Below are 144179 nucleotides of genomic sequence, written 5' to 3' on the forward strand. Positions count from 1 at the left end.
CGTTTAGTCGTCTCATTTAGACACTTGTTGGCAACCTCTGTTAACAGAGTTCAGAGTGAGATTTTGGTAGCGTTTGGTACTCCAACTTCTGGCTCCCCTCAAAGTTCCCATGAAGCCCTCTGTACCGCGAATGTCAACGGGGGGGCAAATTGCGGCGCAACTTGGTGGGCGGTACCCTGGAAAGAAATCTCTGCGTGAGAAATACAAGGTGTGGCGTGTGAGCGTGTGAAAGGAGTGAAATGCGTGAGACTTGAGAGCTCTGTGTATTTTATGGGGTAGAACAAAATCTTGAAATCTCTTCAGCTTGTGTTAATCACAGACCTCATTTCAGGATAACCACCAAAAACACATTCAGAAAATCTTTGACTTCTGGACCAGGGGCCCGAAAGGGATCAACTGCTGATGCTAGTGACTCATTTCAGGGTTTAGGACTTATTCATGCACCTCTCTTTTCAATATCAATGTTCCCTTTTGCAATTCATAGCCAACATTCCTGTATAGATGCATCTGATTGTGTTCCACAGCCCTGATGTGATATGGATCTGAGCCTGCAGGGAATTTGGAAAAATCCTGCAGTCAGACTTGTGTGTGTGTGTGTGTGTGTGTGTGTGTGTGTGTGTGTGTGTGTGTGTGTGTGTGTGTGTGTGTGTGTGTGTGTGTGTGTGTGTGTGTGTGTGTGTGTGTGTGTGTGTGTGTGTGTGTGTGTGTGTGTGTGTGTGTGTGTGTGTGTGTGTGTGTGTGTGTGTGTGTGTGTGTGTGTGTGATGAAGGTCAGACAGACTGCAGAGTCTCTGGCAGGACACCATCAGCATCACAGTTTACTCTGATGTACTTCCTGTGTTTGCACTCATTAAAGTCACACTTCTGCACAGAGCAGGGTCACGCTAACTCTTCAAACAGCCAGAGGACGGTCCAGCTCATAGAGTTTTAACAACAAGTATGTTTCCGAACATGTCTGATCTCCAGTGGTGGAGTGTAATAAAGTACATGTTCACAAGTAGGCCTAGGGTCTTAGGTGCTTGTACCACATTTCAGAAGCAAGTATTTTTACTTTTTACTGTTTGTTTAATAACTTATCAATGTTTTCACTTGTGGTGGTGGTAAGTAACTAAGTAGATGTACTAAAGTGAAATGTAGTGGTACTTGTACTTCACTTGAGTATTTCCATGTTATGTTACTTTGTAATTCTACTCCACTACAATTCAGAGGTAAATGGTGTACTTGTACTCCACTACATGTATTTCATCCCTTTAGTTACTTCTCAGATGTGGATGAATGATGTGAAATCTAATCAAGTGTTAAATCAGACTTTAGTTCCACCTGGAGTAAATCCACCAGCTACCCTGCAGTATACAAAGTCATTCAAACTAGCTGCACCTTTAGCAGCTTTGAGAACACTTTCATGATCAATCATTATAAAACATATCATATCTATTATTCTGAAATGGACCAATCTGCACAATGACTACTTTTACTGTCACTACTTTCACTATATTTTGATGAGAATACTTTTCTACTTTCACTTGAGGAACATTTTGAATGCAGGACTTTTACTGTAACAGAGTATTCCTACACTCTGGTACTTCTACTTTTACTCAAGTACAAGATCTGAGTACTTCTACTTTTACTCAAGTACAAGATCTGAGTACTTCTACTTTTACTGAAGTACAAGTTCTGAGTACTTCTCCTTTTACTCAAGTACAAGATCTGAGTACTTCTACTTTTACTGAAGTACAAGTTCTGAGTACTTCTCCTTTTACTCAAGTCCAAGATCTGAGTACTTCTACTTTTACTCAAGTACAAGATCTGAGTACTTCTACTTTTACTCAAGTACAAGGTCTGAGTACTTCTACTTTTACTCAAGTACAAGATCTGAGTACTTCTACTTTTACTCAAGTACAAGGTCTGAGTACTTCTACTTTTACTCAAGTACAAGATCTGAGTACATCTACTTTTACTCAAGAACAAGATCTGAGTACTTCTACTTTTACTCAAGTACAAGATCTGAGTACTTCTACTTTTACTCAATTACACGATCTGACTACTTCTACTTGTACTCTTTGATGTGAACCCTGTATTCCTGCTGCTTTGGTCCTGTTCTGTTTTTCAGAAGAGCGTGAAAGTCTGCAGATCAGATGTTTAACATGAAGAGAGCGCTCTCTACTGGAGCTTTTGTAAAGTGCAGGTGTGAAACAGGTGATTCTAATAACACTAAAGATGGCTGCTTTATACTCACGTGACAGTGAGTGACAGGGCAGCGTGAAGTGGGGAAACTGTGAGCAAAACAAACACTTATCTACGTGAAGTAAAGACAGTTGGTCTTGACAAAGATCCGTTCAACTCATTAAACAATTAGTAGGTCTTGAATGATAATATTTAGCTAGGAATTGTGCTTTTCTGACATCTATGTGTAGCTGATTTCGAGATAAACACAAATGAAAAAGCCTTCAAGGAAAGATTCAATGGACAATGACAAAAGAAAATTCAGTGTGACGTAGAGGGGTTTGAAAATGTACTTTTAATACACCGTTATATTTGAAAAACTGTAGCTTTGTTCGACATTTACATTACAGTTTCAAATAAAACTAAATATACAATTCTGCATATTTAATTCATTAATAATCAATACTGTTTATAGAGATTTGATTTGATTGTTTTATGTAATTTGCCGTTTTACGTCTGTTGTTTATGTCATTTATGTGATATGTATTTTCTATTTGTATTGTTTTGTAGAAGAGTTTCTGAACATCAATGTGAAACACCTGATTAGATAAAGCTTCAGAGAGGCTCTATTTATTACTGCTTTTGGAGGTGTTCTTCCCCTGCTATAGGTTTTAGTGCATGTGAATGGTCTGCAATGAACCTGAACACCAGCAGGAGAGGACTCTTTAAAGTAGAGACACTACATACTGATACACACCTGAAAACCAGCAGGAGAAGACTCTTTAAAGTAGAGACACTACACACTGATATACACCTGAACATCAGCAGGAGAGGACTCTTTAAAGTAGAGACACTACATACTGATATACACCTGAACATCAGCAGGAGAGGACTCTTTAAAGTAGAGACACTACACACTGATATACACCTGAACATCAGCAGGAGAGGACTCTTTAAAGTAGAGACACTACATACTGATATACACCTGAACATCAGCAGGAGAGGACTCTTTAAAGTAGAGACACTACATACTGATATACACCTGAACATCAGCAGGATAGGACTCTTTAAAGTAGAGACACTACATACTGATATACACCTGAACATCAGCAGGAGAGGACTCTTTAAAGTAGAGACACTACATACTGATATACACCTGAACATCAGCAGGAGAGGACTCTTTAAAGTAGAGACACTACATACTGATATACACCTGAACATCAGCAGGAGAGGACTCTTTAAAGTAGAGACACTACATACTGATATACACCTGAACATCAGCAGGAGAGGACTCTTTAAAGTAGAGACATTACATACTGATATACACCTGAACATCAGCAGGAGAGGACTCTTTAAAGTAGAGACACTATACAATATGTTTCTGCTGCACTATTTCTTAATGCTCTTAATGTCTTTCATTTTTGTAAAGCACTTTCAATTGCATTGTGTTGAAAAGTGCTCTATAAACAGGGGTGCACATAACTGGTACGCAGGTACGCATGCGCGGCAACAATCTGAAATGCGTACCGTCACATGTGTCACAAAGCGCATTTGCGTACCGATGTATATGTGAAGCTTTTCCAGAAGGCGGTTAGATCACCGGACGACGGAGTTGGTCTCCGTGTGCACAGACAGGGCTGCTGTTAACGTCGGCCTGTACAGCAGCACTGCGCTAAAACAGCTGATCACAACGTTCACACGCTCTGTGGTCACGAAGCTCTGCACTCTACTACTACCCCCCTCCCCCCCCCCGTTGACATTCGCCATACAGAGGGCTTCATCATACTCGACTAGCACCCCCACCCGCTGACATTCGCGATACAGAGGGCTTCATGGGAACTTTGAGGGGAGCCGGAAGTTGGAGTACCAAACACTGACTCCAGGTACTCATCTGAGTACCTCACTGAGAAAGTTGTGTGCACCCCTGTCTATAAATAAACTAGCCTTACACGATGTAATGAGGAAACACACATGACTCATGCTTTTTGAATGAAACTCGACCTGATAAACTGTCATGATGAAGCTCCACCTATCACCAGACTCGCATGGGACTAACCAGGAAACAGGTTGTTATTCTGCCTCGCTGAGATGACACACACACACACACACACACGGACGGACGATAAGATTAAACTTCATACCAGACACAACTCTTCCACTGAGAGGACGTCCACAGGAGGGAATACTGGAACACCTTCCACTTCAAGCAGCTGCTGAATCCACACACTGAGAGTTTCACCAGAACAAAGACTCAAAGTGAAAGTAAGTCTCAGGGAACAGGGAGCGGCTGCTGCTGAGTTTACTGCTTCACTCACAGACAACATGGCTTCCAGATTAGAGGAAGATCTCTGCTGTACTGTCTGCCATGACACATTTAAAGATCCTTTGGTCCTGTCCTGCAGCCACAGCTTCTGTAGAGCCTGTCTGCAGAACTGGTGGGCGGAGAAAGTCATCAAAGAGTGTCCACTTTGTAAGAGACCTTCAGTTTATGAACCTCCCTGTAACCTGGTGTTAAAGAACCTGTGTGAGAGTTTCCTACAGGAGAGAGATCAGAGACCTCCAGAGGCTCTCTGCAGTCTGCACTCTGAGAAACTCAAACTCTTCTGTCTGGACCATCAGCAGCCAGTGTGTGTCGTCTGCAGAGATTCAGAGAAACACAGCGACCACAGATTCAGACCCATCGATGAAGCTGCACGACAACACAAGAAGAAGCTTCAGGAAGCTCTGCAGCCCTTAAAGGAGAAGTTAGAGACTTTTGAAGAAGTTAAAGTGAAGTTTGATCAAACAGCAGAACACCTGAAGGTCCAGGCCCGACGCACAGAGACACAGATTAAGGAGCAGTTTAAGAAGCTTCACCAGTTTCTAGAAGAGGAAGAGGAGGCCAGGATGGCTGCACTGAGGGAGGAAGAGGAGCAGAAGAGGAGGATGATGGAGGAGAAGATGGAGGCTGTGAGCAGAGAGATAGCAGCTCTTTCTCACAGAGTCAGAGCCACAGAGGAGGAGCTGAGAGCTGAAGACGTCTCCTTCCTGCACAACTACAAGGCTGCAGTGGAGAGGCTGCAGCGCCCCCTGCTGGAGGCTCCACAGCTGCCCTCAGGAGCTCTGATAGACCAGGCCAAACACCTGGGCAACCTCAGCTTCAACATCTGGAGCAAGATGAAGGACATGGTGTCCTATTACCCTGTGATCCTGGACCCAAACACTGCTCATCCAAACCTCATCCTGTCTGAAGATCTGACCAGTGTGAGACGAGGAGAGGAACAGGAACGTCCTGATAATCCAGAGAGGTTTCATAGTTACTACTGGTCTGTCCTGGGCTCTGAGGGCTTTAACTCAGGGACTCACAGCTGGGATGTCCAGGTTGGAGACAATAGTAGCTGGGAACTGGGTGTGTTAGCAGAGTCTGTCCAGAGGAAGGGGATCATACTGTCTGGATTATGGAGAATAGATTATGATGGAGGTGAATACTCAGCACGGTCACCATCAGGTCCAGACACTCCTCTCCTCCTGAAGAAGAAGCTCCAGAGGGTCAGAGTGAGTCTGGACTGGAACAGAGGAAAGCTGTCGTTCTCTGATCCTGACACGAACACACACATACACACCTTCACACACACTTTCACTGAGAGGCTGTTTCCATTAATTGCCAATTGGGATGTACCCCCACTTAAGATGTTACCAGTGCAGGTCTCTGTGACTGTAGAACAACAGACATGATGAAGATGGTGATGATGATGATGATGATGGTGGTGGTGATGTTGATGGTGATGATGATGAAGATGATGATGAAAATGATGATGATGATTATGATGATGATTTATATGGTTAACTATGCAGACCTTCCTGCTAAGTGTTCATTTCTCCCAAACAGTTTCCAGTGAAGGCTTCTCAGATGGTTGTTAGCCAGGTTAACCATTAAAGAGAGAACTGGAGGATTTCCCCAGAGATATGTCAAACTGTTTCTTTAAAGTTTGGTCAGTGGCCTGCTGACATATTTAAGTGTTTGAGTTTATCAGGGATCAGTCGTATCATTTTGGGTTCATGTCAGTGTGATTTTTTTTTCTGGTGACTTGTTTCATTATTTGTTAATAAAATAAATGAAAAAGAGAAGAAAGTTCTGAGTATCTTCATTTTAGCAAAACGGTTAACAATTGACTTTTTACAGCTGAGTTTAAACTTCTAAAATTAACAAAAACAAAAGTGTTTTCATGCAGCACAAAGGAACGATATAACAGTTCAAGGGACACAAGGAGGTAAGAAAGGTATGATGATCACAATAACATACAATATATTAAACCTCTTGGAGAAATAAAGGAAGCCATAAGACAAAATAAACTAATATAATAAAATAGAGGAACCCTCTCCAGGACGGACAGACGTGCAATAGATGTCGTGTGTAAATTAAAAAGATTAAACATTTACACCACAGGTCGTCCAAATGCTGGAACATGCATGTGTCAATAAGAAGAAGATGGATCCAGGTGGATGTCATCGATCCTGTCTCATTTCTTCCTCATGAGACATTTTGCACAGCAGCACTTTTGAATATGAAACCCTGCACCAGGTTACACTCTTTGGGTGTTGAGGAATGAAGGACATGCAGTGGTGTTTTTCTTTATTCTTTGCCACAAAATATACTTTACAATCATTCTGAATATTAATACAAGGATGTGACAACACTTGAGACATTAAAGATACACTTCCATTCAGAATGATGGCACCATTACATTTATTCATAGTAAATTGATGAATATTAATATATTTTCATGGCAGTCTTAAAGTGTCAGTAGCATTTATTACATGTAAAGGCTTTTTACAGTGACAAGTGTTGTGGTGATTAACTTTATGAACTCTTTTTTAAATAATGTATTGTATGTACAGCTTCCACAGGAGAGAAAAGATCCTCCAAATCTACAATTATATAAATAAAATGAAGGACCTCTGGTTGTGAAATCTTACATGTAGACCAGGGATGGGCAACTTGGATGGTGGTGGGGGCCACATAATGTATGTACTGGCCACCAGGGGGCAGCAGAATCACTTGGAACACACACACACACACACACACACACACACACACATTCCATGTATTGTATGTAATTATTAGCGAATATACTAAGTCTGACATCTTCATTGAAATTGTACAATCTTTCAGGGAACATCCTCTAATAAGCTCACTAAACACATATCAGTTCACAGAAATGTTATTTAATTTTTACGAGTGGCATGTTTGTATTGAAAAGGTTATTTAACAGTGGAATACAACTATTTTAAAACTATTGGAAAGCACAGAAAATGTGTGTACATTGAGATGAACCATTAAGATGACATACACATGAAGTCATGAACACTAACCCAGACATTAGTTGTCTAACTTGAACCTAAAACACTTGTAGCCAGAGTTGGGTGTAATGTAATAATATTACTTTTGTCGGTAACGGAGTTGTGCAACGCGCTACTTTTATAATTCAGTAATCACACTACAGTTACTAACATTGCCCCGACACGCGTTACTTAGTTAATTACTAAAAATTAGTCATAATCACATTGACAGACAAGAGAGGTTTCCGCCACAGGTTTATATGTACATAATCTGCGCTTCCGCATCTCCACGTGCAGTGCTGCATAAACATGGCTGAGTCAGCGATAACTTTCGAGGGGTGGAGGTATGCCCATTATTTTGAGTTCGTCCGAAGAATAAATAGACAGGAATGTGACGGTGAGGTGCAAACTGTGTCCAGGCCAGAAGCTGTTATCCACTGCTGTAAACACCACGTCAAACCTCAACAAGCCTCAACAAGCACCTGCAAAGAACACATGCTAAGGTGAAGCTAACGCATACGCTATTTGTTGTTTGTCTATATCACCTAGTCTGTTCTTCTTCTCTGTCTTCCGGTTGTTGCCTGTTTTGAATGACGAATACACACTACCGCCGCCTGCTGGTAAGGATAGTTATTGCCACTCACGCATGCGCAGTTCGTACGTGCTCGGCAAGTAAAATAACGAGTAAAGTAACGAGTTACTTTATGTAGAGAGTAACGAAGTAGTGTAATTTATTACTTTTTTTTAAAGTAATATGTAATATGTAATATATTACATTTTTTTTGTAATGACCCCATCTCTGCTTGTAGCCTGTCTCTGCCTTCCCCCTTATTCCACAATAAGGGGAATGTCAACACAGACACCTGTCAGCCCGCACTCTGCTGTTCCTCAGCGCCGCTCCCCCTCCCTCCGGCTGAAATTATGAATGAAAAGCGTAGTAATCATATAATTGTACACCCGGAAGTAAGTATTCTCCTTACTGTCGATTGATTTGACAGTGATATCTCCACTACTCATCAACTCAAAAACACCAGATTACCTTTGTTGATTACACAACATTGATAAGTTTAAATTGTGTACAATGCTTTTGTGTTTTTCCCCTTCAATTCTGAGAAACAACTTGTTTTCTCTGAAATGTGGAGCGCCAAAGAGACTACACTACCCACAATCCCCAGCTATTGTTGTGACGACACCTTTCCGTTTTGCGACAAACCCCGTGATTAATCTTCAAAGTCTGGGATTTGAACGTTGGAGTGGCAGTGCGCCAAGGTACTCCGAGTACTCTCTTTGAAATGGAACGAAACCACGGCAAACTATTCAAAACTGGACTCGAACCCCCCCCAGAACTACTCATGCTGGCTATTGTGTTTCGCAACATGTTCTGTAAGGCACGTCTCTACTGGGAATTGTAGTTTTAAAAGACGTTTTAGTTTTTCCCAAAATTAGAAGTTGACAGTATTAAACTGTGTACAGCCCTGGAGGTTTAGGCGATAGGAAACACATTGGTGTGTACACATTTAAAACATGTAATTAATAAATGGGTGAAAATCGCTTGTGTCCATAATGGGCAGCATTAATATATACCCACATGACAGCTCATTGTTACTTTGTAATTCTGCTCCACTACAATTCAGAGGTTAACCTGGTATTTTTACTTCACTACATTTATTTTAGTTACTTTGCAGATTCTGATTAATGATGTGAAATATAAACAACCCTTAAAGCAGACTTTAGTTACACCTGAGTAAAATTCAGGGAAGTTGATTGTTAAGTGCCAACAATCAGGAGAGATATTTGATAGTTGGTGCTTGAGAAGACTAAACATTTATCTGCAGATCTCTATAAAGTCTATTCATTACTCGTTATTCTTTACTAATAGTTAATTAAAAACTGTATATAATTGCTATTTTGCACATCCCTTTCAAGATTTCAAGATTTTCTAAGGTTTATTGACATATCAACTACGGTGTAGTTATGCAATGAATGAAACACTTGGGTCACAGGTTCCTCAACAGTGCATTACAAGACATCTATCAATATGTGTATACCTCCACCATTAAACTGTCATATTCTGCACATTTCTTATTCTATCTACATAAGAGTATAATTAATGTGTATAATATCAGTTCAAATAAGTGCTTCAACATAGTTAACATTGCAGGAAAGCAATATATTAGACGATAAGTACTTTGTCAGGCTTAATATTTATCTGTAGATACCCCCAAAGCTTTTTTCTTATTTGAAAGAAGACCTTAACCTAAAGTATTCTTAAATGTGTTAATAAAGGTTAATTAGTTTTTCTGTTTTGCACATCCTCATATTAATATATTTTACATCCTGCACTAAACTGTTTAGAGATCACTTACAGTATCTTCTTGATTTTTTATATTCTATATTTCTATCATTGACCTTCTACTTTCCCCCTATGAAAGCATGTACTCTTAATATTTTTTTCATCAAATAACATTATTCAACAAAAATAATTCAATAACATGCTTTAACCACTAGGCGGTGCACACAAGGTACACACAGCATACTAATAATAACTTTGTACTATTAGTGTAGGACACTTATGTATGTATAACATCTGAAGATATGTAGTTTTATTCATGTTTTTACATAATTTTACAGGATATTGCTAAACTATTTCTCATGTTTTACTTCTACACATTAATATCTGATTTGTAAAACATCACAGACAGAAAGGTATATCCGTCATTTAATGGTAAGCTATTGAAATTGTGATTCCATAGATGTGTCTCCCATCACCCCAATCCCCTGACTATTCTCTCAACTCAGTATTTACATTCTGATATTCAAAGACAATCAGTAATATCTTTAAAAACGTGCATTGCGGCTAAAACATCCAATCAGCGAGCTGAGGATCTTTCCTACGTCTGTTTCCGGTATTGTTCCTGTAATGAGAGTTCACATTTATGCTACATTGAAGGGTGGAATTGACTACACATCTTCAGAAACATAATTTGCTTCAGATATAACTCATAGCAAATAAAGTATAAAAATATAAGTAATAAAAAGATAAAACACTGGCATGTAATTTACGTTACAATAAATAGAAAGGTTTTGAATAATATATGAGAGTAAAATCTACTTCACTTTACAGCCCCGCCCACTTTTGGGGAAAGCAACGCTGTCATTTGAACGGCGATCAAGCCTGAAGCCACAGAGCTCTTCTGTTACTGTCCTTTCTTCTTAGAGGAAGTTCAGAAACACGTAACTCTGGATTTGTTTTAATGTTTGAGGTGCAATAAACGACACAGCAGCTTTTTGGCATGTTAAAACTATTATGTTCTGCCTCGCTCATGAGATTAACAGCTGGAGAAAGTACAGCCTCGCCTACTTTATTTAATTTAACCATATATCGAGCCCGATTCTCGATTTCAAATGTGTGCTCTAAAATGATATTTATAAATGACTATTATCATTATTATAAGCAAGACAATAAATGGCAGAGATATGTAGAAAATAAACGTATTTAAGATACGTTCATAACAAACGTACGTGGGAGAAAATACGTTTCTAGAAGATATGTAGAAAATAAACGTATTTGAGATACGTTGATAACAAACGTACGTGGGAGAAAATACGTTTCTAGCTAAACGTATTTGAGAATACAGTTTAGTTCGGAGACATGGTTGGACTTTTTTTGTATGAATTTATGCTTCATCCAATCACAGAGCTTGTTGACTTATGACAGGTTTGTCAAAGCGGACAGGCGTCGTCACAACAATAGCTGGGGATTGTGGGTAGTGTAGTCTCTTTGGCGCTCCACATTTCAGAGAAAACAAGTTGTTTCTCAGAATTGAAGGGGAAAAACACAAAAGCATTAGACACAATTTAATGTCGTTTAATTAACAAATCTGTTTTTTTTTTAGTTGATGAGTCGTGCAGATATCACGGTCCAATCAATCAACAGTAAGGAGAATACTTACTTCCGGGTGTAGAATTCTCCGTTATCCAATGGGAATTGACGCTCACATTGCCTTTAAGAGCCGCCGACATAAACGGGTGCGGTGCTTCCCTGAGCGTCAAATACCGCCGCCGATGGAAATACATTGCAATCAGTTGAAAGCTCTTTGCGTCCGTTTATGAAGCTGAAGGACCCTCGGCGCGTCCCAACTGCACGCCTCGGGACCCTGACCAAACGTAACTCCTGGACGTTTAGGGAGTGAGAGTGTGTTGGTCTTCCCTAGAAACGCACCACAGATTATTTCGCGGTATTTGGCTGCCGAACGGAATCATGTACGCAGCTCGCAACGTAGTCTAGACTAGTGGACGGTATCAGTACTACAAGTACAACAACATTAATTAATTAATCTGAGAGCCGCCATTTTCCCATCCCTGATTTAGAATATAACATTCATTCTGTCGCTGTGTGGGAATCGGAGGAAGTAGCACCGCTCAATGTCTTATGAGGAAACTGAGGGGTCTCTCTCATTAACTGAGGGGTCTTTCATTAACTGAGGGGTCTCTGTCATTAACTGAGGGGTCTCTCATTAACTGAGGGGTCTCTCTCATTAACTGAGGGGTCTTTCATTAACTGAGGGGTCTCTCATTAACTGATGGGTCACTCATTTACTGAAGGGTCTCTCATTAACTGAGGGGTCTCTCTCATTAACTGAGGGGTCTCTCTCATTTACTGAGGGGTCTTTCATTAACTGAGGGGTCTCTCATTAACTGAGGGGTCTCTCTCACTAACTGAGGGGTCTCTCATTAACTGAGGGGTCTCTCTCATTAACTGAGGGGTCTCTGTCATTAACTGAGGGGTCTCTCATTAACTGAGGGGTCTCTCTCATTAACTGAGGGGTCTCTCATTAACTGAGGGGTCTCTTTCATTAACTGAGGGGTCTCTCTCATTAACTGAGGGGTCTCTCATTAACTAAGGGGTCTCTCTCATTAACTAAGGGGTCTCTCTCATTAACTGAGGGGTCTCTCATTAACTAAGGGGTCTCTCTCATTAACTGAGGGGTCTCTCTCATTAACTGAAGGGTCTCTATCACTAACTGAAGGGTCTCTATCATTAACTGAAGGGTTTCTATCATTAACTGAAGGGTCTCTATCACTAACTGAAGGGTCTCTATCATTAACTGAAGGGTCTCTATCACTAACTGAAGGGTCTCTATCACTAACTGAAGGGTCTCTATCACTAACTGAAGGGTTTCTATCATTAACTGAAGGGTTTCTATCACTAACTGAAGGGTCTCTATCACTAACTGAAGGGTCTCTATCACTAACTGAAGGGTCTCTATCACTAACTGAAGGGTCTCTATCATTAACTGAAGGGTTTCTATCACTAACGGGTCTCTATCACTAACTGAAGGGTTTCTATCACTAACTGAAGGGTTTCTATCATTAACTGAAGGGTCTCTATCACTAACTGAAGGGTCTCTATCACTAACTGAAGGGTCTCTATCACTAACTGAAGGGTCTCTATCATTAACTGAAGGGTTTCTATCACTAACTGAAGGGTCTCTATCACTAACTGAAGGGTCTCTATCACTAACTGAAGGGTCTCTATCACTAACTGAAGGGTTTCTATCACTAACTGAAGGGTCTCTATCACTAACTGAAGGGTCTCTATCATTAACTGAAGGGTTTCTATCACTAACTGAAGGGTCTCTATCACTAACTGAAGGGTCTCTATCACTAACTGAAGGGTTTCTATCACTAACTGAAGGGTCTCTATCACTAACTGAAGGGTCTCTATCATTAACTGAAGGGTCTCTATCACTAACTGAAGGGTCTCTATCACTAACTGAAGGGTCTCTATCATTAACTGAAGGGTTTCTATCATTAACTGAAGGGTCTCTATCACTAACTGAAGGGTCTCTATCACTAACTGAAGGGTCTCTATCACTAACTGAAGGGTCTCTATCATTAACTGAAGGGTTTCTATCATTAACTGAAGGGTCTCTATCACTAACTGAAGGGTCTCTATCACTAACTGAAGGGTTTCTATCATTAACTGAAGGGTTTCTATCACTAACTGAAGGGTCTCTATCACTAACTGAAGGGTCTCTATCATTAACTGAAGGGTTTCTATCACTAACTGAAGGGTCTCTATCATTAACTGAAGGGTTTCTATCATTAACTGAAGGGTCTCTATCACTAACTGAAGGGTCTCTATCATTAACTGAAGGGTTTCTATCATTAACTGAAGGGTCTCTATCACTAACTGAAGGGTCTCTATCACTAACTGAAGGGTTTCTATCACTAACTGAAGGGTCTCTATCACTAACTGAAGGGTTTCTATCATTAACTGAAGGGTTTCTATCACTAACTGAAGGGTCTCTATCAATAACTGAAGGGTCTCTATCATTAACTGAAGGGTTTCTATCATTAACTGAAGGGTCTCTATCACTAACTGAAGGGTCTCTATCACTAACTGAAGGGTCTCTATCACTAACTGAAGGGTCTCTATCACTAACTGAAGGGTCTCTATCATTAACTGAAGGGTTTCTATCATTAACTGAAGGGTCTCTATCACTAACTGAAGGGTCTCTATCACTAACTGAAGGGTCTCTATCACTAACTGAAGGGTTTCTATCATTAACTGAAGGGTCTCTATCATTAACTGAAGGGTCTCTATCACTAACTGAAGGGTCTCTATCATTAACTGAAGGGTCTCTATCATTAACTGAAGGGTCTCTATCATTAACTGAAGGGTTTCTATCATTAACTGAAGGGTCTCTATCACTAACTGAAGGGTCTCTATCACTAACTGAAGGGTTTCTATCATTAACTGAAGGGTTTCTATCACTAACTGAAGGGTCTCTATCACTAACTGAAGGGTCTCTATCATTAACTGAAGGGTTTCTATCACTAACTGAAGGGTCTCTATCATTAACTGAAGGGTTTCTATCATTAACTGAAGGGTCTCTATCACTAACTGAAGGGTCTCTATCATTAACTGAAGGGTTTCTATCATTAACTGAAGGGTCTCTATCACTAACTGAAGGGTCTCTATCACTAACTGAAGGGTTTCTATCACTAACTGAAGGGTCTCTATCACTAACTGAAGGGTTTCTATCATTAACTGAAGGGTTTCTATCACTAACTGAAGGGTCTCTATCAATAACTGAAGGGTCTCTATCATTAACTGAAGGGTCTCTATCATTAACTGAAGGGTCTCTATCATTAACTGAAGGGTCTCTATCACTAACTGAAGGGTCTCTATCACTAACTGAAGGGTTTCTATCATTAACTGAAGGGTCTCTATCACTAACTGAAGGGTCTCTATCACTAACTGAAGGGTCTCTATCACTAACTGAAGGGTTTCTATCACTAACTGAAGGGTCTCTATCACTAACTGCAGGGTCTCTATCACTAACTGAAGGGTCTCTATCATTAACTGAAGGGTCTCTATCACTAACTGAAGGGTTTCTATCATTAACTGAAGGGTCTCTATCACTAACTGAAGGGTCTCTATCACTAACTGAAGGGTCTCTATCACTAACTGAAGGGTTTCTATCACTAACTGAAGGGTCTCTATCACTAACTGCAGGGTCTCTATCACTAACTGAAGGGTCTCTATCATTAACTGAAGGGTCTCTATCACTAACTGAAGGGTCTCTATCACTAACTGAAGGGTCTCTATCATTAACTGAAGGGTCTCTATCACTAACTGAAGGGTCTCTATCACTAACTGAAGGGTCTCTATCACTAACTGAAGGGTCTCTATCATTAACTGAAGGGTCTCTATCACTAACTGAAGGGTTTCTATCACTAACTGAAGGGTCTCTATCACTAACTGAAGGGTCTCTATCACTAACTGAAGGGTCTCTATCACTAACTGAAGGGTCTCTATCACTAACTGAAGGGTCTCTATCATTAACTGAAGGGTCTCTATCACTAACTGAAGGGTCTCTATCACTAACTGAAGGGTCTCTATCACTAACTGAAGGGTTTCTATCACTAACTGAAGGGTCTCTATCACTAACTGAAGGGTTTCTATCATTAACTGAAGGGTCTCTATCATTAACTGAAGGGTCTCTATCATTAACTGAGGAGTCTCTCTCATTAACTGAGGGGTCTCTATCACTAACTGGGGGGTCTCTATCATTAACTGAGGGGTCTCTCATTAACTGAGGGGTCTCTCTCATTAACTGAAGGGTCTCTATCATTAACTGAGGGTCTCTCATTAACTGAGGGGTCTCTCTCATTAACTGAGGGGTCTCTCTCATTAACTGGGGGGTTTCTATCATTAAACAGTTAAGCCCCACGCCCCCGGTACCGGGAGCATAACGCAACATCTTGGAAGAAACAGCATCTGAGGGTTTCTCAACATTTAACAGACTATGAATGCGTCATACCCACTTAAAGGGAAGAAACTCAGCTTTCAGACAGTATTAACCATTTTTAGCTAAACAAAACACAAGGGTAATACCAAGCTTTTGAGTTAGCCCTGAGCGAAAAAATGTTAACGCACTTCCCACAGAACTCACTGTAAAGTACCCTTATTACTTATCGGATCTGCACAAACAAGATATCAGCTGGCAAGTTGAGATTCCACAGATTCTACAAATATAAGTATCATCACTGAGCGATCAAAACTTGGAAGCAAACCAAGACAACACACATGACGTAGCTTTACTGAGCAAACACGGGAACAACGTCTCATCTTTTGCTGTTGATCTGATCAAAAGTTGTGTTCAATGGCAACAAAACGATAAAAACTCTGCTGAAGGTTAATCCATAGGATAATCCAATGTGTCTGTCACTTTGAAATGATTTCTGATAATCCATCATTCCATTTTTATGTCGATGACGGAGTTTTCATATGTAGCTGCTACGATAGCTAGCAGAGTGTATGACAGCTTCCGGTGTTGGGCATTCTGGCTACGCATCACTCATTCACCAATGGGTAATGTTCAGATGGATTTTAGGAACTTCCCCTCGATTCTATTGGCTCTAACAGTTAAAAACATTTGGCTTTTTTATAAAAGTCAAAATTAGAGAAAAAAAAAATTGATTTTGGAAAAAAGTCTGAATCCATAAAAAAGTTGGAAATTGAGAAATAAGTTGGGATTTGAGAAAAACTCTATATATTCATGCATGCTGTGAATAGCAGAAGATAATTCATGTTTACAGGCTGGTTTAAAAAAATGCTATTTTCTCCATTCATAACAACTTCTGCTTCAGTTTAGTGTCTGCTCTGCCTCACGTCTCAGACCTCCCACCACTTTGCGCATTTCACAGACTGCTGGCGGTTCTGTGACCTCACAAAGGCTCCCCAGAAACTTTTGTCTAACATCATGGAGACAATGTCCATACTTCATACAGTCTATATGAACATAGTGTGGACACTTGATCACAGCAGCCGATAACTTCACGATGCTTTCAGTCCACTGTGTGATGGTTTCTGAACTGGTGGATAAGTCGTGTTTCACCCGGAGTCACCGCGCTCACAGTGAGGCTTTGTTCAGGCAGGTCGTGTCCTCGATGAACGAGAAAGATCTGGAGGAACTGCAGTGAATAATTATGAATGTAAGGCCATAAGAAACCATCAGGGATGGTGTTAGAAGACACTGAGAAAGAAAAGCATGCATTAGTGTCTCTATGAAAGCCCCTCTCTCTCCTGAAGTGTCCGGTCGTGGTGAGGAAAAGAAAAAACCGACGAGAATAAATGTGTATTTTTAATTTGTTCTGGTTTTGCTTCCTTGGCCAGTAGTAATTTATTACTTGTGTTATTGTCTCTAAAGGTAGATAAAAGCATGCATTGGTGTCTCTATGGAAGCTTGAGAGAGACTCGGCTGTACTCTTGCCTTGTTCTTAAGGCGGTTAAAAGTCTCTGTGTCAAAGTGTGACCCCCCCTCCCCCATCCTCTCTGTCCTGAAGTGTCCGGTCGGGGTGAGGTCGCAGCACATTGGTCTTATTGTCCTCGTCCCTCTGTCTCTGCTGCGTTCAGGGACTGTGGGAGAAACGACTCACTGCAGAGCGAGGCTGTGAGACTGTGAGGGTGACGAGTGATGAAGAGGAGATGATGATACGATGATTTATGGCTTTCATGCAACCAAAGAAGAAGAAGTGGATCAAATCTGATTCTGCAACCAGGTAGGACAATGACCTAAAACATCACATCACCTGTAACCAACTTTATAATGACCATCGTTAATAAACATTCGATTAACTTTACTTATGATACTTTATCAGAGAATACAATTACATTCATATATATGCATTGTCTTTACAGAATAGTAACCCATTTTTGACCATTAAGAAAGTATTATTATCTAAATTAAGGGTATACATTTGAAGATTTCTAATTGTGTCAAATAAAAAAAATCCTATACAGAAAAACTATAAATGTATTTTTACTATCATTAAAATATATATATATTTATTAATTAATTATTAATTAATTACAAAGACCAGAAACCAATTGTTGACCATTAAAAAGGTATTGACATCTTAATTAAGGGTATTTCTTTTAATTTTCTATTTAAAATGTATTTTAATATTGAAAACAGACTCAGGGGTGAACAGGTTATCTGGGGGGGTAATAACTTCAGTGCATGTTTTTAACTAAAGTCCTAACCGTGCATCTTAATGTGTGACGGAGTATTGTGGGCTCCGATCACAAGGTGCCGCTTCCTGCACAAACAGGAAGTAGAACATATTTATAGAAATTAGACATATTTGTGGTGAATGTTGTCATCCAATAAGTCGTCGCAATCAACAAATGCATCATCGACTTTTCTGAATATTTTTTGAATTGTACATTTCTCTAAAAGTGAGTCGATTCCCATAAAGTCCTACGTGAATAAATTACAAATACAAATTTAAATGTTTTTTACCTTGAGAAATGTTATCCCAAAAGGACTATATTTAATTAAATAGATAAATACACTTGTTAGCTAAATTTCATTTTGCATGAGTCCTGTTTGGTTTAAAGTAAAAGAAAATGCAATAAAAGAAACATTATATATATAAAAAAAAAGAATATATATTTTATAAAATAAATATAAAATAATGTGTATATTGTACAATATATAACAACAATAAACATGTAATTATTTAAAAATAAATAATATAACACAAGAAGAAGAAGTTCAATTAAAATGTGTATATTGTACAAAAATAAATAGGTAATTATAATTTTTTTTAATTTACTATAAATAATATAAATACAAATATATACAATCAAATTATTAATATATGATTAAAATAACAAATAAATAAAAATGGTTATATCATTGTTTTTAAATAATTAAGCAAATTGTATTTAAAAACCCAACTTTACAGAGGAATCAAAAATGTTTAACTCGAAAAACAAGGATTACGTGTTTAAAGCTCATTTCCTCTTTCATGCGGCTTCTTCTAAGGAAACTAAATCATCAAACCTCAGAGCCGTCCGTATCTCTCCTCCTCCTCAGGCAGCGTTTCAGACTCTGCCCACAGCCTGTGCTTCCTGCATTCTCTGAGGCGTGTGCAGGCAGGTCTGTGTGTGTGTGTGTGTGTGTGCGTGTGCGTGTGCGTGTGCGTGTGTGTGTGTGTGTGTGTGTGTGTGTGTGTGTGTGTGTGTGTGTGTGTGTGTGTGTGTGTGTGTGTGTGTGTGTGTGTGTGTGTGTGTGTGTGTGTGTGTGTGTGTGTGTGTGTGTGTGTGTGTGTGTGTGTGTGTGTGTGTGTGCGTGTGTGTGTGTGTGAGACAGGAAGGTGTGGTCTGCAGGTGGGTTGCAGATAAAGACAGATCAGATCCTCCTCCTCTCTGTTTCAGCCTCAGACCATGACGACGCTAACTCCTCTGCTGGGGATCCTGCTCCTGAACGCCTCTCTGCTCCTGAACGCCTCTCTGCAGACCTCAGGTGAGTCTCCTGTTACCTGCTCTCTGCACAGCTGATTAATAACTAAACTGGGTGTGTGTGTGTGTGTGTTCATTCAGAGCTTTGTCACTCGCTGCTTCTCTATGCATGAAGGAAGGAACAGTACTCTTTGAATTGAAAAGCGTGCAGCCTCTTCAAAACCTTGAATGCAAAGGAAGTTCATTTTTTAAAGCACTTTTTAAAAGAAGGCTCAACTCAAGGTGCTTTACAGAAAACTAAAGAAGCATTAGGACATTTAAAAACAGCCGAGAATACAAGATAAAACACGCTGAGACAGAGACAGACAGGTTTAAAATACAAGAACGAAAGGGAAGTGTGTGATATGTTAGGTATTTGATTATTGGAAGGCAGCAGCAAAACAGAAAATGATTTGAAAGAAGGGAAAGCTGCTGGGGTTTGTTCCGTATGGGGGATAATAAACTGTGAATGTGGAGACTCTTAAAAGCCTTAAAGACAAGGCAACAGAAACATATTGAAAACATGTTTAATTACACTTATCGAGTATAATAATAATGGTTTCTTTTAGAGAACATGTGATTTAGAAATGCTCAAATGTGCCTTCTAGTAGAGTGCAGTTGACAAATGATGTGTATATTCAGAATGTAGTACTTCTTCCTCAACTACTGTACTTTAATTGACACGTACTTGAACTTAACTTCACATTTTATGCAAAGTTATACTTCTACTCCACCACATTTTGGAGTCAAATAGGATCTTTTTACTCTACTACATGTATTGACTAATCATAGTACTGATATGTCACACAATACACGTCTATGTGATACCATCCAAGTATTATACCAAGTGTGTTAAAATGACATTATGGAAATGACACAACGTCATACTGTACAAAGAGACATTGTGCTTGATGAGATGAATACTTTGCATACTTGGAGCTCATGTAGCTGATTTAGCCTGTCTACTGGTAATGACGTATTTAAAGATCATATTATACCTACCTCTGAAAGTACCTGGTTTTAAATCCTGTAATTTATAATATCGTTGTTCTGTCTTTACTTTGTAAACACAGTGTCTAATAACGCCTCATAAGCAAATAAAAACTCAACAGGAAATACCTTTATTGTGACACAGCGTGGTATCATAACAGAGCGTCCGGTCTACCTGAGGACCGGTGACCATGACTCAGGGAAGTTAGTCATCTCCTCTCCGGCTGGTTTGCTAACAGGGAAACACCCGGATTTGTAAAAATGGGTTTTGTACAGATGAGCTGGAGGACGTCAACAAGCATATTAGGAAGGCACATTTCAACATTTCAAAAATCAGGAACAACAAAACTGAAGCACGTAGTCGTGATATTTTCACACAGTCTTTTTAAGAAATAGACAGTTTGACGTCATCTGACAGTTACAGTGGAATATTACTCTAAACCAGTGGTTCCCAACCTGTGGGCCGCGGCCCCTTAGTGGTCCGTGAAGGCATTGCAAGTGGGCCACATTTGCAAAACATTATGATTTGTGTGGAAACATTTAGTGAATATTAAGATTTGTTTTCCTTTTTCTTTCTTGATCCTCCTTTGCAACGGTCATTACAGTCTTTGACAGTGGTCTGTTCTACTGGATTAACAACGTGTCACATGTTCTGAATTGACCAATCAGAATAGAGTATTCAACTTAACCGTGTAATACTAATGTCTGTTTGTTACTGATAGCCAGCTCCTTTTCTAATTAAAATAAAAAGTACTCTGAGAACTTTATTTAGCCTCCGTATTGTTTATGGTTGAATGTGGGCCGCACATTTTTTTGTTGCGGTTTTCCCTCTCCTCTAGTGTTGTATAGTTTTAGTGCATGTAAATGGTCTGCAAAGGCTACAATTCCTGTGTTCCCTCCACTCACTCCCCCCCTGCCTGAAATGTCTCCATTGACTCCTTTGTTTACTTCCTGTAGTGACATCACTATGTACACCTTGCGTTTCTATTGGCTAGCGCTCCGACACATTGTACTAGGCTAAGGGGCGGGACATCGCTAAACTGGTTGACCAATCACAACAGAGCTAACCAATCAGAGCAGACTGGGCTCTGGTTTCAGACAGAGGGTAACAAGATAAATAAATAAATAGCATAATAGGCCCCCTTTAAATACTGTTCCTGAGGGAAAACACAAGTGAACTAATATATTTTTGAACGAAAATTAAACCAAGCATACAAAAGGAAGATATAAGATCTTAAAATGAAACCCCCGCCTTCTGTGGTATAAAGAGTGTGTTTAACTTGTTTAGTGAGATATTAAAGCTCACAAAGCCTTCAGTGTTCCTGCTGATACAGTTATCAAAGAACTCCTTCACTGGTAACAGGTTCCCATCGCAGAGAGCTGTGTTGATGTGTACACACTTTTCGTAATCATGAGCCATGGTTTGGTCAGCAGAGTCAACAGAATATCCCATAATTACCTTGAAGGTTGGTCACACAAGTGTAGGAGCTAAAGGCAGAAAAACACCAGGGCATACAGCTTAAGAAGGGATGTTGTGTTTCTGTGTTGGACCCTGAAGGCAGCATCTCCCTGGTTCAATGGGATGTCTCCATTGGATGTTGGAGTATTGTAGAAAATAATCTCTTTGGCAAACTCTTGTTCTCTTGTTTACAAGATATCTCCACATATTAACACTACACTCTGATTTTTGAAGTAAAAAGCTAATGTTGGGCTATAAAGGAACTACAGCACGGTCACATGACTTCACGTCACCACGGCTAAGCTAAAGGCGGCTAATGTTTTTTAATCCACCAGTGGGGTATTTACTGACGTATTTTATGTCGTAAAACAAAACGGTAAAATCTCTTCAGCTTGTGATAGCCGCAGACCTTATTTCACAATAACAAGCAAAAACACATTCAGAAAACGATTGACTCCCAGACCAGGGGACAGGAAGTAATAAAATACTGACTTCCATCAAACATTAATGGAATCAATCTTCTTATTCATATCTGGAAACAGTTGATATGACAGAGGTGGTGTTAAAACCACTGAAACCAAATGCATATTTGTAACGGATCGAATGGCATAAATGATTCACTGCCTGTGATTGGTCACACACCAGAAACAAGGCTGTGATGAACACATTTAAAGACGCACTATTATTCTCATGTTCAGGTGTATATCAGTATGTAGTGTCTCTACTTTAAAGAGTCCTCTCCTGCTGATGTTCAGGTGTATATCAGTATGTAGTGTCTCTACTTTAAAGAGTCCTCTCCTGCTGATGTTCAGGTGTATATCAGTATGTAGTGTCTCTACTTTAAAGAGTCCTCTCCTGCTGATGTTCAGGTGTATATCAGTATGTAGTGTCTCTACTTTAAAGAGTCCTCTCCTACTGATGTTCAGGTGTATATCAGTATGTAGTGTCTCTACTTTAAAGAGTCCTCTCCTGCTGATGTTCAGGTGTATATCAGTATGTAGTGTCTCTACTTTAAAGAGTCCTCTCCTGCTGATGTTCAGGTGTATATCAGTATGTAGTGTCTCTACTTTAAAGAGTCCTGTCCTGCTGATGTTCAGGTGTATATCAGTATGTAGTGTCTCTACTTTAAAGAGTCCTTTCCTGCTGATGTTCAGGTGTATATCAGTATGTAGTGTCTCTACTTTAAAGAGTCCTCTCCTGCTGATGTTCAGGTGTATATCAGTATGTAGTGTCTCTACTTTAATGAGTCCTCTCCTGCTGATGTTCAGGTGTATATCAGTATGTAGTGTCTCTACTTTAAAGAGTCCTCTCCTGCTGATGTTCAGGTGTATATCAGTATGTAGTGTCTCTACTGGGACATGTCTCCATGCTTTAATGTTCAAAAAGCTCTCTATCTCTCTCATACTGCCTGTGCTACCTGACCTCTTTTCACCCTCTATCTGAAACCAGAGGCCAGTCTGCTCTGATTGGTTAGCTGGCCTGCTCTGTTGTGATTGGTCAATTAAAAGTAATGTGTTGTATCTCCACAGACAGCAATGGTCGCGACTTCGAGGAGGTGAAGGACTACGAGGTGGTTCGACCTGTCCGACTTCACGCCGTCAGAAAAAGAGACACAGACGTACGTTCTTCCTTATTTAGTGTCACAGAGACACGTTTGTACTCTTCTTGAATTCATAAGCTACGTAAATGACATGTAAATAATAATATTACTTTATTTTTTGCAGCATCTCAGGCCGGATAGTATAAAGTATGCAATGACGGTGGGAGGAAGAGACATTGAGATGCACCTAGAAAAAAATAAGTAAGTTATTATTTCACATGTATCAAAAGTCAAATACATCATGGTAATAAAGCCGACATTTCAGGTAATAATACGGTGGCCCTGAAGGTAAAAAAAACATACTATTTTACAAACACTAAAACATTTCAACAATTCTGAAACAGGAAAACTATCTAAAAACTCAAACACATTTGAAAAAACACTCAAATATTTCACAAAACACACAAACATATCACAAAAAAGCAAAAGAAGAAACAGGATTGCGCAAACTCATTTTGGACACCAATCTTTATTTTTTTTAAAAATGCTTTTGTGTTATGACCTTTAACCTGTTAAGCCCGAGAGACCCCGATACCGGGTCCCTCCTGCAACATCTTGCAGGAAACAGTGTCTGAGGGCATGTTCATTTAATAAGTTATGAATGTTTTATATCCATGTAACGGGAAGAAACTCATTTAACTGATCATTTCTTTTTTCAAAATAAAACCCACAATGCTAACACTGAGCCTCTGAATTAGCAACGAGCGAAAAATGCTAACAGATTTACTGCAACGAAACTCACTCATAAAACCTTATTATTTATCCATTCTGCACATCCAACACATCGATCTGATCGTGAGATGACACAGAATCGATGGGTACAAACATTATCACTCAATGATACGAACTCGCAACTTTATAAACAAAAACAGACATCAAAACATGTGGCGCTAGGTAGCTAAAAACGCTAACATGGTTCACCTGTTTCGTAGTCTGGTCAAAAGTGGTCTTCAATGGCATTAAAACGATAAAAACGCTGCTGAAGTTAATCCATAGGTTAATCCAATGCGTCTGTGTCCCTTTGAAATGATTTCTGATAATCCATAAGCAATAAACCTGCTTTTCCGTTTCCAGATGTCAGAGCGAGAGATAGGTTCGCTCTGATGCAAAACTGCCTGCTCGAAGCCCCCACTGCAAAACTGCCTGTGCGAAGCCCCCACTTTTTCTTTTACCATGTGTGTTTGTGGGGAAATCTCCCTTCGATTCTATTGGCTCTAATGGTCAGAGAGAGATTTCATTCGTCAAAATCGACGAAGGGGGGCCAGAGATATGGAAATGCACCCAAATGACCCCAGAAGTGTTGTTTTTTTGCTAAACCTCTCTAAAAAGATCAGATTTCACTTGTTTTGCATCAATCTTGATACAGGGTACTTATTATATGTTGTACTTTGGATTCCTAAAGCTTTTAGTCTACCTTACCATCATCCAAGGGTAGTTTTCACTATAAGTACAAAATAATCTTTGGACGGACACTATCATTTACAGTTTTTTACCATGTTCAATCTGAATTTTCTTTAAAATAAAAAACATCTATATTGATTCTGACTTTTCTACATCCAACTCACAGGTTTATCATTAATTTGAGAACAAATATTATTAATGTACCCCTTTTAGAAGGGATGATATGGTCATTTGTTCTGGGAATGTCATTTTCGAGCCTGAGGCCTGAACAACAGACTGAGTGCTTAACAGGTTAAGGCCACCGTACTGTATAATATATGGGGAGGTGCGTGACGCAGTGGACTATAGTGCGTTGGTGTTGGAATCAGGGGAGCATAGGTTCAAACCCCACTGCAGTCAGCATGTCGTTGTGTCCCTGAGACACTTCACCCCAAAGTGCTCCTGTGGGGATTGCCCTCAGTCTTGTATGTAAGTCACTTTGGATAATAGCGTCTAACAAGTGACATGTCATGTAATGTAATCCTCAGCTAACCACCTTAGTAAATGTTGTTACTGTATGTACGCTAGCTGAGCATGAGCTGTATTACAAAAGTTGCTTCACTTCATCTTAAAGCCTGAGAAAATCATGATAAGTGTAAAGGAAGTCTGTCTAAAGGAGTTCCTGGTTTTACTTCTCCTCTTATTATTCACACGATTTGTGTTTTTTTGTGTCTTTGGCTTCCTGTTTGACAAACTGAAGGCAAGGTTATTACTTTAGGTTTAATCAAATGTCAAAATTCTCAGAAAGACACTTGCTTTAATACCCATGTGCAACATATATGTTATTTTGTATTTTCAGAGGTGGAGAAAGTACACAGTTCTTTAATTGTATAATAAGATACTTATTTTAGTGCTAATTCCACACTGAATACAATATTTAGTCTGCAACTGAGAATGTTTCTTATGTAAACGTATGAACTGTAAGTTACAATCATAAGTATAAATACATTACATTACACAGGGCTCTCAAGTTTTGAACAGAGTTCAGCGTGAGATTTTGGTACTCCAACTTCTGGCCCCCCTCAAAGTTCCCATGAAGCCCTCTGTATCGCGAATGTCAACGGGGTGGGGCTGCTAGTGGAGTGCACGCGTCTCAAACAAGCCTAGTTTGTTTACAAAATTGCGGCGCAACTTGGTGGGCGGCACCCTGGAAAGAAATCTCTGGGTGAGAAAATCTCTGCGTGAGAAATACAAAGTGTGGCGTGTGAGCGTGTGAATGGAGTGAAATGCGTGTGTCTCACGCCAATTGCGTGAGACTTGAGAGCTCTGCATTACATGTACATGTCACTTGTTAGAGGCTTTCCAAAGCGACTAACATACATTCAATACTATGGGCAAAGGAGCAATTTGGTGTGAAGTGTCTTGCCCAGGGACACAAGGACATGCTGACTGCAGTGGGGTTTGAATCTGTGCTCTCCTGAATCAAAGTTCAGCGCACTAGACCACTGAGCCACAGCCTCCCTCAAATAGTAGGCAATGTAGAAATATGTCCTCTGTGACTGTTATACTGGTAGATATTATATCCTTAGATTATCATTCTTTTCTCTTATAATTCATTGATTGTTTTTCAAAAAATAGTGAAAAATGCCATTCAAATTATACCCAGAGCCTAAAAAGGAAAATTTCACGAGGATGAATTATCAAAACAACAGTCTAAACCTCAAAGGAAATACATAAATCTTTATATTTCTGAAGTTGGAACCATTGGAATTAAAAAATAACTTGGAGAAATGTCAAAGAAATTGCCTTTAAAGTCACATTTGAACATGTTTTCATTGCAAAAATCAACATTTCCAAGTAACTAATCATGTGAAAAGTAATAACTCGCTCCAAAATATTGTGGAGAATAAGTAGAAAGTGACATGAAAGGAAAAAACTCAAGTAAAGTCAAAATGGTACTATACTTTCCACTGCTTAGTTTCAAATATAACATTTATTTTGATTTCACAGATCCTAACACCATCAATAGCATGACCACAGTTTAATTTTTATCTCGTTTCCTCCTCAGTGAATTATTACCCAAAGACTACACGGAGACTATTTACCTAGAAGACGGGGCTCGAGTCACCACAACTCCCACTGACATCGTAAGTGTTTGCTTTGTCAGCGACTTTCAGTTCCCCGTACATAAGAGGAAAAATAAATGTCTTATTCTAAAACCAGTCATCATGTCAATGTCTTCTCATCAGGATCACTGCTACTACCACGGGAACATTTTGGACGACAGCCAATCATCTGTCAGCATCAGCACATGTGATGGACTCAAGTGAGTTTTCAGACGTTTCGTATGGAGTGGTGCAGTAATGGGTCCTAAAACCCGGACCAGAGTTAGCATTTTATCACTTCCTGGAAGTCAGTGGTTTTCTGACTCTGTAGAGATTTTAACGTTTTGTTCTACGACATAAAATACGTCAGTAAATACCCCACTGGTGGATTTAAAAACGGCGGTTGCAAACAAGTGTCTAAATGAGACGACTAAATGTCATCAAGCCCAACATTATCCACCTTTAGCTTAGTGGTGGTGATGTGAAGTCATGTGACCGTGCTGTAGTTCCTTTATAGCCCAACATTAGCCACCTTTAGCTTAGCGGTGGTGACGTGAAGTCATGTGACCGTGCTGTAGTTCCTTTATAGCTCAACATTAGCCTCCTTTAGCTTAGCGGTGGTGACGTCATGTGACCGTGCTGTAGTTCCTTTATAGCCCAACATTAGCCACCTTTAGCTTAGCGGTGTTGACGTGAAGTCATGTGACCGTGATGTAGTTCCTTTATAGCCCAACATTAGCCACCTTTAGCTTAGCGATGGTGACGTGAAGTCATGTGACCGTGCTGTAGTTCCTTTATAGCCCAACATTAGCCACCTTTAGCTTAGCGGTGGTGACGTGAAGTCATGTGACCGTGCTGTTGTTCCTTTATAGCCCAACATTAGCCACCTTTAGCTTAGCGGTGGTGACGTGAAGTCATGTGACCGTGCTGTAGTTCCTATATAGCCCAACATTAGCTTTTTTCTTCAGAAATCATAAAGTGGTGTTAATATGTGGAGATTATCCTGCTGAACTAAACGTGTAAGAATCATAAACGTTAGTTTGAACCAGAGATTATTTTCTATATTCTTTATTTCAGGCACACATTCAAAAAAACATTGACCTCCAGACCAGGGGACAGGAAGTGCTAAAACGCTGACTCATTCCAAGGTTTTAGCACTTATTCCTGCACCACTGTACAACCCAGTCTCACGGCATTTCGTTATAGTCACGAAATTAATTAATTGATTCGTGTTAACCAACACGATTTTCGCATTTATTTCGTGTCACACAGAACAATTTTAAAATCAATGTATTACTGTTGGTAGTATGTTTCGTGCCTGCACCACATCTTTTTGTCCGGTCGGGTCTTGGAAGACCAGAAGCTGTGTGGTTCATAAAAACATTTTCTTACTCAATATCTTACCCTAAGCCTAACTCTAACCCTTTTATTTTATATTGTATAATGTCGGAGTTCTTTTGCTGTCCGCGAGGACAAGAAATGGGTCTCAGAGCCTCAGAATACTGACATCTGTATTTTTTGTCATCTTTTTTCCCTTCTAAGTTGTTATTATTTGGTGCAGGCACGAAACATACTACCAATAGAAATACATTGCTTCTAAAATCGTTCTGTGTCAGAATACTGACATTTTTTTTTTTAATCTCTTTTTCCTTCTAATTTGTTATTATTTACATTGCTTTTAAAATCGTTCTGCGCGACACAAAAAAAATCGTGTTGGTGAACACGAATCAATAGATTAATTTCGTGACTATAACACGAAATACCGTGAGATTGTGTTGCACTCATCGGTCACTGTAGGGCTCCTTTAAGTCTTTATCTTCAATGCATGGTAGCTTTCCTGAAATCGAATAAGAAACAGGTTTCCTGGTGTTTCAGGGGTTACTTCCGGACGTCTGAGCAGAGGTATCTGATCGAGCCGCTGTCCGGTGGCGATGAAGGGGATCACGCCGTGACGACCTTTGACGACAGGAAGTCCCCCCCGGCAGTGTGTGGGGTCACCAACACCAGCTGGAGCGAGGACTTTGAACCGCCAACCAGCCGGAGCCGCTCCAGATCTGCGGTAACAATCAATCAATCTGAAGGAAACATACTACATCTAGACTTTCATATCATGAGCAGACTGGAAACATATGACAGTTGTACAACTTATTATTATTACAATAAAAAACAAATATTTGTAGATCTTTTTGTTCTTAGGCCAAAATAACAACTTACAGCCTTCAACACAAACATAGTAGAGCCACTAAATACTGATATGAACCTGAACATCAGCAGGAGAGGACTCTTTAAAGTAGAGACACTACATACTGATATACACCTGAACATCAGCAGGAGAGGACTCTTTAAAGTAGAGACACTACATACTGATATACACCTGAACATCAGCAGGAGAGGACTCTTTAAAGTAGAGACACTACATACTGATATACACCTGAACATCAGCAGGAGAGGACTCTTTAAAGTAGAGACACTACATACTGATATACACCTGAACATCAGCAGGAAAGGACTCTTTAAAGTAGAGACACTACATACTGATATACACCTGAACATCAGCAGAAGAGGACTCTTTAAAGTAGAGACACTACATACTTATATACACCTGAACATCAGCAGGAGAGGACTCTTTAAAGTAAAGACACTACATACTGATATACACCTGAACATCAGCAGGAGAGGACTCTTTAAAGTAGAGACACTACATACTGATATACACCTGAACATCAGCAGGAGAGGACTCTTTAAAGTAGAGACACTACATACTGATATACACCTGAACATCAGCAGGAGAGGACTCTTTAAAGTAGAGACACTACATACTGATATACACCTGAACATCAGCAGGAGAGGACTCTTTAAAGTAGAGACACTACATACTTATATACACCTGAACATCAGCAGGAGAGGACTCTTTAAAGTAAAGACACTACATACTGATATACACCTGAACATCAGCAGGAGAGGACTCTTTAAAGTAGAGACACTACATACTGATATACACCTGAACATCAGCAGGAGAGGACTCTTTAAAGTAGAGACACTACATACTGATATACACCTGAACATCAGCAGGAGAGGACTCTTTAAAGTAGAGACACTACATACTGATATACACCTGAACATCAGCAGGAGAGGACTCTTTAAAGTAGAGACACTACATACTGATATACACCTGAACATCAGCAGGAGAGGACTCTTTAAAGTAGAGACACTAAATACCGATACTATAGGCCCCTTTCAGATATTTTGACAAATGTGCTCCACATTTAATAAATTGTATATTACCATTTCAATATTTCTTTATCGTCTTTTTTCTTTTGTCTTTCAGGGTTTATCGATCCTCCATCAGCAGAAATACCTTGAGCTTGTCATCGTTGTTGATAATCGCGCAGTAAGTAATACACATGGAATCTTACCGTGAAAAAACAGAAAAACAGGAAGTACTACTCGCAACACTTTTTGGTGAAAGACTAAACTTGTATTTGTAATGATGGCAGCAGACACATCATGCTCACACCTTGGGACTATTTTGGTCTGATTAGCGTCACATATATGGTTATTTTGGTTGATGGGACTTTTATATTTCTGAAGAACAGGAAGTGATTATTCTTTCTAACATGACGATATTATGTTTCAGTTCCAGAAGAGAAACCGGGATCTGCAGAAGATTAGGGAGAGGACTTTTGAAATCGCCAACTTTGTTAACTTGGTGAGTCAACGCTTTCTGCTATTGCTGGGAGAATGCATGAAATGACACATAAACAGGTTTATTTTTATTCCAGGGGACAAAACCATTACAAAAAAGTACTTAAAATTTAAATATGTGTAAATAGAAAATAATACAAATGGGGCGAAGCCTGCGAGCTAGTTCAGGCAGTCAACTCGAGCACCAAATATACATTAACACATGACGCACCTCGTCCCTCTTACAACCAACCAGACAAATTCTCCTACATGCCGCTCTATTGAAGCTGCCAGGTCTTCCTGCCTCTGCCTCGCTCTGCTGCCACTGCTGTGTTCACTTGCTATTGCTGCGTTCATGTTCCTGCTGCTGTGTTTCATGTTGCTGCTGCTCGCCTGTCCCACCACCACCCCAGCTTCCACCCCAGCTTCCACCTGTAGGCTCGGAGGATAGTTATCTAATCATCACTCAATGTTTTTTGTAAATCTGTGGAGTGATGAGGCCCGAGCCTAGACGCCAAACTCAAACTATATGCTGCTTCTAATAAACATATTAAGAAACACGTCTGACTGACATATTTATATGAACATAAGAAGTTAAAAGTGGGGTTGGTAATTTTGGAGAAACCAGCTCGAGTGCGCTAGAATTTGAAAACACACAGCCGGAACAAATCTGCCACTTCCTTACAGAGCCCCTCCTCCAACACACACGAACGCGCACATGACCAATGAGGGCACGAGGTAAGTTTGTGCACAGATGGAAGGCTGACAGGCAGGTAGGCCATCCAGTTACTTTAGCTGGGCCGGCTCAGATGATTGGTCGTGCTTTTTACAGCTCTACGGCTTCCACAGATGACATTTTTTATGGATTTATTGTCAAAGCACTTCAGATATTCATTGCTATCGGGATGTTAAGAGCATTCCATGGAATATAACAACAAGTGCATCCGTTTACTCAAACTTACCTACCCCACCTTTAAGTAAAAATCCGCACAAAGAAAATGCAATACAATTAAAATACTTATATGAACAAATCAAGTTATAGTAAATATGCAAATGTAGCACACGTTAATAAGATGATGCTTCATTTGCATAATTAAATGTAACGTTTAAAAAAAAAGTTGTAATACAAAAAAGTATTGTATTAAAGTCAGTGAGGAAGAGGGGAAGTTTCACGGTGACATCTGTTAGTTAAATGTTTTACCCTATTCACCTGTAGAGCTTGTTTTCAGGCGTACAAGCCCCTGAGGACCTTCGTTGCTCTGGTGGGTCTGGAGATCTGGTCCACCAAAGACCTGATCTCTGTGACTCACCCGGCCGGAGCCAACCTGAACGCCTTCATGAACTGGAGGAACTCTGACCTGGCCAAAAGGAAAAAGCACGACAACGCACATCTCATCAGGTCAGAACGGGTCGCAGATTTAAAGTCAAAGTCAATTGTACTGTCAATCTTTCAGTTTGTGTGTACAGACTAGAGAGACATCGAAATACCGTCTCCCACAATCCCAAATACAAAAGCAAATATAAAGATCTAATATGTTTATACCTATACACAATCAAAGACCAGTTATACAAACACTCGATAATAACCATAATAACCAGTGACCTCTTTGACTTGAGAGTTTTTATCAAAAAATGCACACTTTACTCCAAGCCCAAGGACAAAAAAGTACATATTACCAATTAGTATTAGAATTAATCCAGTATTTATAAACATATGCAATAAAGATACATACTTAACAATAATAAGTAAATACTTTATGAACAAATACCATTAATAACAGACATATCCATTTGTACAACTACATTATCAGCTATTGCCTGCAGACAGACATTTCCAATAGCTGAAAATGTACTTTAATAGCAAATGTTAGCATGCTAGCATGTTGGTAAGATGGTGAGCACGGCCCGGTAATCATTAGCATTGTAGCTTATAGCTCAGATCAAGCACATAATTATGACTGTCGACTTTGTATTCAATGAGTAACAGAAACTAAAGCAGCCAAGAAGTGAGACATTTAAATTAGCTGAACATGTACTTGTGCTTAGCGCTATACGGTATAGCAAATTTCAGCGTTGTTATTGTTAGTATTTAGCACAGATCAAGCACAGAGTCATTAGCATGGCTTGAGTAACAAAAGCTAAAGCAATCAACAAGTACAACAACAGATAGATTTGTGCCCCTTTTATTGAGAATGCTTAATAAGATGGTACAACTATATTATTACCAAATAGTGCTGTATAGAACATTTTAGCATGCTAGATTGTTGGTAAGATTGGGAACAAAGCCTGCTAAACATTTGCATGTTAGCATTGTTATTGTTAGCATTTAGCATAGCTCAAGCACAGTCACTAGCATGGCCTAAGACTTTACATAGTCATTTTCGCAGTGCTCAAAGAAGCTACAAGCAAACAGAAAAGAACAACCAAAATAAAAGACCTATGAGTAATAGAAACTAAAGCCACTAAGAAGTACAGCAACTTGGTTTGTGTCCTTTTATATTTCAGAACAAAATCAAATAACCATTCATTAAAATGTCATAATATATCAAGCAGCTTACACAATACCTCCTGCTTTAGGGCCACTTGCTGTTGGTAACTTGGCAAAGAGTTGGCATTGGGTGCGGCTTCATTGAGGCAATAAATGAAGCGTTATCTACCTCAGGTCTCTCCACTGCCTTCCAGACAAGTTTTATTTCACAAGTTTAACCACATTGGTGCATCCATCCTCTTCTCATTGTAGGTTTGTAACCTGCATGTATTTGCACATTGATATACATTATTTGCTTTATCAGCAAAAAGGTTGTTGCAGCGAAATGCAGTGGACACACACACACACACACACACACACACACACACACACACACACACACACACACACACACACACACACACACACACACACACACACACACACACTCTCTCTCTCTCTCTGAAACAATAGCCCTTAACACTGGATTCATGAGAAGGAGGCCGGTGAGATAACCTTGCTAAGCTGAACAAACATGTACATGCAGGTTACTAATAGCTGCCAAAGTTGATTAAAAAAAACTCTGTTAAAGAAGAGAAGAATCTTCTCTCTCCAAAAACCAAAACATTTTGCAACAGAGGCTTTAAAATATTACTTAAATGCTCAGTTATAATGTCTCATTAAACCACTATAATGCCAGTTGAAATCCTGAACTCTGTCAAGTGGCAGAAATTACATGTTTACTGTCCATGTTCTACTGTACAGTATCTAATTAAGTTTACATTCCTTTTTATCTTATTCAAATGAACATGTATTTAGTTTACTTACTCCTGCTTGGTCCTCCATTTAATTTGCATCATTGTGTCAATTGCAGTATATTATTTCATTATCTCTGAAGTATCGTATTACGCATTGTTGGAAGACTTTGGGACTTTCCAAAACATCCTGTTTAACAGCAAAAGGCACTTTTCGCCTCCACCCCAAAGAAAGTGCGTTCAATGGATACTGACATTTTAAATAACTTTAGATCCCCATAGTCTCAAGATGGCACTGACCAAATTTGAAGTGGATTCGATGAAAACTCAAGGAGGAGTTTGTTGAAATATGACACCAGTAAAGTGAAAAAAATAATCCAAAACTGCACATGTAAATAAAAATTGCCAACTTCCTGTTCGGTTTACGGTATGGCGCTAAGAGGCTTTTTTGTGCGTCTCACCATGGTGCATATAGCTATCAAATGTCAGACTTGTAGGTCATACCTGAGCAAGGGGCTGAATTTAAGAAGCTTTATAGGAAGCGCTATAGAGCCCTTTTACCCACACCTCGAGAAAGATACCCTTAACCTATCAAATGTTTCAAAATTCCTGACAAGTTTACTGAAAAATATGGCATTTTGGAGCATGTTTAGGCCCTAAAAATTGCAAAGAATTGCCTCAACGGAAGAAATATTCTAGTAACTGTAGGCGTTACAATTTACTCCAATAATTCCCCAAATGAGAGGCACAGAACTGCTGGTGTCGGCCATGTTTCCTGTAAGAAAACTAATTTTCCATTTCTATGAATATCTGATATTTAATATATAAATAGAGAACTTAATGGATGGATGTGCATGATTCTCTAAACAGCGTACTAATGATTTTTGTCCTAATTCATTTATAAGTGTTTCTTATTTTGAAATGTCTTGTGTTGCAGTGGCATTGACTTTGAAGGATCCACGGTGGGACTGGCTTACATCGGGACTCTTTGCTCAGGTCACTCTGTTGGAGTCGTTCAGGTAAGACGTACATTACTTCACGTCACCACCGCTAAGCTAAAGGTGGCTAATGTTGGGCTATAAAGGAACTACAGCACGGTCACATGACTTCACGTCACCACCACTAAGCTAAAGGTGGCTAATGTTGGGCTATAAAGGAACTACAGCACGGTCACATGACTTCACGTCACCACCACTAAGCTAAAGGTGGCTAATGTTGGGCTATAAAGGAACTACAGCACGGTCACATGACTTCACGTCACCACCGCTAAGCTAAAGGAGGCTAATGTTGGGCTATAAAGGAACTACAGCACGGTCACATGACTTCACGTCACCACCGCTAAGCTAAAGGAGGCTAATGCTGGGCTATAAAGGAACTACAGCACGGTCACATGACTTCACGTCACCAACGCTAAGCTAAAGGAGGCTAATGTTGGGCTATAAAGGAACTACAGCACGGTCACATGACTTCACGTCACCACCGCTAAGCTAAAGGAGGCTAATGCTGGGCTATAAAGGAACTACAGCACGGTCACATGACTTCACGTCACCACCGCTAAGCTAAAGGTGGCTAATGTTGGGCTATAAAGGAACTACAGCACGGTCACCTGACTTCACGTCACCACCGCTAAGCTAAAGGAGGCTAATGTTGGGCTATAAAGGAACTACAACACGTGACTTCACATCAACACCGCTAAGCTAAAGGTGGCTAATGTTGGGCTATAAAGGAACTACAACACGTGACTTCACATCACCACCGCTAAGCTAAAGGTGGCTAATGTGCAACACTTTCAAGTGAAATATCTGGACACACAATATGATAGTTTGCCATGTAATTTTGTTGATACATTCATGGTCCCCTCAGGATACATTTTATTTTTTGAATCCAATACATCATGACCAAACACCTGCAGAAAGAGACATATCCATTAGCCGAATTCGTTCTTGTGTTTAGCGCTTTATAGCAAATTTGAGGATGCTAGCATCATAGTAAGATTGTGAACACTGATACACATTAGCATGTTAGCGTTGTTATTGTTAGTATTTAGCTTAGCTCAAGCACTAGCATGGCTGTAGGATTTCTATTGTATGAGTAACAGAAACTGAAGCAAACTTTAACATCAAAATTAAATCAGACGCTTCTAATCCATTCTTTGAAATGTCATTAATAAGCCAACCAATTTATCTATCATCATCAAACCAAAACTCCAGCCCTCTATCGTTGCAAAGAGGAAGTCTGATGTCTGACATTTCTTCGACTGTGGTGCAGCCGACGTCTAGAGTCTTTACTGGGAACGCTGCCGTGGTCAGAAACTAGGAAGGAAAGGAATATTGAGGAAACAGATACTTCTATCACGAGTCAGCCTGCGTGCATTCATGCTTTAATCCAATCGAGCTTCATTTAACCTGTTTCCTGGTTGGAATTTAATCAACCACTGTAACTATGCTCCTAATAATTATAATATACACATATGTATATATTGATTTGGTACCACTTTACAATAAGTCTACCCTTATAAAGGATTCATAAAGGGTTTACGATTAGGTTATTAATTAGGTTGTAAACACTTTATTAATCATTAAGAACCATTTTTAAACAAGTTCAACACAAGCTCACTATTTGGCAAGATGACTAAGCCTTATATTGGCCACTTAGCGAGAATCATCTCAGTGAACAACAGATACCAAGGATGCTGGCTGATGAAGGAGACGAAAGTAAGCTAGGTAGCCAAGATAAGAGTTATTAGTACAGATAAATGTGGGCTCACTATTTGGCAAGCAACCGGTCACAGTTGCCCTGTTTATGTCTTATAAAAACCTTATTAATGATTTATAAAGTGTTCACAACCTAATTAATAAATGAATTACAAACTATTCGTAAACACTTTATAAGGGTAGTCTTATTGGAAAGTGGTACCCAAAACTCAATTCCCCCCCAAAGATACATATAGTGTTTTGATTGTTAACAAGATATTAATATATTAGAGAAAATACACAAAGCACATCTTTGGTGAGATGGGAATAGCAGCAATGAATGGTAATGCTATACCCAGGGGTGCACACAACTTTCTCAGTGAGGTACTCAGATGAGTACCTGGAGTCAGTGTTTGGTACTCCAACTTCTGGCTCCCCTCAAAGTTCCCATGAAGCCCTCTGTATCGCGAATGTCAACAGGGGGGGGGGGGTTGGTAGTGGAGTGCAGAGCTTCGTGACCACAGAGCGTGAACGTTGTGATCAGCTGTTTTAGCGCAGTGCTGCTGTACAGACCGACGTTAACAGCAGCCCTGTCTGTGCACACGGAGACCAACTCTGTCGTCCGGTGATCTAACCGCCTTCTGAAAAAGCTTCACAAGTACGTCGGTACGCAAATGCGCTTTGTGACACAAGTGACGGTACGCATTTCAGATTGTTGCTGCGCATGCGTACCTGCGTACCACTTATGTGCACCCCTGGCAATACCTGATTAGTTTGGGTTGAAGTCAAAATACAAAATGCTGAGTAATTAAATATATAATTGCATCTGCTCTCAGGATCACACGGAAAAGGCCATCGCAATCGGGGCGACGCTGGCTCATGAGATGGGTCACAACCTGGGGATGAACCATGATGACTCCAGTGCCTGCCCCTGCACTGGAGACAGCTGCATCATGGCTCCAGCACTCAGGTAACAACAATCTATCTTAAAGTGGTGCAGGAATGAGTCCTAAAACCCTCAAATGAGTCAGCATTTTAGCACTTGCTGTCTGTTTTTGATAATGTGTTTTTAGTTGTTATCCTGAAATAAGGTCTGTGGTTAACACAAGCTAACGTTTTGTTCTATGACATCAAATATATCAGTAAATACCCCACTGGTGAATTTAAAAACGGAGGCTGCTAACAAGAGTCTAAATGAGATGATTAAACGTCATCACGCCCAACATTAGCCACCTTTAGCTTAGCGGTGGTGACGTGAAGTCATGTGACCGTGCTGTAGTTCCTTTATAGCCCAACATTAGCCTCCTTTAGCTTAGCGGTGGTGAGGTGAAGTCATGTGACCGTGCTGTAGTCCCTTTATAGCCCAACATTAGCCTCCTTTAGCTTAGCGGTGGTGACGTGAAGTCATGTGACCGTGCTTTAGTTCCTTTATAGCCCAACATTAGCCACCTTTAGCTTAGCGGTGGTGACGTGAAGTCATGTGACCGTGCTTTAGTTCCTTTATAGCCCAACATTAGCCACCTTTAGCTTAGCGGTGGTGACGTGAAGTCATGTGACCGTGCTGTAGTTCCTTTATAGCCCAACATTAGCCTCCTTTAGCTTAGCGGTGGTGAGGTGAAGTCATGTGACCGTGCTGTAGTCCCTTTATAGCCCAACATTAGCCTCCTTTAGCTTAGCGGTGGTGACGTGAAGTCATGTGACCGTGCTTTAGTTCCTTTATAGCCCAACATTAGCCACCTTTAGCTTAGCGGTGGTGACGTGAAGTCATGTGACCGTGCTTTAGTTCCTTTATAGCCCAACATTAGCCACCTTTAGCTTAGCGGTGGTGACGTGAAGTCATGTGACCGTGCTGTAGTTCCTTTATAGCCCAACATTAGCCTCCTTTAGCTTAGCGGTGTTGACGTGAAGTCATGTAACCGTGCTGTAGTTCCTTTATAGCCCAACATTAGCCTCCTTTAGCTTAGCGGTGGTGACGTGAAGTCATGTGACCGTGCTTTAGTTCCTTTATAGCCCAACATTAGCCACCTTTAGCTTAGCGGTGGTGACGTGAAGTCATGTGACCGTGCTTTAGTTCCTTTATAGCCCAACATTAGCCTCCTTTAGCTTAGCGGTGGTGACGTGAAGTCATGTGACCGTGCTGTAGTTCCTTTATAGCCCAACATTAGCCTCCTTTAGCTTAGCGGTGGTGACGTGAAGTCATGTGACCGTGCTTTAGTTCCTTTATAGCCCAACATTAGCCACCTTTAGCTTAGCGGTGGTGACGTGAAGTCATGTGACCGTGCTTTAGTTCCTTTATAGCCCAACATTAGCCTCCTTTAGCTTAGCGGTGGTGACGTGAAGTCATGTGACCGTGCTTTAGTTCCTTTATAGCCCAACATTAGCCACCTTTAGCTTAGCGGTGGTGACGTGAAGTCATGTGACCGTGCTTTAGTTCCTTTATAGCCCAACATTAGCCTCCTTTAGCTTAGCGGTGGTGACGTGAAGTCATGTGACCGTGCTGTAGTTCCTTTATAGCCCAACATTAGCCTCCTTTAGCTTAGCGGTGGTGACGTGAAGTCATGTGACCGTGCTGTAGTTCCTTTATAGCCCAACATTAGCCTCCTTTAGCTTAGCGGTGGTGACGCGAAGTCATGTGACCGTGCTGTAGTTCCTTTATAGCCCAACATTAGCCACCTTTAGCTTAGCGGTGGTGACGTGAAGTCATGTGACCGTGCTGTAGTTCCTTTATAGCCCAACATTAGCTGCCTTTAGCTTAGCGGTGGTGACGCGAAGTCATGTGACCGTGCTGTAGTTCCTTTATAGCGAGGGGTGCACATAACATTTTCAGAGAGTTACTCAGATTTGTACCAGGACACAGGGTTTGGTACTCACCCCACATGAAGCGTGGTTTCAATAAGTGTATTCCTCCTCACTGTCCTCTATTTCCACTTCATGCATGGTAAAGGATGATGCTGCAGATGAATCTCCCTGTCCCCGTTTAAGCCTCCAAATTTCCTGAGGCCAAGTTGAAGGATCAAACACTAGGAAGTGATCACATGACTAGCCCAACATTAGCCGCCTTTAGCTTAGCGGTGGTGACCTTAAGTGCTGTAGTTCCTTTATAGCCCAACATTAGCCACGTTTAGCTATGGTTAAAGGGATTTTTGTTTTAAGTTTTGCCTTAACATTTGTTCCTTGTTCCCTCAGCTACAATGTGCCTCGCACTTTCAGCGGCTGCAGCACCAACTTCTATGAGAAATATCTGACGGGCCGAAGCCCCGGCTGCCTGCTGGACAAACCGGACTACAAATCCCTGGTGACCCCGGGCGTCTGTGGGAATGGCTTCATGGAGGCGGGGGAGCAATGTGACTGCGGCACTGTGGAGGTACGGGAATATAAATCTGTTATGGCCTTAATATGGCCTTGCTGCTTTCGTTTGGTTTTAATTAACTACATCAACAATGATCCAGTTCATAGATTCAAAGGTTTTATGTCATATGCTTATAAGCTACAGTTCTTCTGACCCGAGCTCCTCCAACAATGCAACATGTATAATACCTAATAGTGCAAGAAGTCTATATCCATGTAAATAGAATATGATATGTACAAAAACAGATTACGAAATTAAATCATGTACATTAAGACAAGATTAAATACTGACAAAAACAAAGTTAGATGAAGCGTAAGTTATCCGCTCACATAGATCCGAACAAATAGAAATGTTAAATAAAAAAATAAAAAAATTGACTTTACGGGATCTTGCAGTAACAAAACTTCAGTTCAATTATTTGTAGGCTAATACCTTGCGAAATGAGGTTAATATGTCCATTTAACTCTCCTATTTAAGAGCGATGGTGTTGCACAAAATCTTACTAAATATTGGGTCTATTAAGTAGGATGTGGTGCAACACCATCGCTCTTAAATAGGAGAGATAAATGGACATATTAGAGTTCTGTTAGTGCAGGTTCCCCTTTAGTCAATACTGTTTGTTATTGCTTTGTTTGTGTAACCTTTACTCTGAAGTGTTTTTGTGATATGTATTTCGGAGCAAAACATGATTCAGCATGCACACGGCAAAAATGTGCTCCGGAGAAATGAGACTAGGAGAGTAGGATGTAGAATTTCATTTGAATTAAAAAAATAGTGAGGGTTTAAGACAGTGGTGTGAAGTAACTAAGTACATTTACTCAAGTACTGCACTTAAGTACTATGTTGGGGTACGTGTACTTTACTTGAGTATTTCCATGTTGTACTACTGTGTACTTCTACTCCACTACAGTTCAGAGGTACATGGTGTACTTCTACTCCACTACATGTATTTAATACCTTTAGTTACTTTACAGATGTGGATGAATGATGTGAAATATAATCAAGTATTAAATCAGACTTTAGTTCCACCTGGAGTAAATCCACCAGCTACCCTGCAGTATACAAAGTCATTCAAACTAGCTGCACCTTTACCAGCTTTGAGAACACTTTCATGATCAATCATTATAAAACATATCATATATATTATTCTGAAATGGACCAATCTGCACAATGACTACTTTTACTGTCTTTCACTATATTTAGATGAGAATACTTTTCTACTTTCACTTGAGGAACATTTTGAATGCAGGACTTTTACTGTAACAGAGTATTCCTACACTCTGGAACTTCTACTTTTACTCAAGTACAAGATCTGAGTACTTCTACTTTTACTAAAGTACAAGATCTGAGTACTTTTACTTTTACTCAAGAACAAGATCTGATTACTTCTACTTTTACTCAAGTACAAGATCTGAGTACTTCTACTTTTACTCAAGTACAAGATCTGATTACTTCTACTTTTACTCAAGTACAATATCTGAGTACTTCTACTTTTACTAAAGTACAAGATCTGAGTACTTCTACTTTTACTCAAGTACAAGATCTGAGTACTTCTACTTTTACTCAAGTACAATATCTGAGTACTTCTACTTTTACTCAAGTACTAGATCTGAGTACTTCTCGTTTTACTCAAGTACTAAATCTGAGTACTTCTACTTTTACTCAAGTACAAGATCTGAGTGCTTCTACTTTTACTCAAGTATAAGACCTGAGTACTTCTACTTTTACTGAAGTACAAGATCTGAGTACTTCTACTTTTACTCAAGAACAAGATCTGAGTACTTCTACTTTTACTCAAGTACAATATCTGAGTACTTCTAGTTTTACTCAAGTACTAGATCTGAGTACTTCTACTTTTACTCAAGTACAAGATCTAAGTACTTCTACTTTTACTCAAGAACAAGATCTAAGTACTTTTACTTTTACTCAAGCACTATATTTGAGTACTTGATGCTCTGATCCGAGACGTGTTGATACCTGAATGTTTTTCAAACCACAACATTTCTCCTCCATCACGTTGTGATTCTGACGGATGATTGGCCGATGTGCAGAAACATCTTTCAACTCTCCTAAAGATGTTTGGGTTGTATGAAGTGAAGGCGTCTGCGTTCATTTTGCCCTGAAGCTTAACAGTTATCAATTTATATTTGGCGATTATCGTGAAAAAAAAAGACACAAACTGAATCACAATATCTTTTTATCCTGGGAGAACATTTGTAAGAGTTGATCCAATTTAGCGTTGAATAAACTTTACTTCAATCAGGAGAGACGGTTTTGATGTAAGAACACTGATTTATTGCCAGGAATACACAAATGAATGTAACAGAGTTTTGGCGATCAAGCCCCGTTGTGCAGGAGTATCATTCGAGAGGGGAGAACCAATCTGATGAAACCCCCGGGGTCTAGACCCTGGTGGTGGTGAATGGATAGTTGGGGTCGGTCTGAAAGGGAGGGGCTTAGCTTGACCCTGGTGGTATTGAATGGATAGTTGGGTTCGGTCTGAAGGGGAGGGGCTTAGCTTGACCCTGGTGGTGGTGAATGGATAGTTGGGTTCGGTCTGAAGGGGAGGGGCTTAGCTTGACCCTGGTGGTATTGAATGGATAGTTGGGTTCGGTCTGAAGGGGAGGGGCTTAGCTTGACCCTGGATTCAGAGGGAGGGGAGAACCAATTCGATGAACTCGCGCTGAGTTTCATATAAATACGTTTTTTGAAATATTTATACAAATATAAGAAGTTAAAGTAAAAACAATAAAAGATTAAATAAAATATAAGAAATGCATTTATATAAACCTGGCAAGTTTAAGCATGAATGTGCAAAAAATAGAATTATAATTCAAAATGTATATATGTATAAAATGTTCAATCAAGACATTACATTTTTTGTAATAAACATAGGAATGTGAAGTAAAATCTACAATGCAAGGTAAAATAAAAATTGAATAAAAATTGTAAATAAACTTAAGGAGAAAAATGTAAGATGTCTAATTAAAATGCATAAATAAAAAATATTTATATTAAAATAAGAAGTGAAAAAATGCACATTGTACTACAATGTAGGACATGTTTATTACAATATTTGTGTTTGTGTTAATATATAAATGCTGAATCGCACAGGTTACAGTGAAGCGTTTCAATGTACGCAAACTGTCTCCTGATGCATTTTACACTTTAACCTCATCAGTTATTATTTAGCGCCTGATCATTTCACCACATTATTTGCTCTACATTCCTGAGTCTCTGTTCAGACCTGCTGCTTTTCAACACACACACACACACACACACACACGACAGCAAAAGTGTGGAAATTGAAACTACATTGTCATTTTAATAAAGACGAGCTGAGCAAAAACATTTACAGAACTTTAATTAATTGGAATTTTCAACAACAGAGTCTTTGAACAACTGCAGACAGAAGAAGAAAGTGATACAAAAATATAAATTGAGGATGTACTTATACCAACAAATAATAAGCTGTTTACATTACACTTAAATGAGAACCTAACACAGAGAAGTTTAACACAACACAACAAAGAGAAGGATTACGCATCACATAACCTTCTCTATTTCACTTCCTTATTTCCTAATGTCTTTATTAGTTGTTTGTTCCATTGTTGTTGGATCCTGGGAACTCAGATTATCATCAACAAAATGCTGCAGCTGTTGACAAACAACACGTTTCTTTTTCATTTCATTTCATTTCAAACGTTTATTTAACGAGATTGGTCCCATTGAGATCATAGATCTCTTTTTTAAGGGAGACCTGCAGCATATAGGTTCCACATGAAACATAAAACAATAAAGGACATCATATATTATATTTACAGGATACATTTACATAGTTATAGATATTTACAAGTGCCCATAGTATCAGTTTCTGTTTACAGGAGTGCATGAACCCATGCTGCAACGCCACCACCTGCAGGCTGAAGGAGGGAGTGCAGTGTGCAGAGGGGGGGTGCTGCGAGGACTGCCAGGTGAGCAACATTAAAGGGGCCCTATTTCTCTCTCCTGTAGTGTGTTATATAGGTTTCAGTGCATGTAAATCAGGGTGTCCAAACTCTTTTCACAGAGGGCCACATACAGAAAAATATATGAAGGTCTGGGCCAGAGGTTTATCGCCTCATATGCTAAGTTGTTTGCAAAATCAATCAAATGATGCTTGTGAGTGTTGGCAGCTCATCCCTTAAAACAGAAGCCTCAGATTGATTATAATAAGGAGAAATAGGAAGCTTTATTTCAAGCTTGTTATGCAAATAAGTCATTGGGCTTTTTTCAACTTAGATATGTTAGAAAATGTTTCCAACTTGAATTGACTGAATTGATTTGAAAAGTGTTTTTAATTAACACATGAATATACTGTGTAATATATTTTTACATTTAAGAAGTACAATATAAGACAAGCACAACTTTTTCATGTTGCCGTTGTTCAGCATTCATTAGCTAACAATGACATTATTGTTCTATTAATATAAAGGGAGGTCAGGTACTCTTTAAAACAGCTGCTAGTTATGGGTACTTTTTACTGAAGTACATTTCAAAGCCTCTTTACTTTGACTTGAGTAAAGAAGTTTAGTCAGTACTTCTACTTTCACCAGAGTATTTCTAAACACGAGTATCTGTACTTCTACTTGAGTAAAGGATGTGTGTACTTGTGCCCTCTCTGCTCTTCTCACCTGAGCTTTGACCTCTCCTGTGACTCCGCCTCCTCTCAGGTGTCTCCTCACTCCCGGGAATGTCGCTCTCAGAAAGATGAGTGCGATCTTGCGGAGAACTGCGACGGGAAGAGCAACATCTGTCCTGAAGACGTGTTCGCGGTGAACGGGCTCCCGTGTGACGGAGATCATGGTTTCTGCTTCAAGGGTCGGTGTCCCCAGAGGACGGACCAGTGCGCCAAACTGTACGGAGCAAGTGAGTCCTTCCTCCTCCTACAGCGTGCAAGATTCATCAAAGTCAACTTTATTGTCAATCTCTCAGTTTGTGTGTTCAGACAGAGAGATCGAAATACTGTTTCTGACCATCCCGAAAACAAAAATACAAATCTATATACAAATATGTATATCCTATATATACACACAATAGAGAGCCGAAGTCCCTCCCTTTCCGGTGGAACACATGGGACCTTATTTCGGAAAAAAATATGTATTGAAGTCAATGGCGAGAGAGAAATTATCTTTTTTCGATCCCGTTTTAATTGTGCCACAAATTACACACATGTTTGTCAATCTTAAAAAATAATAAAAGTAAAAAAAGTCACAATTTGTCGTAAAACGGTTTAAATAAAAGACGATGAAAAATATGCAGAAAGACTACAAATCCAAAAGTGATGTCAAAATGTATTCCCTCCACCGGAACCGACTAACTCCCGTTGTGTGTATGTACAGCTCTCAACATGCCCAGACTTGGAGTGATTTTCACCTCTTTTAATACTTTCCGCCTCATTCTGAACGAAAGAAGTGAAATGTGCCAACGTGACGGCCATCTTGGTGTGTGGTGCGAGACGGGAGATGTAGTTCATTGAGCGGTTTCACACAAAACAAAGTGTTACTTCACAGTTTTACCACAACGCTTGTGACTTGCAAAATCAACATCATATGTGTAATTCGTGGCACAATTCAAACGGGATCAAAAGATAATCTCTCACTCCATTGACTTCAATACATACTTTTTCCGAAATAAGTTCCCATGGAGGTCCACCGGAAGAGGAGGGACTTCGGCTCTCTATCAAAACACACATTTATTCTGCAGGAAAAACGACTAAAAACAACAGAACTACTGTATGGTGTATATTCAGAATCAGAATCAGATTTATTGACAGGTACGTTTACACATACATGGAGTTAGCTTTGATGTCTCGTGGTGCGAACATAAACAATCTAAAAAAATAAGTTGCAAAGTAGGTACAAAATATATATATAACGATAATATAAAAAACAAGTATTTTTAAGAAACAATTTAGCATTAACAAAGGATCCTAAAGACAAGTATTTGCCCCACATTTTAATGTAACTATTAACAATGACGACATTTTGTTGAGTTGTGTACTTACATTATATCGTATGTTTAACACTTTTCAATCTTTGGGAAATGTGTAGATACATTCAGGGTAAGGCGTTTCATAACTGTTACGTCCCCACTAAGGTCTAGGGGACCTGGAGACAATAACATACAACCAATAAAAATGAGGGAGTCAGTGTAACAGTTGACAAAAGGTTTATTTTTTGTAAACCCAGAATCGAACAGACATATACTTGAAACACTCGGTTGGTGAGGAGGAGGAGGAGGAGGAGTCAAAGGATTGTGCCAAACAAAAGAAACAAGCATAACAGAACCAGGCCTATCTCTACATCTATCCTTTGAAACCAAAACTCAAACAAAGAAACCCTCACTAACTAAACTACAAAGAATTTGACAAAACAATATACAGGGGTTGGCAACAATCCGCTAACCTATTGTGTCTGAACATTGGTTAGCTACGTGGTGAGAAATGTACAGGGTACCCCAGACTTACCTAACTCCTCCACCTCTCAACACACACACTTTCACAAAGGTCAGACAATTCAAAGTTCATGAGTTGCTTAAACACTGCAGGCTCCTTCATCAGCAACAGGCCCAGAGTGAGAGAGAGAGAGAAGACTTCCTGGGTGCCTCCTTTATGGTCGGCCCTGGCTGCTGATAGGCCAGCTGAGTGTGAGGGGATCCAATCAGCCATCAGACTCAGGTGCACAGGCAGATTCCGATCAGCTGCTGATTAGCTGTGCAGAAGACAGGGAGAAGAGAGAAACACAGGAGGGAAGGAAACCACACAAGTACAGCCTGCCTGGCACGTAACAATAACTTTAAATAGTGTGCCGAACTGTACGGAGCAAGTGAGTGATTCCTCTTCCTAAAGTGTGAAAGAGTCCTGCAGGAAAAAGGACTCAAAACATCTAAACTATCGTGTCGTCGCTTCCTTCCTTTGCTTTCTATCCAAGCCATACGTTAAACAGACATTTCTAACGCGTTTCCTTCCATAAGATTTGATTAATTTAAGATTTGTGATACTGTGTGTTGCGTTGACTCAAAATAAAATAATAAACTTTTTACACATTCAAGAAAGAAAACAGGCCTTTACAATAGTCCAAACAAATCAAACAAAAGAGGCAAAACTCAAATAAAGTAATAACCAACTTAGGTGCTCTTTCTCTCTCTCTTTCTTTCTTTCTTTCTTTAGGCTTCTGTAACTTTAAAGGTAACTTAACGGTTAAAAACTGTGCCCTGAAGGCGTCTTATGACAGGTTTCCCATCTCTGTCTCTTTAGTGGGAATTGTGGTCCTTTAAGGCCCTGACACGCCAAGCTGAAACCAAAGAACACGACCCGACGGCCCCGATTGAAAGATTCTCTCTCTTTTTGATCCATTTCTATAGAAACCTGTCTGAAAATGAGCTGATCAGATTTTGGTCACTTTATGATGTCATAACGATGTGTTGTCTTGTGTAACCATTAGCCAATCAGCCACCAAGGTAACCCCCCCCTTATCACCTGAATCTCCTCCTAGAGCACCATTGTGTTATTTTTAACCGAATATCTCTCAGAGGGGCGTGGGGAGGGGCTCCTTATTTCTAAAAGGCCCAGACACACCAAGCTGACACCAAAGAACACGTCTTAACGGACCCTGTTGTGTCGCCTCACGTCTCCTGCGTCTTGGCCATGTGTCGCACTGGAACACACCGCAAAGGCTTCAGCCAACGGCCAAGTAGCACGTACGCACTGCGCATGCGTGAGTGGCAATACCTCTCCTTACCAGCAGGCGGCGGTAGTGTGTATTCGTCATTCAAAAGAGGCAACAACCGGAAGACAGACTGCGTGATAACCGAGAGAAGAAGAACAGACTCCGTGATTTATACAAACAGCAAATGGTGTGCGTTCCATTTTCATTCTCGTCCATCGAAAGCCTGTTTAGTGTGTACTGGTGCTATCAGCTCTCGGGCTGTTGCTTGTGGAAGCAGATAGACGAAAATGAAAAATAATATCCGTCTGTGTGTGCCTTCTTAATCGTTTGGTTGCACACCTCGCTTCTCATGCACTGATTCGCTAAGCTGAACAGCCAATCAGAGTGATTTATTTTGCCGACAGCCTCCCGATTCAACATGACGAATCGGGGGCGGAAGGTGTCTGCGCGGCCGATAAAGACACGACGGTGCGGGACACACCAATCTGATTACGGCGATAGGATGCTCATCGACGGCCAGACATCCATCGGCTTGGTGTGTCAGGGCCTTTATACGTACTTGACTACAGACGTCACGATTAGGTGGCCCTATTTATAATACTTTATAAAATACTAGCTCTAACATATGGTGTATATTTAGCTAAATAGAAAAAGAAAAAGGAACACATTTAAATAAAAAATCTGCCAAAAATGAAATATAAGATTCTCACTTCTGTAATATTCCCCCAATAGCCCCGTCTCTTTTAGAGGACCCTTGTATGAACTACCACATTACATCTTTGACCCATTGAGAACAAAGGATGGAGGGGTATATTGCTATAGGGGGTTCTTTTATCTCATTGGAACACAAATACCTTCTCTACAAGAAATATAAATGCTTACCACTTTCTTTGATGGAAGCCACCTTTGGCCTTTCAGCTCGCAGCCACTACACCCACCTCACGTTCTGCAAAGCGGTACGAAATAAGTATAGGCTATGAGATAAATCCCTAACTCCTCTCTTGTCTGCAGGTGCTATCGAGGCCGGAGCGTTCTGCTATAAGTACAACACCAGAGGACTATACTGGTCCTTCTGCAAGAGGACCGCCAACGACCGGTTCATCCCCTGCCAGGGAGAGTGAGTCTCACAGAAGCTTTAAAGGTCCCCTGTTATTCTGTTCTTCATCAGTATATCACAGGTCTCAGATATACACAGAGCCTGTCTCTGATTGGCTGAAACACCAAACAGATCATTGCAGCATTACCCATAATCCCCCTCTGTTTCAGCCCTGTTTCCAAAGTGCTGATTCTCTGTCTGTTACTTTAGTTCTGATGCTCTCCTAGGTAATCACACATCCTGTCATGTACTCAGCTACAGTTGGGATACCTTTGTTATCATGCTACTCTCATGCTGGAAGAGGACATTCAGTATTTGTCTAACCGTTTCTGTCCCCTCTTTGTCTTCAGAGATATCTTCTGTGGGAAGCTGTTCTGTGAGGGCGGCAGCAGCAACCCCAACTACGGCCGGATGGTCAAAGTCGGGAACTGCAAGGCAGCGTTTTTTGGAGATTTCACCAAAGACTACGGCCAGGTGGACACGGGGACCAGATGTGGGGAAGGAAAGGTAACATGCCTCAAAAACACATCGTTAGACACTTTCTACGCTGCTGTGGAAAGTGTTGCACATTTCTAAAAGTCATTGAAGCGACTGTTATTTTCTTATATGCTGATTGTTGTGATTTTGTTTGTCTTAATGTGTGCTTATGTATGCATGTGTCTGTTGATTGTGTATTTGTATACATCTTTGTTTTTGTATTCGGGATTGTGGGAAACGGTATTTCGATCCCTCTGTCTCTCTGTGTTCTCACAAACTGACAGATTGACAATAAAGTTGACTTTGACATCTAAAGGAGCGGAGAGCTCGGAGTGTCTTGCTTTGACTTTTCTAATTCTAATTTGGCGAGCAGTTTTCACGCAAATCATAAAAAACTGACAAGTGTTTTAACATTAGTTGTTGGGGAAATAATTCCCAAGGCCCATAACTTTGACCCAGTGTATCAGTTCATGCTGACCTCACTGAGCACAGCCACCTGTAAGCTGGCTGCTGTGCTCTCAGTGTCTCCCTGTTCCTGCCTGCTGGATCAGCTCATAGAGGTGTTCTGGTTCTATCTTGTTCTGCAGCATGTTGATTAGTCTCTCTGAACCAGCTAAATACACGGGTCTGAGGTAGAGATCTTCAGAGTTGATTGTGGCATCTCAACTCGTGGCTCATGACATGTCTTGTTCCATCAAAGCTCCAGCTCTCCTCGTGTCTCTCTGAGTCCTGACTCTCCATGGCTACAGAAGTTTCCCCCACATCAGTGTGTTGCTGCTAAATGCTGAACACAGTAAATACAGCGCCAGTAAAGCGTGTAATAATGAATCACTTCAAAAAGAACTAATCAAGTTCAAAGGTCATCGACCCACACTCTGACAGAGATTTAAGTCTCTGGACTTTACTTTTGTTAAACGTGATTAAAGTGAGTCGTTACAGAAATCACTGGACAGCTTTCAGACAACGTTAGCTTTCTGTTTCCAACTTGACTTAAAGGTCCCCTATACTCAAAGTCCACTTCTCCATGTCTCTTCTACATCAACATGTGTCCCCTCTTCTCCATGTCTCTTCTACATCAACATGTGTCCCCTCTTCTTCATGTCTCTTCTACATCAACATGTGTCCCCTCTTCTCCATGTCTCTTCTACATCAACATGTGTCCCCTCTTCTCCATGTCTCTTCTACATCAACATGTGTCCCCTCTTCTTCATGTCTCTTCTATATCAACATGTGTCCCCTCTTCTTCATGTCTCTTCTACATCAACATGTGTCCCCTCTTCTTCATGTCTCTTCTACATCAACATGTGTCCCCTCTTCTCCATGTCTCTTCTACATCAACATGTGTCCCCTCTTCTTCATGTCTCTTCTACATCAACATGTGTCCCCTCTTCTTCATGTCTCTTCTACATCAACATGTGTCCCCTCTTCTTCATGTCTCTTCTACATCAACATGTGTCCCCTCTTTTCCATGTCTCTTCTACATCAACATGTGTCCCCTCTTCTCCATGTCTCTTCTACATCAACATGTGTCCCCTCTTCTCCATGTCTCTTCTACATCAACATGTGTCCCCTCTTCTTCATGTCTCTTCTATATCAACATGTGTCCCCTCTTCTTCATGTCTCTTCTACATCAACATGTGTCCCCTCTTCTTCAAGTCTCTTCTACATCAACATATGTCCCCTCTTCTCCATGTCTCTTCTACATCAACATGTGTCCCCTCTTCTTCATGTCTCCTCTACATCAACATGTGTCTCCTCTTCTTCATGTCTCTTCTACATCAACATGTGTCCCCTCTTCTTCATGTCTCTTCTACATCAACATGTGTCCCTTCTTCTTCATGTCTCTTCTACATCAACATGTGTCCCCTCTTCTTCATGTCTCTCATACATCAACATGTGTCCCCTCTTCTCCATGTCTCTTCTACATCAACATGTGTCCCCTCTTCTTCATGTCTCTTCTACATCAACATGTGTCCCCTCTTCTTCATGGCTCTTCTACATCAACATGTGTCCCCTCTTCTTCATGTCTCTTCTACATCAACATGTGTCCCCTCTTCTTCATGGCTCTTCTACATCAACATGTGTCCCCTCTTCTTCATGTCTCTTCTACATCAACATGTGTCCCCTCTTCTTCATGTCTCTTCTACATCAACATGTGTCCCCTCTGTGTAAAGAGACTCTGAAAGTCTCACGAACAAAGACCCCCTCTCTTTTTGTCCTGATCCATCTCTCTAAGAACCTGAAGATCGAGCTCTTCATGTTTTAATATTCAAATCTACAATCAAAGTAACATATGTCCACTCTCTCTCCAGGTGTGCAGTCAGAACGAGTGCGTGGAGCTTCAGACGGCGTACAGAAACACAAACTGTTCAGCCAAATGCCAAGGACACGCTGTGAGTAAACACCAACACTGATCAGAGTTTTTGTTGTTGTTTATGTTAACTTACTGTGTACAGGAAGTAGAGGCATTCACCGTGACTTCACGCGTTTGTTTGTCGACTCAATTTGGGGGTTTTGGTCGTCACCGTCTTGGTTTATTGGAAACAGAAGAGCCAAGTACAACATTTTACTGAAAAATACATGTTCAGGCGACCGAACAGTAGAAACACAAGCGGTGAAAAAGTTCTATATTTGCAAGACAGGACAAAAAACGTAAATCAAACGTAAGCCCCGCCCCTAAAGTAAACTCTGCTTTATCGTCTATTTGACTCTGAATAAGACCATAATATACTAAATGAACATCATGCTGAATAAAAGCAAACTTGAAACAAGAGATTGAGAACAAAAACTCATCAGGAAAATGTTTATAAATGAAGTGAAATGTAAAGAGATGTCCTCATAGGTCTTGTATTCAAACAGAGCAGTCGCCCCCTGCTGGATGTTTCAGGGAGTGCAGGGTTAAGGCTTCGCTCTTTAGACCTGGAAGTTGCTGCTTTTAATGGAACAGAAAATAATGCATAAAAGCTTTAAAGTGCTGAAAACCACTCATAAATACATTATAAAAATAAACAATAAATAAAAGAAAAAACCAAACAAGAGAAATTCAATCATTAGGTGCGATGACAGTGAAATAAGAATATTAACAAGTTGTTGCCTGTGATCAAATACAAAACCACAACAAGGAGAAAGACACAAAATACACATTTCATTTAGCTTTGTCTCACCCAATGATCTGTATTTACTTTAGAGTGTAAGCAGGAAGAGACCGTGCTGCAATACATTCAATGTGATTTACACATTGGAGTGGATTTCTGAGTTTCTCTGAAAACAAATGCTAAGAAAGTGAACTAAATCAGGCTGAAGGCAAATACCAAAACCTGTTACAATTTATTTCTGGAAATGGAACAAATGTTAGAGTCATTGGCTGAAAGTGGCCGCTTCAACGATATTAAATGATTTGACTTATGGGTAAATTAAACGGTATTAAAGAGTGAAATGTGTTAAACACGGCTGCTCCTTCAGACTGCCATTAATAATAATTCTATTTAGAGGCGCCTTTCAAAGCACCAAGGACACCTTACAATTCATCACATCTTCTAAGGAAAGGTTTAAGACAGCACCAGAGGAGCGTAGCAGGGAACTTGAAGCACATTGAACAACTCATGATACCAGCAGGGTGCATTGTGTGTCCTCAGGTGTGTAACCACAGGAGTGAGTGTCAGTGTGAGGCCGGCTGGAGGCCTCCTGGCTGCTCCTCCAAAGAGGCCTCCGAGGGTCTCTCTACAGGTGAGGCTACTGCGGGACTTCTACATGACCAATGTGGAATTTGTCTCTTCTTCATGTCTCTTCTACATCAACATGTGTGCCCTCTTCTTCATGTCTCTTCTACATCAACGTGTGTCCCCTCTTCTTCATGTCTCTTCTACATCAACATGTGTCCCCTCTTCTTCATGTCTCTTCTACATCAACGTGTGTCCCCTCTTCTTCATGTCTCTTCTACATCAACATGTGTCCCCTCTTCCTCATGTCTCCTCTACATCAACATGTGTCCCCTCTTCTTCATGTCTCTTCTACATCAACATGTGTCCCCTCTTCTTCATGTCTCTTCTACATCAACATGTGTCCCCTCTTCTTCATGTCTCTTCTACATCAACATGTGTCCTCTCTTCTTCATGTCTCTTCTACATCAACATGTGTCCCCTCTTCTTCATGTCTCTTCTACGTCAACATGTGTCCCCTCTTCTTCATGTCTCTTCTCCATCAACATGTGTCCCCTCTTCTTCCTGTCTCTTCTACATCAACATGTGTCCCCTCTTCTTCATGTCTCTTCTACATCAACATGTGTCCCCTCTTCTTCATGTCTCTTCTTCATCAACATGTGTCCCCTCTTCTTCATGTCTCTTCTACATCAACATGTGTCCCCACTTCTTCATGTCTCTTCTACATCAACATGTGTCCCCTCTTCTCCATGTCTCTTCTACATCAACATGTGTCCCCTCTTCTCCATGTCTCTTCTACATCAACATGTGTCCCCTCTTCTTCATGTCTCATCTACATCAACATGTGTCCCCTCTTCTTCCTGTCTCTTCTACATCAACATGTGTCCCCTCTTCCTCATGTCTCTTCTACATCAACATGTGTCCCCTCTTCTCCATGTCTCTTCTACATCAACATGTGTCCCCTCTTCTTCATGTCTCTTCTACATCAACATGTGTCCCCTCTTCTTCATGTCTCTTCTACATCAACATGTGTCCCCTCTTCTTCATGTCTCTTCTTCATCAACATGTGTCCCCTCTTCTTCATGTCTCTTCTACATCAACATGTGTCCCCTCTTCCTCATGTCTCTTCTACATCACCATGTGTCCCCTCTTCTTCATGTCTCTTCTACATCAACATGTGTCCCCTCTTCTTCATGTCTCTTCTACATCAACATGTGTCCCCTCTTCTTCATGTCTCTTCTACATCAACATGTGTCCCCTCTTCTTCATGTCTCTTCTACATCAACATGTGTCCCCTCTTCTTCCTGTCTCTTCTACATCAACATGTGTCCCCTCTTCCTCATGTCTCTTCTACATCAACATGTGTCCCCTCTTCTTCGTGTCTCTTCTACATCAACATGTGTCCCCTCTTCTTCGTGTCTCTTCTACATCAACATGTGTCCCCTCTTCTTCGTGTCTCTTCTACATCAACATGTGTCCCCTCTTCTCCATGTCTCTTCTACATCAACATGTGTCCCCTCTTCTTCATGTCTCTTCTACATCAACATGTGTCCCCTCTTCTTCATGTCTCTTCTACATCAACATGTGTCCCCTCTTCTTCATGTCTCTTCTACACCAACATGTGTCCCCTCTTCTTCATGTCTCTTCTACATCAACATGTGTCCCCTCTTCTTCATGTCTCTTCTACATCAACATGTGTCCCCTCTTCTTCATGTCTCTTCTACATCAACATGTGTCCCCTCTTCTTCATGTCTCTTCTACACCAACATGTGTCCCCTCTTCTTCATGTCTCTTCTACATCAACATGTGTCCCCTCTTCTTCATGTCTCTTCTACATCAACATGTGTCCCCTCTTCTTCATGTCTCTTCTACATCAACATGTGTCCCCTCTTCTTCATGTCTCTTCTACATCAACATGTGTCCCCTCTTCTTCATGTCTCTTCTACATCAACATGTGTCCCCTCTTCTTCATGTCTCTTCTACATCAACATGTGTCCCCTCTTCTTCATGTCTCTTCTACATCAACATGTGTCCCCTCTTCTTCATGTCTCTTCTACATCAACATGTGTCCCCTCTTCTTCATGTCTCTTCTACACCAACATGTGTCCCCTCTTCTTCATGTCTCTTCTACATCAACATGTGTCCCCTCTTCTTCATGTCTCTTCTACATCAACATGTGTCCCCTCTTCTTCATGTCTCTTCTACATCAACATGTGTCCCCTCTTCTTCATGTCTCTTCTACATCAACATGTGTCCCCTCTTCTCCATGTCTCTTCTACATCAACATGTGTCCCCTCTTCTTCATGTCTCTTCTACATCAACATGTGTCCCCTCTTCTTCATGTCTCTTCTACATCAACATGTGTCCCCTCTTCTTCATGTCTCTTCTACATCAACATGTGTCCCCTCTTCTTCATGTCTCTTCTACGTCAACATGTGTCCCCTCTTCTCCATGTCTCTTCGACATCAACATGTGTCCCCTCTTCTTCATGTCTCTTCTACGTCAACATGTGTCCCCTCTTGTTCATGTCTCTTCTACATCAACATGTGTCCCCTCTTCTCCATGTCTCTTCTACATCAACATGTGTCCCTTCTTCTTCATGTCTCCTCTACATCAACATGTGTCCCCTCTTCTTCATGTCTCTTCTACGTCAACATGTGTCCCCTCTTCTTCATGTCTCTTCTCCATCAACATGTGTCCCCTCTTCTTCATGTCTCTTCTACGTCAACATGTGTCCCCTCTTGTTCATGTCTCTTCTACATCAACATGTGTCCCCTCTTCTTCCTGTCTCTTCTACATCAACATGTGTCCCCTCTTCCTCATGTCTCTTCTACATCAACATGTGTCCCCTCTTCTTCATGTCTCTTCTACATCAACATGTGTCCCCTCTTCTTCATGTCTCTTCTACATCAACATGTGTCCCCTCTTCTTCATGTCTCTTCTACATCAACATGTGTCCCCTCTTCTTCATGTCTCTTCTACATCAACATGTGTCCCCTCTTCTTCATGTCTCTTCTACATCAACATGTGTCCCCTCTTCTTCATGTCTCTTCTACATCAACATGTGTCCTCTCTTCTTCATGTCTCTTCTACATCAACATGTGTCCCCTCTTCTTCATGTCTCTTCTACGTCAACATGTGTCCCCTCTTCTTCATGTCTCTTCTCCATCAACATGTGTCCCCTCTTCTTCCTGTCTCTTCTACATCAACATGTGTCCCCTCTTCTCCATGTCTCTTCTACATCAACATGTGTCCCCTCTTCTTCATGTCTCTTCTTCATCAACATGTGTCCCCTCTTCTTCCTGTCTCTTCTACATCAACATGTGTCCCCTCTTCTTCATGTCTCTTCTCCATCAACATGTGTCCCCTCTTCTTCCTGTCTCTTCTACATCAACATGTGTCCCCTCTTCTTCATGTCTCTTCTCCATCAACATGTGTCCCCTCTTCTTCCTGTCTCTTCTACATCAACATGTGTCCCCTCTTCTCCATGTCTCTTCTACATCAACATGTGTCCCCTCTTCTTCATGTCTCTTCTACATCAACATGTGTCCCCTCTTCTTCATGTCTCTTCTTCATCAACATGTGTCCCCTCTTCTCCATGTCTCTTCTACATCAACATGTGTCCCCTCTTCTCCATGTCTCTTCTACATCAACATGTGTCCCCTCTTCTTCATGTCTCTTCTACATCAACATGTGTCCCCTCTTCTTCATGTCTCTTCTACATCAACATGTGTCCCCTCTTCTCCATGTCTCTTCTACATCAACATGTGTCCCCTCTTCTTCATGTCTCATCTACATCAACATGTGTCCCCTCTTCTTCATGTCTCTTCTACATCAACATGTGTCCCCTCTTCTTCATGTCTCATCTACATCAACATGTGTCCCCTCTTCTTCATGTCTCTTCTACATCAACATGTGTCCCCTCTTCTTCATGTCTCTTCTACATCAACATGTGTCCCCTCTTCTTCATGTCTCATCTACATCAACATGTGTCCCCTCTTCTTCATGTCTCTTCTACATCAACATGTGTCCCCTCTTCTTCATGTCTCTTCTACATCAACATGTGTCCCCTCTTCTTCATGTCTCTTCTACATCAACATGTGTCCCCTCTTCCTCATGTCTCTTCTACATCAACATGTGTCCCCTCTTCTCCATGTCTCTTCTACATCAACATGTGTCCCCTCTTCTTCATGTCTCTTCTACATCAACATGTGTCCCCTCTTCTCCATGTCTCTTCTACATCAACATGTGTCCCCTCTTCTTCATGTCTCTTCTACATCAACATGTGTCCCCTCTGTGGAAAGAGAAAGTTTCAGGAACAAAGATTCTCTCTCTTTTTGATCCATTTCTATAAAAACCTGTCTGAAAATGAGCTGATCAGATTTTGGCCACTTGATGATGTCATAACGATGTGTTGTCTTGTGTAACCATTAGCCAATCAGCAACCAAGGTAACCCCCCCCCCCCCCCCCCCCTTATCACCTGAATCTCCTCCTAGAGCTCCATTGAGTTCTTTGTAACCAAATGTCTCTCAGAGGGGCTTGGGGAGGGGCTCCTTATTTTCAGAGAATCAGCACTTTGGAAACAGAAATCTTCTCTTGTCTAATTCAATCTGCTTTCCCTTTCTGCAGGAGCCACGGTGGCCATCGCTCTGACGGTGATTTTAGTGGTGTTAGGTGTGATTGCTGGAGTGATCGGATTCATCTGTAAGAAACGACAAAGTCCCATGTTGCCAACGTGAGTCAATAAACCGTATTTCAGATTGTAGTGAGGCCTTTATGCTGAAAGTCACCTTCACAATCTCTTGTTTTCTAACAGTTCACACACGCAGAGGAAGCTGCCAGTGATGCTCAGTCAACAGACTACAGTGCAGGTAATGCTGGGAAACCCCCACCGTGAAGATGCTTTTATGTTGGATGTTTTGAAGCAGCTTAAAAATACAACTCAATACATAAATAACAATATTTACATTTTAGGTTGTAAGGCCCAAACCCAAAGGAGCTCCACCGCCCCCCCCCCCAGCCGGAAACAGACCCAAACCCCCGGGACAGAACTACAGCGCTGCTCGCCAGGTACATAATATACACTATTACTGAATGATATAATAGCTATAATACATCATTACTGCTTTAACACTTTGTTTGGCTTGGGCAGGTTTCTAACTGGAATACATTTTTATTGTTATAAAAGTCAAATAACAAAAGAAAAAAAAGTAAGGGTAGCCAGTCTGACGAAATAAAAGTCATACTATAATATGTCAAAAATATTTACAAAAATTTATAAAATAGTGTTTCGTAAAAACAGTAACTGTACAGTCTGTCAAAAATATTGTTTGTCGAAAAAAGTAATAGTATTGTATTCTAAAAAATTCATCGTATAGTATGTCGAAAAAGTTATTGTATAGTATGTCTGAAATCAAGTTAGAGTATAGTACGCGGTAAAAAAAGACATGAGTATTTCTAAGAAAGTTTTTGTATATTTTCTCTAAGAATATTCATAGTATGATGAACATTTTTATAAAAGTAACTACAGTTTATAGAATTTGGAAACCTTTATAATAGTGGGAGGTGTGTGGCAGAGTGGACTTGTGCGTTGGTGTTGGGATCAGGGGAGCACAGGTTCAAACCCCACTGCAGTCAGCATGTCGTTGTGTCCCTGAGACACTTCACCCCAAAGTGCTCCTGTGGGGATTGTCCACAGTGTTGAGTATGTAAGCGTCTAACAAGTAATATGTAATAATACAGAATGTCCGCCCCTCTTTAATGAATGAATGTGTTTGTTTTTCCTGCAGGCTCTGAGGCCGGTCCCTCCTCCTAAAGTCTGAAGTGCCAGGTCCTGCAGAGACTCGCCTTCAACACAAAGAGAAACTGAGGTGTTTTTTATTAAACTCGTCGTGTCTCGGCCTTTTCCTCTGCAGCGAGACGGAGATTCTGGACTTGAACTCGTCTCCTGAACGCCGTGCGCTGATGATTTGAGATTACAGGGAAGAACTGCACTTTGTTGTTAAACCACAGGGTGCTAGCAGCCCTGAACGTGAGCCATACGTTTTATAGCTGTTGTGTTCACGATAAGACTGAATGTTATTGTCAAACAGTTTCCAGCAATATTTTTTACAGTGTATTTTTAAACTGCTTTTTCATAATGGTCATGCTTTTCTGGTGCAATGTGTAAAAAGACTAACAACCCAAATGAAATGATTAGTACTGAATTCACACTGCCACTGAAACCTGCTACACATCAGCCTGCTTTGTTGAATCTCAATTGTTCAAAATTCTGAATAACGAGGGAAATAAATTATTGAAATGTCTTTTTTATATAAGATACAGAATCTCCGTCGGATTATATGGATTTAAAAAACAGTATTAAGACAAAACTCAACAAGATACGGTTATTTCCCAATGAAATAATGTCCTTTGCAGCATAGCTACACATTGGTCTCAATTGTATATAAGTCTACGGAATATATATATATATATATATATATATATATATATATATATATATATATATATTTGTTACGTTTCTTAAAAAGGGAGCATTGATGTTTTGCATTACTAATAACATTTCTGTAAATAGTGAACATTGGGCAAATATTACACAGACCATGAGCATTATGGTGCGTTCACTTCGGACATGATGCGATTTTTGTGTGCGTCGTGATTACATGTAAAGAAGCGGATAGACTGACAGACTAATTGATACGTATTGATATATCTTATAAGATCAGCGCCACAGTATTGCCCTCATGTTATATTTTATCTAGAAAAAACCCTGAATACTTATAGGCTACTAGTCTTCTGGCATTAGTAACTCCTGACGTTTGAATTTGGTTTCAAATACAAAAATTGTATAATTTGACTCCAAGATGATTTATTTTAAGTGAGTGAAAGAGATTACCTCACCATTGGTGGCTATCTTGGGATTTTGAGTGGGTGACTAATGATAGTCCTTGTTTCCACTTTTGAAAGATTTCCCTGGTGTGTACAAATATCTCCAGCAATACTCCATCAGATTCAGCCGTTAGCTGTTAGCCGTTAGCTGTTAGCCGTTAGCGGTTAGCACACAGAGCTCACAGCTCCTCATATCTGTTCAGAAACTGGAGGAAAGGTTTACAGTTTCAAACCACAGACTGTTTATGAGATCGTGAATACAGTCGCTGCTTTATTCCTGTCTGTATAACGTTGTTGTGAGTGTGGACGGAGCAGCTACAACGTTAGCTTAGCATGATTGATCAGATCTACATTCAGAAAACACGCATTTTAAAAGTGTTTCCTCTGCCGTCTTGTGTACAGACTCATCAAAGCATTAATTCATGGTTTTTAGAAACTGGTATCATTATGTTGTTAGTTCTGCATGATCTTGAAACGTGTATTACAATTAAATCACGGTAAAATATTCATTTTGTTGTAGTTTGTACCATATTATCTACATGGAGATAAGCCCCTGAACGCACCATTACTGTATCACTAAAGCCATTACCTGTAAAAAACAAAATGCTGTTTCTTATCCTCGTTAAAAAGACTGTAACGCAGGCAATGATGATGATGATGATGATGATGATGATGATGATGATGGTAGAAATCCTGTGACTGAATATTTTGTCTATGATGTTTTGAAACGCTTAATGTAAATTAATAATGGCAATAAACTTTATTTTGTACAAAAGTGTTGTGTGTGTGTAAGACAGAGTAAATGTTAAAGCTGCAACAACACATCTGTCTCAACAAGTCCTCCAAAAAACGACCAAATATGTTGATTGTCCAAAAGCTTATTACGACATATAGTCACGTTTTAAACTGCTAAACTTTAAACTTTAGGTCGTAATAAGCTGTTGAACAATTAACCTATTTGGTCTTTTTTTGGAGGACAGGCTGGTGTGTTCATCGTCATGTCCAGCAGGTGGAGCTCTAACATAATACACAGATGGTCTGATGTTCTCTTTTCACATTTGCTCCTAATGATTTTGAAAGCATTTTGAATATAGAAAAACATGTATATATAAAATATATTGCATAATAATGCCTAAATTACCAGCCAAACTGTACATTCCACTACAGTAGGTTTTAATCATAGCCTTAGTTTATATATATAATTATTATGCATGTGACTCTGTGACTTATCAGAGAATGTGTGAATACACCTGAGTTTTCACTTGTTTGTTTATTTAAAATCAACTTTGTAAAAAATGAGATGGAAAAAGTTAGATTCCATATTTAATTGATGCGCAACATTTTATTGTAATATACATTTTGTAATGTTTATCTTATATTTTAAATATTCAACATAAAGCCCAATAAACATAGGCCTACATATCGACATGTTTTAAACAGCTAAGCTTCAAGGATGTTGTAGTTAACCACTAATGGTAAAGAAGACACTAAATCAAACTGCTACGTATTACACAATTACACTTTCGCTTTTTCTAAGTGTCGTCGAGCAGACCAGTTTTTTTACTTTCCCTTTCGCAGCAGAGCCGAAGCAAGACTTCATGCAGGTCAGTCACCTTAGACAAAATCAAAAAGTAAGTAAAATAGGTCAAATGACTACACCAGGATTGTAAATGTAGTCTGCTAATAATAATTGCATTGATTGTGTGACTTTCTATGTTTCTACTTTTTATGTTGTCTGTGGATGTTTAATTGCTCTTTTTGCTGCTGTGTTTATTGTGTTTATTGTATTTTGTTACTGGCACAACAATTTCCTTCGGGATAAATAAAGTCTTATCTTATCTTATAGAACAATATAATGTTAATAATAATGTCGTTTTACCGTATACAATATGTAGACTACCGGAACAGCGTGTTAGTGTGCAACTGAAGTTATGACCAGTCATCTTTACTTTCATCTATGTGGGAACAATGTAGATTTAGGCCTACTGTAATAATGTGATAAAGTTCTGCAGCAGCGTGTACTCAGTGTGTTCACTTATGAAAGTTATGACCAGTCACCTCTACGGGCTTTCTGAAGCAGAAACAGCCGACACCCAGAAAACATGTTCTGTGTTTCAGTCTGAACCGGAAGGGGCTCTTGTTTCCACTCATTGTCTAATCTCTAAAAGTGCAGAGGCGCCATTTGAGATATCAGGAAACGAGCAGGCGGACATGTTCTTTCACAGAGTAGAGCTTCAGTACTTTGAACAAGGAAAAGACATGTCATATCTGTATCAAGAGCTTTAGCTTACGCCTTACACTTTACATGTTACATAGGCTATCTTTTATTTTAAACATGCTAAGTAAATAAATAATAAAAATAAGGAAGGTTAGCGGTGCAAAAAAAGATGTTAGTGACACAATGGTTCAAGTACAGTTCTGGAATAATTAAATCATGTACTGAACATGTGAAATAGAATAAACAGTGTAACAACTATTTAAAAAGATAATGTACATTGGAATAAAACAGTGATATAAAGATACTAATAATCATATTATTAACATGCGGTCTTTATGTTATAAAAATATATATAACAGCTTTGGAGATGTTTCCTTTGTTTGTCAGCTCGATGTCAGATGACCATTTCCTTTTTAAATTGTGTTTTTGAGATCTTAGTTTTCAAATATCTGTTGTGCAGTTCATACACACCTGTTTAGAACTGGTGTTGCTGCCATGGCAACCCTACAGCGGTGTGTGTCCATGTGGTTTATGGGGATCAGTGTAAGTTTTGAGTTATACTGGCGGAAAGTATTCAATGTTTATAAAATTGGAATTGTATTATGTGATGTTATCAGTGATGTTATATAAGTGCTTATAGTTTTTAATTGACTTAGTTGTATTGTTAATAAGCTGTGTCCACCTGACAGAGGGAGCACACACGGAAAAAAAGGCTGTTGGATTCACATGATTTGAATTTCCACTTAAAACTATTCAATTATGTTAAATACCCACAATTATTTTATTTCAAGGAAACATTAGATTTTTATGTTCATTTGAATATTTCCTTACCCTATGTTTAATCAACATTACTTTTAAATGTTCATTTTAGGCTTTGAATATGGTCAGTATATTTAATTCGTACCTGTTAAAGCAACATGCATGTTTTGTTTAAACTACATGCTATAGTGTTCTGTTTAATCTACCTAGCCTGCTCAGGCTATTCTTACACTATTAAGGTAAAAACAACCTGCATATTGTTGTGGAGAAACCTCTAAAGTTGGGCCGGATGTCTTTGAGATCTTAACATCACTATGTTAACACTTATTTAACCTAAATAGTCAAAAGAGTTCCATTAGAATGAAGTTTGCTGAAGATCCAACAAAGTTCAGTGTTTTGACCATGCTATCTTTATCTGCCAAATCCCTTCCTCACCGAGCAGGTGCAAGGATTCCCATAATGAGAACATTCCACAGATGAACAGTTAACGTGTGCGTTTCTGAGCACGGATGCTTTCAATGATTAGGGTTGTTATATAATCTGTCCCATACACACCAAACATATCCCACAATATACCACATTAGATTATTTCTGTGCAGAGATATCTTTTATGTACACGATCCATCCTAATCTCTTATCTACAGCATTTATCAATACATTTTTTAAATAGATAATCAATAAAAACAAAAACATTCATTTGAACAACATTAATGTGTTTTTTTAAGAATAAAACAATATTAACAACAGACATAACATCCATAATAGCTTTCGGCTTTTCCCATCATGCATCCTAAACTAATTAACAAACACATTAAAAATAAAACAATTTTTTTTATTAAAATGTGAAATGCGTTGCATATACATTATTGTGAACAAATCAAGGGAGCTTAAAGGAAACGATTCTCCTGAAAAATTAAAGTTCATTGTGCCAAATGGCAAAAAATGCTTATTTTATAACCATTATATTTCACAGTGAAGAATTAACTAAAAAGGCCAAATACTAGCAGAATAAAATAAATGTTCATGCAAATCCATTATTAAGATAGGAATGTGCTGAATGTATGAAAGGGCACTTTAATACAAGAAAGCAATGGCACGGCCTCACCACATTTGCAGTAAGGAATGTATAATACACATTTTAATATAGGGGGAAAACTGACATTTTGTAGCAGCTCAATTAGTTGAAATTTTGAAGTTAAATCTGACATCGCACTTTGATGCAAGTGGTAATTTTGGGAACACAAGAACCAAGGAAAAACACACACTTCTGAAACATGCAGATAAATACAGCAAAAAGCAGGAACAAAGGAAGTGCAAGACAGTTGCATCGGTGGAAGTCCAGTATAAATGCTGCTTTAAAAGCCCTCTATCTTTTCAGTGTAGTCTAGATAATAAACAAAAAACAGGGCTGTTCATAATTATGGCTATATACTGTGTGGTGTTTCAATAAATATATATTTTGAAGCCCAACAAAAAAAATCAAAGGTCAACAATTATTATATTCACCACAAACTCTCACCAGATCTGCTGGCTCCTCATTGAGTTTCACATACCGTGTGTGTGTGTGTGTGTGTGTGTGTGTGTGTGTGTGTGTGTGTGTGTGTGTGTGTGTGTGTGTGTGTGTGTGTGTGTGTGTGTGTGTGTGTGTGTGTGTGTGTGTGTGTGTGTGTGTGTGTGTGTGTGTGTGTGTGTGTGTGTGTGTGTGTGTGCGTGTAGAGCTACAGTCAGTTCTGAAATGAGCCAGTTTTCTTTGTTATCACGTTTTGGAGTGAGTAAGTCAGATTATTTAAAGTGTAATTCTTCTTCCTTTAGCTTCTCGTCTTCAGGAAAGCTTTTTTCAGAAGAGCACAGTATGGCGACTGCAGAATCAGGTGAGTCCAGTCAGATATGTCCACTCTGGATTCAAGACTGTTTCTGTCCATGAATATATATTAGAGGTGTCACCCCAAAAATATATTCTGTAATTAAATACAAATAAATATTATGTAATAAAGAAATGCATCACAGCTACTTAGCTGTCTGGTTGAAGGGTAAATGGACTGTACTTAATGTATACAGCGCTTTATCAGGCATTTAGGACCCTTCAAGTGCTTTACAAGTCTTCACCTATTCATCACACCTAATTCATCCAGAGCAGTGCCACTTTCTCTGGGAAACTAAAGGCCCAGATACACCGGCCCGAAATCGGCAGTAAATGGGAGTCAGGCCGAACATGAGCGTGGGCACGCCTTATTCGGAGCGGTGTGCGCCGCACCGTTGGGTCTTTTCTGCCGACCTGACGCCTTGTTGAATCGGCGTCGGGAACACCACCGGAAGTCGGACAAAGGGATAACACTGATTGGCTGTTCAGCTAGCGAATCAGTGCATGAGAAGCGTTAACGGAAGTGAGGGAGGTAAACAAATGATGTAAAATGGAAGATGGAACACACACGGACGGCTATTTCACCTCATCGGTTTATAGAGCTCCTGTTCGTTCATGTTTTCAATGGACGAGAGTGAAAATGGAAAGAAAAACGCTATTTGTTGTTTGTTTATATCACGGAGTCTGTTCTTCTTCTCTGTCTTCCGGTTGTTGCCTCTTTTGAATGATGAATACACACTACCGCCGCCTGCTGGTAAGGAGAGTTATTGCCACTCACGCATACGCAGTTCATACGTGCTCGGCTCAGATTTGCGGTGTGTTCCAGTGTGTGAAGTCGGCAAATACGCAGGAGAGTCCGGTGACGCAACAGTCGGTGTCGGCGTCGGCGACTTCTCAGGTGACTGGCCGGTGTATCTGGGCCTTTACACATGCCACCGGGAGCTACTCAGGGTTAAGTATCTTGCCCCGATCCATTGACATCTTGACTGCACGGCTGGGATCTAACCCACAACCTTCTTGTTCAGTATTTTGTAGGTAAAATACGTTTTTATTAACCAAACCCCTTAGCAGATTCATAGAGGCTGAAAACAGCTATTCTAAGAAGGCAGTTTGAAAAGAATAAAGGATTTTTTGAACATTACAGCATGTTCAAATATTCTAGTAGTCTCAAGAATATCTAAATAAACCTGAAAAGGTGTAAATATGTGACCTAAAGAAATGCATCGTGGCTGCTTGGCTGTCCTAGGTTCACTTTCTGGGTTTCTTCTCTTTTTTTGTTGACGTTGTGTTCTGGTAGGTCTGGGTGTCTGTTTCCTATCTTGTTCAAGATTGTAGACCACTGTACTGTCTATTTTAAATTACATGTAATAAATCATCAAATTCTGTCTCTTTCCAATAACAGATCATCCATATCCTCTAAAGCGCCGGAGCAGCCTTAATTGGCTGCCACCTGACAGTGAGTAAAACTGAGCTGTGTTACTCTGCTTTAAGAACACCTGAGTGTTCAGTATTTTGTAGGTAAAACCTGCTGTTAGCAACCCTTAGGTTAAACAGCAAAGAAACTATACATGAATACATGGAAGTCTGCATATGGTCAACATTTCTAATTCTTTGTTTCTCACAGTGTCTGAGCTGAGGGTTGTTCTGCTGGGGAACAGCTGGTTCGAGAGGAGTTCAGTGGGGAACTTCATACTGGGAGTGACTGTTTTCAACACTGAGGAAGAATGGGACCACTGTCAGAGAGCCAGTGGAGAGCGGGAGGGGAACAAAGTAGTTGTGATCAACACTCCAGATCTGCTGCACGACAACATCTCTGAACACAAACTGACAGAACATCTGAAAGAGTGTGTGAGGCTCTCTGATCCTGGACCTCATGTGTTCCTGCTGGTTCTACAGCCTGAAGGCTTCACTGAGGAACACAAACAGAGACTCTGCAGAGTCCTGGAACGCTTCAGTGATCAGTCCTTTGATCATTCACTGATGCTGATATCACCATCCAGAGAGGAGGGTTCAGGTTTAATGGAACAACCCCCATTACAAGACATGATCAAAAAATGTAGATACTTGAAGTGGAAGAACCTTCAACTTCCAGAGCTGTTAACACGTTTGGGTCAAACTGCAAAGGAGAACTATGGAGAGCCTGTGAGCTGTGAAGTGTTTGAGGACGCCACATCTACTTTACCTGGTGATCATCAAAGTCAAAAACCAAAGGAAATATGGCATCCCCTCACTGAAGCTATTAAAGCTGCTGGTATGTGAAGAACAAAGACATGTTGTTCATTTAAACCAGACGTGATATCATTTGAATATTAAGCTGCAAATTAATGATGTTCCCGTTCACAGGGCTGCGTGCGGTTAACACAATCACTGCACCATTCCAACGGTCAAACCCTGTGACTGACAGTAAGTAAATTCGTCCCAGTGCTATTTATGTATTTGTAGCATCCTTTCTACCGGATTAACAAATCCGACATCAGCAAAGATGCACTAAACAGAAACACACATTTAAACCAATCAAATTGTTGTGTCGCTACTTTGACATCATCTATAGTTGATAGTTATAGTGATACAATCAAATCATCATATTTTGCTGAGGAAATGAATAAGTATATTTATTTTTCCAGCCCCAAAAGGAAAGAAACACTAAAATTCATTTAAATAATCCACAATAAATATGAGTTACCTGCTGTTTCCTCCAGAGGGTATACTGAGTTTTTGTAAAACCCGTTTTCATAAATTGGCTGCAGCGGCTAAACCAGAACTCTGGCTCATCCAGGAAATGGTTGGAGATATCTTCATGTAAGTGAAGTGTATTTTAATTATGTTAATGAGTTAATGTAATTTGATTCTTCTATCTGTGTTACAGCATCTGCATTCACAATCGTGCTGTTGGGAAAAAGTGGAGACAAAAAGAAAATAATCTGTAACTTTATAACCGAGGGCAGAGGTGGGACAACCCATGGAAAGTGGAAAGGAAAACAATTCACAGTTCTGAAAACTGCAGACATGTTCAGTCTTCGTGAAGAGAGCATGAGAAGAGAGGTGAAGAGCTGTGTGAGTCTTTGTCCTCCTGGACCCAATGTCCTTCTGCTGTTAGTGAATCCTTCTGATTTCACTGAAGAGAACAGACAAACACTGACGTTCATCCTGAGTCTGTTTGGTCCAGAAGCTTTTAAACACTCAATGGTCATCATGACACACAAAGAGAATCAAAGAGAAGAGAAGTCCCACATCGTGAGTCAGCTGCTTGAAGCCTGTGGAGGAAGACTCTACAACATGGGTGAACAGAGCCGTGATTCATTGATGGAGAAGATTGAGAAGATAGTTGATGGAAACAAAGGAACGTTCCTCACCTTCTCTGAAGACATCAAAGCAGCTTTGAACCTGGTTCTGTGTGGGAGGAGAGGAGCAGGGAAGACTTCAGCAGCCAAGGCCATTTTAGGTCAGACAGAGTTTCCTTCAGTCTCCAACTCCTCAGAGTGTGTTAAACATCAGGGAGAGGTGTGTGGACGCCGGGTTGCCCTGGTGGAGCTGCCTGCTTTGTGTGGAAAACCTCAGCAGGAAGTGATGGAGGAATCATTCAGGTGTGTCTCCCTCTGTGATCCTGAGGGCGTCCATGCCTTTATCCTGGTCCTACCTGTGGGTCCCCTCACTGATGAAGACAAGGGAGAGTTAGAGACCATCCAGAACACATTCAGCCCTCGAGTCAACGACTTCAGCTTGATTCTGTTCACTATGGAGTCAGATCCTACAGCTCCAGCTGTTGTTAGCTTTCTAAAGGAGAACACGGACATCAAGGAGCTGCGTCAGAGATGTGGAGGAAGACATGTTGTTCTCAACATCACAGATCAGCAGCAGATCTCAGAGCTGTTGGATGCTGTGGGAGAGACCAGAGTCAGAGGATCCAGGTGCTTCACAAAGGACATGTTCACCAAGGCTCAGATGGAGAAGGTGGTAGAACTTAAAGCTGAACTGCAGGACGTTAAAAAGAAAAGTCAGGAGGGAGATGTTGAAGAAAGTCAGACCAGAGAGTGTCTCAGGATGGTGCTGATTGGGAAGACTGGCAATGGAAAAAGTGCAACTGGAAACAATGTATTGGGAAAAGAACCTTTTACATCGATTTCAAGCACAGATTCAGTGACCAAGTTTTGCAAAAAAGCAACAGGAGAGATTGATGGACGACCTGTCGCTGTGGTGGACACCCCCGGCCTGTTTGACACGACACTGTCCAAGGATGATGTTCAAGAGGAGCTTGTGAAATGCATCAGCATGATGTCTCCTGGACCTCATGTGTTCTTACTGGTGCTGACGATCGGCCGAATTACACAAGAGGAAAAAGACTCTGTGGAACTGATCAAGAAATGTTTTGGCAAGAAATCTGGAGATTTCATCATCATCATATTCACCAGAGGAGACGATCTGGGTGGCGAAACGATTGAGAGTTTCATAGAACGATCCAGTGACTTTTTGAAAAAACTGATAAATGACTGTGGAGGGAGATACCAGGTCTTCAATAACAGAGATCAGACAAACCGCATGCAAGTCAGTGAGCTGATGGAGAAGTCCAACAAAATGCTGAAAGAAAATGGCGGCAGCTGCTACACCTCAGAGATGTTCCAAGAGGCCGAGGCGGCCATAGAGAAGGAAGTGGAGAAGATCCTGAAGGAGAAGGAAGAAGAAATGCAGAGAGAGAGGGAGGAGCTGCAAAGGAAACATGAGGAGGAAATGGAAGAAGTGAAGAGAAGAACGGAACAGGAGAGAGATGACATTGAGCAGAAGAGAGCCAAACAGCTTCAAGAGATGGACGAACAAATCCACAAGGAACGAGAGGAGAGAAGGAGGGAAGAGGAACAGAGAAGAAAAGAGGACAAGGAGAAGAAAAGGCAGGATGAAAATACAAAAAAGGAATGGGAGGAAAAACTTGAAGGAGAGTTAGAGGACAAAAAAGAAGAGATGAGAAATCAAAAAGAAGACTGGGAGAAGGAGAGAGAAGAATGGTGGAACAAACAACGTCAAGAAAATGGAAAGAGACGACAAGACGAGCAAACAAGAATTCAGAAGCTGCAAAAAGAATACGATCAGGAAAGAGAGAAACTTGAACAGAAAAGAAAAGAAGAAGATCTAAAGAGAAGTGAACAGAAGGAGAAGGAGATACAGGAATTACAGGGAAAATATGAGAAAGAAAAAGAGGAGATGAAGAAGAAATATGAAGAGGAGGCCAGAAAACAAGCTGAAGAATTCAACGAGTTCAAACTGGAATACGAAAAGGACTCTGCCGCCTTGGCGGAGAAACACAAGAAGGAAATAGAGGATCTGAAGAAAGATCATGAATTACAAGAGCAACAGTCCAAACTGCTACAGGATCTTTACAGACACAAAGAAAAAAACCTTGAAGAAAAATTACAGAGCATGGAGACAACTGAAACACAATTGCAAAAGTCAAAAGAGAGTCTTGCAAATGATATCAAAGAAATGTGGGCAAAACATGAAAAAGAAGTAGAAGAACTAAACAAAAAATACGACGACAAATCACGGTGTATCATCACCTGACTCATGATCATCAACGCAGCATTAGTGTGTTCATGTTTCTGAAGTTCATTGACTTGTGTTAATTAAATAAATCGCTAATTACAAACTGTCTAATTCTTAATAACCCAGATATCCTCAAAATATCAGCTTTTAGCTTTTCACGGCCACTATACTTAACCGCACTAAAGTGGTTTGTGCCATCTTTTCTTTTCTTTAGAAATATATCTTACAATATTCAGAGCATGTGCTGCCACTAGAGGGCGCCCTGTCTGTGAGCAGCGTGTTCTTGATGTGTTGGGATTCCTGTTCAATGATCAGCCTGATGCTGTTTGTCTCTGCAGTGAGAGTTAGCATCTGCTTCCTGTTCCTGTCATTATCATAACTATCAGTCCTTTTTGTTTTACAATGTGTTTTGCCTCATTGTTGCTTTAATAAATATATAATTCAAATGTCATGGTTTACATGTTATTTCTTTGCAAATATCTATTTATTTAGATTTATTTTTATATTGGATAATATTTAGTTACAATGTAAAGCTTTGGATCAAAGCACATACACTTCCTCAACTGATGGAGGTTTCCCAGTAATGGACCAATAACTGTAATCATACAATATAATTCTGAAATGGGCCATTGTGCTTTCTGGAGTACTTTAAGTAACTTTTGTTCTGAAGTAGGATTTTCATTCAAGGAATTTCACCTGACTGAGTATTTTACCCTGCGCTATTACTACTCTTACGTACAATGTAGTACTTCTTCCACTTTTAGATATCAGTGACTAGGGTTGGGAACCGAAACTCGGTTCCAGATGAGAACCGATAAGAAAATGCCGGGTACCGGGTACCCATACAAAATACACAATTTCGGTTCTGCTTAACGGTTCCTAAACGCAGTAGACCCTGTATTCCACCGGGTCTGTCTGCGCCGCGGGTCCGTGTGTGCCGCGGTGACCCGGTGGAATACATAGCGGACTGGCCATCTGTGTGTTCTGGAGAATCACAGAACGGCCGGTCGTCAGCGGGCCGTTGACGGCCGGCTCGGTACGCTGACGGCCGGCACCGCCCTTCATTTTTTTAAACTGCATCATGTAAGTTGCGCTGACAGGCGACAGAGGTCCACAGTAGCCCCGCAGCGAGGCTCCCCCCGTCCTCCAGTAGACAGTTCACGAGCTCAGCCACTTCATAACACCAAAGATGGATCGCGGTAAACGCTCTGAAGTGAGGTTCCACTACACTAAAAAAGAAAAAGACAAGGCACTGTGTAATGCCTGTTAATAGCTTGCCAAAGGCATAGCTCAGTTAAAATAAAGCACAGCTATTTTGCAATACATTTGTATTGCATGTATATTTTTTTATTTGTAAAAATGTCAGTTAAAGCTTAAAAGAATTAAGATATTTTTGTTATCTAAACGTTTGACCTCTTTCTTTTACAATTTTGGAATCGAAACGGGAAATCGATAAGAACCGGAATCGATAAGCGGAACCGGAATCGGAATCTATAAATTTCAAACGATACCAATCCCTAGCAGTGACTAATATATATGTATGCTACATAATGTAATTGACATGTACTGATGTTCTATTCTGATACTGATTAGCATAGAACTTGGTTTATTGGTTTAAGTTCTTTACATAGAGGAATTGACTTTGGTGTATTGGTGCAGAACAATGAACATTAGAAGAGGGAGTAACATAAATGCCAAGTACTACAAAAGTCAAGAAAAAAAGATATATATATAAAAAATGCAATTATTTTATAAATAGGAAACAATTATTTTCTTTTAAAATATAAAGACCTGAACAGTTTTCAAGGTAGAAGTTTTGAGCAAAATAAATATAAATAAATATTGTCAATTAAAGGGGGTGTGTAACAGGCGCTCGCAGTTCCGCACTATTCCCGCACCCCCCCCACCCCCCCCCCCCCCCCCCCCTCCGTCATATGTGTTGTGATTATCAGCTGTACAATTTACCACATGGTGTTCTTAGTTTCCATGCCTCCTGTGTTTTACGAGCGACTTATCAAGTCTTGGCGAACAACATAAAACACGATTAAACGTGATAGTATATAAAACCATTCTCGTATCTAAAACCTATAGAAATGCTAAACGGCGTCAGTTTAGACGTAATTCTGTCCTCCTGCTTACCGCATCATTTATGAGAAAACATGTCATAACATTAACACAACATATTCGAGGTGGTTTTCAATCACATATCCGTTTTTATTTATTTCTCCAAGTTATGTTTTTGTGTGCACTGAGGAGTCTCTGCATACTGTGTGATACATTTCTCATCTCTCCCGTTGTTGTGCGTACGCATGGGTCAGAGTGTCCGTGGAGGACCGCACATTTTCCCATCAAGTTTGTTTTTCATAAATCACAAAGATTGCTCAGAAATTGGCGTAGCCTACGCCATCTTTTGAGCGTACGCCACGTTTATAAATGAGGCCCCTGGTCTCTACATTGCTTTTTTAGTCTGCGTTATTCTGATTAGTGTCCTATTGAGCCGTGTTGAGCGACGTGGGGCAAGCCCCGATCTGCCCCTCTCTCTCGTTGTCAAAATGAACGTGTACTGTGAAAACTACACTGCAAGAGCAAGAGTTCCCCCTGCACCCCAACAGACCTCAGTCTCCTCAGCAGGTACAGTCTGCTCTGTCCTTTCCTGTTTAGAGCAGCTAGGTTGTCTGACCAGTCCACTTTGTTGTTCAGATAAACACCCAGGTACGATTTTACAATCTCAATGTCGGCTCCCTAGATGTTCACTGGTGTGGGGGGAGAATGTTGGCACTGTATGAAGTCCATAACCATCTCCTTGGTTTTGCCAAAGGTAGATTCTCAAAGAATTTTGTTCAGTGATGAGAAAAAAATCTCAAGGTATCATTGGTCATCATGATCAGTTCTGATTGTACAACCCATGTCCCTACATGTATGAATGAACTGCTTATTTGTTTGAGTTTGTATGCAAATATTTTAGAGACATCACAGACATTCAATAAAAGTCAAGGGAATTATAATTTAAGGGGATTATTTAAATTCACTAATGGGCAAGGTTTCTGTATTTCTGTGTGTGGGGTGAAGCTTTGGAACAGTTTGAATGAGGAGCTCAGGGATGAAGTTGTTTAATCAGGTGTTTACGGTTTATTTATTTTTCAAAAGCTGATAACTGAATAACAAACCACATCCAGGGGACAAAAGGAATGGGAGCAGACGGATGGACGGATGGGAACAGGCACAGAACATGGACAAGACCAGGTAGGAAAAGACGACAACCGAACATGGAGTACAGGGGAAGACGAGACTAAATACACAGAGGGGTAATCACAGGACACAGCTGGGCAGGGGAGGCAGAAACACAAGGGCAACAGGTGAACACAATCAGACAATCAGACACAGGAGTATGGAGTCAGATTTGGGTCAATATTCTAGCGCGCAAAACAAGCTACTCATGAGCAGTGTTGGGCAAGTTACTTTTAAAACGTAACTAGTAATAGTTATAGTTACTGCTCTCAAAAAAGTAACTTGTTACTTTTTATTAGTTACTGTTGAGCATATTTAGTTATATGACAAAGCCATGTTAAGCCAATCACATTAGTTACATTTGGAACATGTGTTGCCTGCGTGCACACTGGGCACACTGGGATGCTGTTGCGAGCATGCGCACAATAAACGGTCTTGTGAACTCCGACCAAAGAGATGATGGTTGTGTGTGATTTCTCTCCGTGAATATAGCTAGCTAACCACATTGGTGACTGATATAACGTGCTGCAGAAATGTCTCACGCTACAGGTTATGGGCCCAGTCATGCAGGCCAAAGGTGGTTCAGACTTTTATTCGACGGTGAAGAGAAAAGTTACGAGCTCTGGGAGACGAGGTTCCTCGCGCACATGGAGTTACGTGGTCTCAGAGAAGTTATCTCGGAAGACCCGGAGATAGATGGGTATGACGAAGAAACTCTCGCGGAAGATGAAACCAAGAACGGTGAGGCATATGCAGAGCTAGTGCAATGTCTGGACAACAAGAGCTTGTCGTTAGTAATGAGGGACGCGAAACGTGATGGAAGAAAAGCACTGAATATTCTTCGCGAGCACTATGCAGGAAAAGACAAACCCCGCGTGGTGAGTTTGTACTGTGAACTTTCCTCGCTCCATAAGGCTAGCAATGAAACGGTCACTGACTATATTATTCGAGCAGAAACTATATTCACGTCATTGAGAAGAGCAGAAGAGCACATTAGTGATGGGCTTCAGATAGCTATGGTAGTTAAGGGGCTACCTGATTCATACAAGCCATTCGTCGTGCACATCACCCAGACGAATGACATTGTAACGTTTGGCGAGTTTAAAACGAAACTGCGAAGTTATGAGAGTACAGAAAAATATGGGAAGAGTGACGTGAATGTTGAAGAAGACAACGTGATGAAATCTAGCGGGGCAACGAGGTCACGAGGACGAGGAAGAGGAAAGAAAATGGACCTGGCTGATGTTGAGTGTTACACGTGCGGTAAAAAGGGACACATGGCCAGAATATGTCCTGACGGGTACCACGTGAGAAGAGAGGAACGAAAATGGGACACACCACAGCGAGGAATGGGGCGCAGTCGAGGACGAGGCCGTGACCATGTGAAGAAAGCTGATGAAGAGACGGAGGCAGAGCCAACATCTTTCAGTTTCTTCAGGATGAGTGACCACCCTACACAGAGAGGGAACAAGAAAGGTCTAATGGTCGACTGCGGCGCCACAGCACACATGATCAACGACGCCACAAAGTTCAAAACAGTTGACAAGAGCTTCAGACCCGAGGACCACATGATCGAGCTGGCCGACGGATCCAAGGTGAGCGGGATGGCGAAGATGAGGGGAGACGCTGAAGTCTGTTTGCTGGACAGCGAAGGACGACAGGTGAAAACGAGGCTCAAGCAAGCGCTCTACATCCCATCTTTTCCACAAAACATCTTTTCAGTCAAAGCAGCGACAGCCAACGGAGCTGAGGTCCACTTCAAGGACGGTAATGACTGGCTGGTCAACAAGAATGGTACCAAGTTCAAAATGGACGTGTATGGTAGGCTGTATTACCTTAGCACAGTAGAGGATGAAAATGTTGATGAAATGTATGGGTGTCATGACATTCAAACGTGGCATAGGATACTTGGTCATTGCAATTTTGATGATGTTGCAAAATTAGAGAAGGTGGTTGAAGGGATGTCTATAAAAGGGAAACATGACATGTCCAATCAAAACTGTGAAATATGCACACAGGGCAAATTTACACAAAGCAGAAACAGGCATGCAGATGCTAAAGCTACAACTGTGTTAGAGCTAGTTCACACAGACCTATGCGGTCGTATAGAACCAGCAGATAAAGATGGGTACAGATATGCAATAGCATTTACTGATGATTACAGTGGGATGATTTTTCCATACTTTATCAAAGCAAAGAGTGACGCGACAAAAGCTACTGAAAAATTCATAGCAGATGTAGCGCCATATGGAAAGATAAAGTGCATAAGGTCTGATAACGGCACAGAGTTTACGGGACAAGAGTTCCAGTCTCTACTTAGGAGTAACGGGATAAGGCATGAGAAGAGTGCACCCTACTCACCTCATCAGAATGGAACTGCCGAAAGAGGTTGGAGAACCTTATTTGAGATGTCACGATGCATGCTATTGGAGAGTAACCTCCCAAAGCAATTATGGACATATGCTGTACAGACAGCAGCTCAAATCCGCAACAGGTGCTACAGTAAGCGGCTAGAGCAGACACCTTACTGTGTTTTCACAGGAAAAACACCTAACCTATCTAACATGAGGATATTTGGCTCTGAATGCTATGTATATAAGCAGGATAAAAATAAGCTGGATTCTAGATGTGAAAAGGGGATCCTTGTAGGCTATGACAAATACAGTCCAGCATACAATGTGTATTATCCTGAGACAGGAAAAGTCCTAAAACATAGGCTGGTGAAATTCATCACCAAAGGTAGCGCAGATAGACAGACTCAGACAGATTGTGACATGGGGGAAGACTTTGAGAGTTATGCAGATACACCACCAAAGAGAGTCAACCAGGTACAGGGACAGCCTAAGGAGCGTAAAGAGTCCAGTGGTGAAGAGACTGCTGAGGCAGGTCCTACCCAGATAGATAGTACTGAGAGAGAAGAGGGAGAAAGGAGATACCCTACGAGACAGAGAAAGGCTCCAGAATACTTTAAGGAGTACCAGTGTAAAGCTGAGTGTGATGGTGACGAAAGTGAGAATGTAGATTATTTCTACAGAGTAGCTTATGGTGTACCTAATACACTTAAAGAGGCAATGGACTCTAAGAAGTCAAAAATGTGGGCTGATGCGATGAAAGAGGAGATTAATTCTTTGACCGAGAATGAAACTTTCACTCTGACTCCACTGCCAAGAGGCAAACAAGCAGTGGGAGGTCGCTGGGTATATGCAGTGAAAGAGAGCCCAGATGGATCTGAGATTTGTAAAGCCAGATATGTTGCAAAGGGGTATAGTCAAGTTGAAGGGATTGATTATAAAGAGACCTTTTCACCAACAGCCAACATGACCTCTGTACGAGCATTAATGCAGGTGGCTGTACAGGAGGATCTTACTTTACACCAAATGGATGTGAAGACTGCTTACCTCCATGCTCCAATCGACTGTGAGGTATATATGGAGCAGCCGGAAGGTTTTGAAATCAAATCAAAAACAGGGGAACACTTAGTGTGTAAACTAAACAAGTCATTGTATGGTTTAAAACAGTCCGGACGTAACTGGAACATGTTACTGCATGATCACCTTACAGAGAACGGTTTTGTGCAAAATGATGCTGATCATTGTGTCTACAGCAGAAATACTGAGAATGAGAAAGTGATTCTGTTAGTATGGGTGGATGACTTAATCATAGCAGCAAGTGACAACACCTTACTCACTGATGTCAAAGAAATGTTGAACAAAAGTTTTAAGATGAAGGATATGGGTCCACTTAAACACTTCCTGGGTATCGATTTCAGACAGAGTGATGGAGAGATCAAAATGACTCAAAAGAGACATATAGAGAAGATGTTAGCAAAATTTGGAATGTCTGAATGCAAACCGAGATCCACCCCATGTGAGCAAAAGTTAAACTTTGACAGTGAGGGTGAAGTGATTGATTCAACAGGATACCGAGAGATAGTAGGTAGCTTGATATACATTATGACATGTACTAGACCTGACCTGAGCTGGGTGGTTAGTAAACTATCTCAATACCTAGCAGAACCAAAGCAGCAGCATTGGGCTACAGCCAAACACCTACTGAGGTACTTAAAGGGTACTATAGATCAAGAGCTACACTACCAGAAATGTGAGGAAAGCGTTCTAAAGCTGGAGGGGTACAGTGATGCTGATTGGGCAGCCGATAGGGATGATAGGAGGAGCACAACTGGATACTGTTTCAGCTTAACTGAGAATGGTCCAGTTATATCGTGGAAGAGCAGGAAACAGCCAACGGTGGCATTATCCACCTGCGAAGCTGAGTATATGGCACTAGCAGCCACTACTCAAGAGAGTATGTACCTTGTACAACTACTAAGAGGAATAGATAGTTGTAACCAGCATGTACCAGTCAAGATATATGAGGACAACCAGGGGGCGATAGCTTTATCTAAGAACCCAGTATGCAGACAGAGAAGCAAACATATTGACATAAAGTATCACTTTGTACGGTCTGCACACACAGAAGGGAAAATATGTATAGAATACTGTCCTACTGCAAACATGGTAGCGGATGTCTTTACCAAGCCAGTGACAAAGGCTAAGTTTGAGAGTTTCAAGGGATATTTGTTTGGAGAGTAATGTGAACTGGCAGATGTAAATGTTTTGAAGTCTTAAGAACACTGCCAGTATGCCGAATGTTTTATTTTTTTTGGAGTTTTGTATTTTTGGTTTTATTTACCATTATAGAGAGCTATACACATGTCTTTGAGTGGGAGTGTTGAGCATATTTAGTTATATGACAAAGCCATGTTAAGCCAATCACATTAGTTACATTTGGAACATGTGTTGCCTGCGTGCACACTGGGCACACTGGGATGCTGTTGCGAGCATGCGCACAATAAACGGTCTTGTGAACTCCGACCAAAGAGATGATGGTTGTGTGTGATTTCTCTCCGTGAATATAGCTAGCTAACCACATTGGTGACTGATATAACGTGCTGCAGAAATGTCTCACGCTACAGTTACTACATTATAAAAGTAACTAGTAACAAGTTACTTTACTTTAAAAATAATAACAATAAAAATACAAGTTTTTGTGTTGTTCTGTGGCACAGTAAAAGACAACTCCAAGCCGACTCCGGAGGTGGCGGTATGCACCTTAAAGTGGTTTGCAATCCGCCTACTGAGTAGGCTTGTTTGAGACGCGTTGCGGCTCGCCTCGAAAGTAGAGGAGAATAGCCGATCGCAGCCGGGGGAGGTCTCAAAAAGCTCGCCTGAAGTCGGACAGCTCTGAGTCGGCTTCTTCTTCTTCTTCTTCTTCGCCTTCTTCTTCTTCTCTCGGTTTTTTGGCGGATTGCAAACAGCTTTAAGGTGCATACCGCCGCCTCCGGAGTCGGCTTGACTCGGTTTGCATTTATAAAGAATGCACACGTGTTTAATCGTTAATCTCAGATATGTACTAAGTAAATACATTTGTTCCTGCTCAAGATTTGATTCAACTTTATTGTTATTGCACAGATTAAAGGTACTGAGACAACGAAATGCAGTTTAGCTTCCAACTAGGAGTGCAACAAGCAGTAAAGTGAAAAGTAATGTACACAATCTACAGAATAAAATATAGAATGAATTGAATGATGAATAAACAGTGAGGGGTATGAATACACTAGATACACACAGCAGCCTGTGAGCAGTATGAACAGTGTATGAATATGCTAAGATATATAAAGTATAAAAACGGTAAGCAGTGCAAATATAGTATAACATATATAGATATTCATTTCATGATGATAAACATTGTGGAACAATGATGAAAAATGTTAATGGAGGGGGCGACGTAAAGCTGACACAAAACAACAACAAACTTTTTGCCGAGCCAATTGGAGAGTTTCATCAGCAGCACGGGGTAAAAACCACCAATGAGCGCTCAGCTCGAGATACCAGCGAGTCGTTTCCCATCAAGCATTTCGCCTCCGCAGCCCGTGGAGAGGAACTGCGCCGCCTCGCCGCGCCTCGCTCTCAAGGCTGCGGGCATCTTTGTCCCGCGAGATTTCAACGTCTCATGTAGGCGAGCCTCCAGAGCAAGTCGGACAAAATGACTAACCATCATGCAACGCACGAGCAAGACGATGATCGAAATTGCGCAGGTCTGCGCAGGTCTCGCTTGTCTCAAACAAGCCTAATCTCACAGAAGCTTTAAAGGTCCCCTGTTATTCTGTTCTTCATCAGTATATCACAGGTCTCAGATATACACAGAGCCTGTCTCTGATTGGCTTGAACACCAAACAGATCATTGCAGCATTACCCATAATCCCCTCTGTTTCAGCCCTGTTTCCAAAGTGCTGATTCTCTGTCTGTTACTTTAGTTCTGATGCTCTTCTAGGTAATCACACATCCTGTCATGTACTCAGCTACAGTTGATACCTTTGTTAGCATGCTACTCTCATACTGGAAGAGGACATTCAGTATTTGTCTAACCGTTTCTGTCCCCTCTTTGTCTTCAGAGATATCTTCTGTGGGAAGCTGTTCTGTGAGGGCGGCAGCAGCAACCCCAACTACGGCCGGATGGTCAAAGTCGGGAACTGCAAGGCAGCGTTTTTTGGAGATTTCACCAAAGACTACGGCCAGGTGGACACGGGGACCAGATGTGGGGAAGGAAAGGTAACATGCCCCAAAAACACATCGTTAGACACTTTCTACGCTGCTATGGAAAGTGTTGCACATTTCTAAAAGTCATTGAAGCGACTGTTATTGTTTTATATGCTGATTGTTGTGATTTTGTTTGTCTTAATGTGTGCATATGTATAAATGTGTCTGTTGATTGTGAATATATATATTTTTATATATCTTTGTTTTTGTATTCAGGATTGTGGGAAACGGTATTTCGATCTCTCTGTCTCTCTGTGTTCTCACAAACTGACAGATTGACAATAAAGTTGACTTTGACATCTAAAGGAGCGGAGAGCTCGGAGTGTCTTGCTTTGACTTTTCTAATTCTAATTTGGCGAGCATTTTTCACGCAAATCATAAAAAACTGACAAGTGTTTTAACATTAGTTGTTGGGGAAATAATTCCCAAGGCCCATAACTTTGACCCAGTGTATCAGTTCATGCTGACCTCACTGAGCACAGGCACCTGTAAGCTGGCTGCTGTGCTCTCAGTGTCTCTCTGTTCCTGCCTGCTGGATCAGCTCATAGAGGTGTTCTGGTTCTTTCTTGTTCTGCAGCATGTTGATTAGTCTCTCTGAACCAGCTAAATACACGGGTCTGAGGTAGAGATCTTAAGAGTTGATTGTGGCATCTCAACTCGTGGCTCATGACATGTCTTGTTCCATCAAAGCTCCAGCTCTCCTCGTGTCTCTCTGAGTCCTGACTCTCCATGGCTACAGAAGTTTCCCCCACATCAGTGTGTTGCTGCTAAATGCTGAACACAGTAAATACAGCGCCAGTAAAGCGTGTAATAATGAATCACTTCAAAAAGAACTAATCAAGTTCAAAGGTCATCGACCCACACTCTAACACATGTGTCCCCTCTTCTTCATGTCTCTTCTACATCAACATGTGTCCCCTCTTCTTCATGTCTCTTCTACATCAACATGTGTCCCCTCTTCTCCATGTCTCTTCTACATCAACATGTGTCCCCTCTTCTTCATGTCTCCTCTACATCAACATGTGTCCCCTCTTCTTCATGTCTCTTCTACATCAACATGTGTCCCCTCTTCTCCATGTCTCTTCTACATCAACATGTGTCCCCTCTTCTTCATGTCTCTTCTACATCAACATGTGTCCCCTCTTCTTCATGTCTCTTCTACATCAACATGTGTCCCCTTTTCTTCATGTCTCTTCTACATCAACATGTGTCCCCTCTGTGTAAAGAGACTCTTAAAGTCTCACGAACAAAGACCCCCTCTCTTTTTGTCCTGATCCATTTCTCTAAGAACCTGAAGATCGAGCTCTTCATGTTTTAATATTCAAATCTACAATCAAAGTAATATATGTCCACTCTCTCTCCAGGTGTGCAGTCAGAACGAGTGCGTGGAGCTTCAGACGGCGTACAGAAACACAAACTGTTCAGCCAAATGCCAAGGACACGCTGTGAGTAACCACCAACACTGATCAGAGTTTTTGTTGTTGTTTATGTTCACTTACTGTGTACAGGAAGTAGAGGCATTCACCGTGACTTCACGCGTTTGTTTGTCGACTCAATTTGGGGTTTTTGGTCGTTACCGTCTTGGTTTATTGGAACTAGAAGAGCCAAGTACAACATTTTACTGAAAAATACATGTTCAGGCGACCGAACAGTAGAAACACAAGCGGTGAAAAAGTTCTATATTTGCAAGACAGGACAAAAAACGTAAATCAAACGTAAGCCCCGCCCCTAAAGTAAACTCTGCTTTATCGTCTATTTGACTCTAAATAAGACCATAATATACTAAATGAACATCATGCTGAATCAAAGCAAACTTGAAACAAGAGATTGAGAACAAAAACTCATCAGGAAAATGTTTATAAATGAAGTGAAATGTAAAGAGGTTTCCTCATAGGTCTTGTATTCAAACAGAGCAGTCGCCCCCTGCTGGATGTTTCAGGGAGTGCAGGGTTAAGGCTTCGCTCTTTAGACCTGGAAGTTGCTGCTTTTAATGGAACAGAAAATAATGCATAAAAGCTTTAAAGTGCTGAAAACCACTCATAAATACATTATAAAAATAAACAATAAATAAAAGAAAAAACCAAACAAGAGAAATTCAATCATTAGGTGCGATGACAGTGAAATAAGAATATTAACAAGTTGTTGCCTGTGATCAAATACAAAACCACAACAAGGAGAAAGACACAAAATACACATTTCATTTCGCTTTGTCTCACCCAATGATCTGTATTTACTTTAGAGTGTAAGCAGGAAGAGACCGTGCTGCAATACATTCAATGTGATTTACACATTGGAGTGGATTTCTGAGTTTCTCTGAAAACAAATGCTAAGAAAGTGAACTAAATCAGGCTGAAGGCAAATACAAAAACCTGTTACAATTTATTTCTGGAAATGGAACAAATGTTAGTCATGCGGCTGAAAGTGGCCGCTTCAACGATATTAAATGATTTGACTTATGGGTAAATTAAACGGTATTAAAGAGTGAAATGTGTTAAACACGGCTGCTCCTTCAGACTGCCATTAATAATAATTCTATTTAGAGGCGCCTTTCAAAGCACCAAGGACACCTTACAGTTCATCACATCTTCTAAGGAAAGGTTTAAGACAGCACCAGAGGAGCGTAGCAGGGAACTTGAAGCACATTGAACAACTCGTGATACCAGCAGGGTGCATTGTGTGTCCTCAGGTGTGTAACCACAGGAGTGAGTGTCAGTGTGAGGCCGGCTGGAGGCCTCCTGGCTGCTCCTCCAAAGAGGCCTCCGAGGGTCTCTCTACAGGTGAGGCTACTGCGGGACTTCTACATGACCAATGTGGAATTTGTCTCTTCTTCATGTCTCTTCTACATCAACATGTGTCCCCTCTTCTTCATGTCTCTTCTACATCAACGTGTGTCCCCTCTTCTCCATGTCTCTTCTACATCAACATGTGTCCCCTCTTCTTCATGTCTCTTCTACATCAACATGTGTCCCCTCTTCTTCATGTCTCTTCTACATCAACATGTGTCCCCTCTTCTTCATGTCTCTTCTACATCAACATGTGTCCCCTCTTCTCCATGTCTCTTCTACATCAACATGTGTCCCCTCTTCTTCATGTCTCTTCTACATCAACATGTGTCCCCTCTTCTTCATGTCTCTTCTACATCAACATGTGTCCCCTCTTCTTCATGTCTCTTCTACACCAACATGTGTCCCCTCTTCTTCATGTCTCTTCTACATCAACATGTGTCCCCTCTTCTTCATGTCTCTTCTACATCAACATGTGTCCCCTCTTCTTCATGTCTCTTCTACATCAACATGTGTCCCCTCTTCTTCATGTCTCTTCTACACCAACATGTGTCCCCTCTTCTTCATGTCTCTTCTACATCAACATGTGTCCCCTCGTCTTTATGTCTCTTCTACATCAACATGTGTCCCCTCTTCTCCATGTCTCCTCTACATCAACATGTGTCCCCTCTTCTCCATGTCTCTTCTACATCAACATGTGTCCCCTCTTCTTCATGTCTCTTCTACATCAACATGTGTCCCCTCTTCTTCATGTCTCTTCTTCATCAACATGTGTCCCCTCTTCTTCATGTCTCTTCTACATCAACATGTGTCCCCTCTTCTCCATGTCTCTTCTACATCAACATGTGTCCCCTCTTCTTCATGTCTCTTCTACATCAACATGTGTCCCATCTTCTTCATGTCTCTTCTACATCAACATGTGTCCCCTCTTCTTCATGTCTCTTCTACATCAACATGTGTCCCCTCTTCTCCATGTCTCTTCTACATCAACATGTGTCCCCTCTTCCTCATGTCTCTTCTACATCAACATGTGTCCCCTCTTCTTCATGTCTCTTCTACATCAACATGTGTCCCCTCTTCTCCATGTCTCTTCTACATCAACATGTGTCCCCTCTTCTCCATGTCTCTTCTACATCAACATGTGTCCCCTCTTCTTCATGTCTCTTCTACATCAACATGTGTCCCCTCTTCTCCATGTCTCTTCTACATCAACATGTGTCCCCTCTTCTCCATGTCTCTTCTACATCAACATGTGTCCCCTCTTCTCCATGTCTCTTCTACATCAACATGTGTCCCCTCTTCTTCATGTCTCTTCTACATCAACATGTGTCCCCTCTGAGATTCTCTCTCTTTTTGATCCATTTCTATAAAAACCTGTCTGAAAATGAGCTGATCAGATTTTGGCCACTTGATGATGTCATAACGATGTGTTGTCTTGTGTAACCATTAGCCAATCAGCAACCAAGGTAACCCCCCCCCCCTTATCACCTGAATCTCCTCCTAGAGCTCCATTGAGTTCTTTGTAACCAAATGTCTCTCAGAGGGGCGTGGGGAGGGGCTCCCTATTTTCAGAGAATCAGCACTTTGGAAACAGAAATCTTCTCTTGTCTAATTCAATCTGCTTTCCCTTTCTGCAGGAGCCACGGTGGCCATCGCTCTGACGGTGATTTTAGTGGTGTTAGGTGTGATTGCTGGAGTGATCGGATTCATCTGTAAGAAACGACAAAGTCCCATGTTGCCAACGTGAGTAAATAAACCGTATTTCAGATTGTAGTGAGGCCTTTATGCTGAAAGTCACCTTCACAATCTCTTGTTTTCTAACAGTTCACACACGCAGAGGAAGCTGCCAGTGATGCTCAGTCAACAGACTACAGTGCAGGTAATGCTGGGAAACCCCCACCGTGAAGATGGTTTTATGTTGGATGTTTTGAAGCAGCTTAAAACAACAACTCAATACATAAATAACAATATTTACATTTTTAGGTTGTAAGGCCCAAACCCAAAGGAGCTCCACCGCCCCCCCCCCTCCAGCCGGAAACAGACCCAAACCCCCGGGACAGAACTACAGTGCTGCTCGCCAGGTACTGATCATACTGCATTATATAATACCTATAATACATTTTAACTAGGGCCGGGACTTTAACGCGTTAATTAAGATTAATTAATTACACAAAAATTAACGCGTTAAAAAAATTAACGCATTTTAATCGCACTTATTTTTGCACCGCGGAACGTTTCTCACTAGATGAGTTTCAGGGGTACCGATTATACTGGAGCACCAACTAACGTTCATGACTTCAGACAACAACAAACCACAGTGAACAATAGTCAAACATGAACGAAGAAGCTGATGAGACCGCTTTGGTTGGCCCCGTGGATGGGACATTTTGTTTTAAAAAACGGACGGATGGAAGCGTCAATAAGAGCACGGTTGTTTGCAAATTATGCAAAAAGGAATTTGCATATCACCGCAGCACATCAAGCCTCAAGTATCACCTCAATGCAAAACATATAGCAGCTAGCGTGGAAGCTAGCGTGGACGTTAGCCCGACTCGGAGTACAAGGACCCACACCCAATTCGCGTTGATCAAACAGTGGCCTATGCAACAGAGAGATTTTATTTTTCATCAGGATATTGGAAGAATAGGAGGGATTGAGGTCAATCATTGGAACTTTTTTATTTTATTTTAAATGGTACACTTTGTGTTGAACTATTTATTACGTTGTTGGTGCAGCTGGCACTTTATGTTGAACTGTTTATTGTTTTGGTCAAGGTTATTGAGAGAGTTAGACTGAAATGTATTAGATTTTTTAAATCAACTGTTGGTAAATCAACAAAGTCTGTTATGGCCTCTGAAGCAACAGAGAGATGTTTTCTAATAGTCAGGGTTTCCAATGTTCTGAATGTACTTGAAAGTATTGTGTTTTACTTAAAAAACAAAGTGTTATAGTTTACAGAAGGTCTACCTACCTATAGGCTACCTGAATCTCTGAAATGTACTATATTCCGAAATATGCTATTGCTACACTTTATGGCAAAAATGGCACTTTTCTGTTGGTCTTGGTTAAGGACCATCTTGAACAAAATAAACAATGTTTTGTTGCTTAAGCTTATGTATTCAGTCATTATTCAATGGCATACTAAAATACATGTGAAAAAAATTGCTTCTCACTGTTCTCAGGTCAGATATTTATATGTGATTAAAAATACGATTAATTTAGATTAATTAATTACAAAGCCTGTAATTAATTAGATTAATTTTTTTAATCGAGTCCCGGCCCTAATAATAACAATAATAAATAATAAACAGACCCAAACCCCCGGGACAGAACTACAGCGCTGCTCGCCAGGTACTGATCATACTGCATTATATAATACCTATAATAATAATAACTGCATAAGAAAGTCATATTAAAGTACGTTCAATGAAAGTCAGTGTAATATGTCCAAATATTTACAAAATGTCATAAAATAGTATGTTGTAAAAACAGTAACTGTAGAGTATGTTAAATGCTTTTATTAAAAGTCATGGTATGTCGAACAAATTGATATAGGACCAAAATACTCACAGTATATATGTTGAAATAAAGTTAGCCTATGATCTCTAAAAAAGCCATATTATGATATGTTAAAAGAGTTATAGTTTAGAACGCGGTAAATAAAGTCATAGTATTTCTAAAAAGTTCACAGTTAAGTAGGACAATAAAAGTCATAATATGGTTCGTCTGAAATAAAGTCACAGTCTAGTATGCGGTAAAAAAATAATGGTTTAGTCTGCCGAAAATAAAGTCATACATGTAGTATAATGAACATTGTAAAAAGAAAAAGTTGAGTCCGTCAAACCTTTTTCGAAAGAAGCCATAATATGTTGAAAATGTCTATCAAAGTATAAAAAGTCACATGATAGAATGTTGAAAGCTTTAGTGAATGAATGTTTTTGTTTTTCCTGCAGGCTCTGAGGCCGGTCCCTCCTCCTAAAGTCTGAAGTGCCAGGTCCTGCAGAGACTCACCTTCAACACAAAGAGAAACTGAGTTTTTTTTATTAAACTCGTCGTGTCTCGGCCTTTTCCTCTGCAGCGAGACGGAGATTCTGGACTTGAACTCGTCTCCTGAACGCCGTGCGCTGATGATTTGAGATTACAGGGAAGAACTGCACTTTGTTGTTAAACCACAGGGTGCTAACAGCACTGAACGTGAGCCATACGTTTAATCGCTGTCATTTTCACCATAAGACTGAATGTTATTGTCAAACAGTTTCCAGCAATATTTTTTACAGTGTATTTTTAAACTGCGTTTTAATAATGGTCATGCTTTTCTGGTGCAATGTGTAAAAAGACTAACAACCCAAATGAAATGATTAGTACTGAATTCACACTGCCACTGAAAGCTGCTACACATCAGCCTGCTTTGTTGAATCTCAATTGTTCAAAATTCTGAATAACGAGGGAAAGAAGTTAGAGAAATGTCTTTTTTATATAAGATACAGAATCTCCGTCAGATTATATGGATTTAAAAAACAGTATTAAGACAAAACTCAACAAGATACGGTTATTTCCCAATTAAATAATGTCCTTTTCAGCATAGCTACACATTGGTCTCAATTGTATATAAGTCTACGGAATATATATATATATATATATATTTGTTATGTTTCTTAAAAAGGGAGCATTGATGTTTTGCATTACTGATAACATTTCTGTAAATAGTGAACATTGGGCAAATATTACACAGACCATGAGCATTATGGTGCGTTCATGATGCGATTTTTGCGTGCGTCGTGATTACATGTAAAGAAGCGGATAGACTGACAGACTAATTGATACGTATTGATATATCTTATAAGATCAGTGCCACAGTATTGCCCTCATGCTATATTTTATCTAGAAAAAAACCTGAATACTTATAGGCTACTAGTCTTCTGGCATTAGTAACTCCTGACGTTTGAATTTGGTTTCAAATACAAAAATGGTATAATTTGACTCCAAGATGATTTATTTTAAGTGAGTGAAAGAGATTACCTCACCATTGGTGGCTATCTTGGGATTTTGAGTGGGTGACTAATGATAGTCCTTGTTTCCACTTTTGAAAGATTTCCCTGGTGTGTACAAATATCTCCAGCAATACTCCATCAGATTCAGCCGTTAGCTGTTAGCCGTTAGCTGTTAGCCGTTAGCCGTTAGCGGTTAGCACACAGAGCTCAAAGCTCCTCATATCTGTTCAGAAACTGGAGGAAAGGTTTACAGTTTCAAACCACAGACTGTTTATGAGATCGTGAATACAGTCGCTGCTTTATTCCTGTCTGTATAACGTTGTTGTGAGTGTGGACGGAGCAGCTACAACGTTAGCTTAGCATGATTGATCAGATCTCCATTCAGAAAACAAGCATTTTAAAAGTGTTTCCTCTGCCGTCTTGTGTACAGACTCATCAAAGCATTAATTCATGGTTTTTAGAAACTGGTATCATTATGTTGTTAGTTCTGCATGATCTTGAAACGTGTATTACAATTAAATCACGGTAAAATATTCATTTTGTTGTAGTTTGTACCATATTATGTACATGGAGATAAGCCCCTGAACGCACCATTACTGTATCACTAAAGCCATTATCTGTAAAAAACAAAATGCTGTTTCTTATCCTCGTTAAAAAGACTGTAACGCAGGCAATGATGATGATGATGATGATGATGATGATGATGGTAGAAATCCTGTGACTGAATATTTTGTCTATGATGTTTTGAAACGCTTAATGTAAATTAATAATGGCAATAAACTTTATTTTGTACAAAAGTGTTGTGTGTATAAGACAGAGTAAATGTTAAAGCTGCAACAAGTCCTCCAAAAAAAGACCAAATATGTTGATTGTCCAAAAGCTTATTACGACATATAGTCACGTTTTAAACTGCTAAACTTTAAACTTTAGGTCGTAATAAGCTGTTGAACAATTAACCTATTTGGTCTTTTTTTGGAGGACAGGCTGGTGTGTTCATCGTCATGTCCAGCAGGTGGAGCTCTAACATAATACACAGATGGTCTGATGTTCTCTTTTCACATTTGCTCCTAATGATTTTGAAAGCATTTTGAATATAGAAAAACATGTATATATAAAATATATTGCATAATGATGCCTAAATTACCAGCCACACATTCCACTACAGTTTTTATATATAATTATTATTCATGTGACTCTGTGACTTTTCAGAGAATGTGTGAATAAAACTGAGTTTTCACTTGTTTGTTTATTTAAAATCACCTTTGTAAAAAATGAGATGGAAAAAGTTAGATTCCATATTTAATTGATGCGCAACATTTTACGGTGATATACATTTTGTAATTTCTTTCTTATATTTTAAATATTCAACATAAAGCCCAATAAACATAGGCCTACATATCGACATGTTTTAAACAGCTAAGCTTCAAGGATGTTGTAGTTAACCACTAATGGTAAAGAAGACACTAAATCAAACTGCTACGTATTACACAATTACACTTCAGCTATTTCTAACTGTCGTCAGACCAGTTTTTTTACTTTCGCAGCAGAGCCGAAGCAAGACTTCATGCAGGTCAGTCACCTTAGACAAAATTACATCAAAAAGTAAGTAAAATAGGTCAAATGACTACACCACGATTGTAAATGTAGTCGATAGAACAATATAATGTTAATAATAATGTAGTTTTACCGTATACAATATGTAGACTACTGGAACAGCGTGTTAGTGTGCAACTGAAGTTATGACCAGTCATCTTTACGGGAGAGTACTTTTATCTATGTGGAAACAATGTAGATTTAGGCCTACTGTAATAATGTGATAAAGTTCTGCAGCAGCGTGTACTCAGTGTGTTCACTTACAAAAGTTATGACCAGTCACCTCTACGGGCTTTCTGAAGCAGAAACAGCCAACACCCAGAAAACATGTTCTGTGTTTCAGTCTGATTCAGATATCAGGAAACGAGCAGGCGGACATGTTCTTTCACAGAGTAGAGCTTCAGTACTTTGAACAAGGAAGAGACATGTCATATCAAAAGCTTTAGCCCACGCCTTACACTTTATATGGCTATCTTTTATTTTTAAAAATGCAAAGTAAATAAATAATAATAATAAGGAAGGTTAGCGGTGCAAAAAAAGATGTTAGTGACACAATGGTTCAAGTACAGTTCTGGAATAATTAAATCATGTACTGTACATGTGAAATAGAATAAACAGTGTAACAACTATTTAAAAAGATACTGTACATTGGAATAAAACAGTGATATAAAGATACTAATAATCATATTATTAATATGCGTTCTTTATGTTATACAAATATATATAACAGCGTTGGAGATGTTTCCTTTGTCTGTCAGTTTGATGTCAAATGACCATTTCCTTTTTAAATTGTGTTTTTGAGATTTTATCTTTCAAATATCTGTTAGTGCAGTTCATACACACCTGTTTAGAACTGGTGTTGCTGCCATGGCAACACTACAGCGGTGTGTGTCCATGTGGTTTATGGGGATCAGTGTAAGTTTTGAGTTATACTGGCGGAAAGTATTCAATGTTTATAAAATTAGAATTGTATTATGTGATGTTATCAGTGATGCTATATAAGTGCTTATAGTTTTTAATTGACTTAGTTGTATTGTTAATAAGCTGTGTCCACCTGACAGAGGGAGCACACACTGAAAAAAAGGCTGTTGGATTCACATGATTTGAATGTCTACTTAAAACTATTCAATTATGTTAAATACACACAATTATTTTTATTTCAAGGAAACATTACATTCGTATGTTCATTTGAATATTTCCTTACCCTATGTTTAATCAACATTACTTTTCAATGTTCATTTTAGGCTTTGAATATGGTCAGTATATTTAAGCTGCACCAACGGACATAAGGAGCTCTCCTCTCAGACTGAGGGGCTCAGGGGAGCTAAAGGACTCTCTGAGTGTTTAAATAGTTAACTTTAGTCTAAGTTAGTAGGTCTCAAACGGTTTGGTCACAAACCATTCAAAAGATTATTTCCGCGGCACACCTTCATATGATCATTATAGTTATAAAGAAAACAAGAGAATAAAGGAAAAACAGTTATGAAATACTATATGGCAGTAAAACAAGAATACAGTTTGAAAGGGGAGTGATTTGTAAAATATCCATAAAGAAAAAGAACATCTGCTTACAGTTGTGTTTCATCTGGGTGTTGAGAGATGTATCCATAGATCTCTTACTGTTGCTCTCTAAGTGCACCAGATTGATGCTTTTAACTTCAATATTTAAAAATAAATCTTCCCGAGGGAGCATCCCCCTGGACCCCCCTAGAGAAGGTGAGGTCCGCTCCCCTCTCGTAAAAAATAGCACTTTACCCCTGCCTATATGCGGTGAGCTGATTATCGAGCCTTCATTGTAACAGTCGCGGGTTTACTGTGTGTTTGCGTGTGGGGAGTTTTTTTGTGCGTGCTCTATAGTGCCCGTAATAGTGTTCACTGGAGTCCAGCACCTCAGCACCCCCACTCAAAATACCTTCCCGCGCCTCTGGTTGCATAGGTGAAAGTCCAGTATAAATGCTGCTTTAAAAGCCCTCTATCTTTTCAGTGTAGTCTAGCTATTATACAAAAAACAGGGCTGTTCATAATTATGGCTATATACTATGTGGTGTTTCAATAAATATATATGTTAAAGCCCGACAAATAAAATCAAAGGTCAACAATTATTATATTCACCACAAACTCTCACCAGATCTGCTGGGTCCCCATTGAGGATCACATCACGTGTGGGGACTCGCCTACCTTATGGGGAAATAATGGAGGTCCCCATAAGGGGAATCGTTCATTTTAGGGTGAAGACTTGGTTAGGGTTAGGCATGTGTTGGTTATGGTTAAAGTTAGGATAAGGCTCTAGGTAATGCATGTAAGTCAATGTAAGACACTGTATACATTACTTCCCCTGAAGTAAGTAGCTGTGTGTGTGTGTGTGTGTGTGTGTGTGTGTGTGTGTGTGTGTGTGTGTGTGTGTGTGTGTGTGTGTGTGTGTGTGTGTGTGTGTGTGTGTGTGTGTGTGTGTGTCATGTTGGGGCTGCAGTATTTAGCATCAGGCCAAAGAGCAGAGCTACAGATGTAGCGATTCATTTCAGACAGTTTGAAACGCGAGGGCCGTGATTGGTACGTGATCTGCCCTCACTCAAGGGAAAACCTCCAGCTTGACTTGAGACCGCCCCCATGATAGATAAATGTAATTATAATGAAGCCAGCTGCAATGGATCATTGATCCACCAGGGGGTGCAGTGGGGTTCCACACTGGAGCTCATGTGAAATAAAGTCAGATACAGTACGCTGGATGTACAGCGGAACTTTGTTAAGATCCATATGTCACGGATATCATACTACTGTGCTAAATAAGAGACATGTAATCATTTACAAAACATCAACATGTTGTTATTTAACAAAATAATTTTGTTATTCGAAAAAAACGAACGGGAGGAAATGCAGCCCGGCTCTCGATTTTTAATCCTAATTTAATCATCATCTTCACCACGATCATTTATGTTTATGTTCGCCGAATTGACATGAAATCACTGACACATATGAATATACTGTATTCAACTTCATTAAAACGTTATTAACGTGCCTAAACTCAGTAATTCACCAAAAATATGTATATTTTAATGGAGCTTCGTCGGTCGATCAGGATCCCAAAGTGTAGCGGAGGGATCCTCATCTGGATGAAAGGTGTTATTTTCTCCATAAAGAACAAGTCGCTGCAAATTATCCCGCTTATTACATGGCCACATTCTCAACAAAGTAACGACATGACTCCCAATATTAATTGAAATGCTTTTATGGATTTAAAAAATGTTTTTATTGATTTAAACAATAGTTGTATGTATTGATTTAAATTCACATGCATCCGCTAAGAAAAATAGTCCGTTGTTACCGTTTTTTAAACAGTCTGAATGAAACGGCAGCTCTCAGCTGTGTATTTACACAACTAATGGCCCATCAATCAGAGCTCTCTCCCCCCTCCCCCCCTGATCTTTCTTCTCCAGCAGCTAAATTAACAGTAGGTTACTCTGAGTGACCATAGACTGTATGTGACAAGCTTACAGTTAGTGACGTAACAACACCATAAAAGCTGGTGGGTTGAAAGCAATACGGGAGGTAAAAATAACTACAATAATTGTGATTTATTTATTGTGGCTTTTATGTTTTTAGGTATAAAATTGTATGTAATTCAGGCTTATAGTTCACCCTTCTCTAAAAGCCTTCAACAATAACAATATTCATTGTAATTGAATAAATCCTTCCAACACACATTGTAAAAAATAGCCTACTGTAAGTTAAGAAATCATTTCAATATGTACATCTTCTGATGTAACAACAAGAACATTATAAATAGTAACATAGCTGAACATGGTATTGCACATTTAGCTTTGAGTGTTACTGACCTGAGATGTTTTTATTACATGAATTAAGGTGACTGAGGCTTTTTAACATACAGGGATGCAAACTCATCAGGTATGAAAAAGGTGACAAGGATCCGAGCCCCCGGCTCCCCCACCTCACGGAATGACAGAGGATTTTAGCAGAACAACTAAAGCAGCAGTGTTAACAATAACAGAAACGCCAAAGAGTCACATAATAGAAATATATAAAAGCATTTATTTCAAATTGTGGAGCAGTCAGTTTATAATTTTGGCAGCACTGTTGAGCATTTTGAAAATGTATTTTCAGGCCTCTGTGCAAGGCTTAAGTCTTTTTATCTTTATAGCCACATGGTGTAAAGTAACTAAGTTCATAAACTCAACAAGTACTATACTTGGGCACAATTTTGAGATACTTGTACTTTATTTAAGTATTTCAATGTTTTGCTACTTTGTTCTTCTACTCCACTACAGTTCAGAGGTACATGGTGTACTTTGACTCCACTACATGTATTTAATACCTTTAGTTACTTCACAGATCTGGATTAATTAAGTGAAATATAACCAAGTGTTAAATCAGACTTTAGTTCCACCTGGAGTAAATCCACCAGCTACCCTGCAGTATACAAAGTCATTCAAACTAGCTGCACCTTTACCAGCTTTGAGAACACTTTCATGATCAATCATTATAAAACATATCATATTATTCTGAAATGGACCAATCTGATCAATGACTACTTTTACTGTCGCTACTTTCACTATATTTTGATGAGAATACTTTTCTACTTTTACTTGAGGAACATTTTGAATGCAGGACTTTTACCGTAACAGAGTATTCCTAAACTCTGGGACTATTACTTTCACTCAAGTACAAGATCTGAGTACTTCTACTTTTACTCAAGTACAAGACCTGAGTACTTCTACTTTTACTCTAGTACAAGATCTGTGTGCTTCTACTTTTACTCAAGTACCAGACTTGAGTACTTCTACTTTTACTCTAGTACAAGATCTGTGTGCTTCTACTTTTACTCAAGTACAAGATCTGAGTAGCCTACTTCTACTTTTACTCAAGTACAAGATCTGAGTAGCCTACTTCTACTTTTACTCAAGTACAAGATCTGTGTGCTTCTACTTTTACTCAAGTACAAGACCTGAGTACTTCTACTTTTACTCAAGTACAATACTTATACCACCTCTGTTTATAGCCTATGAAAAAAACTATTAGAAATAGAAGGCTAAAGCTAACGTTAGCAGATAGTGACAATGTATGCTAGCTAGCTAGCTCAACGATTCCTTAAATAATATTGCCACAGAAAAACCTTTCAGTTCACATCACGCTCTGTCGCTCCGACAGGGAGCTCTGCTCTGAACACCTGAACGGCCCGTTCTAACAGCTGTTCACCAGCGGTCCAGTCTGTGCCACAGTGACTCCGGACGCACAGTTAATATTAACGAACGCACCCGTAGGTAATGTAGCTGCTGAAGCTAGACCATCATCACGGAGCAGCAGAGTCTTATTATACATCCATGAGCAGAGCCGACAGGCAGGAAGACTCGAGCACACAGCTCGTACTTCATTATAATATATTAAAAAAAGAACACCATGCGTGTCATGATGGCACATAACAGCTCACGGCCGCAGATTACTCCGGGTCCCAGCCCCCTCCATACCCCAAAAATATTTGTATTGCAGATCTACATGAATCACACAAACGACTTATTTTGGATTCAAAACGGCGAATTTCGCCGAAAGGTGACAAGTTGTTATCACTGAACATAGACAGAGCACAACTGAAACATAACATCTGAGTGAGATGTAACAACATAATACACTTTTCGGGGATGCTTGGGATGTGAGTGAGGGACACGGCTTAGAACATGGCGTGTCGCCTGGCAGGACAGGAGAGTGTGTGCACCAGTCTGGCTTGATCTATGAATTCATGTCCGTGACACTCACTGCTGCCCACAGCTGTTTTATAGAAGGAAATTCCTTCACTTCATGAAAGTGTTTTAACCACACACACCTCTACACACACATGACGGGTGTTATTTTCCCCATAAGGAACAAGTCGCTGCAAATTATCCCGCTTATTACACGGCCACATTCTCACCAAAGTAACGACATGACTGCCAATATTAATTTAAATGCTTTTATGGATTTAGAAAATGTTTTTATTGATTTAAAAAATAGTTGTAAGCCTATGTATTGATTTAAAAAATAGTTGGATGTATTGATTTAAATTGACATGCATCCGCTAAGAAAAATAGTCCGTTGTTACCGTTTTTTAAACATTCTGAATGAAACGGCAGCTCTCAGCTGTGTATTTACACAACTAATGGCCCATCAACCACAGCTCTCTCCCCCCCTCCCCCCTTTATCTTTCTTCCCCAGCAGCTAAATTAACGGTAGCTTACTCTGAGTGACAAGCTTACAGTTAGACACAACACTGTCATTGCAAGTGACCCTCAGTTAGTTGACTTTTATGTTCAACTGCTAAATTCGTTACTGATAAAAAAGGGCTTCTACTGTACCTAATTACCTTAACACTAGAACCGCCAGAGGTTTTTGTATAGGCCTACCTAAACCCGTCAAATCCCGCTATTAGAATGCAATTTTTAACAACATAGGGTGCTACATAACACACTTTCAGGAAAAGTCACGGACTGGGAGACTTTAATATTTTATTGAAAAAAAGTTACATTGCACACACACAACACACATCACACAAATTGACCCGATTGGCGGTTCTAGTGTTAAATAAACTCACTAATTAATGAAACCAGTTCAATACGCATTATTCTTATTCTTATCATTCTTTATGAGCGCAGAAGTAGTCTTAAAATCAGATCTGTTTTTTAAATGAAATCTGACGGCAGGCAGTTAGCTCTGATCACCTATGATAAATGCACCGCACCTAATCGCTGGCCATTCAGCCACAGACACTGTTCGAAATGGGGGGGAGCTAGGGGGAGCTTGGCTCCCCCGAAGAGGGAGGGAGCCCCCCTGAAGGCTGACTTTGAGATAAATAGGGGGAGCCCAAAACAATCGTGCATATTTGTGTCACACAGATTAGAAATGTTGAGTTTCTGTAAATAACAGTTCTTGAAATAAATAATAGTTATTCTTCATTACAGTTTCTGAATATTTGTTTTATATTTGTGAATATGTCTGGGTGTTGCCATCTGTATGTGGCGGCGCTGCATTCTTACTTGCGTTGCTATGGTTATGGCGGTGATGCCGGCGCGGTATTTGAAATGTTCATATTGATATTTTTTTAACTCTGGCTTTGTAATAAAAACATTTGGTAAAACGAAAACAGCCAAGCTTCACAGCTTTTGGATTCACAAGCAAAGAAGCGAAGGAGTCTAAAAATGACAACGTGAACGGAAAACAACTTTTAGTTTGCCGGCTGTAAGCGGCGTTAGGGTCGAGTTTGACAGCTCCACACCGAGGGAGAGGCCTGCCGATGAGGAGCCTGAAGAGGCTTCAACAACGGCCACATCCGCCGGCATAGTGACACCGTCTGTATTAGTAGAAGAGTGTTTTTATAGCAATTGATCGCATCCGCGCCGCTGCGCCAGTCAACAGAGCGTGCGTGTGACATATTTAGTAGCAGGATGTGCTCTGAAAAAATAGGGCTGCCCGAAAGCAAATGGGTAATTCGAAAACTGACAGAGCTCCCTCTATACAAATCAAACTGTAGAAGGTGTGAAAGCACCTATTGCTTTAAATAATGGTCGGAATGTGACCTGTGAGCCTTCTGAATTACCGTGGGACAGCACATTCTAAACTAAAATGTTCAATCAATAAAGTAACATCTTATCTTATCTTAATAATATCTTCATATTAATAATAAATCATACAGTATGTGTCCGAAAGGGAGCAGGAGGAAGCAAACACAAAAATATACTGCATATTAAAGCAAACGATTGTAAAGGTAAAAGTATGAGCATAACAAATAAAGAAGTGTAATGTAAACATTTACATTATAATTATGATTATTTAATATATAAAGACTATATATTATTGAATTACAAGATTAGATATACTTTAGTTGATCTAAAATATTGATGTGTTCAAATGCTCTTCAAAACACAACTGAAAGTCCATGAAACTTGTCTTTCTGTATTTGTGAATGAAGCGCCATCTCCTGGTTAAAACCTGAAATTGAAAATCTGGCAACACCCTCTTGGAAAATAGTGGGAGGGCTTAACATTCCTCTATACTGGTGTTAGGCAGGTCTTAGGCAGGAAGCTGTAAGCTGGAGTCTGAAATGAAGTGCTACATCTGTACAGTCAGTTCTGAAATGAGCCAGTTTTCTTTGTTATCACATTTTGGAGTGAGTGAGTCAGATTATTTAAAGTGTTATTCTTCTTCCTTTAGCTTCTCGTCCTCAGGAAAGCTGCTTTCAGAAGAGCACAGTATGGCGACTGCAGGATCAGGTGAGTCCAGTCAGATATGTCCACTCTGGATTCAAGACTGTCTGTCCATGAATATAAATTAGAGGTGTCACCCCAAAAAAATATTCTGTAATTAAATACAAATAAACATTATAAAGGAATGCATCACAGCTACTTAGCTTTCTGGTTCGAGGGCATTTAGGACCCTTCAAAGCGCTTTATCTACAAGTCTTCACCCATTCACACCTAATTCATCCAGAGCAGAGCACTTTCTCTGGGAAACTAACACATGCCACCGGGAGCTACTCAGGGTTAGGTATCTTGTCCCGATCCGTTGACATCTTGACTGCGTGGCTGGGATCTAACCCACAACCTTCTTGTTCACTATTTTGTAGGTAAAATCAGTTTTTATTAACTAAAAATCAAGTAGACCAGAAACATATAGATTACATTACGCTGTGTAAAGCGCACATATTTTCTATATAGTATTTATATTTTATTTATATGTATAGTAAGTCTTTATATTTTAAACGCACACTTTATCTTTAATTTTATCAGCACCAGGTCACTTTAAAGTATTTATTTATATGTACAATTTTAGCAAGTTTTTATATTGTCCTTTTCCTGTAAGCCAGTACAACGAAATTTCGTTTTAATAGTACACTCTGTGTCTTGTTGAAGTGACAATAAAGTATGTCTAAGTCTAAGTCTAAACCCCTTAGCAGATTCAAAGAGGCTGAAAACAGCTATTCTAAGAAGGCAGTTTGAGAAGAATAAAGCATTTTTTGAACATTACAGCATGTTCAAATATTCTAGTAGTCTCAAGAATATCTAAATAAACCTGAAAAGGTGTAAATATGTGACCTAAAGAAATGCATCGTGGCTGCTTGGCTGTCCTAGGTTCACTTTCTGGGTTTCTTCTCTTTTTTTGTTGACGTTGTGTTCTGGAAGGTCTGGGTGTCTGTTTCCTATCTTGTTCAAGACTGTAGACCACTGTACTGTCTATTTTAAATTACATGTAATAAATCATCAAATTCTGTCTCTTTCCAATAACAGAACATCCATATCCTCTAAAGCGCCGGAGCAGCCTTAAGTGGCTGCCACCTAACAGTGAGTAAAACTGAGCTGTGTTACTCTGCTTTAAGAACACCTGAGTGTTCAGTATTTTGTAGGTAAAACCTGCTGTTAGTAACCCTTAGGTTAAAACAGTGGTTCTCAAACTTTTTCTGTCAGGCCCCCCATTTGGAGAAAAAAAAATGTCGGGCCCCCCCAACACAAATAGTCAGGCTCAGTGGCCAACACAAATAGTCGGGGTGCTGTGGGGTAGCTTGACGTTTCATAGAGGGTGCTCAAACATTTAGGGTTTCCCATTAATGTACCGGTCGCCACAGTTGAATTTGAAACTACAACAATCCCCACGCATATACACAGTGTACCCACGGCTGTTACAATTAAGGCTTGATAATCAGCTCACGGCATAGGTGTAAGAAGGGGTAAAGTGCTATTTTTATAGGTGGTGTGTGGACCTCACACCACCTAGACCGGGGGGTCCGGGGGCATGCTCAACACCCATTTGAAACAGAACTGTAAACAGATTTACTTTTTCTTTATGGATATTTTACAAATCACCCTTTTAAACTTTGTTATTTTTTTACTGTCATATAGTATTTCATACCTGTTTTTAATTTAATCTCTTATTTTTTTATAACTATAATGATAAAGGTGTGCCTCGGAAATAATTGTTTACATTAATGGTGACCAAAACGTTTGAGACCCACAGAGATAACACTGAGAGTCCTTTAGCTCACTGAGGCTCTCAGTCTCTCAGGAGAGGACTCTCCTCCACTTTGTTGTTGAAAAAACTCCTTATATCCGTTAGCGTAGCTCGCTAGCACCAGAAGCTAACAACAACGATCTCCGGTACCGGTGCGCTCTCTCTCTCTCGCTCGTGCACGCACACAAAATGGCTCGTTCCACACACACACACAGAGCTGAGCTTTAATGAAACACAGAGACCCAGACGTAATAGTACTGTATCATATTCTTTTCGAATAAATAATTTTTCAAATTATGATTTTAAAAAATAATAATTTTATAACCATTTTTCCTCCTGGTCTCTCGCGCCCCCCCTGTCATGCCTCTGCGCCCCCCAGGGGGGGCCCGCCCCCCACTTTGAGAACCACTGGGTTAAAACAAAAGAAACTATACATGAATACATGGAAGCCTGCATATGGTCACCATTTCTAATTCTTTGTTTCTCACAGTGTCTGAGCTGAGGGTTGTTCTGCTGGGGAACAGCTGGTGTGAGAGGAGTTCAGTGGGGAACTTCATACTGGGAGCGGCTGTGTTCAACACTAAGGAAGAATGGGACCGCTGTCAGAGAGCCAGTGGAGAGCGGGAGGGGAACAAAGTAGTTGTGATCAACACCCCAGATCTGCTGCACGACAACATCTCTGAAAACAGACTGACAGAACATCTGAAAGAGTGTGTGAGGCTCTCTCATCCTGGACCTCATGTGTTCCTGCTGGTTCTACAGCCTGAACACTTCACTGAGGAACACAAACAGAGACTCTGCAGAGTCCTGGAACGCTTCAGTGATCAGTCCTTTGATCATTCACTGATGCTGATATCACCATCCAGAGAGGAGGGTTCAGGTTTAATGGAACAACCCCCATTACAAGACATGATCAGAAAATGTAGATACAGATACTTGAAGTGGAAGAACCTTCAACTTCCAGAGCTGTTAACACGTTTGGGTCAAACTGCAAAAGAGAACAACGGAGAGCCTGTGAGCTGTGAAGTGTTTGAGGACGCCACATCTGCTTTACCTGATGATCATCAAAGTCAAAAACCAAAGGAAATACGGCATCCCCTCACAGAAGCTGTTAAAGCTGCTGGTATGTGAAGGACAATGACATGTTGTTCATTTAAATCAGACGTGAAAACATTTGAATATTAAGCTGCAAATTAATGATGTTCCCGTTCACAGGGCTGCGTGGGGTTAACACAATCACTGCATCATTCAAACGCTCAAACCCTGTGACTGAGGGTAAGTAAATTCGTCCCAGTGCTATTTATGTATTTGTAGCATCCTTTCTACAGGATAAACAAATCCCACATCAGCAAAGATGCAGTAAACAGAGACACACATTTAAACCAATCAAATTGTTGTGTCGCTACTTTGACATCATCTATAGTTGATAGTTATAGTGATATAATCCAATCATCATAATTTGCTGAGGAAATCAATAAGTATATTTATTTTTCTAGCCCTGAAGGGAAAATAAACACTAAGATTCATTTAAATAATCCACAATAAATATGAGTTACCTGCTGTTTCCTGCAGGGGGTATACTGAGTTTTTGTAAAACACGTTTTCATAAACACTGGCTCATCCAGGAAATGGTTGGAGATATCTTCATGTAAGTGAAGTGTATTTTAATTATGTTTATGAGTTAATGTAATTTGATTCTTCTATCTGTGTTACAGCATCTGCATTCAGAATCGTGCTGTTGGGAAAAAGTGGAGACAAAAAGCAAAGACTCTGTAACTTTATAACCGAGGGCAGAGGTGGGACAACCCATGGAAAGTGGAAAGGGAAACAATTAACAGTTCTGAAAACTGCAGACATGTTCAGTCTTCGTGAAGAGAGCATGAGAAGAGAGGTGAAGAGCTGTGTGAGTCTTTGTCCTCCTGGACCCAATGTCCTTCTGCTGTTAGTGAATCCTTCTGATTTCACTGAAGAGAACAGGCAAACACTGAAGTTCATCCTGAGTCTGTTTGGTCCAGAAGCTTTTAAACACTCAATGGTCATCATGACACACAAATGGAATCAAAGAGAAGAGAAGTCCCACATCGTGAATCAGCTGCTTGAAGCCTGTGGAGGAAGACTCTACAACATGGGTGAACAGAGCCGTGATTCATTGATGGAGAAGATTGAGAAGATAGTTGATGGAAACAAAGGAACGTTCCTCACCTTCTCTGAAGACATCAAAGCAGCTTTGAACCTGGTTCTGTGTGGGAGGAGAGGAGCAGGGAAGACTTCAGCAGCCAAGGCCATTTTAGGTCAGACAGAGTTTCCTTCAGTCTCCAACTCCTCACAGTGTGTTAAACATCAGGGAGAGGTGTGTGGACGCCGGGTTGCCCTGGTGGAGCTGCCTGCTTTGTGTGGAAAACCTCAGCAGGAAGTGATGGAGGAATCATTCAGGTGTGTCTCCCTCTGTGATCCTGAGGGCGTCCATGCCTTCATCCTGGTCCTACCTGTGGGTCCCCTCACTGATGAAGACAAGGGAGAGTTAGAGACCCTCCAGAACACATTCAGCCCTCGAGTCAACGACTTCACCTTGATTCTGTTCACTATGGAGTCAGATCCTACAGCTCCAGCTGTTGTTAACTTTCTAAAGGAGAACACGGACATCAAGGAGCTCCGTCAGAGCTGTGGAGGAAGATATGTTGTTCTCAACATCACAGATCAGCAGCAGATCCCAGAGCTGTTGGATGCTGTGGGAGAGACCAGAGTGGAAGGATCCAGGTGCTTCACAAAGGACATGTTCACCAAGGCTCAGATGGAGAAGGTGGTAGAGGTGGATAACACTAACAGAAGACTTAAAGCTGAACTGCAGGACGTTAAAAAGAAAAGTCAGGAGGGAGATGTTGAAGAAAGTCAGACCAGAGAGTGTCTCAGGATGGTGCTGATTGGGAAGACTGGCAATGGAAAAAGTGCAACTGGAAACACTATTTTGGGCAAAAAACCTTTTACATCGACTCAAAGCACAGATTCAGTGACCAAGTTTTGCAAAAAAGCAACAGGAGAGATTGATGGACGACCTGTCGCTGTGGTGGACACCCCCGGCCTGTTTGACACGACACTGTCCAATGATGATGTTCAACAGGAGCTTGTGAAATGCATCAGCATGATGTCTCCTGGACCTCATGTGTTCTTACTGGTGCTGATGATCGGCCGAATTACACAAGAGGAAAAAGAAACAGTGGAACTGATCAAGAAATGTTTTGGCAAGAAATCTGGAGATTTCATCATCATCATTTTCACCAGAGGAGACGATCTGGGTGGCGAAACGATTGAGAGTTTCATCGAACGGTCCAGTGACTTTTTGATGAAACTGATAAATGACTGTGGAGGGAGATACCAGGTCTTCAATAACAGAGATCAGACAAACCGCATGCAAGTCAGTGAGCTGATGGAGAAGACCAACAAAATGCTGAAAGAAAATGGCGGCAGCTGCTTCAACTCAGAGATGTTCCAAGAGGCCGAGGCGGCCATACAGAAGGAAGTGGAGAAGATCCTGAAGGAGAAGGAAGAAGAAATGCAGAGAGAGAGGGAGGAGCTGCAAAGGAAACACGAGGAGGAAATGGAAGAAGTGAAGAGAAGAACGGAACAGGAGAGAGATGACATTGAGCAGAAGAGAGCCAAACAGCTTCAAGAGATGGACGAACAAATCAACAAGGAACGAGAGGAGAGAAGGAGGGAAGAGGAACAGAGAAGAAAAGAGGACATGGAGAAGAAAAGGCAGGATGACAATACAAAAAAGGAATGGGAGGAAAAACTTGAAGGAGAGTTGGAGCAGAGTAAAGAAGAGAAGAGAAAGCAGAAAGAAGAGTGGGAGAAAGAGAGAGAAGAATGGTGGAACAAAAAAAGTCAAGAAAATGAAAAGAGACGACAAGACGAGCAAACAAGAATTCAGAAGCAGCAAGAAGAATACGATCAGGAAAGAGAGAAACTTGAACAGAAAAGAAAAGAAGAAATTGAGCAGGAGAGAGCTCAACAACATAAAGAAATGCAAGAAAAAATCAACAAGGAACGAGAGGAGAGAAAGAGGGAAGAGGAACGGAGAAAGAAAGAAGAGATGGAGAAGAAAAGACAGGAAGAACTGCAACGAAAGGAATTAGAGGAACAACTTGAAGGAGAGTTGGAGCAGAGTAAAGAAGAGAAGAGAAAGCAGAAAGAAGAGTGGGAGAAGGAGAGAGAAGAATGGTGGAACAAACAACGTCAAGAAAATGAAAAGAGACGACAAGACGAGCAAACAAGACAAAAAGAATACGATCAGGAAAGAGAGAAACTTGAACAGAAAAGAAAAGAAGAAGATCTAAAGAGAAGTGAACAGCAGGAGAAGGAGAGACAGGAATTACAGGGAAAATATGAGAAAGAAAAAGAGGAGATGAAGAAGAAATATGAAGAGGAGGCCAGAAAACAAGCTGAAGAATTAAATTAGTTCAAACTGGAATACGCCAAGCACTATGCCGCCTTGGTGGAGAAACACATGAAGGAAATAAAGAACCTGAAGAAAGATCATGAAGGACAAGAGCAACAGTCCAATCTGCTAGAGGATCTTATCAGACTCAATGAACAAAGACTTGAAATAGAATTAGAGATCATTGAGACAACTGAAACACAATTGCAAAAGACAAAAGAGAGTCTTGAAAATGATATTAAAGAAATGGAGGAAAAACATGAAAAAGAAGTAGAAGAACTAAACAAAAAATACAACGCCAAGTGTGTCATCCTCTGATCTTCCCACTGACTCATGATCATCATGATGATACCAGATGGAACATCATGTCAACTTAATTCAACAGCAGGTTTCTGGATGAGACTTCTCAACAGGGTCCAATCAGGAGACTAAGAAATACAACACTAATTGTGACATCTTCACCTTGTAAGTATTCTAAATCACGATTCCACAGTTTCCCAACAGTTTTAGTTTTTTTTTAAGCCACGAAAATGTTTTTACTGATTGCAAATGTTAGCTTTAAAAATAACCGTTGACTTTGTTTATCTGTTGTAATATTCTTCTGGACACTGTATGTGAGCACTCAATAAGGTTTGTTGTATTTTGCATTATCAACATAAACAATTGTGCAAGTTAGAGAAGTCATCTATAATGAGTTTATGTGTCCAGATTCATTTTAAATCTGTGTAAAAAGTACTGGCTTTTAGCTGCAATAATCGTCACAGTAATGCTGCGATGCGGTTTTTGGGGGTGGCGCGATTACATGTAAAGTCAAATGTACAGTGGGGGGTCAAATGCAAAGACGCGGCGCGAATGAAGCGGTTGACGAAATTGACGTGAAGGCTGCGGCGCGATTGGAGGGGGCCGCGACAACCGCGAGAGTTACATTTTTTGAACTTGAGCGTAAAATTAGCTTGACTCGTTCTCCTCGTAGCCAATCAGCGGTGAGGATCTCAGCCTGTCGTCACTGACGTTGAAACAGAAAACCAACATCAGCCGTTAGCTGTTAGCCCTCAGAGCTCACAGCTCCTCATATCTGTTCAGAAACTAGACAAAAGTTAAACAAGTCCAAACCACAGACTGTCTGTGTCATGGAGAATACAGTCGCTGGTTTATTTATGTCTGTAGGCCGTTGATGTGAGTGTGGACGGTCGGAGCATATGCTGCGTTAGCTTAGCCGATCTCCATTCAGAAAACACGCATTTTAAAAGGTTTTTCGCCTGCCGTCTGTCTGCAGACTTGTCAAAGCATTCATTCATGATTTTTACTAACCGGTATCAGTATGTTGTTACTTCGGCATCATTTTGAAACGTGTATTACAATTAAATCACGGTCAAATATGTTCATTTTGTTGTAGTTGGTATCTACCATGGTATTTACATGGAGATAAATTGTTTGAATGATGCGACTAAACACAGCTGACAGCCGCGGTGAAACGATTAGAGCGATTCGAGAATATTCGCATTGTGTCCGGTGTGAACGCAGCATTAGTGTGTTCATGTTTCTGAAGTTCATTGACTTGTGTTAATTAAATGATTCCCTAATTACAAACTGTCTAATTCTTAATAACCCACATATCCTCAAAATATCACTTTTAAGCTTTGAGTGGTTTGTGCCATCTTTTGTTTTCTTTAGAAATATATCTTACAATATTCAGAGCATGTGCTGCCACTAGAGGGCGCCCTGTCTGTGAGCAGCGTGTTCTTAATGTGTTGGGATTCCTGTTCAATGATCAGCCTGACGCTGTTTGTCTCTGCAGGGAGAGTTAGCATCTGCTTCCTGTTCCTGTCATTATCATAACTATCAGTACTTTTTGTTTTACAATGTGTTTTGCCTCATTGTTGCTTTAATAAATATATAATTCAAATCTCATGGTTTAAATGTTATTTCCTTGCAAATATCTATATATTTAGATTTATTTTTATATTGGATAATATTTAGTTACAATGTAAAGCTTTGGATCAAAGCACATACACTTCCTCAGCTGATGGAGGTTTCCCAGTAATGCACCAATAACTGTAATAATATAATATAATTCTGAAATGGACCATTGTGCTTTCTGGAGTACTTTAAGTAACTTTTGTTCTTAAGTAGGATTTTCATTCAAGGAATTTCACCTGACTGAGTATTTTACCCTGCGCTACAGTATTACTACTCTTATGTCAAATGTAGTACTTCTTCCACTTTTAGATATAGCAGTGACTAGGGTTGGGAACCGAAACTCGGTTCCAGATGAGAACCGATAAGAAAATGCCGGGTACCGGGTATCCATACAAAATACACAATTTCGGTTCTGCTTAACGGTTCCTAAACGCAGTAGACCCTGTATTCCACCGGGTCCGTCTGCGCCGCGGGTCCGTCTGCGCCGCGGTGACCCGGTGGAATACATAGCGGACTGGCCATCTGTGTGTTCTGGAGAATCACAGAACGGCCGGTCGTCAGCGGGCCGTTGACGGCCGGCTCGGTACGCTGACGGCCGGCACCGCCCTTAATTTTTTTAAACTGCATCATGTAAGTTGCGCTGACAGGCGACAGAGGTCCACAGTAGCCCCGCAGCGAGGCTCCCCCCGTCCTCCAGTTCACGAGCTCAGTCACTTCATAACACCAAAGATGGATCGCGGTAAACGCTCTGAAGTGAGGCTCCACTACACTAAAAAAGAAAAAGACAAGGCACAGTGTAATGCCTGTTAATAGCTTGCCAAAGGCATAGCTCAGTTAAAATAAAGCACAGCTATTTTGCAATACATTTGTATTGCATGTATATTTTTTTATTTGTAAAAATGTCCGTTAAAGCTTAAAAGAATTAAGATATTTTTGTTATCTAAACGTTTGACCTCTTTCTTTTACAATTTTGGAATCGAAACGGGAAATCGATAAGAACCGGAATCGATAAGCGGAACCGGAATCGGAATCTATAAATTTCAAACGATACCCATCCCTAGCAGTGACTAATATATATGTATGCTACATAATATAATTGACATGTACTGATGTTCTATTCTGATACTGATTAGCATAGAACTTGGTTTATTGGTTTAAGTTCTTTACATAGAGGAATTGACTTGGTGTATTGGTGCAGAACAATGAACATTAGAAGAGGGAGTAACATAAATGCCAAGTACTACAAAAGACAAGAAACAAAGATATATATATAAAAAATGCAATTATGTTATAAATAGGAAACAATTATTTTCTTTTAAAATATAAAGACCTGAACAGTTTTCAAGGTAGAAGTTTTGAGCAAAATAAATATAAATAAATATTGTCAATTGAAGGGGGTGTGTAACAGGCGCTCGCAGTTCCGCACTACCCCCCCCCCCCCCCCCCCGTCATATGTGTTGTGACTTATCAAGTCTTGGCGAACAACATAAAACATGATTAAACATGATAGTATATAAAACCATTCTCGTATCTAAAACCTATAGAAATGCAAAACGGCGTCAGTTTAGACGTAATTCTGTCCTCCTGCTTACCGCATCATTTATGAGAAAACATGTCATAACATTAACACAACATATTCAAGATGGTTTTAAATAACATATCTGTATTTATTTATTTCTCCAAGTTATGTTTTTGTGTGCTCTGAGGAGTCTCTGCATATACTGTGTGATACATTTCTCATCTCTCCCGTTGTTGTGCGTACGCATGGGTCAGTGTCCGTGGAGGACCGCACATTTTCCCATCAAGTTTGTTTTTCATAAATCACAAAGATTGCTTAGAAATTGGCGTACGCCATCTTTTGAGCGTACACCACGTTTATAAATGAGGCCCCTGGTCTCTACATTGCTGTTTTAGTTATTCTGATTACTGTCCTATTGAGCCGTGTTGAGCGACGTGGGGCAAGCCCCGATCTGCCCCTCTCTCTCGTTGTCAAAATGAACGTGTACTGTGAAAACTACACTGCAAGAGCAAGAGTTCCCCCTGCACCCCAACAGACCTCAGTCTCCTCAGCAGGTACAGTCTGCTCTGTCCTTTCCTGTTAAGAGCAGCTAGGTTGTCTGACCAGTCCACTTTGTTGTTCAGATAAACACCCAGGTACGATTTTACAATCTCAATGTCGGCTCCCTGGATGTTCACTGGTGTGGGGGGAGAATGTTGGCACTGTATGAAGTCCATAACCATCTCCTTGGATTTGCCAAAGGTAGATTCTCAAATAATTTTGTTCAGCGATGAGAAAAAAATCTCAAGGTATCATTGGTCATCATGATCAGTTCTGATTGTACAACCCCTGTCCCTACATGTATTAATGAACTGCTTATTTGTTTGAGTTTGTATGCAAATATTTTAGAGACATCACAGACATTTAATAAAACACAAGGGAATTATAATTTAAGGGGATTATTTAAATTCACTAATGTTAGGGCGCGCACAACCAAGCAAGGTTTCTGTATTTCCCTGTGTGGGGTGAAGCTTTGGAACAGTTTGAATGAGGAGCTCAGGGGATGTCCTAACGTAAAACTGTTTAAAAAAAGGTATAAGGACATGATTTTCGCAAGATACAGGGATGAAGTTGTTTAATCAGGTGTTTACGGTTTATTTATTTTTCAAAAGCTGATAACTGAATAACAAACCACATCCAGGGGACAAAAGGAACGGGAGCAGACGGATGGGAACAGGCACAGAACATGGACAAGACCAGGTAGGAAAAGACGACAACCGAACATGGAGCACAGGGGAAGACGAGACTAAATACACAGAGGGGTAATCACAGGACACAGCTGGGCAGGGGAGGCAGAAACACAAGGGCAACAGGTGAACACAATCAGACAATCAGACACAGGAGTATGGAGTCAGATTTGGGTCAATATTCTAGCGCGCAAAACAAGCTACTAATGAGCAGTGTTGGGCAAGTTACTTTTAAAACGTAACTAGTAATATTTATAGTTACTGCTCTCCAAAAAGTAACTAGTTACTTTATTAGTTACTAAATTATAAAAGTAAGTAGTAACACGTTACTTTACTTAAAAAATAATAACAATAAAAATACAAGTTTTTGTGTTGTTCTGTGGCACAGTAAAAGACAACTCCAAGCCGACTCCGGAGGTGGCGGTATGCACCTTAAAGTGGTTTGCAATCCGCCTACTGAGTAGGCTTGTTTGAGACGCGTTGCGGCTCGCCTCGAAAGTAGAGGAGAATAGCCGATCGCAGCCGGGGGAGGTCTCAAAAAGCTCGCCTGAAGTCGGACAGCTCCGAGTCGGCTTCTTCTTCTCCTTCTCCTTCTTCTTCTTCTTCTTCTTCTTCTTCTTCGCCTTCTTCTTCTTCGCCTTCTTCTTCTTCTTCGCCTTCTTCTTCTTCTCTCGGTTTTTTGGATTGCAAATAAGGCTTAGTGGTCACATGCGTGGACAGCACTTTTTTAGCTCTTATGTCCACAATGGTGTAGACTGCTGAATTGGGGTCTTATAGCCACATATGTGGACACTTATACTGCCCTCTGGTGGTGTCAGAAGAGTATAACATACAATGGTAAAAATTCAAGATGGCGGCAAATACGAGGGATGATTCAAGTGGCCACTCCAGACACAAACATCGATCAGGTAAGAAGTCCTGCCTTATTTCATGGCTTATTCTTATTTAGATATTTATATAAGCGTTGGATATTTGTCATGACAAGCAAATTTGGAAAAAAAAGTGTAAAAATAAGAACGTAACATGTCGCTAAACATGAAGTACACGTTTGTGTACTTATGGACTGAAGCTCGTCGAAACAGCTAATATACTAGTAAACATGCACACATGTAAAATGAGAAAACAAGTATATCTGGTGCAGCTAAAAGGCTGTACATTGTCTAAATGTAATACATAACAATTCAATCACTAAATACATATATATATACAACGTTGTACAGTACCATTGAAATCCATTGTTTTTATTTCCAGAGCGTTTTTCTTTACACCAAGCTATGCAGCTACTTGGCTTGATTGATGAAGACAACTCAGATTTAGACCTATCTGACAATGATGATCCCATCCTGGATACAAATTACCAACCATCACCACAGGAGGAAAGCAGCAGTGAGGATGAGGGTGACAGTAGTGACAATGAGGACCCCATTCCTGAGCCCACAGAGCACAGCAGAGGACATAAACGTCGCCGTGGTGCAGATAATGGTTAGTCAAGACCCAGTAGATTTGTGTTTATGTTATGTAGTTAGGGCCTCAGGGCTACGTGAAGGATTGGAGGCAGAATGCTTATTTACATTGACAGGGACAGAGAGTACAGGGACAGGTTCATCCCACACTCCCAGACGTCGATGTCGAACTGTACCGATTGAGACTGATCGTGCAGAAGATGACTCTGAGGAGCCAACACCAGGACCAAGCCAAACCAAAAAAAATAAAAAGGGAGAGTCCAAACAAGGTAATTGTTATTATTTTAGCATGCCTTGAGGGTAAATCTTCAAATTTCATGTAAACGTCCACACAGATTCAAGTTTTTTTGCTTACATAGATAAAATGTAACTTACTGCAATAAATACTATACATACTAAATACTATTTTATTCTGATTCTGGTTGTGCAGGACGTGGAATACGCTGGAAGGCTACTCCATTGACGCCAAACCTTGCGGAGTATCAGCATCAGGATGAAAGCGATCTGGACAGACATGGCTGGACCCCACTAGAGTATTTTGACCAGTACATCGATAGAGATCTGATGACACTGATTTCAGAATGTTCTAATGCCATGTCACTGTCTAGGAGTGGGGACCCACTCAACATGTCAGTCGATGAGGTCTACCACTTTTTTGGTGCCTGTATTTTAATGTCCTGCATCCGATACCCAACCATTAGGATGTATTGGTCCAAAGCCTTTAAAATCACTGCCATCACTGACAGATTCACGCGTGCCAGATTCTTCAAACTGAGGGGAGCAATAAAAGTGGTAATTGATGATGATGTGCCTGAAGATCTGAAGATGTCTGACAAATTCTGGAAGGTGGGGCCTTTTCTGGAGCGGATTCTGCGAGGCTGCAAGTCTCTGAATCGACCTGATTGCACATCTATTGATGAGCAAATGATACCCTTCACGGGAGCCTGTCCGTACAGACAATATCTGCCAATGAAGCCCAACCCAGTTGGCATTAAGAACTTTGTGTGTGCTACAGCAGATGGCATTGTGCTTGACTTTGAGCTCTATCAAGGTACACAATCACTGATCGAGAAGGTCGAAGAACCCGAGGGCCTGGGCTTGGGAAGCTTAGTCATCGAGCGTCTTTGTCAAACCCTGAAACGCGGCACAAAAGTGTATTGTGACCGGTTCTTCACCACCATCAAAGGTGCGCAACAAATGATGGAGAAGGAGCTGTACATAACTGGTACAATAATGAAGAACCGACTCGCTGGAGCGAACGACAAGTTACCCAGTGACAAAGCCATGAAAAGCGCAGGAAGAGGTACCTCATCAGAAGTGTCCGCTGAAGATGGAAAACTGTGTGTAGTGAAGTGGTATGACAACAAGCCAGTATTGCTGATGTCTGTTGTTCATGGTACACAGCCTGAGGACACCTGCCAGCGCTGGGACAAGAGGTTGAAACAATATGTCACTGTTTCGCGACCTATCGGAACAATCAGAGGAAGAAGATGCACAACAAGGGGTAAAACGTCATGTGACAGAGGTGCCCCATGTCTCGGTCCGCAGGAGGGCTAATGCCCACCTCCCAGAGATGATGGGCCTGAAGAATGCCATGCGCTGCAGACAACCAGGCTGCACTGGAAGAACCCGAGTGCGCTGTGTAACCTGCAAAGTGTTCTTGTGCATGCAAACCGAACGCAATTGTTACTTAGCCTTTCACACATAGGTGATGGCAGTGTGATGGCAGAGATTCTGTGAAGGTCATCAGGTGACCCCTCGGCCTCCGTAAGCAGGCCGGGTCCTTCTGTCCTCAATGTTCCCACCCTTTCACATATCCTATTTTTTACATTACGAATGCAACATTTCACATGAGCCATACTTTGACTGTCAAAAAGGGGCAACATTTATTTTTTATTTTTTTCACTATGACGTTCCGTCATTTGTTGTACGTACCGTGTACGTAACGTGACAATTTAAAAAATGATTTGAATGTTTTATATTTTGTTACAGGCATACAATGTCATCCTGCAATTACTGTTTGCACTGTTGCAGCTTTTCAAATGATCCATGCATTAGTTTTAACTGTCCAAAGGGGCAAAAGTGCAATGTTTCCATGTTGTTTTTACTCTGATATTCAAAACATGTTCAAAAATATGTGTGTATGTGTTATTAATACATGCAAAAGCAGTCAGGAAAAACACTGCTGTGTTCAAGGTGGAAATAAAGAGTTTTTCATTCTATCACTCAATGGTGACTTAATTGGGTTTTATGGAAATTCGGACCAAGAATCCACATATGTGGACATCATTTTTCTCTAAAAGTACATCATATCAAAAGATGATTCTTAGTTTTTATTCTAATTAGGGTCCAATAAGCCCAAATAGCAAAGAGAAATAAAAAATGCATGTAAAAAAACAGCTTGGGCCTTAGGAGGTTTTAAGGTGCATACCGCCACCTCCGGAGTCGGCTTGACTCGGTTTGCATTTATAAAGAATGCACACGTGTTTAATCGTTAATGTCAGATATGTACTAAATAAATACATTTGTTCCTGCTCAAGATTTGATTCAACTTTATTGTTATTGCACAGATTAAAGGTACTGAGACAACGAAATGCAGTTTAGCTTCCAACTAGGAGTGCAACAAGCAGTAAAGTGAAAAGTAATGTACACAATCTACAGAATAAAATATAGAATGAATTGAATGATGAATAAACAGTGAGGGGTATGAATACACTAGATACACACAGCAGCCTGTGAGCAGTATGAACAGTGTGTATGAATATGCTAAGATATATAAAGTATAAAAACGGTAAGCAGTGCAAATATAGTATAACATATATAGATATTCATTTCATGATGATAAACATTGTGGAACAATTACGAAAAATGGTAATGGAGGGGGCGACGTAAAGCTGACACAAAACAACAACTTTTGCCGAGCCAATTGGAGAGTTTCATCAGCAGCACGTTGTAAAAACCACCAATGAGCGCTCAGCTCGAGATACCAGCGAGTCGTTTCCCATCAAGCATTTCGCCTCCGCAGCCCGTGGAGAGGAACTGCGCCGCCTCGCCGCGCCTCGCTCTCAAGGCTGCGGGCATCTTTGTCCCGCGAGATTTCAACGTCTCATGTAGGCGAGCTTCCAGAGCAAGTCGGACAAAATGACTAACCATCATGCAACGCACGAGCAAGACGTTGATCGAAATTGCGCAGGTCTGCGCAGGTCTCGCTTGTCTCAAACAAGCCTAATCTCACAGAAGCTTTAAAGGTCCCCTGTTATTCTGTTCTTCATCAGTATATCACAGGTCTCAGATATACACAGAGCCTGTCTCTGATTGGCTGGAACACCAAACAGATCATTGCATTACCCATAATCCCCTCTGTTTCAGCCCTGTTTCCAAAGTGCTGATTCTCTGTCTGTTACTTTAGTTCTGATGCTCTTCTAGGTAATCACACATCCTGTCATGTACTCAGCTACAGTTGGGATACCTTTGTTATCATGCTACTCTCATGCTGGAAGAGGACATTCAGTAATTGTCTAACCGTTTCTGTCCCCTCTTTGTCTTCAGAGATATCTTCTGTGGGAAGCTGTTCTGTGAGGGCGGGAGCAGCAACCCCAACTACGGCCGGATGGTCAAAGTCGGGAACTGCAAGGCAGCGGTTTTTGGAGATTTCACCAAAGACTACGGCCAGGTGGACACGGGGACCAGATGTGGGGAAGGAAAGGTAACATGCCCCAAAAACACATCGTTAGACACTTTCTACGCTGCTATGGAAAGTGTTGCACATTTCTAAAAGTCATTGAAGCAACTGTTATTTTTTGATATACTAATTGTTGTGATTTTGTTTGTCTTAATGTGTGCTTATGTATGCATGTGTCTGTTGATTGTATATTTGTATACATCTTTGTTTTTGTATTCGGGATTGTGGGAAACGGTATTTCGATCTCTCTGTCTCTCTGTGTTCTCACAAACTGACAGATGGACAATAAAGTTGACTTTGACATCTAAAGGAGCGGAGAGCTCGGAGCGTCTTGCTTTGACTTTTCTAATTCTAATTTGGCGAGCAGTTTTCACGCAAATCATAAAAAACTGACAAGTGTTTTAACATTAGTTGTTGGGGAAATATTTCCCAAGGCCCATAACTTTGACCCAGTGTATCAGTTCATGCTGACCTCACTGAGCACAGGCACCTGTAAGCTGGCTGCTGTGCTCTCAGTGTCTCTCTGTTCCTGCCTGCTGGATCAGCTCATAGAGGTGTTCTGGTTCTTTCTTGTTCTGCAGCATGTTGATTAGTCTCTCTGAACCAGCTAAATACACGGGTCTGAGGTAGAGATCTTTAGAGTTGATTGTGGCATCTCAACTCGTGGCTCATGACATGTCTTGTTCCATCAAAGCTCCAGCTCTCCTCGTGTCTCTCTGAGTCCTGACTCTCCATGGCTACAGAAGTTTCCCCCACATCAGTGTGTTGCTGCTAAATGCTGAACACAGTAAATACAGCGCCAGCAAAGCGTGTAATAATGAATCACTTCAAAAAGAACTAATCAAGTTCAAAGGTCATCGACCCACACTCTGACACATGTGTCCCCCTCTTCTTCATGTCTCTTCTACATCAACATGTGTCCCCTCTTCTTCATGTCTCTTCTACATCAACATGTGTCCCCTCTTCTTCATGTCTCTTCTACATCAACACGTGTCCCCTCTTCTCCATGTCTCTTCTACATCAACATGTGTCCCCTCTTCTTCATGTCTCTTCTACATCAACATGTGTCCCCTCTTCTTCATGTCTCTTCTACATCAACATGTGTCCCCTCTTCCTCATGTCTCTTCTACATCAACATGTGTCCCCTCTTCTCCATGTCTCTTCTACATCAACATGTGTCCCCTCTTCTCCATGTCTCTTCTACATCAACATGTGTCCCCTCTTCTTCATGTCTCTTCTACATCAACATGTGTCCCCTCTTCTCCATGTCTCTTCTACATCAACATGTGTCCCCTCTTCTTCATGTCTCTTCTACATCAACATGTGTCCCCTCTTCTTCATGTCTCTTCTACATCAACATGTGTCCCCTCTTCTTCATGTCTCTTCTACATCAACATGTGTCCCCTCTTCTTCATGTCTCTTCTACATCAACATGTGTCCCCTCTTCTCCATGTCTCTTCTACATCAACATGTGTCCCCTCTTCTTCATGTCCCTTCTACATCAACATGTGTCCCCTCTTCTCCATGTCTCTCATACATCAACATGTGTCCCCTCTTCTTCATCAACATGTGTCCCCTCTTCTTCATGTCTCTTCTACATCAACATGTGTCCCCTCTTCTCCATGTCTCTTCTACATCAACATGTGTCCCCTCTTCTTCATGTCTCTTCTACATCAACATGTGTCCCCTCTTCTTCATGTCTCTTCTACATCAACATGTGTCCCCTCTTCTCCATGTCTCTTCTACATCAACATGTGTCCCCTCTTCTCCATGTCTCTTCTACATCAACATGTGTCCCCTCTTCTTCATGTCTCTTCTACATCAACATGTGTCCCCTCTTCTTCATGTCTCTTCTACATCAACATGTGTCCCCTCTTCTTCATGGCTCTTCTACATCAACATGTGTCCCCTCTTCTTCATGTCTCTTCTACATCAACATGTGTCCCCTCTTCTTCATGGCTCTTCTACATCAACATGTGTCCCCCTCTTCTTCATGTCTCTTCTACATCAACATGTGTCCCCTCTTCTTCATGTCTCTTCTACATCAACATGTGTCCCCTCTGTGTAAAGAGACTCTGAAAGTCTCACGAACAAAGACCCCCTCTCTTTTTGTCCTGATCCATCTCTCTAAGAACCTGAAGATCGAGCTCTTCATGTTTTAATATTCAAATCTACAATCAAAGTAACATATGTCCACTCTCTCTCCAGGTGTGCAGTCAGAACGAGTGCGTGGAGCTTCAGACGGCGTACAGAAACACAAACTGTTCAGCCAAATGCCAAGGACACGCTGTGAGTAACCACCAACACTGATCAGAGTTTTTGTTGTTGTTTATGTTCACATACTGTGTACAGGAAGTAGAGGCATTCACCGTGACTTCACGCGTTTGTTTGTAGACTCAATTTGGGGGTTTTGGTCGTCACCGTCTTGGTTTATTGGAAACAGAAGAGCCAAGTACAACATTTTACTGAAAAATACATGTTCAGGCGACCGAACAGTAGAAACACAAGCGGTGAAAAAGTTCTATATTTGCAAGACAGGACAAAAAACGTAAATCAAACGTAAGCCCCGCCCCTAAAGTAAACTCTGCTTTATCGTCTATTTGACTCTAAATAAGACCATAATATACTAAATGAACATCATGCTGAATCAAAGAAAACTTGAAACAAGAGATTGAGAACAAAAACTCATCAGGAAAATGTTTATAAATGGAGTGAAATGTAAAGAGGTTTCCTCATAGGTCTTGTATTCAAACAGAGCAGTCGCCCCCTGCTGGATGTTTCAGGGAGTGCAGGGTTAAGGCTTCGCTCTTTAGACCTGGAAGTTCCTGCTTTTAATGGAACAGAAAATAATGCATAAAAGCTTTAAAGTGCTGAAAACCAATAATAAATACATTATAAAAATAAACAATAAATAAAAGAAAAAACCAAACAAGAGAAATTCAATCATTAGGTGCGATGACAGTGAAATAAGAATATTAACAAGTTGTTGCCTGTGATCAAATACAAAACCACAACAAGGAGAAAGACACAAAATACACATTTCATTTAGCTTTGTCTCACCCAATGATCTGTATTTACTTTAGAGTGTAAGCAGGAAGAGACCGTGCTGCAATACATTCAATGTGATTTACACATTGGAGTGGATTTCTGAGTTTCTCTGAAAACAAATGCTAAGAAAGTGAACTAAATCAGGCTGAAGGCAAATACAAAAACCTGTTACAATTTGTTTCTGGAAATGGAACAAATGTTAGAGTCATGCGGCTGAAAGTGGCCGCTTCAACGATATTAAATGATTTGACTTATGGGTAAATTAAACGGTATTAAAGAGTGAAATGTGTTAAACACGGCTGCTCCTTCAGACTGCCATTAATAATAATTCTATTTAGAGGCGCCTTTCAAAGCACCAAGGACACCTTACAGTTCATCACATCTTCTAAGGAAAGGTTTAAGACAGCACGAGAGGAGCGTAGCAGGGAACTTGAAGCACATTGAACAACTCATGATACCAGCAGGGTGCATTGTGTGTCCTCAGGTGTGTAACCACAGGAGTGAGTGTCAGTGTGAGGCCGGCTGGAGGCCTCCTGGCTGCTCCTCCAAAGAGGCCTCCGAGGGTCTCTCTACAGGTGAGGCTACTGCGGGACCTCTACATGACCAATGTTGAATTTGTCTCTTCTTCATGTCTCTTCTACATCAACATGTGTCCCCTCTTCTTCATGTCTCTTCTATATCAACATGTGTCCCCTCTTCTTCATGTCTCTTCTACATCAACATGTGTCCCCTCTTCTTCATGTCTCTTCTACATCAACATGTGTCCCCTCTTCCTCATGTCTCTTCTACATCAACATGTGTCCCCTCTTCCTCATGTCTCTTCTACATCAACATGTGTCCCCTCTTCTTCATGTCTCTTCTACATCAACATGTGTCCCCTCTTCCTCATGTCTCTTCTACATCAACATCTGTCCCCTCTTCTCCATGTCTCTTCTCCATCAACATGTGTCCCCTCTTCTTCATGTCTCTTCTACATCAACATGTGTCCCCTCTTCTCCATGTCTCTTCTACATCAACATGTGTAGAACGATGTTTTGTCTTGTGTAACCATTAGCCAATCAGCAACAAGGTAACTCCCCCCCCCCCCCCCCCCCCCCCCTTATCACCTGAATCTCCTCCTAGAGCTCCATTGAGTTCTTTGTAACCAAATGTCTCTCAGAGGGGCGTGGGGAGGGGCTCCTTATTTTCAGAGAATCAGCACTTTGGAAACAGAAATCTTCTCTTGTCTAATTCAATCTGCTTTCCCTTTCTGCAGGAGCCACGGTGGCCATCGCTCTGACGGTGATTTTAGTGGTGTTAGGTGTGATTGCTGGAGTGATCGGATTCATCTGTAAGAAACGACAAAGTCCCATGTTGCCAACGTGAGTAAATAAACCGTATTTCAGATTGTAGTGAGGCCTTTATGCTGAAAGTCACCTTCACAATCTCTTGTTTTCTAACAGTTCACACACGCAGAGGAAGCTGCCAGTGATGCTCAGTCAACAGACTACAGTGCAGGTAATGCTGGGAAACCCCCACCGTGAAGATGCTTTTATGTTGGATGTGTTGCAGCAACTTAAAAATACAACTCAATACATAAATAACAATATTTACATTTTAGGTTGTAAGGCCCAAACCCAAAGGAGCTCCACCGCCCCCCCCTCCAGCCGGAAACAGACCCAAACCCCCGGGACAGAACTACAGTGCTGCTCGCCAGGTACTGATCATACTGCATTATATAATACCTATAATACATTTTAACTAGGGCCGGGACTTTAACGCGTTAATTAAGATTAATTAATTACACAAAAATTAACGCGTTAAAAAAATTAACGCATTTTAATCGCACTTATTTTTGCACCGCGGAACGTTTCTCACTAGATGAGTTTCAGGGGTACCGATTATACTGGAGCACCAACTAACGTTCATGACTTCAGACAACAACAAACCACAGTGAACAATAGTCAAACATGAACGAAGAAGCTGATGAGACCGCTTTGGTTGGCCCCGTGGATGGGACATTTTGTTTTAAAAAACGGACGGATGGAAGCGTCAATAAGAGCACGGTTGTTTGCAAATTATGCAAAAAGGAATTTGCATATCACCGCAGCACATCAAGCCTCAAGTATCACCTCAATGCAAAACATATAGCAGCTAGCGTGGAAGCTAGCGTGGACGTTAGCCCGACTCGGAGTACAAGGACCCACACCCAATTCGCGTTGATCAAACAGTGGCCTATGCAACAGAGAGATTTTATTTTTCATCAGGATATTGGAAGAATAGGAGGGATTGAGGTCAATCATTGGAACTTTTTTATTTTATTTTAAATGGTACACTTTGTGTTGAACTATTTATTACGTTGTTGGTGCAGCTGGCACTTTATGTTGAACTGTTTATTGTTTTGGTCAAGGTTATTGAGAGAGTTAGACTGAAATGTATTAGATTTTTTAAATCAACTGTTGGTAAATCAACAAAGTCTGTTATGGCCTCTGAAGCAACAGAGAGATGTTTTCTAATAGTCAGGGTTTCCAATGTTCTGAATGTACTTGAAAGTATTGTGTTTTACTTAAAAAACAAAGTGTTATAGTTTACAGAAGGTCTACCTACCTATAGGCTACCTGAATCTCTGAAATGTACTATATTCCGAAATATGCTATTGCTACACTTTATGGCAAAAATGGCACTTTTCTGTTGGTCTTGGTTAAGGACCATCTTGAACAAAATAAACAATGTTTTGTTGCTTAAGCTTATGTATTCAGTCATTATTCAATGGCATACTAAAATACATGTGAAAAAAATTGCTTCTCACTGTTCTCAGGTCAGATATTTATATGTGATTAAAAATACGATTAATTTAGATTAATTAATTACAAAGCCTGTAATTAATTAGATTAATTTTTTTAATCGAGTCCCGGCCCTAATAATAACAATAATAAATAATAAACAGACCCAAACCCCCGGGACAGAACTACAGCGCTGCTCGCCAGGTACTGATCATACTGCATTATATAATACCTATAATAATAATAACTGCATAAGAAAGTCATATTAAAGTACGTTCAATGAAAGTCAAAGTGTAATATGTCCAAATATTTACAAAATGTCATAAAATAGTATGTTGTAAAAACAGTAACTGTACAGTATGTTAAATGCTTTTATTAAAAGTCATGGTATGTCGAACAAAGTGATAGGACCAAAATACTCACAGTATATATGTTGAAATAAAGTTAGCCTATGATCTCTAAAAAAGCCATATTATGATATGTTAAAAGAGTTATAGTTTAGAACGCGGTAAATAAAGTCATAGTATTTCTAAAAAGTTCACAGTTAAGTAGGACAATAAAAGTCATAATATGGTTCGTCTGAAATAAAGTCACAGTCTAGTATGCGGTATAAAAATAATGGTTTAGTCTGCCGAAAATAAAGTCATACATGTAGTATAATGAACATTGTAAAAATAAAAAGTTGAGTCCGTCAAACCTTTTTCGAAAGAAGCCATAATATGTTGAAAATGTCTATCAAAGTATAAAAAGTCACATGATAGAATGTTGAAAGCTTTAATGAATGAATGTTTTTGTTTTTCCTGCAGGCTCTGAGGCCGGTCCCTCCTCCTAAAGTCTGAAGTGCCAGGTCCTGCAGAGACTCACCTTCAACACAAAGAGAAACTGAGGTGTTTTTTATTAAACACGTCGTGTCTCGGCCTTTTCCTCTGCAGCGTGACGGAGATTCTGGACTTGAACTCGTCCCCTGAACGCCGTGCGCTGATGATTTGAGATTACAGGGAAGAACTGCACTTTGTTGTTAAACCACAGGGTGCTAGCAGCCCTGAACGTGAGCCATACGTTTTATAGCTGTTGTGTTCACGATAAGACTGAATGTTATTGTCAAACAGTTTCCAGCAATATTTTTTACAGTGTATTTTTAAACTGCTTTTTCATAATGGTCATGCTTTTCTGGTGCAATGTGTAAAAAGACTAACAACCCAAATGAAATGATTAGTACTGAATTCACACTGCCACTGAAAGCTGCTACACATCAGCCTGCTTTGTTGAATCTCAATTGTTCAAAATTCTGAATAACGAGGGAAATAAATTCTTGAAATGTCTTTTTTATATAAAATACAGAATCTCCGTCAGATTGTATGGATTTAAAAAACAGTATTAAGACAAAACTCAATAAGATACGGTTATTTCCCAATTAAATAATGTCCTTTACAGCAAAGCTACACATTGGTCTCAATTGTATATAAGTCTACGGAATATATATATATATATTTGTTACGTTTCTTAAAAAGGGAGCATTGATGTTTTGCATTACTAATAACATTTCTGTAAATAGTGAGCATTGGGCAAATATTACACAGACCATGAGCATTATGGTGCGTTCACTTCGGACATGATGCGATTTTTGTGTGCGTCGTGATTACATGTAAAGAAGCGGATAGACTGACAGACTAATTGATACGTATTGATATATCTTATAAGATCAGCGCCACAGTATTGCCCTCATGCTATATTGTATCTAGAAAAAACCCTGAATACTTATAGGCTACTAGTCTTCTGGCATTAGTAACTCCTGACGTTTGAATTTGGTTTCAAATACAAAAATGGTTTGATTTGACTCCAAGATGATTTATTTTAAGTGAGTGAAAGTGATTACCTCACCATTGGTGGCTATCTTGGGATTTTGAGTGGGTGACTAATGATAGTCCTTGTTTCCACTTTTGAAAGATTTCCCTGGTGTGTACAAATATCTCCAGCAATACTCCATCAGATTCAGCCGTTAGCTGTTAGCCGTTAGCTGTTAGCCGTTAGCCGTTAGCGGTTAGCACACAGAGCTCACAGCTCCTCATATCTGTTCAGAAACTGGAGGAAAGGTATACAGTTTCAAACCACAGACTGTTTATGAGATCGTGAATACAGTCGCTGCTTTATTCCTGTCTGTATAACGTTGTTGTGAGTGTGGACGGAGCAGCTACAACGTTAGCTTAGCATGATTGATCAGATCTACATTCAGAAAACACGCATTTTAAAAGTGTTTCCTCTGCCGTCTTGTGTACAGACTCATCAAAGCATTAATTCATGGTTTTTAGAAACTGGTATCATTATGTTGTTAGTTCTGCATGATCTTGAAACGTGTATTACAATTAAATCACGGTAAAATATTCATTTTGTTGTAGTTTGTACCATATTATGTACATGGAGATGAGCCCCTGAACGCACCATTACTGTATCACTAAAGCAATACCTGTAAAAAACAAAATGCTGTTTCTTATCCTCGTTAAAAAGACTGTAACGCAGGCAATGATGATGATGATGATGATGATGATGATGATGGTAGTAGAAATCCTGTGACTGAATATTTTGTCTATGATGTTTTGAAACGCTTAATGTAAATTAATAATGGCAATAAACTTTATTTTGTACAAAAGTGTTGTGTGTATAAGACAGAGTAAATGTTAAAGCTGCAACAAGTCCTCCAAAAAAAGACCAAATATGTTGATTGTCCAAAAGCTTATTACGACATATAGTCACGTTTTAAACTGCTAAACTTTAAACTTTAGGTCGTAATAAGCTGTTGAACAATTAACCTATTTGGTCTTTTTTTGGAGGACAGGCTGGTGTGTTCATCATCATGTCCAGCAGGTGGAGCTCTAACATAATACACAGATGGTCTGATGTTCTCTTTTCACATTTGCTCCTAATGATTTTGAAAGCATTTTGAATATAGAAAAACATGTATATATAAAATATATTGCATAATGATGCCTAAATTACCAGCCACACATTCCACTACAGTTTTTATTTATAATTATTATTCATGTGACTGTGACTTATCAGAGAATGTGTGAATAAAACTGAGTTTTCATTTGTTTGTTTATTTAAAATCAACTTTGTAAAAAATGAGATGGAAAAAGTTAGATTCCATATTTAATTGATGCGCAACATTTTATTGTAATATACATTTTGTAATTTCTTTCTTATATTTTAAATATTCAACATAAAGCCCAATAAACATAGGCCTACATATCGACATGTGTTAAACAGCTAAGCTTCAAGGATGTTGTAGTTAACCACTAATGGTAAAGAAGACACTAAATCAAACTGCTACGTATTACACAATTACACTTCCGCTTTTTCTAACTGTCGTCAGACCAGTTTTTTTACTTTCCCTTTCGCAGCAGAGCCGAAGCAAGACTTCATGCAGGTCAGTCACCTTAGACAAAATCAAAAAGTAAGTAAAATAGGTCAAATGACTACACCAGGATTGTAAATGTAGTCTGCTAATAATAATTGCATTGATTGTGTGACTTTCTATGTTTCTACTTTTTATGTTGTCTGTGGATGTTTAATTGCTCTTTTTGCTGCTGTGTTTATTGTGTTTATTGTATTTTGTTACTGGCACAACAATTTCCTTCGGGATAAATAAAGTCTTATCTTATCTTATAGAACAATATAATGTTAATAATAATGTCGTTTTACCGTATACAATATGTAGACTACCGGAACAGCGTGTTGTGCAACTGAAGTTATGACCAGTCATCTTTACTTTCATCTATATGGGAACAATGTAGATTTAGGCCTACTGTAATAATGTGATAAAGTTCTGCAGCAGCGTGTACTCAGTGTGTTCACTTATGAAAGTTATGACCAGTCACCTCTACGGGCTTTCTGAAGCAGAAACAGCCAACACCCAGAAAACATGTTCTGTGTTTCAGTCTGAACCGAGAGGGCCTCGTGTTTCCACTCATTGTCTAATCTCTAAAAGTGCAGAGGCGCCATTTCAGATATCAGGAAACGAGCAGGCGGACATGTTCTTTCACAGAGTAGAGCTTCAGTACTTTGAACAAGGAAAAGACATGTCATATCTGTATCAAGAGCTTTAGCTTACGCCTTACACTTTACATGTTACATAGGCTATCTTTTATTTTTAAACATGCTAAGTAAATAAATAATAAAAATAAGGAAGGTTAGCGGTGTTGAAAAAGATGTTAGTGACACAATGGTTCAAGTACGGTTCTGGAATAATTAAATCATGTACTGTACATGTGAAATAGAATAAACAGTGTAACAACTATTTAAAAAGATAATGTACATTGGAATAAAACAGTGATATAAAGATACTAATAATCATATTATTAATATGCGTTCTTTATGTTATACAAATATATATAACAGCTTTGGAGATGTTTCCTTTGTCTGTCAGTTTGATGTCAGATGACCATTTCCTTTTTAAATTGTGTTTTTGAGATCTTAGTTTTCAAACATCTGTTAGTGCAGTTCATACACACCTGTTTAGAACTGGTGTTGCTGCCATGGCAACACTACAGCGGTGTGTGTCCATGTGGTTTATGGGAATCAGTGTAAGTTTTGAGTTATAATGGCGGAAAGTATTCAATGTTTATAAAATTAGAATTGTATTATGTGATGTCATCAGTGATGCTATATAAGTGCTTATAGTTTTTAATTGACTTAGTTGTATTGTTAATAAGCTGTGTCCACCTGACAGAGGGAGCACACACTGAAAAAAAGGCTGTTGGATTCACATGATTTGAATGTCCACTTAAAACTATTCAATTATGTTAAATACCCACAATTATTTTATTTCAAGGAAACATTACATTTTTATGTTCATTTGAATATTTCCTTACCCTAGGTTTAATCAACATTACTTTTCAATGTTCATTTTAGGCTTTGAATATGGTCAGTATATTTAATTTGTACCTGTTAAAGCAACATGCATGTTTTGTTTAAACTACATGCTATAGTGTTCTGTTTAATCTACCTAGCCTGCTCAGGCTATTCTTACACTATTAAGGTAAAAACAACCTGCATATTGTTGTGGAGAAACCTCTGAAGTTGGGCCGGATGTCTTTGAGATCTTAACATCACTATGTTAACACTCATTTAACCTAAATAGTCAAAAGAGTTCCATTAGAATGAAGTTTGCTGAAGATCCAACAAAGTTCAGTGTTTTGACCATGCTATCTTTATCTGCCAAATCCCTTCCTCACCGAGCAGGTGCAAGGATTCCCATAATGAGAACATTCCACAGATGAACAGTTAACGTGTGTGTTTCTGAGCACGGATGCTTTCAATGATTAGGGTTGTTATATAATCTGTCCCATACACACCAAACATATCCCACAATATACCACATTAGATTATTTCTGTGCAGAGATATCTTTTATGTACACGATCCATCCTAATCTCTTATCTACAGCATTTATCAATACATTTTTTAAATAGATAATCAATAAAAACAAAAACATTCATTTGAACAACATTAATGTGTTTTTTTAAGAATAAAACAATATTAACAACAGACATAACATCCATAATAGCTTTCGGCTTTTCCCATCATGCATCCTAAACTAATTAACAAACACATTAAAAATAAAACAATTTTTTTTATTAAAATGTGAAATGCGTTGCATATACATTATTGTGAACAAATCAAGGGAGCTTAAAGGAAACGATTCTCCTGAAAAATTAAAGTTCATTGTGCCAAATGGCAAAAAATGCTTATTTTATAACCATTATATTTCACAGTGAAGAATTAACTAAAACGGCCAAATACTAGCAGAATAAAATAAATGTTCATGCTAACCCATTATTTAGATAGGAATGTGCTGAATGTATGAAAGGGCACTTTAATACAAGAAAGCAATGGCACGGCCTCACCACATTTGCAGTAAGGAATGTATAATACACATTTTAATATAGGGGGAAAACTGACATTTTGTAGCAGCTCAATTAGTTGAAATCTTGAAGTTAAATCTGACATCGCACTTTGATGCAAGTGGTAATTTTGGGAACACATGAACCAATGAAAAACACACACTTCTGAAACATGCAGATAAATACAGCAAAAAGCAGGAACAAAGGAAGTGCAAGACAGTTGCATCGGTGGAAGTCCAGTATAAATGCTGCTTTAAAAGCCCTCTATCTTTTCAGTGTAGTCTAGATAATAAACAAAAAACAGGGCTGTTCATAATTATGGCTATATACTGTGTGGTGTTTCAATAAATATATATTTTGAAGCCCAACAAAAAAAATCAAAGGTCAACAATTATTATATTCACCACAAACTCTCACCAGATCTGCTGGCTCCTCATTGAGTTTCACATACCGTGTGTGTGTGTGTGTGTGTGTGTGTGTGTGTGTGTGTGTGTGTGTGTGTGTGTGTGTGTGTGTGTGTGTGTGTGTGTGTGTGTGTGTAGAGCTACAGTCAGTTCTGAAATGAACCAGTTTTCTTTGTTATCACATTTTGGAGTGAGTAAGTCAGAATATTTAAAGTGTAATTCTTCTTCCTTTAGCTTCTCGTCTTCAGGAAAGCTGCTTTCAGAAGAGCACAGTATGGCGACTGCAAAATCAGGTGAGTCCAGTCAGATATGTCCACTCTGGATTCAAGACTGTTTCTGTCCATGAATATATATTAGAGGTGTCACCCCAAAAAAATATTCTGTAATTAAATACAAATAAATATTAAAGCTGCGAGCAGCGTTGAGCGGGTCTTCGACGCTCCGCAGGCTGTTGTCCGCACGTCGACGTCAGGCAGATGTCTCGAGGACTCGGCCGTTGGCAAACGTGGGAAGTTTCAGGCCGATCGGACAACGTACACAGGAGTTACAGCAGTATCACAAACATTGTGTTTGATGGGGAGTGATCTGTCGCCATGGCAACGGAATTTGATGACACCCTATAATACGCCTAGATGTGTTGAGGGCTGCATCGTTATCAAACCTGTGAAGTTTTGGGCCGTTTGGAGCAAGTTAACTGGAGTTATGAGAGAACCGTGTTTCACGGCGACCATTTAGTTACCATAGCAACGAAATTTGACGAAATCTCAAAACTGACACATATATGTCTCGAGGGGTTGACCGTTAGCACACATGTGAAATTTGAACACTTTTTGAACATTTAAACAGGAGTTTTAGCAATATCGTGCTTAACGGCGAGGGATGCGTTGCCATGGCAACAGCTTTTGAGGAAAACTCACTATTGTCACATTGAGGTGTTGAGGGCCGGACCATTAACTGTGATCTGAAGTCTGGTGCCGTTTGGACCATTTTCCATTGAGTTCAGACAACATTGGGTTTTATGGAGGGGGATGCGTTGCCATGGAAACGGCAAATGATGACATCCCATAATTGGCATAGAGCTGTTCAGGGCCTGACCATCACCCATCATATGAAGTCTGGTGGCGTTTGGACGATTTTCCATTGAATTACGACAACATAGAATTGTATGGCGAGGGATGGGTTGCCATGGAAACGGCATACGATGACATCCCATAATTGGCATAGAGCTGTTTAGGGCCTGACCATCACCCATCATATGAAGTCAGGTGCCGTTTGGACGATTTTCCATTGAGTTAACAGAACATCGTGTTTTTTGGCGAGGGATTCGTTGCCATGGAAACGGCATACGATGAGATCTCAGATTTCATGTAGAGCTGTTGAGGCATTCACCGGTGATATAAAAGTGAAGATTGGGGGACGATGGGACCGTGTCCATTGGAGTTACAGCGACACCGTGTGTTATGGCGAGGGATCCGTTGCCATGGTAACGCCATATTAAGTAACATCGGATTTGACGTAGAGCTGTTCAGGGCCGCAGTGTTAATCATCATGTGAATTTTGGTGGCGTTCTGAGCATGTCAGTTTGAATTATGACATCATCGTGTTCCATGGCGAGGGATGGCCTAGCATCGAGCGAACGCGAACTTTGGCGCCAAATCACGGCTGCGCCGTGCGAAAGAAAAGAAGTTCCGTGATAACTTTAGATCGCCCATTTGTCGAGAAGCTACCCGACGAATTTGGAGTTGTACGGATAAAGTCCCTAGGAGGAGTTCGTTAAAGTGCGGAGGACGAAAAACGCGATAAATCGCGTTTTTCCAACGCCAAATTCAAAATGGCCGACTTGCTGTACGTTATTTTATACCCCTCCAAGAGACTTTTTTGCTCGTCTCCGCACCCTAGATATGCGTAGCGAGTTTCGTTGGTTTACTTGAAAGTTAAAGTAGGGGGAGTTAACGTTAAAAACGGAAGTGGGCGTGGTCTACGCAATTTTTTACGCAAAGTTCCGGTACCAATTACACATCGCTATTTTCACGACTTGTGATGCGCATGCGAAATTTGGTGAGTTTTCACATATGTTGCGGGGGTCAAAAGTGCGCGCAATGTATTCAAATAATAATCAGAAGAATAATAATAATAATAATTAAAGCTGCAAGCAGCGTTGATCGGGTCTTCGACGCCGACGCTCCGCAGGCTGTTGTCCGCACGTCGACGTGTCGCGAAAGGCGTCTCGAGGACTCGGCCGTAGGCAAACGTGGGAAGTTTCAGGCCGATCGGACGACGTACATAGGAGTCACAGCAGTATCACAAACATTGTGTTTGATGGCGAGTGATCTGTCGCCATGGCAACGGAATTTGATGACACCCCATAATACGCCTAAATGTGTTGAGGGCTGCATCGTTATCAAACCTGTGAAGTTTTGGGCCGTTTGGACCATTTTCCATTGAGTTAACACAACATTGGGTTTTATGGCGAGTGATCTGTCGCCATGGCAACGGAATTTGATCACACCCCATAATACGCCTAGATGTGTTGAGGGCCGGACCAGTAGCCATCATCTGAAGTCTGGTGCCGTTTTGACGATTTTCCATTGAGTTAACACAACATCGTGTTTTTTGGCGAGGGATGCGTTGCCATGGCAACGGCATATGATGACACCCCATAATTGACATAGAGCTGTTGAGGGCCGGACCATTAATGATAGTCTGAAGTCTGGTGCCGTTTGGACGATTTTCCATTGAGTTAACACAACGTTGTGTTTTATGGCGAGGGATGCGTTGCCATGGCAACGGCATATGATGACATCCCATAATTGGCGTAGAGCTGTTGAGGGCCGGACCATTAATGATAGTCTGAAGTCTGGTGCCATTTGGACGATTTTCCATTGAGTTAACACAACATCGTGTTTTTTGGCGAGGGATGCGTTGCCATGGCAACGGCATATGATGACACCCCATAATTGACATAGAGCTGTTGAGGCATGAACCGGTGATATAAAAGTGAAGATTGGGGGACGATGGGACCCTGTCCATTGGAGTTACAGCGACACCGTGTTTGATGGCGAGGGATGCATTGCCATGGAAACGGCATATGATGACATCCCATAATGGACTTAGAGCTGTTGAGGGCCGGACCATTAATGATAGTCTGAAGTCTGGTGCCGTTTGGACGATTTTCCGTTGAGTTACGACAACACCGGGTTTTATGGCGAGGAATCTGTCGCCATGGAAACGGCATATGATGACATCCCATAATTGGCATAGAGCTGTTCAGGGCCGGACCATTAGCCATCATCTGAAGTCTGGTGCCGTTTGGACGATTTTCCATTGAGTTAACACAACATGGTGTTTTTTGGCGAGGGATGCGTTGCCATGGCAACGGCATATGATGACACCCCATAATTGACATAGAGCTGTTGAGGGCCGGACCATTAATGATAGTCTGAAGTCTGGTGCCGTTTCGACGATTTTCCATTGAGTTAACACAACACCGGGTTTTATGGCGAGGGATCTGTCGCCATGGCAACGGCATATGATGACATCCCCTAATTGACTTAGAGCTGTTTAGGGCCTGACCATCACCCATCATATGAAGTCTGGTGCCGTTTGGACGATTTTCCATTGAGTTAACACAACATCGTGTTTTTTGGCGAGCGATGCGTTGCCATGGAAACGGCATACGGTGAGATCTGAGATTTCACGTAGAGCTGTTGAGGCATGAACCGGTGATATATAGAAGTGAAGATTGGGGGACGATGGGACCGTGTCCATTGGAGTTACAGCGACACCGTGTTTTATGGCGAGGGATGCGTTGCCATGGTAACGCCATATTAAGTAACATGGGATTTGACGTAGAGCTGTTCAGGGCCGCAGTGTTAACCATCACGTGAAGTTTGGTGGCGTTCTGAGCATGTCAGTTTGAGTTATGACATCATGGTGTTCCATGGCGAGGGATGGCCTAGCATCGAGCGAACGCGAACTTTGGCGCCAAATCACGGCTACGCCGTGCGAAAGAAAAAAAGTTCCGTGATAACTTTAGATGGCCCATTTGTGGAGACGCTACCCGACGAATTTGGAGTCGTACGGATAAAGTCCCTAGGAGGAGTTCGTTAAAGTGCGGAGGACGAAAAACGCGATAAATCGCGTTTTTCCGACGGCAAATTATGGCGAGGGATCCGTTGCCATGGTAACGCCACATTAAGTAACATCGGATTTTACGTAGAGCTGTTCAGGGCCGCAGTGTTAACCATCACGTGAAGTTTGGTGGCGTTCTGAGCATGTCAGTTTGAGTTATGACATCATCGTGTTCCATGTTGAGGGATAGCCTAGCATCGAGCGAACGCGAACTTTGGCGCCAAATCACGGCTACGCCGTGCGAAAGAAAAAAATGATAGTGATAACTTTAGATCGCCCATTTGTGGAGAAGCTACCCGAGGAATTTGGAGTGGTACGGATAAAGTCCCTAGGAGGAGTTCGTTAAAGTGCGAGGGACGAAAAACGCGATAAATCGCGTTTTTCCAACGCCAAATTCAAAATGGCCGACTTCCTGTACGTTATTTTATACCCCTCCAAGAGGCTTTTTTGCTCGTCTCCGCACCCTAGATATGCGTAGCGAGTTTCGTTCGTTTACGTGAAAGTTAAAGTGGGGGGAGTTAACGTTAAAAACGGAAGTGGGCGTGGCCTACGCAATTTTTGACGCAAAGTTCCGGAACCAATTACACATCGCAATTTTCACGACTTCTGACGCGCGTGCGAAATTTGGTGAGTTTTCACATATGTTGCGGGGGTCAAAAGTGCGCGCAATGTATTAAAATAATAATCAGAATAATAATAATCGCACCGATATCAATAATGTTCGGCCTAGGGTGGCCGAGGTCACATGGGCGCTCGCGCCCATGTGACTAGGTTGGCGTGGGCCACCTACTGTCATGATTTAGGCCACTTTTGATGGGCTTTTGCCCGTCTTTTTCCCTGTTTTGTGTGTGTTTCGCAGGTTTATCGGTCGCTGTGCAACCGATTTCAATAGGGTCTTCGCCGACCTAGGTCTCAGACCCTAATAATCGGACCGATATCAATCATGTTTATGGACGGCCTAGGATGGCCGAGTCACATGGGCGCTCGCGTGGGCTACCTACTGTCATGATTTAGGCCACTTTTGCCCGTCTTTTGCCCCTGTTTTGTGTGGGTTGCGCGACCGAGGGTCTTCGCCGACCTAGGTCTCAACCTAACCTAATTATGTAATAAAGAAATGCATTACAGCTACTTAGCTGTCTGGTTGAAGGGTAAATGGACTGTACTTAATGTATACAGCGCTTTATCAGGCATTTAGGACCCTTCAAAGTGCTTTACAAGTCTTCACCCATTCACACCTAATTCATCCAGAGCAGTGCCACTTTCTCTGGGAAACTGAAGGCCCAGATACATCGGCCCGAAATCGGCAGTAAATGGGAGTCAGGCCGAACATGAGCGTGGGCACGCCCTATTCGGAGCGGTGTGCGCCGCACCGTTGGGTCTTTTCTGCCGACCTGACGCCTTGTTGAATCGGCGTCTGGAACACCACCGGAAGTCGGACAAAGGGATAACACTGATTGGCTGTTCAGCTAGCGAATCAGTGCATGAGAAGCGTTAACGGAAGTGAGGGAGGTAAACAAATGATGTAAAATGGAAGATGGAACACACACGGACGGCTATTTCACCTCATCGGTTTATAGAGCTCCTGTTCGTTCAATTTTTCAATGGACGAGAGTGAAAATGGAAAGAAAAACGCTATTTGTTGTTTGTTTATATCACGGAGTCTGTTCTTCTTCTCTGTCTTCCGGTTGTTGCCTCTTTTGAATGATGAATACACACTACCGCCGCCTGCTGGTAAGGAGAGTTATTGCCACTCACGCATACGCAGTTCATACGTGCTCGGCTCAGATTTGCGGTGTGTTCCAGTGTGTGAAGTCGGCAAATACGCAGGAGAGTCTGGCGACGCAACAGTCGGTGTCGGCGTCGGTGACTTCTCAGGTGACTGGCCGGTGTATCTGGGCCTTTACACATGCCACCGGGAGCTACTCAGGGTTAAGGGTTCTTGCCCCTATCCGTTGACATCTTGACTGCACGGCTGGGTTCTAACCCACAACCTTCCTGTTCAGTATTTTGTAGGTAAAATAAGTTTTTATTAACCAAACCCCTTAGCAGATTCATAGAGAGGCTGAAAACAGCTATTCTAAGAAGGCAGTTTGAGAAGAATAAAGGATTTTTTGAACATTACAGCATGTTAAAATATTCTAGTAGTCTCAAGAATATCTAAATAAACCTGAAAAGGTGTAAATATGTGACCTAAAGAAATGCATCGTGGCTGCTTGGCTGTCCTAGGTTCACTTTCTGGGTTTCTTCTCTTTTTTTGTTGACGTTGTGTTCTGGAAGGTCTGGGTGTCTGTTTCCTATCTTGTTCAAGACTGTAGACCACTGTACTGTCTATTTTAAATTACATGTAATAAATCATCAAATTCTGTCTCTTTCCAATAACAGAATATCCATGTCCTCTAAAGCGCTGGAGCAGCCTTAATTGGCTGCCACCTAACAGTGAGTAAAACTGAGCTGTGTTACTCTGCTTTAAGAACACCTGAGTGTTCAGTATTTTGTAGGTAAAACCTGCTGTTAGTAACCCTTAGGTTAAACAGCAAAGAAACTATACATGAATACATGGAAGTCTGCATATGGTCACCATTTCTAATTCTTTGTTTCTCACAGTGTCTGAGCTGAGGGTTGTTCTGCTGGGGAACAGCTGGCTCGAGAGGAGTTCAGTGGGGAACTTCATACTGGGAGTGACTGCGTTCAACACTGAGGAAGAATGGGACCACTGTCAGAGAGTCAGTGGAGAGCTGGAGGGGAACAAAGTAGTTGTGATCAACACCCCAGATCTGCTGCACGACAACATCTCTGAAAACAGACTGACAGAACATCTGAAAGAGTGTGTGAGGCTCTCTGATCCTGGACCTCATGTGTTCCTGCTGGTTCTACAGCCTGAACACTTCACTGAGGAACACAAACAGAGACTCTGCAGAGTCCTGGAACGCTTCAGTGATCAGTCCTTTGATCATTCACTGATGCTGATATCACCATCCAGAGAGGAGGGTTCAGGTTTAATGGAACAACACATGGAACAACCCCCATTACAAGACATGATCAAAAAATGTAGATACTTGAAGTTGAAGAACCTTCAACTTCCAGAGCTGTTGACACGTTTGGGTCAAACTGCAAAAGAGAACAACGGAGAGCCTGTGAGCTGTGAAGTGTTTGAGGACGCCACATTTGCTTTACCTGATGATCATCAAAGTCAAAAACCAAAGGAAATATGGCATCCCCTCACAGAAGCTGTTAAAGCTGCTGGTATGTGAAGGACAAAGACATGTTGTTCATTTAAACCAGACGTGAAAACATTTGAATATTAAGCTGCAAATTAATGATGTTCCCGTTCACAGGGCTGCGTGCGGTCACTTCACCATTCCAACGGTCAAACCCTGTGACTGACAGTAAGTAAATTCGTCCCAGTGCTATTTATGTATTTGTAGCATCGTTTCTACAGGATTAACAAATCCCACATCAGCAAAGATGTAGTAAACAGAAACACACATTTAAACCAATCAAATTGTTGTGTCGCTACTTTGACATCATCTATAGTTGATAGTTATAGTGATATAATCCAATCATCATATTTTGCTGAGGAAATCTATAAGTATATTTATTTTTCTAGCCCTGAAGGGAAAATAAACACTAAGATTCATTTAAATAATCCACAATAAATATGAGTTACCTGCTGTTTCCTGCAGGGGGTATACTGAGTTTTTGTAAAACCCATTTTCATAAATTGGCTGCAGCGGCTAAACCAGAACTCTGGCTCCTCCAGGAAATGATTGGAGATATCTTCCTGTAAGTGAAGTGTATTTTAATTATGTTTATGAGTTAATGTAATTTGATTCTTCTATCTGTGTTACAGCATCTGCATTCACAATCGTGCTGTTGGGAAAAAGTGGAGACAAAAAGCAAAGAATCTGTAACTTTATAACCGAGGGCAAAGGTGTTAGTTTCCCCAAAAAAATCTCAAGCACACAATGTGGGACAACCCATGGAAAGTGGAAAGGAAAACAATTCACAGTTCTGAAAACTGCAGACATGTTCAGTCTTCCTGAAGAGAGCATGAGAAGAGAGGTGAAGAGCTGTGTGAGTCTTTGTCCTCCTGGACCCAATGTCCTTCTGCTGTTAGTGAATCCTTCTGATTTCACTGAAGAGAACAGACAAACACTGAAGTTCATCCTGAGTCTGTTTGGTCCAGAAGCTTTTAAACACTCAATGGTCATCATGACACACAAATGGAATCAAAGAGAAGAGAAGTCCCACATCGTGAATCAGCTGCTTGAAGCCTGTGGAGGAAGACTCTACAACATGGGTGAACAGAGCCGTGATTCATTGATGGAGAAGATTGAGAAGATAGTTGATGGAAACAAAGGAACGTTCCTCACCTTCTCTGAAGACATCAAAGCAGCTTTGAACCTGGTTCTGTGTGGGAGGAGAGGAGCAGGGAAGACTTCAGCAGCCAAGGCCATTTTAGGTCAGACAGAGTTTCCTTCAGTCTCCAACTCCTCAGAGTGTGTTAAACATCAGGGAGAGGTGTGTGGACGCCGGGTTGCCCTGGTGGAGCTGCCTGCTTTGTGTGGAAAACCTCAGCAGGAAGTGATGGAGGAATCATTCAGGTGTGTCTCCCTCTGTGATCCTGAGGGCGTCCATGCCTTCATCCTGGTCCTACCTGTGGGTCCCCTCACTGATGAAGACAAGGGAGAGTTAGAGACCCTCCAGAACACATTCAGCCCTCGAGTCAACAACTTCACCTTGATTCTGTCCACTGTGGAGTCAGATCCTACAGCTCCAGCTGTTGTTAGCTTTCTAAAGGAGAACACGGACATCAAGGAGCTGCGTCAGAGATGTGGAGGAAGACATGTTGTTCTCAACATCAAGGACCAGCAGCAGATCCCAGAGCTGTTGAATACTTTGGAAGAGACAAGAGTCAGAGGATCCAGGTGCTTCACAAAGGACATGTTCACCAAGGCTCAGATGGAGAAGGTGGTAGAACTTAAAGCTGAACTGCAGGATCTTAAAAAGAAAAGTCAGGAGGGAGATGTTGAAGAAAGTCAGACCAGAGAGTGTCTCAGGATGGTGCTGATTGGGAAGACTGGCAGTGGGAAAAGTGCAACTGGAAACACTATTTTGGGAAAAAAACCTTTTACATCGAATCTAAGCTCAGAGTCAGTGACCAAGTTTTGCAAAAAAGCAACAGGAGAGATTGATGGACGACCTGTCGCTGTGGTGGACACCCCCGGCCTGTTTGACACGACACTGTCCAATGATGATGTTCAACAGGAGCTTGTGAAATGCATCAGCATGTTGTCTCCTGGACCTCATGTGTTCTTGCTGGTGCTGACGATCGGCCGAATTACAAAAGAGGAAAAAGAAACAGTGGAACTGATCAAGAAATGTTTTGGCAAGAAATCTGGAGATTTCATCATCATCATTTTCACCAGAGGAGACGATCTGGGTGGCGAAACGATTGAGAGTTTCATAGAAAAGTCCGGTGACTTTTTGAAAAAAGTGATAAATGACTGTGGAGGGAGATACCAGGTCTTCAATAACAGAGATCAGACAAACCTCATGCAAGTCAGTGAGCTGATGGAGAAGTCTAACAAAATGCTGAAAGAAAATGGCGGCAGCTGCTACACCTCAGAGATGTTCCAAGAGGCCGAGGCGGCCATACAGAAGGAAGTGGAGAAGATCCTGAAGGAGAAGGAAGAAGAAATGCAGAGAGAGAGGGAGGAGCTGCAAAGGAAACACGAGGAGGAAATGGAAGAAGTGAAGAGAAGAACGGAACAGGAGAGAGATGACATTGAGCAGGAGAGAGCCAAACAGCTTCAAGAGATGGACGAACAAATCCACAAGGAACGAGAGGAGAGAAGGAGGGAAGAGGAACAGAGAAGAAAAGAGGACATGGAGAAGAAAAGGCAGGATGACAATACAAAAAAGGAATGGGAGCAAAAACTTGAAGGAGAGTTGGAGCAGAGTAAAGAAGAGAAGAGAAAGCAGAAAGAAGAGTGGGAGAAGGAGAGAGAAGAATGGTGGAACAAACAAAGTCAAGAAAATGAAAAGAGACGACAAGACGAGCAAACAAGAATGAACAAGTTGCAAGAAGAATACGATCAGGAAAGAGAGAAACATGAACAGAAAAGAAAAGAAGAAATTGAGCAGGAGAGAGCTCAACAACATAAAGAAATGCAAGAAAAAATAAACAAGGAACGAGAGGAGAGAAAGAGGGAAGAGGAACGGAGAAAGAAAGAAGAGTTGGAGAACAAAAGACAGGAAGAACTGCAACGAAAGGAATGGGAGCAAAAAGTTGAAGGAGAGTTAGAGCAGAGTAAAGAAGAGAAGAGAAAACAGAAAGAAGAGTGGGAGAAGGAGAGAGAAGAATGGTGGAACAAACAAAGTCAAGAAAATGAAAAGAGACGACAAGACGAGCAAACAAGAATGAAAAAGTTGCAAGAAGAATACGAGCAGGAAAGAGAGAAACATGAAATGAAAAGAAAAGAAGAAATTGAGCAGGAGAGAGCTCAACAACATAAAGAAATGCAAGAAAAGATAAACAAGGAACGAGAGGAGAGAAAGAGGGAAGAGGAACGGAGAAAGAAAGAAGAGTTGGAGAACAAAAGACAGGAAGAACTGCAACGAAAGGAATTAGAGGAAAAACTTGAAGGAGAGTTAGAGCAGAGTAAAGAAGAGAAGAGAAAGCAGAAAGAAGAGTGGGAGAAGGAGAGAGAAGAATGGTCGGAAAAACAACGTCAAGAAAATGAAAAGAGACGACAAGAGGAGCAAACAAGACAAAAAGAATACGATCAGGAAAGAGAACAACTTGAACAGAAAAGAAAAGAAGAAGATCTAAAGAGAAGTGAACAGAAGGAGAAGGAGAGACAAGAATTACAGGGAAAATATGAGAAAGAAAAAGAAGAGATGAAGAAGAAAAATGAAGAGGAGGCCAGAAAACAAGCTGAAGAATTCAACGAGTTCAAACTGAAATACGAAAAGGAATTTGCCGCCTTAGCGGAGAGACACATGAAGGAAATAGAGGACCTGAAGAAAGATCATGAAGGACAAGAGCAACAGTCCAAACTGCTACAGGATCTTTCCAGACACAAAGAAACAAAATTGAAAAAGACAAAAGAGAGTCTTGAAAAAGGTATTAAAGAAATGGGAACAAAACATGCAAAAGAGGTAGAAGTACTAAACAAAAAATACGACGACAAATCACGGTGTGTCATCCTCTGATCTTCCCACTGACTCATGATCATCATGATGATACCAGATGGAACATCATGTCAACTTAATTGAACAGCAGGTTTCTGGATGAGACTTCTCAACAGGGTCCAATCAGGAGACTAAGAAATACAACACCAATTGTGACATCTTCACCTTGGAAAGATTTTAAAATCACGATTGCAGTTTCCAAACAGTTTTAGTTTTTTTGAAACCCCAAAATGTTTTTACTGATTGCAAATGTTAGCTTTAAAAATAACTTTTTTTTGTTTATCTGTTGTAATATTCTTCTGGACACTGTATGTGAGCACTCAATAAGGTTTGTTGTATTTTGCATTATCAACATAAACAATTTAGCAAGTTAGAGAAGTCATCTATATTGAGTTTATGTCCAGACTCATTTTAAACCTGTGTAAAAAGTACTGGCTTTTAGCTGCAATATTCGTCACAGTAATGCTGCGTTCACACCGGACACAATGCGGTTCTTGGGGATGGCGCGATTACATGTAAAGTCAATGCAAATACGTGGCGCGAATGAAGCAGTTGACGCAATTGACGTGAAGGCTGCGGCGCGATTGGAGGGGGCCGCGACAACCGCGAGAGTTACATTTTTTGAACTTGAGCGTAAAATTAGCTTGACGCGTTCTCGCGGTAGCCAATCAGCGGTGAGGATCTCAGCCTGTCGTCACTGACGTTGAAACAGAAAACCAAAACATCAGCCGTTAGCTGTTAGCACTCAGAGCTCACAGCTCCTCATATCTGTTCAGAAACTGGACAAAAGTTAAACAAGTACAAACCACAGACTGTCTGAGTCATGAAACGTGTATTACAATTAAATCACGGTCAAATATGTTCATTTTGTTCTAGTTGGTATCTACCATGGTATTTACATGGAGATAAATTGTTGGAATGATGCGACTAAACACAGCTGACAGCCGCGGTGAAACTCGAGCGATTAGAGAATATTCGCATCGTGTCCGGTGTGAACGCAGCATTAGTGTGTTCATGTTTCTGAAGTTCATTGACTTGTGTTAATTAAATGATTCGCTAATTACAAACTGTCTAATTCTTAATAACCCACATATCCTCAAAATATCAGCTTTTAGCTTTGAGTGGTTTGTGCCATCTTTTGTTTTCTTTAGAAATATATCTTACAATATTCAGAGCATGTGCTGCCACTAGAGGGCGCCCTGTCTGTGAGCAGCGTGTTCTTAATGTGTTGGGATTCCTGTTCAATGATCAGCCTGATGCTGTTTGTCTCTGCAGTGAGAGTTAGCATCTGCTTCCTGTTCCTGTCATTATCACAACTATCAGTAATTTTTGTTTTACAATGTGTTTTGCCTCATTGTTGCTTTAATAAATATATAATTCAAATGTCATGGTTTACATATTATTTCTTTGCAAATATCTATATATTTAGATTTATTTTTATATTGGATAATATTTAGTTACAATGTAAAGCTTTGGATCAAAGCACATACACTTCCTCAGCTGATCGAGGTTTCCCAGTAATGCACCAATAACTGTAATAATTTAATATAATTCTGAAATGGGCCATTGTACTTTCTGGAGTACTTTAAGTAACTTTTGTTCTGAAGTAGGATTTTCATTCAAGGAATTTCACCTGACTGAGTATTTTACCCTGCGCTATTACTACTCTTATGTAAAATGTAGTACTTCTTCCACTTTTAAATATAGCAGTGACTAGGGTTGGGAACCGAAACTCGGTTCCAGATGAGAACCGATAAGAAAATGCCGGGTACCGGGTACCCATACAAAATACACAATTTCGGTTCTGCTTAACGGTTCCTAAACGCAGTAGACCCTGTATTCCACCGGGTCCGTCTGCGCCGCGGGTCCGTGTGTGCCGCGGTGACCCGGTGGAATACATAGCGGACTGGCCATCTGTGTGTTCTGGAGAATCACAGAACGGCCGGTCGTCAGCGAGCCGTTGACGGCCGGCTCGGTACGCTGACGGCCGGCACCGCCCTTAATTTTTTTTAACTGCATCATGTAAGTTGCGCTGACAGGCGACAGAGGTCCACAGTAGCCCCGCAGCGAGGCTCCCCCCGTCCTCCAGTTCACGAGCTCAGTCACTTCATAACACCAAAGATGGATCGCGGTAAACGCTCTGAAGTGAGGCTCCACTACACTAAAAAAGAAAAAGACAAGGCACTGTGTAATGCCTGTTAATAGCTTTCCAAAGGCATAGCTCTGTTAAAATAAAGCACAGCTATTTTGCAATACATTTGTATTGCATGTATATTTTTTTATTTGTAAAAATGTCAGTTAAAGCTTAAAAGAATTAAGATATTTTTGTTATCTAAACGTTTGACCTCTTTCTTTTACAATTTTGGAATCGAAACGGGGAATCGATAAGAACCGGAATCGATAAGCGGAACCGGAATCGGAATCTATACATTTCAAACGATACCCATCCCTAGCAGTGACTAATATATATGTATGCTACATAATGTAATTGACATGTACTGATGTTCTATTCTGATACTGATTAGCATAGAACTTGGTTTATTGGTTTAAGTTCTTTACATAGAGGAATTGACTTTGGTGTATTGGTGCAGAACAATGAACATTAGAAGAGGGAGTAACATAAATGCCAAGTACTACAAAAGTCAAGAAACAAAGATATATATATAAAAAATGCAATTATGTTATAAATAGGAAACAATTATTTTCTTTTAAAATATAAAGACCTGAACAGTTTTCAAGGTAGAAGTTTTGAGCAAAATAAATATAAATAAATATTGTCAATTAAAGGGGGTGTGTAACAGGCGCTCGCAGTTCCGCACTATTCCCGCCCCACCCCCCCCCCCCCCCTCCGTCATATGTGTTGTGATTATCAGCTGTACAATTTACCACATGGTGTTCTTAGTTTCCATGCCTCCTGTGTTTTACGAGCGACTTATCAAGTCTTGGCGAACAACATAAAACACGATTAAACGTGATAGTATATAAAACCATTCTCGTATCTAAAACCTATAGAAATGCAACACGGCGTCAGTTTAGACGTAATTCTGTCCTCCTGCTTACCGCATCATTTATGAGAAAACATGTCATAACATTAACACAACATATTCGAGGTGGTTTTCAATCACATATCCGTATTTATTTATTTCTCCAAGTTATGTTTTTGTGTGCTCTGAGGAGTCTCTGCATATACTGTGTGATACATTTCTCATCTCTCCCGTTGTTGTGCGTACGCATGGGTCAGAGTGTCCGTGGAGGACCGCACATTTTCCCATCAAGTTTGTTTTTCATAAATCACAAAGATTGCTCAGAAATTGTCGTACGCCATCTTTTGAGCGTACGCCACGTTTATAAATGAGGCCCCTGGTCTCTACATTGCTTTTTTAGTCTGCGTTATTCTGATTAGTGTCCTATTGAGCCGTGTTGAGCGACGTGGGGCAAGCCCCGATCTGCCCCTCTCTCTCGTTGTCAAAATGAACGTGTACTGTGAAAACTACACTGCAAGAGCAAGAGTTCCCCCTGCACCCCAACAGACCTCAGTCTCCTCAGCAGGTACAGTCTGCTCTGTCCTTTCCTGTTAAGAGCAGCTAGGTTGTCTGACCAGTCCACTTTGTTGTTCAGATAAACACCCAGGTACGATTTTACAATCTCAATGTCGGCTCCCTAGAGGTTCACTGGTGTGGGGGGAGAATGTTGGCACTGTATGAAGTCCATAACCATCTCCTTGGTTTTGCCAAAGGTAGATTCTCAAAGAATTTTGTTCAGCGATGAGAAAAAAATCTCAAGGTATCATTGGTCATCATGATCAGTTCTGATTGTACAACCCATGTCCCTACATGTATTAATGAACTGCTTATTTTTTTGAGTTTGTATGCAAGCATTTTAGAGACATCACAGACATTCAATAAAAGTCAAGGGAATTATCATTTAAGGGGATTATTTAAATTCACTAATGTTAGGGTGCGCACAACCAAGCGAGGTTTCTGTATTTCTGTGTGTGGGGTGAAGCTTTGGAACAGTTTGAATGAGGAGCTCAGGGGATGAACTGACGTAAAACTGTTTAAAAAAAGGTATAAGGACATGATTTTCGCAAGATACAGGGATGAAGTTGTTTAATCAGGTGTTTACGGTTTATTTATTTTTCAAAAGCTGATAACTGAATAACAAACCACATCCAGGGGACAAAAGGAACGGGAGCAGACGGCTGGACGGACGGGAACAGGCACAGAACATGGACAAGACCAGGTAGGAAAAGACGACAACCGAACATGGAGCACAGGGGAAGACGAGACTAAATACACAGAGGGGTAATCACAGGACACAGCTGGGCAGGGGAGGCAGAAACACAAGGGCAACAGGTGAACACAATCAGACAATCAGACACAGGAGTATGGAGTCAGATTTGGGTCAATATTCTAGCGCGCAAAACAAGCTACTAATGAGCAGTGTTGGGCAAGTTACTTTTAAAACGTAACTAGTAATAGTTATAGTTACTGCTCTCAAAAAAGTAACTAGTTACTTTATTAGTTACTAAATTATAAAAGTAACTAGTAACAAGTTACTTTACTTTACTTTAAAAATAATAACAATAAAAATACAAGTTTTTGTGTTGTTCTGTGGCACAGTAAAAGACAACTCCAAGCCGACTCCGGAGGTGGCGGTATGCACCTTAAAGTGGTTTGCAATCTGCCTACTGAGTAGGCTTGTTTGAGACGCGTTGCGGCTCGCCTCGAAAGTGGACGAGAATAGCCGATCGCAGCCGGGGGAGGTCTCAAAAAGCTCGCCTGAAGTCGGACAGCTCCGAGTCGGCTTCTTCTTCTCCTTCTCCTTCTCCTTCTCCTTCTTCTTCTTCTTCTTTTTCTTCTTCTTCTTCTTCTTCTTCTTCTTCTTCTTCGCCTTCTTCGCCTTCTTCTTCTTCGCCTTCTTCTTCTTCGCCTTCTTCTTCTTCTCTCGGTTTTTTGGCGGATTGCAAATAACTTTAAGGTGCATACCGCCACCTCCGGAGTCGGCTTGACTCGGTTTGCATTTATAAAGAATGCACACGTGTTTAATCGTTAATGTCAGATATGTACTAAGTAAATACATTTGTTCCTGCTCAAGATTTGATTCAACTTTATTGTTATTGCACAGATTAAAAGGTACTGAGACAACGAAATGCAGTTTAGCTTCCAACTAGGAGTGCAACAAGCAGTAAAGTGAAAAGTAATGTACACAATCTACAGAATAAAATATAGAATGAATTGAATGATGAATAAACAGTGAGGGGTATGAATACACTAGATACACACAGCAGCCTGTGAGCAGTATGAACAGTGTGTATGAATATGCTAAGATATATAAAGTATAAAAACGGTAAGCAGTGCAAATATAGTATAACATATATAGATATTCATTTCATGATGATAAACATTGTGGAACAATTACGAAAAATGTTAATGGAGGGGGCGACGTAAAGCTGACACAAAACAACAACAAACTTTTGCCGAGCCAATTGGAGAGTTTCATCAGCAGCACGTTGTAAAAACCACCAATGAGCGCTCAGCTCGAGATACCAGCGAGTCGTTTCCCATCAAGCATTTCGCCTCCGCAGCCCGTGGAGAGGAACTGCGCCGCCTCGCCGCGCCTCGCTCTCAAGGCTGCGGGCATCTTTGTCCCGCGAGATTTCAACGTCTCATGTAGGCGAGCCTCCAGAGCAAGTCGGACAAAATGAACCATCATGCAACGCACGAGCAAGACGTTGATTTGAATTTCGCAGGTCTGTGCAGGTCTCGCTTGTCTCAAACAAGCCTAATCTCACAGAAGCTTTAAAGGTCCCCTGTTATTCTGTTCTTCATCAGTATATCACAGGTCTCAGATATACACAGAGCCTGTCTCTGATTGGCTGGAACACCAAACAGATCATTGCATTACCCATAATCCCCTCTGTTTCAGCCCTGTTTCCAAAGTGCTGATTCTCTGTCTGTTACTTTAGTTCTGATGCTCTTCTAGGTAATCACACATCCTGTCATGTTCACAGCTACAGTTGGGATACCTTTGTTAGCATGCTACTCTCATACTGGAAGAGGACATTCAGTATTTGTCTAACCGTTTCTGTCCCCTCTTTGTCTTCAGAGATATCTTCTGTGGGAAGCTGGTCTGTGAGGGCGGCAGCAGCAACCCCAACTACGGCCGGATGGTCAAAGTCGGGAACTGCAAGGCAGCGGTTTTTGGAGATTTCACCAAAGACTACGGCCAGGTGGACACGGGGACCAGATGTGGGGAAGGAAAGGTAACATGCCCCAAAAACACATCGTTAGACACTTTCTACGCTGCTATGGAAAGTGTTGCACATTTCTAAAAGTCATTGAAGCGACTGTTATTTTCTTATATGCTGATTGTTGTGATTTTGTTTGTCTTAATGTGTGCTTATGTATAAATGTGTCTGTTGATTGTGTATTTGTATACATCTTTGTTTTTGTATTCGGGATTGTGGGAAACGGTATTTCGATCTCTCTGTCTCTCTGTGTTCTCACAAACTGACAGATTGACAATAAAGTTGACTTTGACATCTAAAGGAGCGGAGAGCTCGGAGCGTCTTGCTTTGACTTTTCTAATTCTAATTTGGCGAGCAGTTTTCACGCAAATCATAAAAAACTGACAAGTGTTTTAACATTAGTTGTTGGGGAAATATTTCCCAAGGCCCATAACTTTGACCCAGTGTATCAGTTCATGCTGACCTCACTGAGCACAGGCACCTGTAAGCTGGCTGCTGTGCTCTCAGTGTCTCTCTGTTCCTGCCTGCTGGATCAGCTCATAGAGGTGTTCTGGTTCTATCTTGTTCTGCAGCATGTTGATTAGTCTCTCTGAACCAGCTAAATACACGGGTCTGAGGTAGAGATCTTTAGAGTTGATTGTGGCATCTCAACTCGTGGCTCATGACATGTCTTGTTCCATCAAAGCTCCAGCTCTCCTCGTGTCTCTCTGAGTCCTGACTCTCCATGGCTACAGAAGTTTCCCCCACATCAGTGTGTTGCTGCTAAATGCTGAACACAGTAAATACAGCGCCAGTAAAGCGTGTAATAATGAATCACTTCAAAAAGAACAAATCAAGTTCAAAGGTCATCGACCCACACTCTGACAGAGATTTAAGTCTCTGGATTTTACTTTTGTTAAACGGGATTAAAGTGAGTCGTTACAGAAATCACTGGACAGCTTTCAGACAACGTTAGCTTTCTGTTTCCAACTTGACTTAAAGGTCCCCTATACTCAAAGTCCACTTCTTCATGTCTCTTCTACATCAACATGTGTCCCCTCTTCCTCATGTCTCTTCTATATCAACATGTGTCCCCTCTTCTCCATGTCTCTTCTACATCAACA

The 144179-nt window shown here is 40.6% G+C and overlaps 10 protein-coding genes across 17 annotated transcripts in view; all 10 read left to right on the forward strand.

Annotated features, from left to right (window-relative positions):
* The first annotated feature begins 4110 nt into the window (after positions 1-4110).
* LOC307045246 (E3 ubiquitin-protein ligase TRIM39-like) lies at positions 4111-7658 on the forward strand. The gene has a single exon (XM_079690773.1). The coding sequence runs from the start codon at positions 4485-4487 to the stop codon at positions 5874-5876; it is 1392 nt and encodes a 463-aa protein (XP_079546899.1). The 5' UTR covers positions 4111-4484; the 3' UTR covers positions 5877-7658.
* Positions 7659-17417: 9759 nt separating this feature from the next.
* On the forward strand, positions 17418-60362 carry LOC307043102 (zinc metalloproteinase-disintegrin-like berythractivase). Of its 2 annotated transcripts, XM_079687344.1 has the most exons (23): positions 17418-17555; positions 19219-19306; positions 23260-23348; positions 23455-23531; positions 26779-26857; positions 26960-27036; positions 28691-28874; positions 30144-30206; positions 30453-30524; positions 31729-31898; positions 34659-34740; positions 37251-37384; positions 39601-39778; positions 43648-43737; positions 44476-44671; positions 48484-48589; positions 48919-49075; positions 51358-51438; positions 52681-52771; positions 57335-57440; positions 57522-57576; positions 57680-57775; positions 58495-60362. In XM_079687344.1, the coding sequence occupies exons 2-23, from the start codon at positions 19228-19230 to the stop codon at positions 58525-58527; spliced, it is 2295 nt and encodes a 764-aa protein (XP_079543470.1). In that variant the 5' UTR covers positions 17418-17555; positions 19219-19227; the 3' UTR covers positions 58528-60362. The 2 variants fall into 2 exon arrangements, with proteins under 2 accessions (XP_079543470.1, XP_079543469.1); XM_079687343.1 differs by lacking the exon at positions 17418-17555 and having other exon boundaries at positions 18952-19306.
* An 819-nt stretch (positions 60363-61181) lies between these two features.
* On the forward strand, positions 61182-70414 carry LOC307043099 (uncharacterized protein). Of its 3 annotated transcripts, XM_079687340.1 has the most exons (6): positions 61182-61224; positions 64383-64441; positions 65834-65887; positions 66056-66682; positions 66775-66834; positions 67298-70414. In XM_079687340.1, the coding sequence occupies exons 2-6, from the start codon at positions 64423-64425 to the stop codon at positions 69979-69981; spliced, it is 3444 nt and encodes a 1147-aa protein (XP_079543466.1). In that variant the 5' UTR covers positions 61182-61224; positions 64383-64422; the 3' UTR covers positions 69982-70414. The 3 variants fall into 3 exon arrangements, with proteins under 3 accessions (XP_079543466.1, XP_079543465.1, XP_079543467.1); XM_079687339.1 differs by lacking the exons at positions 61182-61224; positions 64383-64441 and adding an exon at positions 64886-65329; XM_079687341.1 differs by lacking the exons at positions 61182-61224; positions 64383-64441 and adding an exon at positions 65205-65466.
* A 2654-nt stretch (positions 70415-73068) lies between these two features.
* Positions 73069-88361, forward strand: LOC307043103 (disintegrin and metalloproteinase domain-containing protein 8-like). 2 transcript variants are annotated; one of them, XM_079687345.1, is made up of 8 exons: positions 73069-73206; positions 79646-79802; positions 81155-81235; positions 82477-82567; positions 84211-84316; positions 84398-84452; positions 84557-84654; positions 86527-88361. In XM_079687345.1, exons 1-8 carry the CDS (start codon positions 73166-73168, stop codon positions 86531-86533), a joined length of 636 nt encoding a protein of 211 aa, XP_079543471.1. In that variant the 5' UTR covers positions 73069-73165; the 3' UTR covers positions 86534-88361. The 2 variants fall into 2 exon arrangements, with proteins under 2 accessions (XP_079543471.1, XP_079543472.1); XM_079687346.1 differs by lacking the exon at positions 73069-73206 and adding an exon at positions 79308-79524.
* Positions 88362-97390: 9029 nt separating this feature from the next.
* LOC307042908 (GTPase IMAP family member 5-like) lies at positions 97391-100272 on the forward strand (the record flags this gene model as incomplete). The annotated part of the gene is made up of 2 exons (XM_079687066.1): positions 97391-97409; positions 99632-100272. The coding sequence occupies 2 exons, from the start codon at positions 97391-97393 to the stop codon at positions 100270-100272; spliced, it is 660 nt and encodes a 219-aa protein (XP_079543192.1).
* Positions 100273-100361: 89 nt separating this feature from the next.
* LOC307043101 (GTPase IMAP family member 8-like) lies at positions 100362-103864 on the forward strand. The gene is made up of 2 exons (XM_079687342.1): positions 100362-100416; positions 100857-103864. Exon 2 carries the CDS (start codon positions 100997-100999, stop codon positions 103595-103597), a length of 2601 nt encoding a protein of 866 aa, XP_079543468.1. The 5' UTR covers positions 100362-100416; positions 100857-100996; the 3' UTR covers positions 103598-103864.
* Positions 103865-109056: 5192 nt separating this feature from the next.
* LOC307042909 (piggyBac transposable element-derived protein 1-like) lies at positions 109057-111261 on the forward strand (the record flags this gene model as incomplete). The annotated part of the gene is made up of 4 exons (XM_079687067.1): positions 109057-109149; positions 109493-109723; positions 109821-109973; positions 110135-111261. The coding sequence occupies exons 1-4, from the start codon at positions 109092-109094 to the stop codon at positions 111259-111261; spliced, it is 1569 nt and encodes a 522-aa protein (XP_079543193.1). The 5' UTR covers positions 109057-109091.
* Positions 111262-113299: 2038 nt separating this feature from the next.
* On the forward strand, positions 113300-121935 carry LOC307043104 (uncharacterized protein). Its single transcript, XM_079687347.1, has 7 exons — positions 113300-113410; positions 115595-115675; positions 116919-117009; positions 117690-117795; positions 117877-117931; positions 118035-118130; positions 120003-121935. The coding sequence occupies exons 1-7, from the start codon at positions 113315-113317 to the stop codon at positions 120033-120035; spliced, it is 558 nt and encodes a 185-aa protein (XP_079543473.1). The 5' UTR covers positions 113300-113314; the 3' UTR covers positions 120036-121935.
* A 662-nt stretch (positions 121936-122597) lies between these two features.
* On the forward strand, positions 122598-138209 carry LOC307043098 (uncharacterized protein). 2 transcript variants are annotated; one of them, XM_079687337.1, is made up of 6 exons: positions 122598-122647; positions 125733-125791; positions 132012-132065; positions 132234-132872; positions 132965-133015; positions 133480-138209. In XM_079687337.1, the coding sequence occupies exons 2-6, from the start codon at positions 125773-125775 to the stop codon at positions 136845-136847; spliced, it is 4131 nt and encodes a 1376-aa protein (XP_079543463.1). In that variant the 5' UTR covers positions 122598-122647; positions 125733-125772; the 3' UTR covers positions 136848-138209. The 2 variants fall into 2 exon arrangements, with proteins under 2 accessions (XP_079543463.1, XP_079543464.1); XM_079687338.1 differs by having other exon boundaries at positions 122598-122620.
* Positions 138210-140984: 2775 nt separating this feature from the next.
* The window catches only part of LOC307043106 (disintegrin and metalloproteinase domain-containing protein 28-like), a 9587-nt gene continuing 6392 nt past the window's right edge, over positions 140985-144179 (forward strand). For 2 of the 3 annotated variants that reach the window (XM_079687349.1, XM_079687348.1), the window contains exons 1-2: positions 140985-141068; positions 142935-143091. In XM_079687349.1, the coding sequence (XP_079543475.1) occupies positions 141055-141068; positions 142935-143091 (171 nt within the window). In that variant the 5' untranslated portion in view covers positions 140985-141054. Of the gene's footprint in view, positions 141069-142756; positions 142812-142934; positions 143092-144179 lie in introns of those variants that run through there. The other variant, XM_079687350.1, reaches the window with a different exon arrangement.

The sequence above is a fragment of the Notothenia rossii genome (genome assembly GCF_949606895.1).
Source record: "Notothenia rossii genome assembly, chromosome: 6".
Taxonomy (NCBI): Eukaryota; Metazoa; Chordata; class Actinopteri; order Perciformes; family Nototheniidae; genus Notothenia; species Notothenia rossii.

What these genes read in the sequence shown, in the direction of transcription:
- LOC307045246 (XM_079690773.1), top strand. Translation starts at nt 4,485, where the DNA reads ATGGCTTCCAGATTAGAGGAAGATCTCTGCTGTACTGTCTGCCATGAC.
- LOC307043102 (XM_079687344.1), top strand. Translation starts at nt 19,228, where the DNA reads ATGACGACGCTAACTCCTCTGCTGGGGATCCTGCTCCTGAACGCCTCT. An exon ending in ATCATGGCTCCAGCACTCAG is followed by an intron (nt 37,385 to 39,600) that starts GTAACAACAATC and finishes TTGTTCCCTCAG; the next exon opens with CTACAATGTGCCTCGCACTT. An exon ending in CCAAATGCCAAGGACACGCT is followed by an intron (nt 51,439 to 52,680) that starts GTGAGTAAACAC and finishes GTGTGTCCTCAG; the next exon opens with GTGTGTAACCACAGGAGTGA.
- LOC307043099 (XM_079687339.1), top strand. Translation starts at nt 65,047, where the DNA reads ATGTTTTCAATGGACGAGAGTGAAAATGGAAAGAAAAACGCTATTTGT. An exon ending in CGGCGTCGGCGACTTCTCAG is followed by an intron (nt 65,330 to 65,833) that starts GTGACTGGCCGG and finishes TTCCAATAACAG; the next exon opens with ATCATCCATATCCTCTAAAG. An exon ending in TGAAGCTATTAAAGCTGCTG is followed by an intron (nt 66,683 to 66,774) that starts GTATGTGAAGAA and finishes TCCCGTTCACAG; the next exon opens with GGCTGCGTGCGGTTAACACA.
- LOC307043103 (XM_079687345.1), top strand. Translation starts at nt 73,166, where the DNA reads ATGGACGGATGGGAACAGGCACAGAACATGGACAAGACCAG. An exon ending in CCAAATGCCAAGGACACGCT is followed by an intron (nt 81,236 to 82,476) that starts GTGAGTAACCAC and finishes GTGTGTCCTCAG; the next exon opens with GTGTGTAACCACAGGAGTGA. An exon ending in GTCAACAGACTACAGTGCAG is followed by an intron (nt 84,453 to 84,556) that starts GTAATGCTGGGA and finishes TTACATTTTTAG; the next exon opens with GTTGTAAGGCCCAAACCCAA.
- LOC307043101 (XM_079687342.1), top strand. Translation starts at nt 100,997, where the DNA reads ATGTTCAGTCTTCGTGAAGAGAGCATGAGAAGAGAGGTGAAGAGCTGT.
- LOC307043104 (XM_079687347.1), top strand. Translation starts at nt 113,315, where the DNA reads ATGGTCAAAGTCGGGAACTGCAAGGCAGCGGTTTTTGGAGATTTCACC. An exon ending in CCAGATGTGGGGAAGGAAAG is followed by an intron (nt 113,411 to 115,594) that starts GTAACATGCCCC and finishes CTCTCTCTCCAG; the next exon opens with GTGTGCAGTCAGAACGAGTG. An exon ending in CAAAGTCCCATGTTGCCAAC is followed by an intron (nt 117,796 to 117,876) that starts GTGAGTAAATAA and finishes GTTTTCTAACAG; the next exon opens with TTCACACACGCAGAGGAAGC.
- LOC307043098 (XM_079687337.1), top strand. An exon ending in AGAAGCTGTTAAAGCTGCTG is followed by an intron (nt 132,873 to 132,964) that starts GTATGTGAAGGA and finishes TCCCGTTCACAG; the next exon opens with GGCTGCGTGCGGTCACTTCA. An exon ending in GTCAAACCCTGTGACTGACA is followed by an intron (nt 133,016 to 133,479) that starts GTAAGTAAATTC and finishes TCTGTGTTACAG; the next exon opens with CATCTGCATTCACAATCGTG.